The sequence below is a fragment of the Hylaeus volcanicus genome, chromosome 3, assembly GCF_026283585.1.
Source record: "Hylaeus volcanicus isolate JK05 chromosome 3, UHH_iyHylVolc1.0_haploid, whole genome shotgun sequence".
Lineage (NCBI taxonomy): Eukaryota > Metazoa > Arthropoda > Insecta > Hymenoptera > Colletidae > Hylaeus > Hylaeus volcanicus.
In genome coordinates this window covers 9,095,028-9,216,923 of record NC_071978.1, presented here as the reverse complement: position 1 = coordinate 9,216,923, position 121,896 = coordinate 9,095,028, and the positions used below count along the sequence as shown (strand labels likewise).

The window sequence follows — 121,896 nt, the reverse complement described above, 5'->3', positions numbered from 1 at the left end:
AAATCGATTGCTTGACAGAGACAGACACGGAAATCGAAGGAACTTTGTTTCCTTTTATTTCCTTCTTTGCGTATTTAATTTCTAAGATTGTACAGAGGGAGATCGAAGGAACAATCAACCAGGAGTGTACTAAATTCCATGTCTATTGTCATTCGCAGTTGTGAGAATAGGGGTTGGATATCGGGGTTGAAAGAAGAAGAGACACCGGAAGTAACGAAGGTGAATTATTTATTTGTTTCTCACTAAAATAAAACTTCATTCATAAATAATAACAGCTTTTACCTCGAAACGTCGTGAGATACATTTCGTTAGCTATAGTGTTACAGAAGAGGTATCAAAATCATTGTCAGAGGATAGAAAACACGGTATAATATCATTGAAATAAATTCCCGGATATCTGACGCGATTTACCTTCAATCTAATACATAATATTATGACATGTTATTCAGATTATAAATTCATCCGGCTGCAACGGGGCAGCTCAGATGCGCAATTACATGTAGATAATTCGCTAAATTTTTATCCTATTTACACGAATAACATACGATCGATATTTATGTTAACGAAAGATTTTTCTCCTCTCCTTCGTTGCACTTAATAATTTCAAAATTTTACAAACAATTTGCCCTCTCCATTCCGATACAATCATATCCATAAAATGTCAATGTCCAGTTCATCGATGTTATCTCAGATTGCACAGGAACAGCGTGACTGCGACATTGAAGTAGAACCATCCCTCCATGTGTTTCATTGCGCTCCCTAAAATCAAAAAGAAGTGGTATGGTTTTTAAATAAACAGTTTATAGACGGCACGGAAGAAAACAATCGATATTATTAATATTATATCTTCTTTATTATTTATCTCGAGAAGCAGTTAACAAAATTGCTCTTATATTAAACTATCATTTAAGGGGGCATTTAACTGTGAACGCACAAAAAAAAGCATATTTTCAATCATTTTTTTCTCAGGAACTATTGCATAAAATTGAATGAATGTTTTTTTCCCCTTAAAGGTATGATTAAGGAAAGTAACTAAAAAAAATTGTTTTTTGGTAACAAATATTTCGTCATTTATTTACAAAATAATATGCATGTATGCAAGAAAAAAAAGTTATCCGCTGGCGCAGGTGATTTTGGCTCTCCTGTTAATCTGAAACAGAAAATCGAAAAAGTTTATTAAACTATGTCGTCACACCTATGGTCGGAACCATATTATTTATTTCACTTATTTATTTCATCGAAAATAAACAAAATGGCAGCGTTTCTTGTGAAAGAGAGAAAAAAAAAACACTTTTTTTTGTACCGTAAATCAGGTGAAATTGTAAGTAAAAATCAAAATATCAACTACTTGGAGGTTCCGACGATAGGTGTGACGACATAGTTTAATAAACTTTTTCGATTTTCTGTTTCAGATAACTTTTTTTTTTGCACACATGCATATTATTTTGTAAATAAATGACGAAATATCTTTTGCCAAAAAAAATTTTTTTATTTACTTTCCTTAATCATACCTTTAAGGGGAAAAAACATTCATTCAATTTTATGCAATAGTTCCTGAGAAAAAAATTAACGATTGTCACTTTATCATTGTATAAGTAGAAATATAATTTCTGTCGTATGTTATCTGAAGGATCATAAATAACGCAGGAAATTCAACTACTTTCCTCGTTCAGTCTTTCTTTCAAATATCTCCGCGAAATAAGAGATTTTACGAGCCAGCGGTCCCTGAATATTCCGGTTTCAAGCGAATCGGCGAATTTTGTCTTTCGAAAGAGAGGATTACCATAGTAAAACGTACCAGTATAGGAAGATTCCCGAGTTCCTAGTACAGATGCCAAACGTGGACGTTCCTCGTTCAGTCGAACGCCATCCTGTTCTTTATACAAATGAAAGACGTTAGCATGACAGATCACGTGTAATTCGCCTTTGCTGAAGCTGTCTGGTATAATCTCGAAATCCAGGCCGGCGATAGTCATTAGCTGCTGATTGTCACCAAACTTGTCCGTCGCATTTATCATGAAGCTGGCGTTCACCTGCAATACAAAGTTGCTCTGATAAATTAAACTTACGTATCCTTCATACTACGAATGAATATACATTATATTTCATTTATCACAAAATACTTGTTCATCTGTGTAATTTACATGCAACATATTTATACCATAACAATCGTCTAACTCCAATCGTCAATTGATCGTTAAATTTATTATTTTTATTCAAGATCGACGACATCCACACTGAGAATAAATGGTTCTTTATCTTAGATACGGAAGAATATATTATAGAATTATTGTTCATGTGGAGAGGAGACAGTATAGGTTTTTCTTTTCTAATTTATCAAGCCACAGAAGCATATAATTTCAGGTTGAGTCAATGGAAAAGTTAGGAATCGGTAATGTTCATGTGTATGAAGCATAAAACTAATTACATATTCACGCGTTGGTAATTAAATGAAAACAGGAGAAGTTAAATCATAGAAAAGCCTCTTTCTATAAAAATGTGATACACTTGAGGTCATACTGGGATTCAGCCAATATACAATGTATATAAAAATCATATTAATACTTAAACAGAAAAAATATTTAACTACATTTCATCAAAGTATTCACATAATTTTTAAATACTCCATAGTTGAAAATATCGCCATATGGAATAATGACAAAATTATATAGAATCTTTCATTTCTATTAAATGTAGAAATACTCGTAGATGACTGAACGTAAATTCATCGAAAGTCCATAAATTACGTTATTCTTTTCGTACTGTGATTATTATAGTTAATAGAGGATAAAAACGAAGAAAATGAACGGCGTAAAGTAAAGTACTCTCAGTGCTTCCTCTATATCTCGTTTATGGGGTAACGCTTCGATTTTAAGCCGCAAACGATTTGCGGTATATTCAGCCATAACTATAATGTTTATCGGATTGTTAGGGTACCCATAAACCGTTTCAGATTGCTAGCTTACGTCCAACTTATAGTTCCTGATTAAATGAAATCGGTTGGTAGTCGAGAAACCGTGAGGAGATTCCGCGCGATGTTTATAATTTTCTAAGCACCCTCGCACTCATAACGGAACCACATCGACGCATTAAAACAGAATTTTTCATATTAAGGTCTTCGAAACTAGAGCGCTATGAAATTAAAGTTTCATTATCAGTTTCATGTACAATTATTATTAATAACAGATATTATAAACAATATTTCTACGACTTGTAATTCTTTATAGAACTGATTATTTCTGTTTACCAGAAATGCAATTAACATACAATCTCAATTTTGATAGCTAGTTTAAGTTGAACAGGATTATAAGTAAATACTTCTTTGATGAATTAAAAATTGATAGAAAAAAAACATTATATAGTAATTAAATACATGCGTTAAAATATCTATAAATTTATAGTATTGTAAATTGGATGTTTAGTAAAAAAAAATGAATAAATATTCATGTATCATTTTATTGTCACTAGTTTTCTAAAATAACTAAAATAAATATTTATATACAAATTATTTTTTATTCATTATTTTAGTAAATATTCACGATTGAATTATTCTTTATGCATAAACACGAACAATTTAACTGAAATTATTTTTAATTCGTTAACTCAAGGTACGTTTTCACGTAATAACGTGCAACGTTCTGTAATTATTGCATTATCGTTGTAGCTTTGTAGATATTTTCTGCAATAAAATGATGATACTAATTTACATATAAATGGAACATGTTTTAAGCGAGTAAATAAATGGGGATGTAACTTAATATGAATGAATAAAACTGAATAAAACTTATTTATTAGACATATTTATTATTCTATCTCTTTATTTAATAATTTCAATTCACCTTCGTGTCATAGACATTTGTGCCATCACATATTTATTCCACGAAATCAAATTACGTGTGTCTCGCTATTGCAGGTACTCCGACTAATTAATCTGTTAGTAATTGTAGATGTGAAACAATTCCGTTTTGAGAAGGATTTACAACTAGAACATCGTAATAAAATGAAAAATAAACGTGCTTGGACTGTATACAATAGAAGGTTTCGTAGTGAACTTTATCTTTTAATGCACCTTATGGAATTCAGTAGCGTCAACTCTGGCGAACATGGTTGCATACCACAGAAATTGTCCGCCACGACCAATCCACCGATTACAGAAGTGTCTTAATGCTTCTCGTAATGCCTCCCTTGATTGCCGTGCATAATGCACAGGGCAGCCATCATGTTGGTACCACGTCACTAGACGAGTACTTAGTGGTACAATCTGCAGTAAAACTGGCAATGTCTCTCTTAAGAAAATTGAGTACTTCCGGCTTGTTAAATGACCATGAAAAAAATACAGTCTAATTATTCGACCGGCGAGTGTACCGCACCATACATGAACATTCCGTTGTCAGTAGTATTTCATTTGTTGAAGTCAATGAGGTGATGTTGCTTAAATTAACTTGTTGGAGGTTGGTGGATATCGCATGGGTAATAACAATTAAGTATTAGCGTGAAGTGTTATTATGAAGAATGGAGGGTTATTAATATGCAGCTGGTCATCTGGTCGAAACTATAATACGTATTAGCACTTTTATTATTAAATAGTGACGAAGTTGTGATATTTCATTTATAATACGTTTCCCTTAGAATTTATCCATTTGAAACCTAATGATTGAAGAAATATCCACAAATATGTTAATAATTTTCATTTATTAGGTTGGAAGGTTCATTCTATGTTCTGAACGATGAAATTGTTCACTTCTTTCACTGTTATCGAATTCCATTTACATTTGTTTTTTACTATGAATTCATAATAAAAATAAAGGAATAATAATGACAATGTGTTAAAGTTACAGCCAACAATCAAGTGATAATTTTCCCAACTGTGTCGCATTCGCGTCGTTTAGGTGAATAGCTGTTGAACTCTCACGAACTGGCAAATTGATTGTACGATTCCTCAATCATGCCGCATTCTTATGAACACGTTACACAGTTATGTTGTATGTTGTATGTTGTCACATAACGAAACGTCATATGTATTCCTATAATATCATATAATCCTCCTGTTGTTTCAAACTGTTTCAAACTGATTCATTTGCTCGAAAGGTTCACTCACCTTTGTACTCGGTATAAATTTTCTCCATACTGGAATGTTATGGTGTGTTTAATTTGATAACTTAACATTACTCGTTTTTGTGCATGTGTGGTTAAATTTATTTTGTATGTTTCAGTTCAGAAAGAATCGTCACCGCAGGAGATTCTCTTTTTCTTTAGTTATGTTAAGGGGTTGTTATCGATTACTCTGATTGATCCTAATTTTAGTTTTTATGGTATTAAATATTTATAAGAAATTTGTATAATTCAGCTAAGTGCTGAAGAGTATTTTCAGCGTAAGGAGAGAGAGGTTGAAATTCGGTGACTGATTTTTGAATGAAAAAATTAACTATTTAAAGATAAGCCAGTGCCTAATTTTGTGTCTCAACTAGTTTGCATTATTGCAATTCCCAAATAATTCAATTCAATTTTACTTAGGATAAAGAACCATTTTATAAGAAATTTTAATCAATTAAAATGTTGTTTATATAATAATCAATTCTAGACTGCGGATTTTATACAATATATTTTATTAATTAACAAAATAATGTTAATATTTCGTTTTGCATTAGTGCATATACCTATTCGTTATATTTAGCATATATTGTCATATTCTCTTGTACCATAAATGTATAAAATTCTCAGTTCGAACATTTCTACTTGGAGACAATTTTATTCAAATAAAATTAACTCGAGATTGTAGTAACGCACGTTAAAATGTATAATGACCAATTACGTTCTCAGGGCGAACAGCAAGCGTCTCGATAAGCTTCACAGTGCAGATGACGGAAGCCAATACAGGCAAGGGAGCTAACATATTGATCGTTACAGTACTGACAGTTTATCGAGACTACCAGGGCCAAGTTGGCCGAAAGTTTCTACATCCATCAACCTACCGGTACCCCATTGACAGTCCACGTCACATTCGCTGGTGGATTCCCCGCAGGAACAGTGCAATTTCCACGCACAGTGTCGCCAACCGCGTATCGATTCTTCTCGACTTTCACTTGGGGCTTGCCCTTCGGAAGATCTGAAAATCATCGAATCTTTTAGTAAAAAGACGAAGATAGACCTTTTGCGCGAGATGACTTCTGCTTTTGTTTCCTCGCTGAATAGCTATTACGTTTTATCGCGTGTCTTTGTTGCTTTTACAATGCCGAGCGTGTCAGTAAAAACGCTTTGATACCAACGAGGCATTGTTGCACGTACGAGATTTATTGTTCAGCAGCCCAAGCGAAGGAGTCCTCCGCGATCATTTCAGTTTCTTGCATTAAATAGGGACTACAATGAACAAAGGCCAGGAATGTACCGAGATATTGTAGGAAACATGATATCCTCGCGTTTCGTAGCGTGTATCGAATCCAAATTAGCAAGGCTACGGGCAATACATCAGTTCCGACTATCATGAAGCACGATAATTACGACGAAGTTGCTAGTTTGATGGGTAGAACTCATGTGTTACAAGGATTTTTATGTTACATGGGTTTGTAATACGGTAGATATCAGCTGTGAAAACAAAAGCTCGAGTTTTCTTTTGCGGAGTTATCGTTTTGGTATATATCGATTTTAATTAAATGAAAAGTATTTCTTTTCTTTTGAATTTTAAACGAATGTTAATTTCTTTGGTCTTAATAAAAGCATAATACATGTTATTGGAAAATCACGTGCCGATGTTGGTCCTACGTCCTCTCGAGGGAAAGATTATAATATAATTGGGAAATAATTTAAAATAAATATGAACTTTATATTTAGAGACAACTTCTGTAAGAAAAGGAAAAATGCGAGGAAGACATTTCTATTCTGAATCAAATATTTAAATTTATGACATAAAATATATAAAAAATATAATTATATACATGTATATTTGAATATAAAACATAAAAGTACATAATAAAGATCAATAAGTATATGTATCAAACATTTATTTTTAATTATATAAACTTAGTATTTTGTTCTGTATTTTTCCTAGTCTTGTGTCATTAGAAATTCTCATTTAGTCCGAGTTCGTTTGCAGTAATTGTAATTATCGTCTGAAGATTTAATTTAAAACTATTACTGTTTAACAGAGTTTGTTAAAATACATCGATATTCACTTAAATTCGTGACAACAAAAGAACAGAAGAAGTTGCGAATAAACATCATAAATGCAAAAAGTTGCGAAACGATAATTGACTAGCGAAAAGGTTTCGTATATCTCTTAAATTACGAAGTAATGAATGGGAATATCATTAACCATAATTTCCTCGTATTTCCGCAGAAAACAGGAAAAACGAGAAAATACTCAATTGTAATAATTTGCACGCTCCTGCGTTCCACTTATTACATCTAATTCCATTTAAGTCGAGCTTCCTTGAAAATTACGGAGAGAGATATTTATTATTTTGATAGAATCGGTTTACCTTGATATGCGGCCACGTAACTTGTTAATAAACTCATTAAAAACTTTCGCCACTCTGCTTGCTGAATTTTAAACAGTACGTTCGCGTTTTTCTTTTATTTCTTTCTCTTCTCCCTCTTGGTCCACATAACTTCGAATGAATAATGCTTAAATTTAGTTTACGCGTTAACCAGGCCACTCTTGAGAGGACTTGCTATTTTTTTCAAATAATACATTCTTCAATCATTTTTCAGAATTATACGTGCTTCACGAGAAAGAGAAGTTTTCTTCAGAAAATTCGTAATGTTTATGTCAACATTGTGATTGAAGGCATTTTTACTAGTCAGTTTCATTAGAAACATACCAAACGAATTATTATTTTAGAAGACGTCAACATCTGCTGAATGGACAAAGCAATTTTTTTAGATAAAAACTTGCTATTTTATTTAAGTTAAACGATCATTTTGAAAGTGTATAAATGAGGGTTTTCAGTAAACTCACTGTCATTTTGGTAAAAATATATATTTCAAAAAAATCTTCGGTTCGTTTAACAGATGTTGACGTTGATATTCTGACAGAATAATTTGGCACGTTTCAGATAAGACCTTCTTCAGTTATCCTGTACACCGAAAAAAAAAAAAAAATGTTCTTGAAGATTTCCTGTACCTTGTCCATTCTTAAATATATCTTAACAAAAACATTTAAACATCGAGTTCAATACTTGTACTGTAAAATTACGCTATGTCTTCGACTGAAATATATATTTAAATCTTGAAAAAAAAATTCTTCCCTTCGAGTAAATATCTTTTAGTACATAAAGCTTCCTAACACCCAGTCCAGCGACTCTGACCAACGTTGTATCATCTTGACAACACCATTTATTGTCAATCCCTGAACGAAAACACTCGAACCAGTCCTTGGTGTCGCGTTCGCTCGGTTCCGTCTATCATTGTCCTTATGAATTGCAGAATCCTGGAAACTCGCGGCGCGCCATTGTTGTATAAGGTTGGCTGGGAGCTTTTCACCGTAGGCTGCCGCGCGTGGTAAAGTATTCCGTACACATAACACGTCATGTATATCTCGGGGGATCATTATACCATCCGCAGAAGGCAGTCAATTTCCCTTTAGCGGCAGTTGAACTGTCAAAGTATTGTCCGACTTCGGGCTGAATGACTTCCGCCTAGCTTGGCAGTGGTTCGTCCCGATGCAGTTCTCAAGGACACGACCGTCGGTGGGATTATCATTTTAAACGTGTCTCGTAATGCTGTGGATGCGGGCGATCATCCCGTCTGGTGAGAATGGAGAAGAGAAGGAGGGAGAACAGGGGGAGCAGGGAAGAGCGAGCGTCTGAGGGATACAAAGCAAGATTCGACGGCTCGATTCACTATCGAGCTTTTACGAGCGATCCGTGATCGGAAAGGAGAGGCGATCGCCTCGTTCTTCTCAAAGAAGAATCGCTACCGCGGTTGCGGCGTCGTTAAGTTGACGCTCGACGAGGAGCACGGGATGGTGGGAACAAAACCTGACGCTCTGTACTTTGCCTTCAGGCGGAGATGGGCAACATTCTATTCGAATAATAGATGACGAATAAGAACACACTACAGGGGAGACCCTGGTAAGGTGATACAGGGTCAGGTTGATGAAGAAAAATTGTTACCGCGCAGGGTTTCCACAGCTTTGCATGCTAGGCTCTGAGATAAGAAGGTGCTTGTTCGAGCTTTGATGTTGCACATACCTTTTGTGCGAATAATAGATGACGAACGACAACATAGGCGAGACTCTGGCGATGTGATGCGGGGAGGTTGATGAAGAAAAATTGTTACCACACAGGGTTTGCGTAGCATGCACACGAGGCTCTAAGATAAGAAAGCGCTTATTTGAGCTTGTATGTTGAATACGCTTTTTATGTTATATAATAATTTTGTGAAATAATATATACATAAATTTATATGCCATAAAACATCCCTCGAGTTTGAGGACTTTAATCAAAGCATTATTGTCTTCACTAATTTTTACTCAATGAATAATTATCAAACTGCTATGTATCTCTTGTGTATTTAAAAGTTTGTCTTGATAGGAATATTTGCACATCTCCATTTCTAATTCACTGCTACCTTTTCTCCCGTTGGCTCGGTTAATTTCGTTACACCGTTCCGCCGTTTCAATTAACCACGGTTGCTGGCGACAATGTCTGTTACCATGTAGAATAATCAGAGACGATAATGAACGGCGGGTGGCAAGAACTGAAGATGCCCAGTGTAAATTCACGAAACTGTAACGGGTCACGATCGGGTTGCCTGATTCATTCAACGTCTATATTGAAAATTAACAGTGCATACTAACGGATCAGCGCGACGGGAATCAGGTGAAGTGATTCTGAAAGGGACTAGGGTTACGTATCGTTGAAACGAAGCTGGTAATTAACAGTATCTCGGTTAAGAGAACCGTGAAAAGTAGATGACGAAGTGAATGACACCGTGTTCGGTTGTTTAATGAGATTAAGTGACGGGAATTTTTCGCTTGCTCGAGCGTTTTGTTTTCAACGGAGCGTCGTTGCCGATTTTCAGTAAGTCCGCGGTTACAGTTTCGACGACGTGTTCTTTGTTCGTGATCATTTGTAATTTTCGCGTCGAAAAATGGAGAAATACGAAGGAGGAAGTTCTTAATTAAATATGATAACGAGGGTAGCTTCAAATCGTACATTTCACGGTTTAACCGATTTTTGTTTGAAAAACCTGAAAGCTAAAACGAATGAAATAGATGTTGGAGCAGCAGTTTAACATATGTTTATTATTTATGCGAGATAGAAAGGAAAGAGCAAACCTACTCTAATAAATGTTTCTACTATTTTATTTGGAATGATGCTTCTTAGATTATATATATGTATATATATTTTTATCATAATTAATAAGTTGTATTACGGATGTGTGTACTTTTTATTTTCATGTAAATGTATATTTATAATTAAAACTAGAAAATTTAGAAGACTAGGTATTATTCAAACATGAATTAATTTTCTTGTTAGTTCCAAAAACACATATGCATATAATAAGTGGAATAGTCAAGCTTATAGACTAAACAGTATTGAAAATATATAAACTTGACATCAGACTCTGCTTAATAATCTGAAAATTTTTATTTTAACTCTCCGTAATTTTGCATATACGCTCATAATTCACATTTCAAGGAGAACTTCATTTCACACATATTTTCGAATATTAAACCGTGTGCTAGTATTATACTGTTACACAACTGTTCTCACCTACAGTGTTCGTATGAATTATTTATAACACAAGCAGAAGATGAAACATGTGGACATCAGAGACGATTAACTTCTACTTAAAGGCTGATTGTAAACATATTTTTATACGTGAAATGATCAGTTGCAATTTTGTATAGCAATATGGAATGGCAATATTAAATATCGTTCTTAATGAAAATGCGAGAACAAAAACGTATACTTTATTTAAAATCCAATCACTTGAAATTTACATAAAATAATTGGATCATTTCTTTGCTAGTATGCTTGCTATTTTATCACACTCTTTTTTGTCAAATTATCTGCTTCTTGAGTTCAAATCGGTTTTCATTATGAAGCTTAACTACTAGGCTTGATATTACGTTCTGATATCTATTTAGTTTCGATATGAATGGAAAGTAAAATTGCAATACTTACTGGCCACGTGCATGTAACCAGAAACTCTTAGAGTAGTGAACGTAGGCAAATCACCGGAGACCTCGCAACGGTATTTGCCACTATAATTTGGCTGTACATCCTTTATAACTACACGGTGGGCGTCGCTTCGATTTGTCTGCAATGTGAAATAAATAGTATTAGCAAAGAGGATTCGGAAACGGTGTGCTTATGCACGCGAATTAGTGATTTTAAGAAATCTAAAATTTATATTGGGTGGAAAGATCAAAGAAATGGGATGATAACTGCAATTGATAAGTAAGTAGGGGTAACTAATCGAAATTAGTAGAAGGAAATGTCGGAAAAGGACGATTTTCAGTTATGCTATTATACATAATATTTTGTTACGTTTTTTCGAGTTACACTATTATAAACCTGAAAGGGGGAAAAATAACAAATGCTTGTTGTTATTATAAACAAGTATCGACTAGATATTAGTTTTGAGTAAGCCAGTTTTGTTTTACAATGAAACATTTATAAAATGTGATATTACTATGACACAAATGATGTCCAATTGAATAAATGCTGCAAATAAATCGGTGTACATTACTTTTTCATCATCGATTTCCACGAATATAATTCTGCCCATCTCTGCAGTTTAGCTGGAAGACAATTAAACTAATAAATTAATAAATTGATAAATCAATCGATGGAATGCCTAGCTATCATTTGGTCGGTGGAATTTATCGATACAGTTTGTGTCAATTTAGTATCAGTCGAGTGAGCATACTTGTCTCTACATATTAGGGGTAATTGTGCTGGAACGATGGGCATAATTGAATAAAAATGGCAAAATGGGCGTACTACGAAGCACCTGTTTCACACTGACGTAACTTATCGACGCAATTCGAGTCCATTTAGCATCGATGATTACAGGATGAAACGAACGCCACGAACGACGTGTGTACCATTTATTGCAAATCGATCGCACTTACGGGCCCGCTTTGACATCCTTGCTCATTCACCCGTTCGCGACAAACAATACTTCACGACAACAATTAATTTAATGTTGCTGATGGCAGCGATAAATCACGCAATTAATTTTCGTCCCGCGCGATGCTCGTGGCACTTGGACACTGTCATAATGTTCATTTATATTCACTTTTGTTTATTATTAATTACATATAGACAAGAAATTTGAAATAGTTTTTATTTTTCACACTTTCTCTAGAATAAAAGAATTTTTACTCTGCCAGTATTCCAGAATAGAAGAGCTCTAAACAAATGTTTGAATCTAGACAGAAAATTGAAAGAAATAGGTGATCGGTTACCTCGAGGTCGATTATCGACGCGATCGATAGCCGTGTTAACATTCGGATGGAAAACGGCATTAACTTTGGAAGAATACGCGGTGCTATTTCAATTTTTTTTTTAAATACCAAGGAACGGAAGAAAGCAATTTTCGTTGAAATAGCAAGTTTCGTCCCGTCCCAATGTTTCCGCATGAGCATCCAAACAGATGTGTAATTTTGCAGCTCAACTGTGGAAAATATAACAGCGCAAGGCACTGCTCGTGTATGCGAGAGATTACACATAGAGGGAGGAAAACGAACTGTGTAAAATTACGGATTGAATGTTTATCTGGGAAACAAGTAGGGTGGGTCAAATATATGCTATCGACAAGCAGTTACGTATCGCTACAGCCAAGCCCAACGTTTCACACCGTGGCAGTCTGGTTATTTCAGCCTACTGATAATAGTTACAATTATCATTTGTGAAATTCGAAGTAGCGGTGTCTGGTACTTCCTACTTCATTCCACCTACTCGTTATGTCGTTCCATTAGTAATGTTGTTTCTTATCTTGTTCCCTAACTTCGGGTTCAATTCAAATAACTCTTAGTAGTTCATTACAGAGGAGTAAGTAAAAATATTAAGAATAGAAATTAATTCTGTTCATTTATATTCAACTATTTATAATGGTAGTTTAAAAAAGATATATTTACTCATACACATAACCAATTCTCAATCTGATAGTCATTAAAATTTTGCTTATTGTAATTCTTCTGCAATTATTATAATTATTAGCCATACTTGTAATCCGTTAGAAGAATAATAATAAACAAAATTTTACTTAAACCAGAGTACAAATAATTGAATACAACGGCACAGAATTAATTTCCACATATAATATTATTATAAATACGAAAATATTTATGTGGTACATGTAGAATTTACTTAGCCAACGAATACATTGCGTACGAGTCTCAATATTACGATTAATAAATTTCCAGGTCCCTGTAGCATGGTGGAAAATAAATTCCGTCAGTCATTCGCTATCAAAAATCGCACAGAGTCGCAATACGTTGTTCGTAGACGTTGATTTTCAAATGCGATTTTCTCGTAAACAAATCTGCATAGGGAGAGTAATGAATCGACATTTTTCACTCGATTTTGAGTGACGCGTTACCGCGATTCCGGCCGTACTATAATTTTTGTTACACGTTCTGTATTTCTTCCTCGCCAGTGGTAGGCGTCAGGCGCGATTTATCGGCTCGATGGGCTGCTGTTCGTACTTTCCTCTGGTAAAATCTAATTGGAAAAGTATTGCGCGCACGGGAGCACCTCGATGGTACGCTGTTCGATCGGCTGTACTCGTTCATGTACGCTTGGAATTCGTGCAGCCTCGTGAAGGTTTTAAGAGATTTTTAACTTGCGTCGAAACGTTAATTTTGTGGCACCTGTTCTCCTTTTTCTAAACGCTTGTTCCTCGTTGCACGCGAACCGTACTTCGTGTTCACTTCGTGAGAAATTTTATAGTATCAAGTATCCCGTGTACAGATACGAAACATTGATATGTTGTAATGATTTAATACGTCTTCGAAGCTTCATTTTTTTTTACGAAAAATGAATTATTTTTATTTAATCGAAATGTCAAACTTTTTATCAAGTATACATCCTCGATACCTTTCGTTCTTCTTGTGTAAGTATTTTTGTATTTTACTATTTTGCCCAATCTTGCTCTTATATGATTGCAAAGTAGCAACACTTTTCAAAATATTTCTTGATTTATTGTATCATAGGATGAAATGTCGTTGGGGCGCAAAAGAAAATTATACAATGCACACCCTTGATGTATGTTTCTTTACTTGAATCAATGATTAATAAAATAATAATTTCAGTATCAGTTGGATAAATGACTCGTTCCATCATATAGAATTAAGACGGTGCAAAAGGTACCCGGTTTAAAATGTATCGAAGCACTGAATTAACTTGGTTAAAATGGCACTGTGAATAACCAAATTCAAATATATATTCCCAATGTGTGCGAGGATTCGTTCAAATTTCGTATAGTTTAGTAGTGGGAGATCCAGAATAATAAGTTTGTTCAGTATCACTCGAGTGAATGAAATTTGATTAATTAATATCACCCGTGTTCCACCATGCTGAATTAAAATAGCACAATAGGTATTGCACGAACAAAGGAATAATATGAAAACGTTGAAATAATTCAATAATGTATTTTTTTTCATTATTTTTGGATATACAATAATTTAGAGAATCGGTAGGAATATATAGATGATTATCATCAATAAAGTTCCATCAGATTAATCAGGATTTCTTCCGACTAGCTGCGGTGCGGTTTGCTTGGTCAGGGATGTTTATGCACGCTTTTAGCAAATTAGAATGCATACGGTGAATAGAAACTTTAACGTTTCACCAAGTATCTATGGAATTCGTGTGTCAGCGTGAGATTTGGTTTTTTGGTTCGCTTGGAAGCGTCGATCTTGCATTGATATTCCATCTTAATCGGGGCCAACATTAAATATGAATCGTATAATCGATATTTGTACTTAAGTTCCATTTACTTTCATCGTATATCATGTAGGTAGATGTCTGTGTTTCATTACACTCTTATCCTCTGCGTGAAATAAAATGTATTTTCTAGAAGGAAGTTTTTCTTTTCTTCAAAGAAGCTTACATCACTTTGAACTTACAGTGATTGATGGATGAAATAAAATTCTTTATATTAGTTATTGCGCATGCATGAAAGAAAATGTTTATATAGAGAACAGTTCATGAAATTGAAATTCAACTGCAAGAAATTTTTAACAATTTCAGAATCTTTTGTATTGTGGCAGAAGTGTTTGTAAAAAGTTCTTTTTTTTTTTTATTAAAATGACTGGAAACGAAGGAATTTTCTATACTCTTTAATTAATTTTTTGTACTATTTTCTATACTCTTTGATTTCTAATAATAGATTTTCACACGATGGAGAATGCAGACAATTACGACGAGTATCTTTAATTAATTAAAAGACAAGTGCATACGTCGGCACGTAGTTCGTCATGAAGAGTTATATAATAAAGTAGAGCATGAATGGCAGTAACTAACTTCAGAGCCCGGTGAAACTTGGGGAAATATAATCCGGGAGACTCGCTTCTGTTCTCGACGGGTTCGCGTCAGGTGCGAATGTAAAACGTGATTCGCAAAGGATCGCCTCCCCCCAACTTTTAATAACCAGGAATTTTCGAGGATATTTCTAACTCGTACATAAACTGGTGACAATTCACGAGAAAATGTCCAGCGTGTTACTGTTACGCAATTCTGGAAACGTTTTTATTCGAACTGTGCTTAATTAACGAAGCAGCCAACTCTTGAGGGACTAATTTAAAATGGTTTAATCGAATACACACAAATCAGAGGTTTTTATTAGTCTCATTTTAATACCGTCTATTTTTCAATTCTAAAGAGCACCGTGATTGTAGATAATGATAATTTTTAAACGTAGACATATATATCAATATCCCTGAAGAGGTTTAAAACGAGAAAATTGGGAACCAAATGCAAAAACACAGGATAGTATTATAATCACGTCGTACGTAAAACTTTAAAATGAGAAATGAAGAAGGAGGTTTGATTACTCAAATATCAGTCTAAAATTATTTCACTATGATTTAGTTTGCAATCTGGATGTAAAACTGTCGAGAACGTGTACTTACATCAACCTTGGTACCCAAATCCCCGAAAACAGCGATCGATGGCATCTCTTTGGGTACGTAACGAAAAAATTCGGAACCCTTGTACCATTTGACTGTATACAAAGTGTCCGATTGAAGATCGTATCTGCAGCTCATATTGACGGTCGTGCCAGCTGCTACGGCCAATGGAATATCGATGGAGACATTGCTAAGTCCACGAACGCCTGAAAATAAAACGGCATCACAGTCCTGGCAGCACTTGCATTAACACATTGCGTACTACACCTATTTCGCTTCTGTTATCGAGCGAAAGTTCCATTATAGGAAATGTCACTTTATTAAAATTGTATTACTAAAAATTAATTCTTTTATAATGGAAATTTAGTTGCTCTCTTAACACAGTTCCTATTATTTAAAGTAGATGAGACGTTGAAGTGGTACGGAATGTACCACCTTGTACATACGTATGTAACGTACAAAGTTTTATAGAATAAAGAGAAAAAGTTTGTTTCTCCTGTATTCTTGTAATAAATAAGAAGCTGCATTTAGCTTATGTGAATTTTTTCTTCGTGGTGTATAATAGTGATCAGAACTAGAAATAAGAAATCGTAGAAGATTGTAAAACTGGGCTAATAGAGTGTTCGGAGAAGTACAAAGTACGATACTTAAGAGCCATCTCGAAGAATCGAAAAACGAGGTTTCTTGTGACGGAAATCACATACTTCTCTTCTTACCAGTGAGTCAAGCGGCAACCACTTACCCTGCGATAACTTAAACGGACAAGTGCTTAAGAAACTTTCTGCGTAAGCTTGGCAACGTCAGCGTTAACGTTAGCCACCTTGGGGATTACGTTCGCAGGAAGAGAATCGAGCAGAGTGACAGGAAAAGTTCTGGCATCGGTGTCAGCTTTTAAATATCTTGGCAGGGAATTATGCGCTTCATTTCTTTTCAGCGTAAAGAGTGTTCTTGTAGTAGAAGAATAACTGACAAATAATTGTTCATTGATCGTCTACATAATCGTGTTGCATTTGATGGGAATTATTTCGAGTATGTGTCATAACTAATTCTAACCATGAAAGTTTTGTTATCGTAAATAGTTGGATTGGCTCAACCATTATGCCATGACAATAAAAATATATAGTCCTATTTTTAAAATATCGATGATTTCGAATTTTTTTTTTTTAAATATAGATTGAGAATATTTCTTATTAAAGCCAATATATGTTTGTCTGTGACAATGTACATTTTTCCCATCTATTGTATCCTTTTATATTTTATTCTCTCTGTGTATAATATTTTTGTACATATTAACATAATTTATAATACATTTAAATCAAATTAAATTTCATCGAACGTCAGTTTTTAGGATGTTTCACTACGAGGTGAACACGTTTGACGATCACCATTCCTTCGCGACGTTCAGTTTTCTCTTTCGGAATGGAAGTATGTAGTCGCATGTTACATATTAGGTTTACGTTTAATGTGAAAATTGAACCTTCCGTCAATCTGCACGCGCAACATTGTACATAGAAGGAAATTGCAGAGCAGAAGAATCTACTATACATGCATATTTCCCTTAAAGGCACAAATTAATAATTAATGATCGTGATATAATATTCATAAGTCTTTGATGCCTAAGGTGTTCTCGGCAAGTTTTGCCCTATTTCAATAAACTATTTGTAAACTTACTTTGCCACGCGAGAGTGGAATTCCTGAATAGTTACATACTAATATGGAATAATCCATAGCCTTGTCGAGTAAAGTGAGTACACTCGCGAAGGTTTTCGATCTGATTAGTTTCAAGATGACTACAAAAGGTCGTCGAAATTGTTAAAGTTCTTTGGAGAACTCTAGCTTATTAATGAATGTTATCATTCCAAAGAATCTACATCTACAAAAATATATTTTTCATACAAAATTAGGATCTTTCTTTCTCAAATTTTTCTATCACATTCCACATTCATCAGTAAAAGTAGTCCAATTTTGTGTCGGTCATACTAGGCGCTATCTCTATGCTACTCCAGCTACTTTTTTTTTTTTACAGAAATAGCAATTCATTTTAAGCCAACGTTTCGTTGAATATTTTAAAAAACTAACGCAAACATTATTACACCGACTGATTCTCAGTTTTTTTTCTTTCTCGACTCATTCATAATTCATTTTAATCTGAATACCTGGCGCAGCTATTGCCAAAGGCATAAAATTCTCACGTTGGAGCCTGTAAATATTGTTAGACTCCCAGCTGAACGCAACGTGGACGCCCACGGCGGTGTTTGTGTGCTCGTCATAGGACGTGGCGAACGCCTGGAGTTCAGTTATCGCCAACAGACTGACAAGTTCGTCTGTTCAGTCGACGTTTCGGCTTAAGACGGAAAAAAATCTATTGCAAGTTGAACGCTCAGGTCACGGATTTGCGAGATCACCGTTGCAACGCACGTGAATGGCGCACGATACGCCGCGCCGGACTGACGTTCCAATTTTATCTTTAATTAACCATTTTTCACGGAAACGTGCGCCCAGTATACTTACTTATGAAGCGACGCACGTAATGCAATTAATCGTTAATTAATCCAAGACGTAATTGTACGCCATATCAGAAAACAACAATTTTATGTTTTCAACGATATTATGACCTCGGTAATTGTATGTTATATCTTTCGTTATCCTAGCACATAGATAGACGGTTCTACTATAGCATAGGAAATTATTAAGAGAATGTCTAGACAAGTTCAAGCAATTATAAATACAACGACTCGCGCGATAAATATTAATATGTTTATTCTTCAAGAGTCTTAAATAGTTTGCAGAATTTTTAAATGATTGTTACGTATTATTAAGATCACAAAAGCACTTTTCGTAATAAGGAATAGGTTTCCTTTTAAATGCATTTTCAATTCCATTTTTTTTTCTTTTTTTTTTCAGAAATTGAACAATCGTAATAACATTATTAATCACTGTATACATGTCGATAGTATTGGAAAACAGAAATACATAAAAAGATGGGAGAGAATAAATAACTGGGATGAATAAGTAACCCAACAGTAAATTCGATTAATAATCGTAATTGTCGTTCTATTACGATAAACCTAATTTACGGGAAGCCGATTCTCCTCATTGCTCGTCTCTCGAACCGATTCGATCTTACGGGCGATTATTTTCCTAATTGCGTTCCGATACCAAGCAAGTGCAAATGTTCGTTTAATTAAAAATCGATCGCAGTAGGTAGGAGATTACTCCAATTTATTTCTACAATCCAGAACCTTGTCATTCGCTTTATAAATGCGCGCTGCACCTATGGGATGAATAACGACTAGTGATAATCCTGTCATCAATTAGCGTCATCCACTCTATTCCTCCGCATGGCGACCACGTCCTGCATCCATCGGTACCGTGTATCAAGAGCTGTAATCTAAGTGAGAAACAGAACTTTGTGACAACATTAGAGAGGTTGAATGTAATTAGAGCTTGCAACTGAGGACGTCTATTCCGTACATTTTCAATATTGGGATACGTATAATCAGCTGTTTGACCGGAGATCGATTGCAATGTGCTTGCATATTAGCACAAGAAGGTTTAAATGCCATGTATAATTCAGTTCAATTTGCATTTCCATACTAGAGCACCGATACCGTTCGTACCTTCGATTAACGGAATACCGATAATGTCATACAGATCAATGAACAGGAATGTCGTAAATAAATAAATATTGCATTGCTCCAGGCTGTTATGTCTAATATCGTAATCCACGGCATTCAATCGTCGCCTTATACAGAAATACTCAGAATGTACATGTTCCACAAACTACGTTTAATGTGTAATTTAAGTGTAATGGTACGTTAAATTCAATTATATTGTTTCAGTAAAGTCCATGGAAATATGTAGATTAATATAATATGTCTTACACGTTTAATATCACTTTAAATGTAAGATCTTAATTTTATATTGTCACTATCGTGTATTTTTATTTCATCATAGTTGTTTTATTATTCTTACCTCTTTGCTATTGTATTATTTTCAATGAATTTGTATTTTGATTTATACATATATGTATAAAAAAATAAGTATCAAATATTCGCTTTTATGATCGACGAAAATACGTTTATTTCAACATTTTTCAAACATTTTGAGTTTAATTCAATAATTTCAGGTTTATCGTATTTATTGAATATTAATCGTGGTATTTCGTGTTGATTGAAATTTAATATTTATAGCTTTTAATGATCATCAAAAGCCCAGAATCTGCCAAATATTGGCTGTTGTTTCCTGTAACGCTATTACTAGCCCGAAAGCTGCATTTTCTACGCGGTATTAAACCATTTTTCATTCGTTTAAGAATATTCGCCGTAGCACCATAGAAACGTTAAAACGAAAATTTATTCTGTACATATACTACGCATGCATAGGGTATCAATTTTTTAGCAAGTATTATGCGATAACTTCTAACGCAAACGTTTCTGTTTGTTTCGTTTTTATCGCGTGTTATAATTTGTAACGAAATCAACGAGACTCTGATATTCAAATTTTAATGTGGGAAGTTGCATTTTATCAGATCAGCTGATCAAACACACTTAATATTCTGCAGGTTGTTTGTGTTCGTGAGTTGTTTGGATAATCGACCGACTGCAACTATACGACATTAACAAACCAAAACGGTACAGACAGTTTAATCGTTCCTACTCTCGTTTGCTATTCTCTTTGAGTCACCAATTAATACAGTTTTCTAAATAATAAAATTACTTGCACAAAACTCCCACTTTCTTTTTGTCCGTCATGATACATAGAAATTGTTTCAACTTGTATATATCATTTTCAAACCATTATTTATTTTTTAGAAATTTCTTCCCATGTATGTTACTGTCTAGTTTCTATACAAGGTGTTCAGACATTATTGGTACTGATTTTTTAGGTGATTTTAGGTTACACCATTTTTAGGCCATTCTCTTGTTTAATTCCAATTTCAAATTTCTTTTCATTTGCTCGAATAGCCAAATTCTCAGTTAAATGTTCTGAATTTGCAATAACATAAAAATAACGTTAAAAGAGTCGTCTGTGGAACAAGTAAGAAGAACGCTTAGATTTCTAACGAGCGCAATTAATTGCCTCACTAAAGAATCAGTGGTACGCGTACATTCGTTCGCCAGATCGCTCTGGCGAGATTTAAATACCGGTTGTTTGCTAATCACCCCGCTAATCCTTAATTACCGCCCTAGCGCGATTGTTATTCGCATCGTGGTTGGCGCTACACGCATCTTCCGTTTTTGGAAGGTGAAACCTTCCCATAAATAACAGTAGCTCGAGACAATGGCGTCGCACACTCTTGCTAGCTATATATCAACCCTTTGCCCTTAAATTATCGCTGGGATAATAGGGCGAGCGAAGCTGAATCCCGAAATCATTTTTCTTCGCTACCACTTTGCACGTTCTTCGTCAAATTGCATGCCCTGACGTTAAAATACAGACTATTGGGATTAGTCGCGGTACGTTTCGGCGCTTAGGTATCGAACCCTCTGTAAAGGCGCGGTTTCTATAATTATCGTACAAGTAAATCCCACGACATACAACTGTTTCTAACATGGTGCAACAATTTCACATTTTCAGTCATAAAATACGGTTAAGATCTTAATATCACGTAATTTCAATTTTGTAATATTAAAGTACCTATTTAATTATAATATCCTGTAACGTTGATTATCATATCTTTACTTTAATTATAATAAGTCCTTAATTCTACCATAATACCTCTGTTGCAGAAATTTTCTAGTAAATAATTAAATAATACCTAGAAGCAAATAGTTACGAACCTTCACTATGTTTGGTAGCAAAATTCTATTATTAATTTCTTCTAACATTACTGTTTTTGAAATTCATTATTCGAAGTAATGAACTACAATTGAGTTGTTTGAGAGAGATTCGCTACATAACAAAACATCTTGCAATAGAATAAAGTACAAATCACGATTATTATTCCAATATTCTGAATACCTTCGTGAAATCTGTTTTCAGTGGCGCGTGCGAAACTAATTTACAGAAATTGGGATATTACGTCGATATACTCGTTTACCACATTTGATATATGTATTTACGTCCCGAAATATCGAAATTCACTTCGCGCCGTATCGCGAAATTAACGTGCGCATATCGGCGGGAATGATTGCGATGTTATTAACTTTTCTTATTAAGCGCAGCTGCCGTAGCCCTCATTATGCGTAAAATAAATTTCGCATCGGCCTAAGTACACGGTAGCCGGGGAATAGTAATCAGGCCATAATTACTTATATATTTCCAAGGGCCCATAGTGCGGCCCTTCTAAAAAGTCTTCCGAGCATTATGTATATCCTTGGCAAGATCCCCTACGGCCGCGAAAACGGAAAAGCCAAAGGCGTAAAGAGCTTGTACTTTGAAATGAGATCCCTTTCTTTCTTCAGAACTCAACTAAATGAAACCTCATCCCTGATGCACCGTCGGTCGCGGAGGCTTTTATTGTTTCGTGAAAGATGAGAGAAAAAGAGCGAGTGGAAGTAGCCTTTGAAAATATTTGTTCCGAAGAAAAGGCAAAACAGCCCGCGGTTTATGGTTTGTCTCAAGATCAAAAGGCCGATAGGGACGCCGTCTATTTTATTTGATTAAGGTTACTGTTTGGACCGACGCCGACGTCTCGGCCTTCCGTGTTTTTAATTTGAATCTCTTTCTAATTAGCACGAATTAAAGATGAAAAGTCTGGTGATGTTGTTGCACAATTTTCTTGGTATTAATTTAAAAATCGAGGTTTTCTAACAGTAGAGAATTGTAAGCAAAACTTCATTTTTCAATGTACAACATGAAATATGTTCAATATGTTGCAATAAGACATATGGTAGATGCTATGTCAATACTTTGTCATTTTATCAAATGTTCTCGAAAATTTAATATCATCGATGCCTCGTATATCGAAGTCGTCGTCTGAAACATAAAGACAGAGGTAAACATACGTAAAGTGACTAACACGAGTAAGTTTGTGCTTATGTTAATGGCCTTGTTTAAGTGGAATGAGGCAAGTAGAGTATGTAACATGATACAAGAAAAATATACTCTTCCAGTATTAAAGTTTTTATGATTATTATATTAATATCGAAAAAGTTGAGTTATCTACAGTTTCGTACATTAAACATGTTTTCCATATTTCCTTCTAGTTATGATATTCCTTAAGAGTCATTTAATTTGGAAAACTCTGGTCTATATATCCACATACATACATACATACCTACATGACTATATGTCTGTATGTCCAATGCCCAAGTGTTTACATGTCTAAACGTCTATACATGTCCATATCGATATTCACATCCACGTCCATATCCACGTTCAGCTGCATGTTCATGTTCACGATCATGTCTTTGATTATAATTGTATGCCCTAAAGGTTTACCAATTAATTACTTTTATTGAAATTCACCTATGATACAATTATATCTCTCAGACCCTTTCACATTTTCATTAAAGCTCATACTTAAAAAGCTAATAAACAAACCACTTTCAACGCTTATAAATTCCTTCAAAACGTAACTAGATGCCGAGCAACTTAAGCCCTCGATAATATTTGAGAACCTGCCTGAAATAACTCCGAAATCCAATAACGCAGAGCGCGTTCAATAATATATAATCCATGGAGAACTAAACATTAATCTTAACGCTCGGCATCGATTTGGTTCGGAAAGTAAGTAGCTATAAGGTGGAACGGGATCCTTTAATCCATCAGATGGAAGTGTTACGATCGTCTGGTATCGCTACGTATCGGCCACGGTTCCTGAGCCATATTTAATTTCCAATGGAAATGGAGAATCCATGAGCCGAGGCGGGCTGGTTCGGTTAATATTGGAAGATTCAGCGGCGCTTGTTGAATTTTTAAAGTTTCGAGTCCGTGGCAGACGACGACCAGTAATCGGAGGAAGAAAAAGAAACCCCGGAACCCAATGCGATAGGAACCCTCCGAATGGTCTTCAACTTTTATACGATGCTCGTAAAAAGTTTTATAATAAAATGTACACCAGCGCGAGGTATTTCGGCTAAGTGTCTGACGTCTAGTCGCATATAAGGATCTTCAGATTCTGCCTATTTTCTTTGATCACGTCTTGGTTAGACGTAATATTTACACTTTGATCGATCTCAGACATCGTTCCACATCCGGAGATGCTTTGATTTCGATATATTCCTGGCTGGAATTATTGGAAAACAAAATGAAAAATGTAGCCAGTGCAGACAATATTACTAAGAATGACATTCGATCTCTGGTTTAATCTATTTGGTATAAAGCATCTTAAAATTAGCCTCGAAATGCCAGAAATACATCGAGAAAAAGAAATTTAACGTAAAGTAATATTCGTGAATAGTTTTATAATAATATTTAGACCAGTATGAGGATTTCTATGTAGGTGAAAGAAAAATAATTAAATTTATTTTTGTGTATATTGGACATATAGCAGGTCTACACATTCAGCCATTTATTGTTCAGTATGAGTTTTAATTAAATCATGGATGTACGAGCACCCAGGCAGTATTTCATTGGTATGTACTAGATGTATTAAGACAGAATATTTCTTTAAAAGAGAATTATTTTATAATTTCGAATGGAAAAGAATATGTTTATAGGAGACGCTTTAAAATTTAATATAAACAATGCAAAGTCATATACTTAATAACATTAAATTAATTATTGTATATATACATTATATATTACATTAATATATTTAGATTTAAATTAAATTTCAACTAAAACATATAATAGTAAAAGAATATGTTCAAGTATTACAGGATAGGATGAGGATACAAAATGAGAGAAATACAGAAAGGTTAATTCAAAGCTCCATTTGCCATTTTAATTTTCATATCTAGGTAAGCTAGTGATTAACTCCCAGCCAGTTACCATAAACCTCTTATCGTTAGAACAGTATAAATTGACAGATCTCTGGGCCAGGCTTGTGGAAACATTTTCTTTTCTAATGAAAACGTTTCGTTTAACGAACGACACGTTGTTTTAGAAAACGCACACTATTTCTTATGTTTTTAATACACGAATAATTCCGTAGACCCAACCATAGAAATGATTCATTAGTTATTCTAAAGGTGTTTCGTACTTTCCTACCGCAGAATTCTCGTTAACTAACGTGTTTTAATTGTGATAACTAAACATAAATTTTACCCCGGAAATGGTATTCTCGAGCGAGTAACACAGGTATTCTTACTTAGACGCCTACATGCGCTAATTGTACAGATTTATTTTCGCGTTGTGGATACACGCCTGCAGGCAGTAATTTCATCTGTATCACGCTATTGTTCTTCTATCTCTGAAGAAATTTCGCCGACTTCAAACTACAAACTACATTAATTATTTCTAATAGCACCTTTCTACGAATAATATGCAGATTTGATTCTGAACGTGGAATAAAGGTAAATGGCTGAAACGATTTAATAAGCAATATGGAAACAAGGAATTCACCCATTTGTCCTTTTAATGGCTATATATAATTGTTTAATTTATCTGTGGCATTGATCCTTAATTTACAGAAGAAATAAAATCTCATTATTTAAATCCTTTACATATTTTTTTAATAAATTAGAAACAGTTATATAAACCGATGTATATACAGAGAAGAAAAAATGATCACACATAGAATATCGATAATCTAAAAAGAAATAGATATTTTGTTCTTGAAAAGGTCCCATACCAAGTGTCGAAACATAAAGTGGTATACGTAATAAATTCTTTCTGCATTTAAAACTGTATTTGTCGTTTTTGCTTTTGAATATTTTCTCAGTGGCACAGTACATTGAACGTGAAAATACTCGAGCAAAAATTGTCGCACGTATAAGCATGTAAATGCAAATAAGGAATTCAACGAGACGTATGGTTGTTCCATCGAAGCATATTCGACTCGCAAAAATCCACGAAGTCGGTGCGGGTCAACACCCTCGATCCGAACACGACCAATGAGATCTATTTCAAAGGTGGATAGAGGTGGGCTTTGCCGCAGAGGCGAGAATAAATCAACTACGTGGAAAAATGGACATGTATTACATTGCATTGCCCGGATTGCTTCATTGCGAAGGAAACAGGAACTCGTTTCGAGAAAATCAGCGAGAAAACTTCTTTGATAACCTCGCGAGACGTTCTTCTTTCCGTCCTTCATCCGTTACCTCTATTATTTTCCTGCGCAGCATCGTCATCTTTCCCAGCGGGATAAATGCGGGGTCAACGGGCATTGCTATGTGCACAGTGTATCTGATTTAAATGTATACAGTCAACCATATTTCAGTCCGTTCAGAATAACCACAAAATTAGTTTCAGATCACTGATTACCGACGTTACCGAGGCGACTTTCGTCATTTAGAATGAAAATACTCAGGATGGACCCTTACTTTATTAGCTGAAATATTCATAAACAAGCCAGGATTTCATTTCAGAGTATATAATATTTTAATTGAATTTTTTTAATTAACATATGCTAATTTATTGATACCGCAAGTACTAAAGATGACTCTAAAACGATAATTTGAAACATAAAATAAATATTAGCTCATTCGAGTCTCAACGAAAGTAACTGAAATCATTTTTTTTTACTATCGAACAATGTTTTCTATGGAAGTTCTGTGCTTTCGTTAGGACATGTGATTGCATTTCATGTCCGAATCGAGTTTTTTCGAAAACTAGATTGCGTTGAAAAAATGTCTCTATTTTCGATCTACTATTTGCTTTATAGAATTCTTTTTTCTATGCTATTCGTCGCAGAACACCCTATGAGAGAAAAATCAGTTTTATATGAATTTCATGTCAGGATCACGAAATTGCAGTTTCAATATCCATAGGGAAGTTTTCGGATGAAGCAATCATGTTCATTCGTTTGCCGTGGACGCATTTATATGTATTAATTTCAATACTTGGTACAGCTGCAAAAATAAAAATGACACTTCCAATGAACGTTATCAGTCGATTTTAATAATGAAATTCAACAGGAATTTCGCAAAATATTTATGCAAATTTCGTTTGATTTAAGAATCTAGGTTTCATTCAATTGATGAAATTGTATTTATAAAATATTCATAAAATTGGTACATTAGAATTTATAGAGATACAACAAATTAATTAATTTCTTAAAATATATCCTGACTGTTTGTATTATTGTAATTTTATTTTCATTTTTATACATTGTTAAGAACATTCTAGTATAGTAGATATAAATAATTAGTTACTTTTTGTGATTTCATATTTTTACTACTTAAAAATGTTTTACTACTGCAAAATGTAAAAACAATCACATCCTAGGTATTGAAATGTCATACAGTACAAAGCTTGTAATAAAGACAGAAAAATGTTTCATGTTCTGCTCTACAAGTCTTTTTGTTGAGTCGAATTTTCTATATCACTTTAATAAGGCATCTGATAATTGTATCATTTAATTTTTCGCAAGGGTGAGTGCGCCAAACTGTTTTCGGTGGATTTTCGTATTCGCAGTCGCACGTTCGATCAGGGAAGAGTCGCGAATCTTTTTCGTCCAAGTCAAACAAGTGTTGTGTACGTTCGATATGCTAAGAAACTGCTGAGAGTAAACCAAACATACCACAGAAGGAAAACGTGATACAATAGGGTTCCCCGATTCTTTGTCTTCCTTCGTATCAAACTACCACGTACCCATCATTCTTCGCCGAGATTCAGCTGAAACCTGACTCCGAGCTGGCTTAACTTCGAAAGTATGTGCGGCATGTCTGTGTACGTTTATGATTTACTCGCTTCTGCGGGTATATACTTTTCATGACTGCCTCCTGCGAAAGCGCGAAGGAGTGGAAATGCCACGAAGACGGCGTCAGGTGAAATTTGTCGGTTTTGTGTGTGTGGGGGGGGGGATGAATTCGTCGATATATCGGTGGTAGTATCGTGAATCGCTCTCGAAGCTTTCCGTAACACGTTTGCCTTGCGGCGTCGGAATCCTCGGGGAAGTTCATGCTGGTCACATAGAGCTGATACGGTTCGGGGCTTCAAACTGGTGAGATTTCTAAAATCGTTGTCCCCGACGGTTTGTGATTCAACGAAACCAATCATGTTTTATTCTCTGTTAATCCCAATGTCTGATCTAGACTTAACCCGAAGGAAATTACTTCGTGGTGTTCCTTCATTTTGCTACAAATGGAAGGTAAATATAATTATTGCGGAAATACATTTATCCTCCTCTATTTCTCCATATGAATTATTTAAAAGATTAGACAATGTTGTAGGTTCCTTTCGGGGTAAACTATAATTTATTTTGTTGACGATATGGAACAAATATAATTCATTTCTATGTTATAATAACACTATTTATATTATAAAACTTTTAATTTAAGTATGACACTACTCAACAATGTAAGAAGAGAAAACAAAACACAATATCTGTGTTAGGATTAGGATCTTTTGATTCGAGAGAGAATTATTTCAACACAGCGTAAAAGAAGAAAGAAAGGAGTGAAATTACTTTTTAATATTGACATTGAAAATTTGTTAATTGAAGTGGAAAATTATATAAATGCAATAATGAGATTATTTCAAGAAAGGAACAAAATTTTCATGTCTCACTGATACCATTTTATAAGACTAACACGGAAGATCTTCTCGATGATCTTTCGAAGAAGGCGAGGAAGGAGAGCCAAATGAAAACTGAACCATGAACGATACAGGGACGTTTCTATACTAAAGACTTAAAGGGGTACATTATTTTAATACACTGTGCCTTCTTCCTTTTCATTTCTCAGAGACACAAGTCTGGTTCAACAACCACGAAGGTGGGAAGAATCGTAGAAAACATGAGAATATGAGTTCATTGTTGAGTACGGAGACGGTGGACGTGTAAGGGGATTGCACCTTATCCCCTCTACGCTGTCAGTATAATGTACAGCTATTGTTGCTGCACTCGCTTCCTCATAACGTCGTGTGTACGTACATCAACGAGGTTGCGCATACTTCTTTTTCTCGCATTCCTGTTACGTGCTCTTTCACAAATAAAAACACCGTGTCGAATCCCTAATGTCTTATAGTCATTTTCAAAGACATTCGATTTTATTTCATTAGCCGAAAGAAATTAATTGAGGCCGTCTTAATAAATTACAAAAACCGAGATATCGAAAAATACCGTTTTCCACGCATTACTCGAGCACGTTTATGAGTTTAATTGTAAATGAACCAATATTGACATACGTAAAGTGGAAAGTGAAAAAAATTAATTACACGTGGACGTTAACGATTAATGATCAAGGAAGTGCGACGTTACAAGCGTATAATTACGGTTAATTAAAAATACTTTAACAAAGTACATATAGATACATCTTTAATTTGATTCTGGAAGCGTAACCTTGAACCTTCTATCTGATGAAATTCGGTCACTCTTCACTTCCTCTTTCTCTGAATGGAGCTATCAAGATTTTCTCACGAAAGCATTGTTCTCAGGATTAATCTAGTAGTTTGTTCAAGGTTTTTGATCGCGAATCCGTTAATTGTGGACTTCATTCTCTTTTCACTCTTACTTTAATTTAATTTATTAGATTTTTTTATATTCCGTGTTCAATACTTTCGTCTACATTTATGTTTAATTTTATCCCCGATCGATTTTTAGTCCCACATTTCCTCCCTAATTGTTATTTCGATCTTTTCTTCCTTCAATTATTTTTAGTTCCCGGCGACACTATGGCACGCCTTTACATTTCCCATTGTGTCGATGTAATTTAGTATGGGGCAATAAACATGCTGCTAATTAAGCAATGAATCCAGTTCATTCAGGAGTTAAAAACATTGAAGTTCCCGGTCAGCGTCCGTGTACGCACAATTCACAGAGCTTTGCATACGACAAGGGGACTACATTTGCAACAATTCCACAATTAACGAAATCCATAAATTTTGTCGTTAGTGAATAACGGAGTATATCACATTGTGCATTACGTGGTTGTATACGATGCCAAGTGTACAGAAATTTACGACGTTCAGTTTGAAGCAACCTTTCGAAATTAACATTTTTTAAAATACTTTTGCGAAAAAATGATTTGATATTTTTGAATTGTTGATCTCAAATAATTTTGTGAAGTAAGGAGTCTTATTGGATATATATATATATATATATATATATATAATGATCCTATTAATAATATAACCATTATTGCATATTCATTATTGCTTTCGAATGTAATCCATTAAATATTTAGCAAAAACATAAAATGGACTCGTGTCATTTTCAACATGGTTTCATATCACGCTTATGTCCAACGTTGTATTCACGTTTATTTCTCAGTTTGCTTAGTTTAAAGATTAAACATAAATGTACGATTTATTCAAATTACATTTAGACTATTCCAAATAAAACTCGCAGGTTAATAGGAACTGAAGCAAAATTCCTGTCGTTCGCTATAATGTCAGAAAAGACATAATCGATGGAGCAAGCTGGCAGTGCTTTTCCCGTCTAGTCTTTCTTTCGAACAATATGTCACGAAGTAGAGGATTTTACGATCCACCGGATCGTTCCATCGGCGTAAAGCTGATTACCAATGGCGGACGCGGAAATAGAAGCGTCGCCGTCGTCGGTATCGCATGTCGTTCGTACTTCGCGTTGGAAACGAATGTTTCCTTCCGTGAAGATGGCGCGTGTAAACGCTCCTCGTGTCGACATTGGATGTCGCGCAATAACACATGTCAATCGTAAGATAAGCTGGCAGAATTTGACGTTTCCTTCGTAATCTAGAATGCGTGCGACGCGTGCGAGTAGCGCAACAATATAAACAGGCTTTCGCGTGCGCGATGCTTGCCGCGTGTGTCATTTACGTATTGCTGGGAGTTTTTACTGTTACATAAAACTATTTTTTTCTTTCATCCCTATACAATCCCTGCAGAGACCACAGCGTGGAAAAATTACGCGGAGCATCCAGGGGAAACTTCATCTGTTTGACAATGGTCGTTGAAAAATTTTCATTCCACCTCCATATGATATCGCATTCGGCGTATGTGTAAATTATACATGTCGCGTTGAAATTATGAAAGAGTTGCGAGAATGTTCGCAAACACGAATATTCAAACAATTCTGAAACATGTGAATGACAATACTGCTGTACCTCGAACGTTCGCGATAGTATAGTGACGAGCAGCGAAAAGCTTAAAATTGACATTTGTATTTTTCAAATATTAATAGTTTCTATAGTAGACATTTTACTCTTGTCCGTCACTTATATTTATCCATTCTCATTTCGTTTTACTTCCTTCTCCTGCATCCTGTTTTGTTACGGTACAATAAACACGCCAAACAGATAAAAAAAAATAAATAATCAAACGGGGAGATCAGGCACCGATAAAAGTTACAGAATAGAGATCCGTTGTGCGTTTTTCTCATCCTGAACTCTATCAACGAGCATTAAAGGAAAAATTACGGGCTGCCGTACGCGCTGGCGCGACGATGAATGTAACTTCTTTTGATCGTTCGCCGAGTCTTAATGATTTTGTTCCACGTTCCATCGGGAGTTGTCCACGTTTGCCGCAGTGCTATCCTGTGTACCGATGCGCAGCCCAGCGCCGCGTTCAAGTACGCCTCTTCCTGTTGTTACGTCTCTTTGCTCCTCTTATTTATCGCTTCACGTAGCTTAAGCATTTACGGTTTCGCTCGAGAATTTTCCGGGGCTGTTGTAATGAGTCGGCAAATCGCGATCGTCGCCCCGTTCTTTCTGATTCCGGTGCCCACGGTTATTTCGCGCGGCGCCCGTCGCCAACGAAACAGCATCCATTTTTCAATAGCGGTGAAACGCGACCTACGCCCTCGTCTTGCATAGTGATTGTACTTTCCAGCGATTTTTCGATTCTCCAGACTCTGGAGTTCCTCCGCATCCTTCACCTCTTCGGTATTCGGGAATTTCTGATCTATTGTATGTAATTGAAATAAAATAACGACAAAGATTTATTTGTCGCTTGTTGATTAAATAAAGCGAATCTTCACGAGTCAAATCGAATGCATTCTGTGTCACTGCTTCGACCGTGCAGTGGATATTTTCAAAAAATATTAAAGCGATGTTTAAGCTTTTGTGGTCGATAAGAATACAAAATGAATGTTTACGTGGAGGAAATTATTTTCTCACAAATAAAATGCAGGTGTAAACAAAAAATCGGTTGATTTAATAAGAATGTTGACATTTTTATTGGGCTTCCAGATCGTAATCGTCATTTATTAGCTTTATCTTCAGAAAATAAAAATTTCCAAAATTACAAAGATAATCAAGGGAATTATTATAACATATAATGCGAAGCGTTCTTACCAATATAAGTAAAAAAAAATTTACAGCACATTCTTAAACTCGCTTATTAAATAATAAAATAATATCAACGATCTATGATGGAATCAATAAAACACAAGAAATATAAATAAAATAAACACCGTGAAGATAAAATAGTGGACGAACAAATGTTTACACGTTTCGTTTAAATCGATTAATATTTGCAACCCCAGGTATTTTCATCATTTAATAAATAGCAGAAATTAAAACTGTATTATACATTTCCGAATAATAAAGGTGAAATTACCATTTCCTTTCCCGTTAGCTTATTTGTGTGTTAATATTCAGTCATGCTAATCGCAAGCAACCAATGCGTGTAATTAATTTCGGCCATGTTGCATACATTAATAATCATCATTAATTATTACTGTTATATTAGACCTGCAGTAATTTCAACTGACTATATGTTTCAAGTAATATCAAACTCAATACTAAAATGTCGGCAAATATCGATGAAAGCTCGTCAAACGGAACTTGCGACTTCAAACGTGCAGAAATCGTGGGTGGAACACGGTGTGTATCAAAAATTGTTCAGTCGTGATAATTGGACGAAATTAGCATTTTTGTTGACATTAAGCAAAATGCCTTGCGCGTAGGAAATGGATTGCCGGATGAGGACCGGCATACGGCACAAACTAGGCAATGCAATGCAAACACGATACGACGCGAATTCTGCAAAAGCAATTTGAATTTGCCGAGAGAGAATTTAAATTGCTTTTGAACAGTCTGAATTACAAGGTAGCCTCAAATTGTCTTCCAGTAATTCACATTCGGTTTGCATGATAGAATTTATTTCTACACTAGACAATATTAAATCTGGAAACTTAATTACGGTTCTAATAATTCGAACTGAGTGATATGTACTTCCGGGCCAATTTGATACCATCCTTATTTCCATCACCGAAGAGGAACGTATAATTTTAACATTTCCAATTTTAAGATCGTCCTCATCACCTTCAGATAAAATATTTTTGGATTGTATCGAATTAGTCTAATCAAATTCGACGAATTACGTGGTTTATATTAGAATGTGAACGACGTTTTATAAAATAGAAATACATTCCTTACCAGAAGTTTTCTGAAGATTCGCCACGAGTAAGGATTAAGGTAAGTAATATTAACTTTTGCCTGTTATATTCAGAATTATTAGCTATTGTATTATTCATAAAACTTAGTTTTCTATTAATCGCTAACCTTTTCGTCGATATTTTATAAATATCAAAGTTTCATTCACGTTAGGTAATTGTTGAAATCGTGTCGGAGAATCTGAGTTCTAAAAAGATAATCATTTATCTTCTTGTGATCAGATTTCCGATAGCAGATTTAATTAAATTCCGTATGAGTAGGTTTCGATTTCGATTACTGTGCTCGCGGATGTGTGCAAACGCGACGCTCTGGACCAACTTCCACTCTGATTGTCAATGTAAGATGAAAAAATGAAAACAAGCTTTCAACCGTAATAATTTCATTGGCCCTTTGTTCCATTGATATGAGCTTCTGTATGGTGCCTGAAAAAACTGATTTTTCACCCAGTAGCAAAATCGCTTTGGATTCGAGAAGATTGTTGTTTCGACTTTCCTCAGTTGTTATATTTAAATGAGTTATTTATTTTCAGTAAAACACAGAGATTAATAATTTCGGCAGTGTGATAACATATTGTTTCACCATTTTACTTTCTACAAATCCTGGTACATGTAACTTATTCAAGAAGTCTCTCTCAGCATTGTTTATTGAATACATTCTAATGTGTTTCGAGATAAAATAATATTGACGAATTATGTTACCTGTTCATATTGCTAAATTAAATATCAATATTCAATGTTCAATATTACATAGTATTCAATAATAATTATTATTTTCAGTATTAAATAATTATGAACAAAACTAATATTACGTAACATACTTATTCTAAACTCTGTTTTAAATATTTTTAACGGTTTGAATCGTACTCAGAAAGTGTAACAGAACAAACTTTTCCAAGCAATAATCTTACAAAATTCACCTTGCAGATTTTATGAACGTACCTTCTCTCTGTGTTTGCAAAGTACAAATGAAGCTGACAAAGAAAAGAATAAATTTTCCAGGTGTTCTAAATTCTTTAAATATACAGTGTAAAAGAAATCATGTTTTCATTCTACGAGGGTTAATTGAAAGGCGCAATATTTGATTTTATTTCACGCCGTACGTTCGAATCCGCAAGCGATTGTGGCGAGTAGGGGAAAAAAAAGTAAAGGACAACAATACATCGTGCTGTCTGACTGAGCAATTTTCTCTACTCGTGGTCGACGAATAACGTTTAATTGCCACGCGCGAAATTGGGCCAACGTTGGTTGTCAACTACGTCTCGTAACGCGATTGCTTTCGTTTCTCGTTCCTCTTTATTTTATCCTCTCAGTCTAGCTGCCGTGTTTTTCAATTAAACGTGACTTCTCTGACGCTGCTCGAAAGATAATTTCGTGTGAAAATATAGGAAACGCTACGAATGAATCGCGTGATACGATTCAATGTGTTTTTTTTTTTATTGTTCGCTTCCTGTATCTCTCGAGATTACCTTGTTATAAAGATAAAATTTGAAAAAGAGTCAGTTTCAAGTGATACGTCATTTAGTCAGATATTCGAATTACATGTTACATGAAAAGTACGAACAGATTTATTTCGAATTATAATCTTTCCTGTTTTTAAGATTGACATCCGAGATACATTGTTTCGAAACCATTTGTTTATCAAGACTAACAATTATATTAATTTTCACTCCTGGTATTTATTAAGATTCCTCCTTAATTAATTTCCTTTTTACTGTTGTAGCTTCTTCATTGTACTTTCTTAATTGCACTACCAAGGAAATATTTCATTTGCGATTAATTTTCTATTTGTTTCATTCGATAGTAGCTATCATTATTTATCTTCAATTTTTAGATCACGAAATAGATATTCTCTAAACTCTTATATAGATTCTTCTGTAAATCTCTTAATCTTTGATTGTACAATTCAATAAAGCAAGAATTGCTCTATAAATTAACAAATATCCACTCTTGACTCTCAACAGATTGACCCAAAAATTGGGCAAAGAAAAATTACTTTCTAGTAGCAGCAATTTCAAAATAATCAAACCTAACACAACTCTTCGCTAACTGTGGATGGTGGACTCCTAGTCGATGCTTCGAAAGGAAGTGAATTTTCTCTAAAAATTCGGCTCGTCGCATTTTACGAAAGCACTCCAAATGTAAACGAGCAAACGTCGTCGACGAGCCGGGCTAATATAGGACAACATTCTAAACGTTTTTACTTTTCCACTGAATTCCCGCCATTGGAAAATTGGAACGTCTGGGGAATGCGATTTCGAACCGGATTGGAAATGCATTCAGATGGTGCACGGTGAAGTCACAGGAATTCGTTTCAGTTCGAATAGCCTGGGAAAACTTTCGAGGGAGGCGTTGCTAGTTGGAATGTACAGCATCGGCGATGGTTCATTATAAAAGAGCTGTTTTCTTTCTCGATTTTCGCGAGGATATTAAAACGAAAAAGCGGTAGAAAGGTTCCGCGAACTTCTCCCGCGTAACGATAACTTCTCCGTTGGAAAATAGAGACGCGGAACATCTGCATGGAACGCTTTCCAGTCGATTGCTGAATATAATGGATAATGTTCTCGATAACGCGGCGATGTTTGCTTTAAATTGAATGCGATGCGCCTGATATAGGAAATGATCTTTTGTAAAAACGTGTAAAATCGCATGAGTCGAAAGATTGCATGGTCCCTCGAGCACAATGGCGTAGCTGAGATTTCGAAAACAAATCATTTTGGGGCCTTTTATTTTCAATAAAATCAATTTTAAATAGTTGTATTGTACCTACATGATTTCAATAATTTTAGCGTTTTACTAATGATTTCTTCACATTTTTACAAACATCAAGATCATGTAAATTAATATATGAAATATCCTTGGATAAACACAAGAAACGAAATTAAACATTGAATGTTTTACGAACGATTTCTTTGCATTTTTGCAAGTAACAAAAATATGTAAATTGAAATGACAATATGACATCACGTATTGGATATTATTGAAAAAACATAAGAAATTATATTGTAACCAATATATTCATGAAGGAGGTTAAAAGTTATCGCAATTTTACACTGCGAAATTTAACAAGAATGTCAAGTAAATTCATTTCGCTGGCATATTTATGAACACTAGCAAGAATTTCAAGATTGCATAGTCTACTATGATCAAACGTTGTTTATCTTTCACTCGTTATTCGACATTTTTATCTAGATGAGAATTCTGCCCATGTCTAACCTCGGGTGATGAAATTCCGATCCGTGGTATTCTTCTTTGTTTGGTTTTATCTCGAAGATATTTTCAAGAAGAATCGCATTATTATTAAATTCTCAGACCCAATTGAAGGACGGCGTGAAAGCATTTTAGTATCTATGCGATCAAGTGTTAATTTTACAGGTTTTTTACATTCATAGTATTATTACTTCGATATCTTCGATATAACAGTAAATGGTGAAAATGTTTTAAATTTTGATCGATAATTTGCCACCATTTACAAGTAATTCGTTGAAATATAACGAAGATATTATAAATTTATTGCCGATAAATTATACCTGTTGAACGCACCTTCCGTGCGAATATACCTTTGATGAGTCACGAACAATAATTGTGTGTAGATACGCAAATGCAGACTCATTGTTCGTTGTCTTCGCGACGTGAAAGAAACTTTTCTTCTCATTCATAAAATGAGTTTTTTTAATAGTATTCCAATAGTGAAATAACCCGCTTGAAAAATTCTGGGCAATTGAATTCTATTTAGAGGACTTCTCTTTCAGTCTCCAGTCTGATGTTTTGGAACGAGGAAGTTGGATTGGATTAAAAATTGAGAGAATTTCCATGACCAGGGTAAACTGATAAATCGTGGTGGGTGGTACGAGACGATAAGATAGAAGAAAGAAAGAGAAAGACGGAAAGGGAGAAAGAGAGCTTCGGAAGAAGATGGAGGGTTGTTCGGTTTTTCTTAGGGATGTTAGTAGTCTCATCAGTCTTGCTTTAGACATAGTGACTTCTGTGGCTGATCGGAGGATGTATACAGGAGGTTTCTGGATCACTTAACCAAAGTTTGCTCTCGGAGTCTGCCAACTGTATCGATGAAGAAATGTCAATCAAGTGCAGGCTCATTTTTTTTCGTGTTATAATCCTCTGAAATCTCACCAGTTAGCTTCTTTGAGTCATTATTTCAATAAGATAACCAAAACTATCATTCTTGTAACTATTTGTAAAGCTATACTTATATGGCATATTCTTTTTAAATGTAAGTAGTAAATCACATGAGTAAAAGTTCTCCTTTTTTCGACATATAACATTTATTTACCAATAAAAGAGGCTATGTAAGCTAACTGTTATAGATTCGAGTGCTATTTGAAACTAATAAAAGTCACACCATCAGTCAGCTTCTCGAACCTTAAAGACCAACAGCAACGTCACTTGTAATATCATTGGATATAATTATAGTAATTTATAGCAAAGTTTTTTCAAATAGTTGAAGAACAAGTTTAGTATATAGTTCTGAATATCTGGAGTAATGAATTGTTCGAATGCCCAATTGACTGCACTCTCATTGAGCCCTGAATGTTTTCCTTACTAAAAAGTGGTTCAGATCCCGAAAAAAGAGAGACGCGGTTGGTGCCAAGTTCGGTGATTACGCTAGATGAGAAAGAATCTGGTATTCTAACTAGCGCAGTTTTTGGGATCATTTGGTCTACAGTTTATCGTAAAACGCTGTTACACAGCAGTGGAGAGCCACGTCTATTGACATATCTAATGCAAGCTGCTATTTGCATACATTTTTCTGTTTGTTATAGTTTTATTGGTAAAGAATTCTTATCATTTGGTTAGGGTTACATTCATGGAATTAATGATAGGTAAACGAAATATATATAAATGAGAGACTGCTCTGATGTACGCAACATTATTTTATTTCTACACATTTTACACTATAAGTATTATTACCCAAAGGGTTAACGTAACAGCATACGTGTAGTCGATGACTGTCAATCCAATCACGCTGAACGTCAGAAACTCGCATTCGTGCTTTCGTGCGTTACAACGAACGGTATTAGTGTAACGTTTCGGGGCCCCCAAATCCAGTCTCTGTGGATTATCCTGACGGAATTGCCGATCCACGCTCTCAGCTCAGCCCCGGAAATCGCTTGAAACGGAAACGAGGATTTACGTGAGCGCATTCGATCGAATTTGTCCGGCGTCTTCGAGTACGCTTCCGCGAGGAAACGTTATTTAACAGGCATCAGTTTCTTGAAACTTGGTCCACCATCTCGCTATTTGCTTCCAATCCCCCCTCTCAACCCCCTAGTCATCTCAGGGATCAGGTTGGTGCGACTCTTAGGCGAAGGCAGAAGCACGGTATCGATCCCTCCTGTCTCGAAGCTGAAGTTTGACACTGTAAACCGGTTTAACGAAAAATGGCTTAACTTGGAGCGGCTCGGTCCATAGCGCTTTCTCCAAGACCATTACACTAACGCTGGTTAAAACAGATTGTGATTTACCGCGACTGAGGCCGCGCGCTGTTTGATCTTATAATTGAGTCGCGACCCCCGCTGTTATCTGAAAAGGCCGGAATGTCCGGTATTGTATTTCAAGACGGAACAACAAGTAGCAGGAAGCTCGTTGGCGCTTAACGGTGGCAACTTTTCAATGGTACCGAGCTGCTAGTATTCTGTACAACGTGGAAATCTCTCGTAACACGATGTCCGTACGATAAATACGGAGGAAGTAGTTTTCGGGCTATTGTTATCGATTAAGCATTGGCTGCTCAAAGCATTGGCAGTCAACATAGGTATGTGAAAATGACAAGTATCGCTAGCAATTATCCATTTAAAATTAAGTATTAAGAAACAATAATGGATTTTGACATAAATTCATAGGATTATTTACGTACAAGCCTTGGGCTTTGTTTCGAAGAATTTGTATACTGTGTGAGGTTCTAGTGGAAGCCATGTTCTTTTGGAAGCGTGTTCTGACATTTTGCCAGCATCGCACCTAGCTTTATGAAGGATCTGATAACGCACCGACACTGGCTCGTACCTTGTGGTTATCAAGTTATCATCTACTTGAAGCACTCATGGTCATGTCACATTTTGTAGCCTTGAACGATCAATTCGTTACTGGGTGACTATATTTAAAATATTATTATATTTTATACAAATTTTTCAACTAAATGTATTTTTCTTCTATTTTCAAATAACTAAAAGTACTTACTTTTGGGCATGATATCAGAGTAATAGTGAAATTCATATAAAAAAATCTCTGGAAAAATAACGTGGAGAGTAGAATGAGTTCTACTGTTGGGCGAAATGGTTTGTTCCATTAATGTGTTATCCCTTGTTCGCCTTTGGATATAAATGCGTATAGAAAGGTAGAATTTCTGTATAACAGACTTTCATTGCACGAGTGTTACGCAATTTTAGTCTGTTTTACGAATTTATACCACGCGTAAGTAGTGTAATTTCTTAGACACAATGGTGATATTTTATTAATTCTTTCCAGAATTGTATCCTTGCGATACAATGATTTTGTCGGCGCAAGTCTATTACAGCATTTTCAGATAATCCACTAAAGAAGATATAGTTTTTATGTATGTATATATTATATACAGAATTAAAAGTAAAAGGAATTTTCTTTTTTCACTTTTTAATTCAAGGTTTTGTTATGGAAATACGACCAGTTGTTAGTTAAAATGTCGGATACTTCTTAAAGATAGATTCCTAGTGTCAATACGAATCGAAAACTACTTTACCATTTTTCAATCCGACTCTTCGTTACGGAGATATCGGGAGTTAAAGTTTCTACGAGCGCGAACGCTTGGACCACGTAGAGTGTGCGCGGGCGAACGGTCGGTCCCGTGCGGTGCGCGCGCGACCGCTTAGTCTCGTGACTTGGACCGCGCGAGCGCATGTATCACGTGCGGGGGCACGCGCGCGCACCCAGAGGTAAACAAACCCCAGCTCCGAGCGGACCGCGTCGAGAGTCCCAACATGGTACACTTTAATCGCTTCTATTTCAGTAACGAATGATCGAATTAAAAAATGGTAAAGGACTTTTTGATTTCTATACGTATGAGCAATTGATCTCGGATGGTTATAAATTTTTGTTGTTATTCTACGTAGTAAAATTAAGGGAATATTACAAATTTAGTCCCAATGGTACGCTTTAATTGCTTATATATCAGTAACGAATGATCGAATTAAAAAATGGTAAAGGACTTTTTGATTTCTATACGTATGAGCAATTGATCTCGGATGGTTATAAATTTTTCTTATTATTCTACGTAGTAAAATTAAGGGAATATTACAAATTTAGTCCCAATGGTACACTTTAATTGCTTATATATCAGTAACGAAAGATCGAATTAAAAAATGTTCTTTTTCTGATATTTGGAAGATGATGCAAGGGACTTCCGATACAATGATTTTATCATCACAAGTCTATTATATCATTCTCGGAATATCTTTTAACAACTGAAAGTTGGATGAAGAGTAACTAAATTAGTTACTTCACATTTTGCAATATATGAAATGCGTGGAAATTGAACGCAAACGTTAAATTCGTCTGATGTCGTATAAGAAGCCACAGTTAAATAACAAAACGTAGATGTATTCGAAAACAAGCAAACATGGATCGAAGGTTTAATTTTCCACGATTTCGGGAACCAAACGACGATATCTCCCCCTCGAGCAGGGATTCCCGTGAATCTTTGGAGAATATTACGCCGAAGGGTAGAATTATCGAGACGAATCTCTGAATATCGATTTGTAATTTGGCGCACTGGTCTCAGTGACAGGTGGATATTTCATCGACATCTGGGAAAAAGATATTAGCTCTGATCATAGCCGATTGTCATGAATCGTGGATTTATACAGGTTCGGTATCTACGTATTTGCGATTGCACTGAATTTACTGAAGTTCTGATCTCGAAAGTTCCTCGGCGCTCCGCGAAGACTGCGGAGGGAAATATTGATGTTGGTCTTCACCGAACTGTCGTTATACTCTTCTCGGCGAGGCAAATCGATCAGTGTTCACTCCATTGACTTCGTTCAATGGTCGTGTATGAAAAAGTTGGAGTAGGAATGCGTGTCCGCAATAAATATTGTACGCCCCCAATTTATCATCCCGCCCAATTGACTTTTACGAGGGAAGAAATCCTCGAGGCTGTCGAGATTAAATGTAACAATTAATTAATTCTAAGTGGTTAGAGAGAACTGCAGATAACACGAAGAATTGTAAGATGAATGTCACAGACGTTATCACAATTTGCTCATGAGAAATCATCTCGTGGACTGATTAAACGAAGAACCTCGTTTTATGCAAAACGGTATAGTAGTCGGGAAATTGTTGGAAGAATGATTATACTTGTGATGATGTTTTCTAATATTATTAATTTTATGGAGAATTGGTTTCAATGAAACAAGATTAAAATTTATATTGAATTATATACATTTAAATATTTATTGTATCATTAAATCTATTATATATTAATTAGTAGTTGAAAAGTTAACGGATTCTATTGAATTGAACCAAGTTAGTAGCAGTCCTCGAGTTTCTGTAATTCACTGAAAATATTTTATTATTGTCGATAAAATTTTGATTAGAATTTATATAAGGTCTGTAGTTTGTTAAGTCTATCGAGAATACATTTTCTATATCCGCAAATTCAATTTAAAGCATCAGATTAACAAGTTGATATCTCAGCGACATTTTCAATTAGTTTATGGTTATTAATGGTCAGTTTGTAACATAGAGATAATCGATAGTGGAAGTTTATTTTCAGGATAGTCTCCGAGGGAATATTTCGCACAGCGCCATACATTTTGATACCTTGATTACTAATTACGATCAGGCGTTTGTAATAGTATCTAATGGAAATCGAAATTTCACCCGAGCCGAAATAATGGCTCAGCTATTCAATTTTCAAGAACACTTTACTTGGAAAGAGAAAGTAGTTACTCTCGATTAGTTATACCAAGTTAAACTGAAATGAGATATAAATTGAGATTTATGAATGAGCATAATATAATAAAATGTGTAATAATGCATATTTTATAATTTAGGTATTATATAAATTGACTATATGTCAAAATCAGTCGTTTATAATATAATTACGGAACAATTAATCATAATTCGAAATAGATGAAAATAATGCACTAGTTGCAAGTAGAAAATTAGATTCAGGTACTTTCAATGTAATAGTACATAGAAATAATTCATCAAAAATTAATAACATTACAAAATGTTTTTTTAATTAGACATCAAGTATTCTAAGTCGTTTACGTTTCCTGGTAGATCCGAGAGTGGAATTACTTAATTTACATTCTAATATAAAATGGAAAATTCTGATTTTACGGAGACATTTTATGCACTCCTCCGCCTTCTTCCGCGCCACATTTGCTGAAAAATATATTTTGCAAGGGCTGTAAAGATGGAAGTAGCGGGAGTATCAGACGCAGTTGGAGCCGTAATCTTAGCTTGTGCCGAGACGTCGCGACGCCAGGTCAATATTGAATATACCTTAAAGATCATTTTGTATCCGACGGCCACGGAGGCGGTGGTCAAGTATATTACCAACCATGGAATTCATCGTATCGATTTGCAATTTAGTAAATCGATAGCTGTGCCAGATGGACAGCCTATTGACTCGATACAATGGTGCGTGTACTAGCGTCGAAGAAAATGTGGCACTTCGTCTGCGCCAGATTGAATAGAGACTTCGAATTTCATTGATGTCCAAGTATCGACCATTTGGCACCAAATAATAACTATGCTTAAAATTCGTAACTATCCATGGCAACATGACAGCTTTTCCCACAAAATTTTGCGCAGGTCCATTACTTTTATAAATGAATTTAAAAAATCCAGGCTGCTGTGTAGTTTTAATTATTTTATGTAATACTATGTAGGGTAATCAGTTTTGAATATTACGTGTTAATATGTTCACTAGTTCTAAATACAATTTTATAATGAATTCATTTAAATTTGATTCTATTATATTTTGGAAATTGAATAGTATATTTATTGGTCAAACTAATTCATATATTTTTTATTCAGGAGCATTTGGAATGAAAATGCCCTTTTGGTCGGGCTTTATCTTGAATATTTTATGTATTTAAATTTATTTTTAATTTGCCCAGAATATTGCTGATTTTGTATTCCTGCAGTACTTACATATTGGACAATGATTCGCGATTCAAAGTATTATGAATTAAATGTTTTCAAAGTGAAACAATATTTTCAATAATGATAATACTTTCATTGTCGAGAGATATTTGACGTACATATCTGAAATATAACAATGAAATATTTCTCTTTATGCTTTAGGCTATTGAAATAAAAATACTTTATTTGCTAAAATTTCGCTTTCTATTTAAATTTTTATATTTTACTTGAACTATATAGCATCTGTTATTTAAAATAATGTTTCACATATTTTTTTTGAAATTCCTAGAAAGTTTACGTGAATTCACTATTCGATCATATAAATAATGGGAATAATTCTGGAACTAGTTTAATTCTAACAAAATTTTTACCTTTGATTATATCAGTAATACTGTGTGACCTTCGATTACCGCGACAAATTTTTCCACGTGGTTAAACAGACCACCAGTTATTCACTGTGCACTTTCTAATGTAATTTTCGAATGTTTAATATTATCCTTCAATTTATTGATTTAATTCCCCGCGCTCTGCTGTATAGTAATTCCGATATATTAATTTCAATGTTTGTTCACTTTTCAATGTTGGGACATTAACTCTGACTCTGTTTCTGACTTCTGTTCTCATATCGTTCGAAGCAAAACTTAAAAACACACGTTTTAGTCGTTTCCACATCGGCGGATGCAATAATTCGCAAAACGCAAATAGTAAGCGAGACGTTATTTACTCTTCGAGAAGAAAATGAACGTACAACGGTAATTTGCCCTGAAATTTATACTGGTGCGAAAATATTCTGATAAACAAACAATTTTCAATGGAATTAACACGGCCGTAGATACATTTATCCTCGAAATTACGAGGCATCGTTCTGAAAGAACTGTACAATTAATTATCCCCGAGAAGATTGTAGGAAGAGCCTGTTCCGCGATCGATGGATTAGTTTATCAAACCTTCAACGAACACTTTCGAGCTTTCCCACTTACCCTCGAAGTTAAGAAACTGCGAACTAACTTCACTCGAAACAACTAGGAAGGTCTCGATGGTGGCGATGATGGTAAGGAAAAATCATATGTGTTCATTAGGATGCGTACTAAACAATTAGCAAATTTTTAAGACTAATAATATAAATTCCTGATTTCAGATATGAACTAAAAATTTAGAAAGTAAAAAAAATTGAAAATGTCAGATCCAATATGACGGAACAAAATATGAATTTGAACATACAATAACGGTTCGATTTATACCAAAGAAACTGCACGTTTGAAATCCATATTTTCTAATGTCTTTTATACTACATATATTTTAAGCTTAAATATTTATATCCAAATTGTAAACAGCTAAAGAGAAGAGTAGAGTTATTCAAATTTATTATATGCAATGAAAAATCTAAAAAATTTATAGATGAATAAATATCAGAATCTAGCGTGTAGATCTTAATAACTTCGGTAAGCTAAATAACTAGAAAAAGATGATTTTTATTTGTGAATTTATTTCTCTGCTGCTCAGACAGTAAAGATTGATGTCGTTATTTGAAAGAAGGATTTCAGTCGGAAGTAATGTAATCTGAAAGTTTCCCTTTCAAATACGAGTCAAGTTCTATAGGAATCAGCAAGGGATTATCGATGTTATGACACGCAATGCTCCTGTTATTCTCCCTCTTGCTCGTACCCTTTCTTTTCTACGTGAATACGAAGTGGTTCCCTATCCATCTCAGCATTTCTTTGGAGCAACTATCCCAGGTTATTCCAGTTATCGTCTTCACAGACTCAACCACTTGTCGGTTCTAAAGCTTTTATATTTATTTATAAACTCATGCCTTTCACGGTTCTTTGCCGATGATATCGCGACGTTCCAGTCTCGAATAGAAATAGCACGATAGTGCTTTTTGTTCACAGCTTTTTACGTTTATCAACGACTAATTCTCAACAGAGAAGGGTACAATTTTATTAGAATCACGGTATTTTATTATTTATCATATTTTCCCTTCGAATAGTATTTCTTGAAATATTCCTTGAATCGATATATTATAGAAATATAACTCGTACAAATTATAAATATAAATATAATTCATGGCGTTTTTGCCATTAAAAGGGTAACTTCTTCGTAATCTTCATTTCATCAAAAAATAAATGCGGAGACCGTGGAAACCCATTAACTCTCCAACCGGCACTGCAATTCTTCAGAACGTCTTAGGCAGTTTTGATTTTTATTGTTGCAATTATTTTCGTTTTCTATCTCGTTCTCTCGTTTGCACGGCGCGCAACGAAAACTTTCCCGCGGCCAGTCGATCGAATTTATGATGTAAAACCAACGTCCGTCGTACTTTCTTAACGATTCGTTTGCACCGCTGGAGGATTCACTTTGACGCGACGAATCACTTGTCTCAGTTCCGAGAGTAGCACCGCGAGGCATTTTATCAAAAGTTTAATACAAACGGTAACTTTCTTCGTTATTCTCTTCCTTCCGTCAACATTATTCTCGTATAATGAGGACCGAGGGAGTATAATTTTACGGCGGCACGCTCTTATCGCTCGGACTCCGTTGACGATGAATCGAGGCGAGCGCAAACATCGCATCGCGTTATCTGGACGAACCACATAACTCGATCATTTTGATTATTAACAGTGTTCAAATGTTAAAAGTTAATCGAATTTTCGTTACCTCGAATAGTTCGGTTTTGAAAAAAAACTAGGGTCTAATATCCACTCTTTTACATTCTTTAAACTTAAATAAAATTTAAGTATGCGAGGTGGATAAATATGAAACATAGTATCTTAGTTTGTAAAAGTCACTTTTCTTATGAAATTCCATAATTTTAAGAAATTAGAATTATACAAATTCCAGCACTGTTAGGTGACAATTACATTCTATGTATTTTATACCGAACTAATTTGTCGATAAATTTTATTCTCTGTTACAGTATATGTCCCCCAAAATTACGGTAAAAGCATCGATAATAATTGAGCGATTACAGGAAGAAGTTTGAAGTACAGGGGTCAAATTGACTGGTTTGGTAGTATCAATGTTAAACATTATTTGTGTGAAACGCACGGCGCGAAGAGATCGCTTATTGTGGGACTATAAAGTACTCAGGGCAGGTGAAGTCTTAAGAAGAGTATCATAAATTACTTTGTAGGAAGTAAGATGAAATATACGTGGAGAGTGTGATTTTGTATGAGGTAGTAGACGTAAGTGCAGGGTAGAATGTACATATACATGTCGTATACGAAGTCCATCCTGTGCCTAGAAGGCAAACTGTAGTAATAAACAACAACTTCAATACTATTCTTTCACGTGGAAGTAGCTGATAGCTGGATAGCATCCAAGTTGATTTGGTATTCGTGCAATACTCTTACAGTTTTTAATGAAGATGTTCGAAAACAGGATGAAAATAAGATTATGGTATTCTTTCTACGTATTTAAAGTCTATGTTGCACAACGTTTTTCTGACTATCTTCATGTAGAAAATATAGTTTCTTAGAAAAAGATAACAAAGAAGATACATCGAAGCAGTTAAAATGAAGTTACCTGTCTACTTACTAAGAATATTACTTAAAGTTTCTACAGGATATTTCGTTTAAAGCAAAGTGGTTAAACATCTGTAATGAATTTGTCTAAACAAATGCTATTTTATTATAAGTAAAAATATATGAGGTTCCATTAAAAAAAATCCATTAAAAAATCTGTGTCTGAAATCGTTTCCACTGCTACACTTACAAAACTTATATTTAATTAATTATTGTTAGTGTACATAATTTACAGAACAATCGGTTACTTTTGGATTATCCTCGGATCCTCGATGAGAACTCGAAGGACATATACACGTTCCAACAGCTCACCGGTCGATCTTTATCCGCAGTTCGTTTCCAAGTACATCAGCGACGACAATGAGAATAAGTGAAAGCAAATGTGAAACAATGAATGCGGGTGAGATATGGTTACACGCGCGAGGGTACCTACGCGACAGTTATGGAGGGAGAAACCGCGACATTTCGCGAGACGACGATATCGTTATTGGTATCTAATGCGTGATCTTTCGTATAACGAAAGGTTCCCTTCTACGCGTTGAAACAATAATTATTGTGTGCAAATAACAAGCCCAACAGTCACTTAGCACCTTGCGTTATCGCAGCGCGGCAAATCTTCGCTTAAATATTTCCTGAACGCTGGAATCAGTCGCGGCAGTATCGTAAATTGGCTCTCTCGTTCTCTGGCTCCTTAATCCCTTGGACATTTTTTATGAGGTACATTGAAATATAAAGTGTACAGGGATGTTCCAACAATCCTGGAAAATGTATGGCCACTTAACAAAAAGAAGTTGATCTTCGTACTCCTTCTACACATCTATCTACGAACGAACTCGTATCACATCGTGCTTTCTTCGAGACCATTTAATTTTTTGCTTGAAACTAATAGAGGGATTATCCCTTTATTGAGAATCAAAGATATGATATGAGATGAGAATCAAAGTATTAGCTAATAAAGTGTTTGAAAAGTAAATACTGACTTAAGATTGATATAAATGATGGCGGTGAGGCATTAAGGCACTATTATTAATCGAATTATGCAATTAGGTTAATGGAATTTCCTCAAATTACCGGCAAAGGTAGACTTTATACAGGCAGATAGTTTTCTCAGGCTACTTTCGCGCTTCAGCGAGCTGCCAGTTCCGGGGAACAAAAGTCCAACTTTCTCCAAATACAGGGGAATCAGTTACAAGCGTGGAAGTTCATCCAGCGACTACATTAAAATGTTGCGCCCCTATTGAAACTCCGGGGCCTACCCCATCCTGCTGGCCATACACTGTCATAACGATTTCAGAATGCAGTAGATTCTCTCGGCCTCGGATATGCCTCTGCTTTTTGTTTAGATGTCCAGTAGGGAAACAATCAATGATATTCAAACGTCAATCGAACAAATAAGAACACTGTCAAATCAAATATATCAATGTCTTATATTAAACATACTGCATATTCATTATTTGTTCAATTTACGTTTTAATATGCTACATAAAATGGTTAAAATTTGTTTTTATTCTATGTGAAATTCGAAATAATATTCATACAGAAGAAATGTATAAGTGTTTTGTTACATACATAAAGTAATTAATGTTAGCTTTAAACTTCTTTTTCTCGTGACTGGGAATTTCAAAAATTCTCTTATTTAATTCTAATGTTACATTGCAAGGACTCAATAAAATACCTGATACGACTTCAAATAATTCGAATTATCGCAATGTTACAAATCTACGGTTCACAATAAAAGAATACTATAATAACTCTGTAATTAGGTGAGATAGGCGAACGAGAATTTTTTTGATAAACTATACAACAAGGACGAATCATCAACATAAAATGTCACTTAACATATCCAACTTAATATTTCAAATAGATTCACCCCTTTTGAGGCTGTATTAACTCTTTGAAAACCCCTTGAACATGTATTGTATTTCATTCACAATTTACGAATGACGATAGATAATTTCAAAGTAACCGGTCTTTCGATTATCCACCTAGAGATTCGGTTTCACAGGGACCAGTTAAGAGTCTCTATCCCAGAATTTGGAAGACGGCGGGTCCTTTGCAGGCGACATAAAGCTCGGTAATTACTGTTTAACGCTCTTTGTTCGTCAGTGAAAGGGGACGTTAATTCCATCCGAGAAATTTATTAATAATCACTCCGAAGACCCGATACACGGTCGGCAATGGAATCTAATTACATACAACTCCTGCGAACTTCGGTCGGTTCTTTTCTAATCTTTTTCTACCTATCTCCTCTCGTTCTTCCGTCGAGTCTGACGCGTCCAGGTCGCCTTGCACTTTTGCGATGTCTTAATAACACGCCTGTGCTCTTACTCACGCTAGCGCGCCACGGCGAGGCGACTTTAGGTCGGAAGACTTTAGCTTGCGCGTGGAACTCGGATCTCCGGTAGTAAAATACGCGGCTTAATTGCTTAATTTCTCACAACTAAGCCCTCGCTCGGCGTCGAAGAACAAAGGCTTGGCGCCCGTTACTTTGGCCTTCTTACTTTTACGCGGTATCAACGTTACTCGCCGTGTGACACTTTAATTATGCCCGTGCCGCGCGTGGGTCCAACAAAAGCTAACCCCAACGTTCAGAACCCGATCTGATTGACCGATTGGGGAAAGGGGAGGGGACGTGCTCCCGTTTGACGTCTCGCAGACATTGAAGTTTAATTAAAATTTACCTCCTGGTGAATTTTGATGGATGAAATAAACTTGGACTTGAAATAGATAGATCTATCTATTGAGTCACTTTATAATTAAACACTTCATTTAAGTGACTGCATAAGTAGGTGTTAGAAAACGATTCACTGTGAAACATGACTATATCAATATTTTTAAAGGTTTCAGACTTTTGAGTAGATATACAATAATTCTACATGAGTTGAGATGATATGACGAGTATTGAATATTATGTTAACCTGTCTGAAGTCAATTTTCACCTCATACGATTGATTCTGTTTCGTACCGATTAAAAAGTCTAATCAGCCGTAAAGTAACTGTTTCGTTAGACTTTTCAAATGAAGCGCAAATGTTCAGGTAGAGCCCACAGACAGTTCATGCGAAATCCACTTTCCAAGTCTAGATAGTTTTCCAATCTTTTCCGAGTGTTCATGCACGACGGCACCGCTAGTGAATTTGATTCTTTTCATTGTTCTTTTTGCGATTGAAGTAGTTCTACGTCGACTGCGGCATTTAATGGGCCATTTCATGCAAAGTGGGACACTTTTTGAAATAACACTTCGGATTTTGCTGTAAAGTGGATATTTACCTATGGCGATGTTTAAACGCAACTCAAAGCATATTTCAAGGCTTTGAAAATCGTTGATTTCGCAACTTTTTAAAAAACGGTAAATTTAATAAATTATGACTAGACTGCGAATGTTCATGCATTTTTCGCAGATGCAAATATGAGGAAATGAAAATGTGCAAAATGCAAAAATATACACAATTTTAGAAGGGGAAATAATTAATTTATGTAATAATAATTATAAAAGTTCAGGAGATAAGACATATGTGTACCTTCATTCAAGTTTCAATCTTTTTCTATACGTGTGAAAATATTAAAATGCTTAAACATTCGCAATATAATTATGACTGATAAATTAGCAATTAAACTAAACTTCGTTTCTGCTTCTTTACCAAGTGAATATTTGTTTAGTTTAAGAAAAATTTCCTTCGATCATTCTTTTTTTCAATTATTTTACACAAATCATAGTTTTCAAAGCAAATGCCACTCGTTGAATGTAGCACATGAAGAACTATGTACACTAGATATTGGATCACGTTTTACAAAGGTTTCTATTTTTTCATTTCCATGTAGAAATTTTTTGCTCCCGTATGGCAAATGCGTTAATACTTTTGCACAGTAACGCCTATTCCATTGTTCTGTACAAACGACCACAAAAACGATCCGTTGCCAACTGATAAAAATCTCCTTCGTTGGTTTTTGTAGCTTCTTCGTTTTACACGACTCGTAAATGTTCTTCGTCCAAATCACATCACTAATATGTGTATTTAAAAAAAAAAACAAAAAAAAAAAACTATGTGCATTTTAATAGAGTAGAATCTCGATTTTTAAATTTATTGTTCCATGTGTCATATATTAATATCACTTCAACAATAATCATTTAAAATGTATATAAGAGGTATGAAGGAAACTGTGCATCACATAGTGGTGCGAACAGGAGGGAATGTCTCCTTAGCTCACTTTAAATAAACACGTAAAACGAAAAACGAGGTATGAAACTATTTTAGTTTTGCAGTGCACAATGTAACATTTCAAAAGAATCACTTGTTTTATTTAAGACAGATTACATCATTCGCGGTATTTTAGGACTGGTTATAATTCACTAGCTACCATTTCTTTTACTTCTGTCAAGGACTTCACTGACAGTGAATCGTACATTTATTCGCACGTTTACATTTGCTCTTTCTTTTCCATTTCGCGTTATTTCACTGTATCGTAACTTTTCCCAGAACATTTTCACTATTACGAACTTTATTTACTTTCCACCAACCACTCCAAAGCACTCGAATTTTTTCCACGAATTTCTGAAAGTAAATCGAGGTTTTGTTCATTCTATCCACCACAAACATTGCACGTTTGTCATACAACTCCTTGCACATTTTCTTCTGTTCTATTCCAACACATTAACCATTTCCTTGTCGAAGTTTCTTTAGTAATTTGAAGTTCTTCTTTCACTTTTTAAGTATTTAAAGACACAGAAGTATATTTAAAAATTTCTTTTTTGAATTATATACACCTCCCTTTATTTTATTTTTTATTATTTAAATCACTGAGGGTTTCAGTAATTGATTTTATGAAAAATATTGGAAACTGATATTGTTTGTTGAGTGATGGAAATGATCCATAGTTCTTCCATTTAAGCCTCGTAACGTTTGCAGAATTTCCCTTCCGGCGTATAGTCTCCCGTTGTTGTAATGGGGTAAAGCTCTGTACTGCGTGAACGAATTGTGAGCACGCTGTTGTTTTTCTAATAGCGGCTTCAAACGTTCCAATTGCTGACAACAAAACTCCACGGTTATTGCTTGTTTTCGTGACAACGGTTCGCATTAGAGATTTTCCGCCATATCACATCGATGAGACAATAAAGATTTCTCTGGGCGTGATCCGGGTATCTCTAATAGTACTGAGATTTAGCCATGGCTAACCTATTTCCTTCGACATTTAACGTTGCCTTGTAACGTCTAGCTCTGTGACTATGCGACTGGAAGACGATTCATTGTTCAGCGTTGAAACGAGGTCTGAGTGTAAATTCATGCTTTGATGACGGTTGACTGTTTCCAATTTTCACATCACCCATTGATTATGTCTAACAAGCTTTCTAGAATTTGTTTTATATATTTTTCGATAATATCTATGCAACTCCATACTTCTAGAGATATAGATAAAGGAATGAAATTCAAATAAAAGTATATCTTATCTTTTAATCGGAGTAATATGAATTTTATTGTTGATATTTTGAATATTTCCGAACTTGTGCACATTCATATTTTCAGTCGGCAAAAATGCATAAATATTTGCAATTTAATGATAACAATTTGGTTTTGCAAAACAGCATTAAATGTTCATTAAATGTTTTTATTAAGCAACTTTCATCATTGATTTACTGTAACGATGTTCCCTCTCACGGATTTAATAATTGTCTCAATCCACTCTGTTAACTTAATATCTTGAGATGGATAAAGTTTGCATCGCAATATTCGACGTTCTGTATTTTTTAAACAAATTGAAACTTTGGACCCTTCTGATATTACTTGGAATAACTCATATTTCAGTTTCGCGAAAATTTCTGCTGTAGAGCGCAAAAATGAGCGATTTATCGTGGAACGACCCTTCGATTACTGTGTCGTTGGAATAAATTGCGAAAGAAGTCAAGAGAGGAATGAAGAATCGTATTGGGTCAGACGTTCTGGTCCTCTATTCGAAGAAAACTTGACGTACAAATAAAGCATCCAAAAAATATTAAACTCTAATTATTTTCTTCGACTGTTATTCATACTCGAAAACTATCCTCAAACTTATAGACAGAATACTTATTCAATAAGATTTCTTGAAAACTATTAGAGCTTTATAAATCGTTGAATATGAGAAAAGTTTCTAACGAACATTAATACGCAATAAATAAATGTGTCACAAAGTCATACGTTACTGTAACCAACCACTCTAAAAAAAGACCCTCACTAAAAAACGGAATGTCAGTCGAAATTTTTTGTATAATTTGAATCTACAATTTTTATCTATATTTATAGTTATTGAAAATAAGTGTACGTCGCTTCGAATGTTGTTGCTTCACTCTGCGGTCCTCGAGAGGACAGTTTTATTTATGCGGCGGCTTTACACAATTCAAAGTTTTGTATTCAAATTTCACTTTCGTCAGTTACTTCGGTTACCGTTTCATCATTCTTCTGTTCATCTATTATTTCTCGCTTTGCTTCCATTATTCAGGCGGTGCATTTGCATTGACGTTTTGACAGAATACACTCAATTCAGAGGGAAACGCAAACAGAACATGCCCATACGGTGTTGGTTTTTCATCCTATTTAGATTGTACCGTTCGCACGATTGTACGTTCGTTTAATATTGTTAATAGGATTCTTGGTTTTGCTATTTATATAAGAGTCAGCCCACATATACGGAGAAAAAGTATTAAATCAAATGAGAAATATTTACAAAATTATAAATAATGATACAACAATAATTTGTCATTGTCAAAGTCAGAACAAATAGTAGTACAAATTTTTCAACTGTGAGTTCAAACCTGTTCAGTATAACCATGTCTGTCATAATAGTGATCTCAAAATAAAAGAAACAAAGTAAAATTAAAACACATAAAAGCAGACCAACAAAATTATACCAGAAAAATGAACCACTGCGATAACTAATTCTAATGCACAAGTATAAAATCATACAACTATCTATCTTCGCAAGTCGGTGAAGGTAAGATACAACAAAATATTGTACAATGAAAATATAAAAATTTACTTGTTCAATCGAGTAAACGTTACGAATAAATCGGCAGACGTAATAGCGGTCTTTATTCGAATAAAATTATGCCCATCTCCTATTCGAACAATCGAAATTTCGCGCCAGATGGTTTCAACTAAATTACAATGCCGGAGTATCGACGTTGAGAGCAAATGTATTAGGACGCTTTGTATCTGACGTCTTCTTCACCGCAGCTACGATTAACGAGCGTCGAATTTCCGTACGAGGAAACACGTAATTGTTTCAATGTATAATGCGTATAGTCATCTCCGACAGCTGCTAGTCTGATATACATCTGCATGTATTAAAGTGTGCGAGGTTGATCCAAATCGCGATATATATTGTACCGTATTCGCTTTGATATCACGCAGTCCTGTCGCTGTAACAGCGGTGCGTGGGTGTGGTAGTTCGCTCGATACACTTATTGTAACGTCGTTATCGACATTGGATAGTGAAGGGAGTTTTGATTATGTTGCCATAAAGCTCCATATTAAATCCAGTTGCAGTGTGTACAGGATAATGAACGGGTTGCTCGCGAAGAATGCTTTGCAAGCTAATATCAGAGATAGGCCATTTCCGACAGCTAAAAGTTCCGTGCTGAACAATACCTCATAACTTTAGCCATTAACCTTAGAATGACTTCCGAGTTTGACATCTGAGGTCATTTGAGACCCTTCCAGAACTTAAATTTTGTCAGGCTCGTACTAAATCAACCTTCAGGATTTATGGAACAAAGATAATGCCGATTTCCTTTGCTCCGATGTGTATCGTACATAAATTGCTTTATTTATTATCATTTATCTGAATTATTTATAACTGAACTCTCCAGAGCTTTCAAACGTATAAGTTGCTGAACAGATAAATACTTTTCCGTACAGAAATTTGTAATTCTTGAAAGTTAATGTTATTTAGGAAAATATATTAGTAGATATCAAAAAGTTAAACTAAATTCAGAGTGATTTCGTTTACTAAGCTTTGTTTGCAATGAAAAACATTGTTTGTAAGAGATGTTTCAACTATTTAATTTTACAATTCAAATTCTAACTTCCATTTGTCGATTAACAGATAAACGGTTATTTATTCTTTATTCCCTTCTCGGAACGTTTTGTCCAGATAAGAATTTTGCCCATTTCCGCTGAGGAGAATGTAAAGAGGAAGATTGGTTGGGCAGCAGTGGCGTTAAGTCTGCTCTCCTTGAGAAGCTATCTATTTGAATTGTCTTTCGTCGGAGCATTAAGATAAGACTTAAGTATATCGTTCGCCGAATGAAATGCTTTTAAAACGAATTGATCTTTTAACTCGATTCCCAATAATAGATTTCCGAGTTCACTTACGTCGAGGATCAGCGTAATTTGGGGCGACTATATCATATGTTCTATCTTCATCACTAATTCATCGTTGGGAAACTAAAAAAATGATTAGAATTAAAAAATGGATTAGATTTATCTAGATATTAAATCAGATATTAATGAATTCAATAAACGAATTCGATTGTTTAATTATTGATTAAAAATTAGAACAAGTGGCAGTGACTTGGTCAATACTCAGGATAAACGACAGTCTTTGCATTGCATAATATCATGCCAATGTCTCAAAATTTTTATTTTCAGATACATAAGTAAAAGTTGGCCAATGAAATTCATGAAAAGATACAATAAATTTCTAATCTAAGAATAATAATCTGATAATGTAAATAACAATAATTTAATAATATAAATACTTTAAAAATAAATCAAATAAATATGAGGAAAATGTCATTCGTTTTAAAAGAATTTCGACAAGCTTCGACTCTTGTGAACTCTAAACCTGAACAAAATGATCAAGCTATCAAAGTCTTGAAAACTAACGATTTGATTTCAGTTTATATGTTCCAAATGAAACGAGTAATTCTAGATGTTCGTGTTAAGAAATCACCCTCTATACACACCGAAGAGAAGGAGCCAATATTCTTCATTTCCGGATCGGGATAAGCAGCAGTTTAAATTAACACGGGGTTTAGGAAAATCGTTTCATTCCATAAAAGAAATAAATCAGTTAATTCAATAAGATTCTAAATCAGATTATCGTCGCGATTGTGAATCGTTTCCAGGGTAATAGACAGATTTGCTTGTACACTCTGAACCGAGGAAAGTAATTTCATTCGCGCGACCTGCTTCCGTTCCTCGCTTAATTGTATTAATTGAACGTAAAAGTCCGCGGAAATAAATTAAAAGTAGTCGTAAGACGCTCGCTCGCGGGATCGCCTACGAGATCGTAAAAGATTGCGAGCAAGAAATTGCGTAAGTTTCCGGAGAATCATTTCTTTTGCGTCATTTAACAGTTTCCGACCGGCTGTCACACTCGAGAGAAATGTTTCTTTAGTTTGACTAATGTTTTCTACACGAAAGGATCACGGGCTTTTAAGCGATTCCTCGTTTGCAATTTAAGTTTCGACTTTTTCCGCGTTTCACGAACGCCCACTTATTCGCATTTCCCTCCACTTGCGATTTAACTTCTTCACATACTCTATTCGTATTCGTTTAATGAAGCTCACGAAGGAATTAACTCTCCGCGATAAATTCAATCTCGTCCGAAATCGTTGAATTTTACGAAATTGGATGTCGAGAACTTTTATTTCGAATAAATGATATGTATTGGCTTTTCAGAAAAGTAAAATTATATAAATAATTGTAAGAGAAGAGTATTGTTTAATGTTAATGTTTCGGTCCTCTTCAGTATGATAATTTACGAAGTGAGGTCTAAAAAGTGATATAGTAAGATCTATATAAAGTAGGTTAAAAATAACTAACATTGTAAAGGTAAAAAATTGCATAGTCTAATTGATCAACCTCGATAAGAACTTTTATCTTCTTACCTTCACTACGTCAATTATTTTTGTCTTTTCTAATATAATTTGTCTTGCTATATAAATTTGTTTAAAATAATTTGTTAATTTTTTAGATCCAAAGTTATAAATTATTATTCCGAACCGGACCGTAACCAACGTTTAAAACTTTTACTAAAAGTAAACTATACTGGTTTCTGTTGTGAGCGTTTATATTGTTCTGCACTTCAATTTCTAGAATGCACTTTACTAGTTATTACAAGCGTCATTAATGAAATAGTGCGATGTCATTCGCTCTTTATACTCCAGACGCGTTGAAACTCGCCCACTGTATAATCACAGCAAATATTAAATTTCAATTGCAGATATCGCGTAAACGTAACATAGAAAATGGAATGTTATTTGTGTCAAATTCGATCATAGTTGTTTAATGCTTTCAATAAACATGTCACATCGTGGAATCCAACTATCCTCGAAACTGCTCGAACGTTTAATCAAAATCAAGATAATCCAATAATCATTCAGACGTATAACTACGTTCATTTGAAAGATTTATAGCGAGAGAATAAGAGTTCTTTTTTCCTTTTCTTCATATCTGTATACAAGATAAATTTGGAAATTGTCGGGAGTAGTTGGGTAACAAAAACGAGAAAAAAATGTCTATAAATTTCTATACGTCTATTCATGTATTATCCTTTCCTGTATAAACTGGCCCATGTTTTTACTATATTTATGTTGCAAATCAATTAAATAGTAAAACGAAATAATTTTATCTACGCCTGTTGAGTTACTGTAGTCATGAATAAAAATTTTGAAGGGATCGATAGAACACCCAATCCAAGAAAAATATCAAAATCCAAAACACTGTTCGTTAAATCGTAATTTAATGCGTTTGTCCGTCTTCTTGAATATATTAAATTATTACAATAAAATGGACATTAAAGCACCTAACTGCCCGAATTATTCCGTTAACACGTACGTCGAGTTTCACCTGAAGAGGGATCTCGGCAACCGATAGTCGAAACGCAGCTTTGCAGTAAGCTCTTTGTTTTGCACAGACAGATATGCGCTACAGATAACGCGCGATTGGATATTCGATAAAGCAATTATTCAACGCGCAAAACGTTTCCAAGTTACAAACGAGCGCTTTTCGGACGTTCCCTCCCGCGATGATATCAAACCGTTTACGCATTAAGGATCCGAGCATGTATGCGGTGTACGTGACTCGTTTCGTTGGTCACCTCCTATCGGTATTCTCGTCTCGTGATCGCTGGCCGAAAAAAATTGTTCCGCGGCGGTTTTGTCCGGCACAAAAGAAACGAAATCGTGACGTCTGGGGGTTGAAACGGGGTATAGAAACTTTTTCATCCGTCCGCAATCGTCGCCCCCGGTGAGGATCCGAGGAAGGCACGGTCATTTAACGGGGGGATCGTTGAAAAGTTCCCAGAGTGCACCCCGGCTTTCGGGAAATCGAATAACGCAAGGAGTCATTTCTGCGCCCTCGCTCGGGCTCTCTTTCGTTTTCTCGAGACTTTGCCCGTCCGAAAGTTACGCCAGAGTCAAAACACGGCTCAATTCCAACAGCGATTTCTCAACTATCGAGGATCGAGTGTCGAACACATTCACGAAGATGGATAGCGTGGCACTTTGAATGGCCCGTCGGTCTCCGAAGGAGCTCCAAACGAAACGCGAATGGGGCTTCCGTGGAAACAGGGCTACCCCGAGTTTAGAAGATTTTTAATTAGAATTTTTTTATCCCTTCGCTCATTTCATCAGCTGGATTGCTCCTGCAAGTATGATTCGTAATTATCGCGGCCTCGGCAAGCTTCGTTTAAGCGTTCTCGGCCCTCTGGGGCTTTGGGTGCTCGGCGTGCAGGTAAAGATTTGATTTTCGATTCGAGAAACTTTTTAGGTGAAAAAGACGAAAATTTCTATGCGCGCAGGAGGTGACGAATGTTTTGTTCGATGATATAAAATCAATTGTATTGACTTTTATGTTAACCATTCTTTGATAGTGAGGAACTGTCCAGATTTTTGGTTCAAGCAAGCATTGCTAAGTATGTGTGTATCTGTAGATAAACAGGCAGGCATCTCCATTTAAGTAATTATATTTAACTAATATATATTAACTAACTGTATTTATCAGTAACTAATATTTCAAAGACTGCAGCTTTGTATACAGAACATATGATCATATTCAATTTGTATTATTCATAGATTGTTATGTTTCTCACCGAAAAGCTCTCAATTTTTAATTTCGCTGATTTCACATCCGACGCGTTCCGGGATCTTTTACTTCTACCGTTACCGGCCGAGGTTGACTTTAAAATCGAGTTTGCATAATCCGAAAATATGCCGAGGATTAAGTAAATGCTAACGAAGTATATGCCCGCTACCTCTTCCTCACGCAGTCACTCTTTTCTAGCGACGAATCTTAATCAACATTCAAATAAAACTCGACGCATTCTTGGTTTAAAAGATTCAATCTGTCCGGATATTCGAAACTCTGAACTTCTTCCTATCTTCTGGTTCTAAGAAATCTCAGATCGATGACACAAACCGATTCGTGCGAGCAGAGAAAGATCGCGGAGATCCATCTTCGTGTCGCACCTCTTATCGTTGAAAAATTATTCAATTTTTCATTGTCAGAATCACAAATTTCTGATTTTGTGATTCGAGCTATTCAACGATCACCTATATTTCGATTAGATGCGCCGAACAACCCCAAAGTACACCAAAGATTGAAAATGAAAAACAGTGGACTCGTTTCAAAAGACCTCTTCCTCACGGAGTGATTCCTCGCCAATGACAACCGTAAATCAACCGAAAAACAAAAATGAGTACACTCTTTGCTTCCGATGCTGGGAACACGTTCAGACTGAGGAAGATCATTTAGATTCAATTACTCGTCTCTTCTGCCACTTTCCGCTGAAGAAGCTTTCAATTTATAATTTCGTCTAAATTTCATACCTTCTTATTCGATGTGTGAAATTTGAGTAGGGGCACTTCTCATTTTAGAACTCCTCAATTTAAACGAATATTTTAAAGCTTGAATTTTTTCTCACATTATAGAAGCTAAAGAAGATCGCGTAGATCTCACTGCGCGTCCCTTTCTCGATTTACCGTTGAACGATCTTTCAACTTTCAATCTCTTAAATTTTCTATTCGACGTGTAAAATTAAAATTGGAACACTTCATTTCGGAAAATTCTATTTCTGTCATTGCTTAAAATTCCGAATTTCTTCCCAGATTTTCAGAAATCCACGATTTCTCAAGAAAATCGGTATCGTGGATACGTTCGAGCGAGAAAATATCGCTGAAAAATCTTTCAATCTTTTATTTCTCTAAACTCCCTTCCTGAAACACCCCTTTTGACGCGCAAAATTAAAATCGAAGCACGATCCACTTTAGAAAATTCTATTTTTATCGTTATTTAAACCAACTGTTTCCCACATTTTCAGATTTTCAGAAATCCCCGAGTTCTCCAGAAAACCGGTACGATGATCACGTTTGATCTAGAAAATATCAACATGCGCCTCCTCCGTGATTTATCACCGAAAAATCCTTTGACTTTTGGTTTCCCTACGTTTCATTCTTAAAACACCCCTTTCGAGGCGTAAAACTAAAGTCGAAGCACTCCCCACAGCAGTAAAAAATCGCGTAGATCATTACGCGCGAACCTTTCCGTGATTTTTCACCGAATCAATTTTTTACATCCCTAAACATTTCCCTCCCCTATAATCGAAGCACTCTCCACTGCAAAACATCCTATCCATGTGGTTATTCTCAAGCAAAATCGCGTAGATCCCACCGGCGTCGATTCCTTACCGGTCACGAAAACGGCGAGCAGGATGAAAAGCGACACGGTGAGGGTAGGACGCGCTTCTCGATGTCTTGCGACACTTCTCATGATGTCTCCTGTGTTCTGTTACAGCGATTACACACACATACGCGCCCCGTTCGCGGATCACAGCTTCGCGTTCATCTCAGGACATCCGGTTCCTTCGATCGTCGCACCAAACTGTCGATCCATTCACCAAAAACACTTCACTGAATTTTTGAAATTCTTTGGTCGGGTGAAATCCTTGTCGAAACTCGTGGGCCTTACGAGAAACGAAATCCTTGGGCCCGAGAGAAACTTATCGGTCGCGGTTGAACGCGCGGGTGGCTGGTTAAATCAGCGCGTAAACGTAGACGTTTAGCGTGGCCGTACGCGATACGACGATCCCTCGTCGCCGATGGCGCGCCGCGCGTCTCAGGATGACGTGACGACAAAGAGCTCTTCCGGTCGACGTACAAGCGGCTACTGAGGCTCCCGCCGCAAGCACGGAGAGCTTCCAGTGCGTCGACTCGGTCGTGCAACCCGAAAGCTCGTTTCTCTCCTCCCCCCCCCTCCCTCCCTCCCTCCCTTCCACCCAACCCTCTCACACCCCTTACAGCCTCCCCACCCCCTCGTCGCCTCGTTCTCTTCTTCACCCCTCTTCTGGCTGCCCCCTTCGTTTCGCCCCCTCGGCCATTTTAGCGTCGTCGTCGCGATCAGCCGCCCCAGTGCGGGCTGCGCGCGCGAGAGAGCTTTTGCGTCCTAAAGCTGGATGGCTCCGGGGAAGGGGTGATTGATTGGCGCTGAAACTTCCCGACTGATTGAATCTTTTTTACGTTTCAATATCGGTATCCTCGAGTGGGATGTATGCCACGTTGAAACAGAGTGGGATTCCCGTGTAACAGGGTTATTAAGTTCCCGTGAAGATCGGGCCCCTGGGCTCGCAGGGGGAATACCACGGTTGCCCCTGAGACGAATACCCCGCTTTCGCGGTTCATTCGGAATCGAGACTTTAGGAGCTGTTTCTTTTTTTACACAGTTTTTCTGTATCCGCGAAGTCATTTTTTTATGGGTAAACACGATTGTCGTGGAATTTGATAAGTTGAAGTAGATAGGGGTTGAAGTAAACAGGATAAATGAGCTGTGATATTTGAAACTTGCGAATGACGTGCACGTTTGGAAATATACTTCAATGAGTAATTGATACAATTAATTTTTTGTTGCTAAATACTATTTCAGATGTATGTTTAGTAACATTTAATAATATTGTTGGGATGGCACGAGGATGCATCCCTGCGGTAACGTGACGGTGTTCCACAACGATGTGAAGCTGCTTCTTCGAACGGACGGAAGGGAGAACCCCGTTTCTTCCGGTTGCTATTGAAGAACCGGTAATTATTTTTGAATGATCAGAATAGCGAGAGACTTCGTACAGTCCGAACGTACTGATGTACTTGATCTTTTATCAATAAAAGCTTTGAGTTGTTGTTTAATTATCATGTTTTAAATAATGAGTACTTTGCGAAGCACCACTTCCGGCGCTACAATATTTACCCTCTTGCAACTTGCAAGACATTTACTTTGATATTTCAAGTTGATTGTGCTGCTAACCGTCGCCAATATTGTCCTTGGTTATCAGAGACATTATATACTTAAGACTTATATGTCATCTTGTAAAAAAGAAACTAAAATTATTTTTGTAAAATGTCGATATGTTAGCATGTGATCTGAAAGTTGCAATGGCCCATAGAGTGCAATATTAAAGTTTTGATATTTTGAATTATTTGCATAGATAGTTCAGAAAAAATGTCCAACATTTAAGAAGCATTTAGACCGACATATTACAAGTAAACGGAATTAATGAAATTAATGAAAAAAAAAAAATTGAAATGTATTTTAGTAGTTCTGATGAGACATTGAATAAACAGTGGTTCGTTAATAGATTCGTAATTTTTTGTTAGATACCTATTCCAGTCGAAGAAGTGTTCACAAGAGAGGATTAGTAATACTGTAAAGTAATTAGTATTCATCCTTTGTACTCGACGTGCTCCTCACTGACACTGGCTCACATTCAACTGAGAAAACGTTCAAGTACAAAGGGTTGAATTAGCCTTTAAATTTGTGTGTATTTGTCAGAGTACGTAGAACAAATTAAAACGACACTTCGTATATATTTAACTGTATTTTTCTTTCACAGGGAGACTTTTTTGTGCACGTGAAATTCTCGAGATTTGTCTAAAATAAGACAAGAATTTGGTTCTAAATTCCGAAACATCAAAAATACTGTGACTGTTAACTATGGGTAGAGATAAAATGCTCGTGTACAGCGCTTCTCGAACTTTTTTCACTTGCGACCCAGTTTTGGAAAATCTATAGATCCTACGAATTCAATCATCGTCTGTATCGCAACGACAGTTTCAGGAACTAGTACATCATTCTTGACGGGCAAAGTAGTTTATTTTATAATAATAAACACTGAACAATTATTTAGATATTATCACATTCTTGCATTGTTATAATTGGGTTACTTGATGAACAGACGAAAGAAACAGCTAATTTTGCAACAGGATGTCAATCACCAAAAATATTTTATAATATTCTTTATTTTTGTTTAGTTATCAAGTAAATTTTCAAGAATCCATTTTTAAATATTTTAGTTACTCAAAAGCTTTTAAAGTCATTTGAGATAATTTAGGTTCTTCATCCTAGTCGTTCATTATCGATCGTCAAAAGAATATATCTCCCTTTTTCCATGATCTGTCGAGGGTTGGGGATTTTGGTACGATAATGGAAAGGCCAATCAGACGTCGTTGCATGTTTCGCCCGCCCGTAATGCGTTCTGCGGCGAGGTAAACGAATCGAGAACGTGAACATGGAAAAGGCAATTCTGAAGAAGCGACCCCAACTTCGCGAGGATCCGTTAAGACCTCTGATTAAGCATTCGCTTGGCTCTCAGTTTATGATACTTGAATTGAAACTGAGAGTCTTGGAGTAAACGCTCTCCTCCAGACTTCGAAAGTACAATAATTAAACGCCCCACGAAAGCTGCGAGTTTGCTATTAATTCTATTAAATTATTATGACCGTATGGAGTGTTATAAAATAGATCTCATAGTGAATTATACACATCTATATTATAAACACAGACCCATTCAGAATTCTGTATATTCACTTAATAATTGTCATTTAATTGCTCTTTTAAGAACAACGGACTTATGCGTGAGTTGGCTTATTTAATTTGTCTTCTGTTCTGTTATATTGTTTCTATCGTTATATCCAGTAATGTAAAAGTTAAATATTAACTTGTTTCACAGATAAGATATTCTGCTTGTTTCATCAATGAATTATTTAAACAAAAATTCCGGAAGGTCATATGTCCGATATACATGTCTCATTATTAACTGTCGAATATTTCAAAGTAGTTAGGATCTGTCGCATGAACGACACGTTTTAGATTAACTGACAGATAATAATTGAGTTGACTTAGGTCTCAGAATTCGAATTGCTCGCTTAGGGACTAAGCAATTGGTCCTAGACACCCTATCCATTCACTGAAGTGAGGTAGAGCATCATCACACAATAACCACCTACGACATCTAGTAACGATGCTACTTCATCCCCTAGCTATAGCAAGTAATCTCCTAAAATATTGCAAACAAGATGACCTATTAATCCTAAAAATAAGATATTCGTTTAATGATATCCTATAAATTAATTATATCTAATATTTCTACAATTTTCATGCATTTATTGTCAACAAATTATTTTCTTTCAGCTAAGTTAAAAGAATGAATTATTTTTTATTAAATTCTTAAACGTGGTTTTTACATAAAATTAATTATGATTATTTCCATAATCTTTATATATTTTTACTATTGAAAAATTACTAATCATATTAAATCAAGAGATTAGTATTATATTCTTCTAAATAAGATGAAATAATTCATTATTTTTTATCATAGTTTCTAACATAGTTCATACATATTTATTACTATCAAAGTACAGATGACGTACTGAATAATCAACGCTATGAGGATATTATCAAAACGTTGCATGTTTGACGTCACATAACTATCTTTGAAATATTATCCACGCATTAAGTATCACACATTGTGTAACAGCTACCCTAAATTATAAATATTTTCTCCAATCATTCTAAAGAAAATAATAAAGTATCTTATTACCAGTTGTTTCAATTCTAATAATACACTCTAATCGTTCTTCGAGATCAACTAATTTAATGACAAATAACTCGCATATACAGATTAAGCGATTATCGATTGTAATTTGGATACTTGATTTAATTATTGCGATTCATATGAGCTAAATTAATTGTGCTTAAAGCGTCCCATTCCCAGTAAATACTGTGGAATATACGTGATTATGTTTCACATCACTGCACGAATAAATATAAATCGAAAGTAAACTAGAGAAAATGAAGCAATTCCTGCATTAAATATATCAAAGTAAATCAATCATTTGTAACAATAGATATTCTTGTCTCTCTTTTCTTTGTACTTCTTTTATATAAACGATAACCTAATCCCACTTCAATAGCTTGTCTCTGACCTTAACCCCTTATTCCTCTTCTTCAATCTGACTTGCACGATATAAATGACACACTGGAATGATATCGTAAGGAATCTGTCGATACTTATCATTTACGCGGAAACAACCGAATGATATGAACAGTTACATTAATTAGCACCGGATGGATGAGTCGAGATCGAGTGACCGACCTTCATTCAGGATACTACCTAGTTGGAAATATGATTGACGGAAACAGCGAATTGATATTTCCAGTGTCCATCTATAATTTTTTTTAGAATAGTTTTGATAACGATCTTTGTATTACTCTTTACAAGATAATTAGTGATCTTCTAAAGATAAGTTTTCTTTGGTATTTGTTATTCTCAAAGATATTAACGGAAAAGGAATAATTATTTCTACCGACTGTTATATATTTATTTTAAAACGAGCAGCTAATTAATTCCTTTATTTTAACAAAGTAATAGTTGGTAAAGAAATATTTGAATTTTTATCGTAAAAAAATGATTTTAAGAAATTACACCAGCGATTTGAAGTGTAATATTTCCGGCCTCGTTCTTTATTAAACCCTAGAGATACAAATGTTGACATTATTTAACAGACAGATAAACCTTAATCCGATTGTAGCCCTATTTAAATGAGACCAACGATATACCCGCGAATCGTCATTAATTATTGCTTAATATTAGCGCGCACGTTCCACGAATTACCATTTCGGAAAGAATTTCATTATGATTGCTTAACAATATGTTTTCAGCGAAACGATCGATAATTGTACATTTGTTATCGCGCAATAAACGACGGTAGATTACGTCTGGCTTTGGACTTTCATGAAACTGTGAAGTATCGGTTGTGTTCATCGGCCGGGAAAATGGATCGCTCGGCCATTTCGATTTTTTCAAGTATTTTAGAAATATAACACATTCAAAAACACGATTATTTGCCAGCGGCAGCATGAAGAACTTATTTATAGCAGAGAAATAAAAATAAATGGCGTGGTTAGGTGGAATATTGATATTTACTGCACGACGAAGTTTTAAATGGAATAAATGATCGTGGCCGTATTTCATTTCCATTTTTAACAGAAATATTATATTTAAAAGGCTCAGAACGCGTACTTCTAGCTTTTGAAGTTTAACTTTTATCCTGCTTTTTTCAAACGTAATTCATAATCACATTATGTACGCTCTGCCAACATTGAAACTGTTTTAATTTAAAAAAAAAAAAAACGAATGTCATTCGCGAATTCCTTATACGGGATTTTGTAGTTAAAATTGACATTGAAATTTACTCAGATTTATTGTAATTGCGATTTGAATTGTATATTTGTTAACGAAAAAGTGGCAGGAAATTATATACAAACAAACGTAAGAAGATTACATAAAATTAATTACGTATTATTTAAGTATGTCTAATACTTTCGTATATCGAAATGAGAATCTCAATTACACGTAACAAGTATCTCTTCCTTTTTTCTGAAAGGTTCCATTGTTATTAGCCTTTCTTGTACCATCCAACGGTTGACCAAAATAGGGCCATAATACGATTACGCGAATCGATTTGTATTCGTTACTTGGAAGGCTAAACTTTTTTTTCTTTTTTGTTAAACAGTATCAAAATACCGTCATAATTTTTCAAGCACGTACTAAGAAGAATGAAGTATTTCAGAGAATCACTGCACGGCTTCGATGTTGACAATTTACTTCCAGAACATTTTTTCGTCAAATCCTAGGAGAAAATCTTTTCGGGGAAACACCCAGAGGTGCGTTCAGACAAAATATCGGCCAGAGCAGTTTGTATTTCCATACGACGGAACACGAAAGCATTCGCGATCTCAGAGCAGCAGATTCTGCATCAGCGGACAAATATCACGCTTAAAGTGAGTCTAGCACTTGCTTGATGACTGACGTTTCCGCCGAGCTTTCCGCGAGGGAATGTACCTGAATCTCACCGAAATGCGTCAAAGTAAAGTTAATTTGTCACATTGCTTATTTCTTTAAGCAGTCACTTCTTAAATTTCTGATATCTCAATTTTTATAAAGCAAGAAAATCTCAAGCTTGACGCGTGTATACTTAGATTAATAATAACCAAGGATGAATTTCATTTTATCTTATAAAAAGAAAGTATTTCAGTTTAACTGAAAAACCTCATTTTAATATTATCATTTCTTAATAAAATAGCACGTATTCATCGATTAAAAAATTCTTTTTTATTTTATTCCTTTCAGTTTCTTTATACGAGAGAGTAGTATATTTAGCTTAGAGAACACTTTAGAGGGTACAAATATGTAACTTCAAAGCTAGAAGAGTTAGACTGTTGGATTAATTACTCTGTTGTTCGAATCTTCAGGTACACATGGGATTATATCCGATTCTTTAAACAATTTTTTGGGGATGATGGGCTAACCGATTCAATGATCTACCATTTTAACTTCTGCGTTTGGTTAGTTCGAATCCACCGTCCGGGACAGAGAATGACCGCTATCACCGTGTCCCAGCTGTTATCCTCGCAAAGCTAATCCACTCAGCAGTAGCAGAAGGAGAAGACTTCAGGAGAGATAGTCAGACTATCCTGGTTTAGATTTGACGCAAAATAACCTTCAGACTGAACCCGGCGAGTCTTACCTAGAAGTTTACTCAGATACTGATAAAATCTAACATAGATTTACTCCGAATCTAATTGAAAGTTAAGAGGATACGCTTTCTTCTGAATTCAAAATAGACTTTTTTTTTATTAATATTCGTATTGCTTAAGTCCACTTTTATCCATTTCTTTGAATCCTTTTTTCCTAATTCACTTTATACATAAATATGCCAAATTTCGAAAGTTTATGGCAAAAACGTTATGCAAATTTCCTCAAAATTGGCCAAAGAAAAAGAGTGACGTGTGAAGAATATCGCCTTACTGATAATCTTCAATTTTAAAGTGTAGAAGAATAAAATTATACAAAATCGTCTACAGAAATCTAAAAATGCATACATTTAATTGTTAATTCTTTAAATTGTAAATCTTGCATAACCGACCCAAGCGGTTAAAATTTGAATCTCCCACGGTGATAACGACACAATCCACCCTACTTTAAAACACACGAAATTCGATATGGCATATTTAACACGCCCGCGATCCAAAGGGTCACCTCGATTCACACGTTTTTCCACCAGACTCCATCGTTTCTCCCTCTGTCCTTGCTTTTAATTGACCCCGAACGTTCGCGATTCTCGATACGCGCTCTCCAGCCCTCTCCACTTTATGTGCACGCGTATCTGTACACGAAGATGTTAGGTCTCTCACATAGGGAGTCGCCTATTCCGGCCAGACGTATACGTGCATGTATCAGGATCCCCCTTCGTAGGGGCTACATATAGCGTGGCGTGCATCTGACAGTACCTAATGTGCTTTCAAAAGCGCTCATTAGTCACTGAAATGCGGTCGCGAAGTGACAACTCGCACGTGGAATATTATACGGTCGAAGAAGTTCCGTTGTGTCGTATCGCGCGAGCGATGCACATCCCCTTGCGCATGCACCGGTCCGCCGTCTCTCTGTTTCTAACTTTCGCATTACACGCCCTTTGTCCGCGATTCGACAGTTTCGACAGTTCGCAATGGAACGTGAGAATGCGGCGAAGCGGCCAGGGAAGCTGCTTGCAAACGACATTAAAGTTCGATCTGACGGCCACATCTGGGGCCACCGAAATTTTTCCATCCCCCGGAGGCGTGTGTATGCACGCTAACACGCGTGCTGCGCGCCCCGGTGTCTCGGGTGCACGAGTGGCACCCGCTTCGATCACCGCGGTTTACCGACTAAACGTCGTAATCGATCGCAACGCCCTGAAAAAATATAGCACCTGGTCAGCAGAACGTGTTTAGAAAAAGAATCCGACGAGCTGGGGAGGTGGATGAGTCTTTGGTTGATAGGAACGTTGAGGTCTGATGGGATGGTGGATCAGCGAATTATGGTACGATGGATTAAACTGAGATTCACGATGTTGGCAGCATGCGAACCGTTTCGCGATGAAAACGCGTGGCTCGTTTTCTGACCTGGGATTTCTATCTCTCACCCAATAAATATTTTAAAGACCACCACGAAATAAAATGTGATCCCTATAGTAAAGTTTGTATCGTTCAAGACATGCATCCAAAATGCTTAGGTTTGTATGAAACTTAGTAGATAGGTAGACCATTTGAAAATATTAGTGTTTTTTTTGCGTCGATTCATATTCATATTCAAGGATTGAAGAAACTATTTGAAAATGAATATGAAGATACCTATTTTTATATAGAGACATAAAAAAAACTAATGGAGACAGAAGAACTGTTCAATGTGAAAAATGATCGGCTTTTGTAGACAGTCATATAGTGCAAATAAAAAAGGTACCACGTCATAGGTGACGCCACCGTCTTTTCATACTCACCTGTTCATAGCTGGACATACGCATTCAGCATTCATCAATCATCTTCAAATATGTACATCCACCACCATATATCCATAATTAAATCTCAGTGTTAACGTCAATAATGCGTCTTATAAAACGTACTCATACAAAAATCTGAATGATAACATCAAAAACGCATCTCACCATTTAAGGCGCAATTTATAATATGTACACATCACCAACTTAAACATTAATCTTCAATCTCTGGTGCACATAGTGAACATCATCGGTGTGTACTCATAGAAACTACCCTTAGAGTTGTGACTAAAGTATCTTATTAATTAAACGTCCCCAGAACTAATTAACAGAAAACAAATTAATAAATTTTCTAAGGAAACAGATTATAAACAGATTAATAAATTTTCTATGGATTCCTAATTTTACGTTATTGAACAATACTTACAACCGCATAACGCGTTACTTATCCAGACAGACTCCAAGCTATACCTACACAGTTTCGTAATTTGCAAAGAACGACAGTTAGAAAATACGAGGGGAGAACATCGATTGCAGACGAGGGCTTATTCAGAACGTTGATTGTTTATTTTGAAAAGCAGAGAAAAGAGGAACAAAGGATAAAGTATAGCGCGGTTTGTCTCTTTGGCGAGCAAGAGCCTTTCGTTTCGTGGCAAATAAAGGTTCCCTCGGAATAGAGAATCTGTATTTGGAACTTTTAAAGGAAACGGTTCCAACGTTCTTAGATATTTGCTACTTGCCCAGAAAAGTCTTCAAATAACAGTTTGTTTCGCGGAGATTTGACAGTCGGTCGCGACAAAGAAACCATTTTCTTTCGATAAGAATGACGAAACCAAGAGAGAGACTACATAAATACCAGAAACACGTTTGGAGTATTTCAGAAAAATATTACCACCAAAATTAATGTAGTTTGAATCAAGAACGAGAAAATTATGGAAAACAGGGAAATTCTTTTTCTTGGAGAAACTTGGCGTTCTTTTTAATAATGTATATAAATACTTAGCACTATATAGTGAGTCTTTCCTGCAACGTTAATTTGTAAAATATACAGAAACAGGTTTATCGTATGGAATGGGACCAGTGATGTGGGATTAATTAAAAAATGTACTCCATTTTAAAAAATATAAGAAGGAAAGATTTAATATATATGTATATATATACTTACATGTGCGAACAGTGTATACAACGTTCCTGTTGAACATTAACATAGAGTGTGAGTAGAATATAAACGTAGGTTTATGATTACATCGCGTGTACAATGAGAACAAAAATTACGTAAGAAGGTGGACGCAAACAGTTTGCCTTTAAAAGCTGACTCGGTATTGAATTACATAAAAAGTAAAAAGGGTACAACTAATACCCATTGGCTCTAACAAAAACATGAGAACGTCGTATTAGGCGAATATACAGAACAAATGGCAATCCAAAGAGTGTGTTATTAAAGAAAATTAATCAAAGAAAAAAAAGAAGTAGAAAATGTTTGATCATAAAAAATGATAAAAATCATATCGAATTTGATCTTGTCTCGAGCTCAATCATAACCTTATAGCCTACGGAAAACTTATTCGCTAAAAACAATGTTATCGATAATGATGCGATCCTTCCTGTACGATAAACTAAATATTAGCTGCAGTGATTTCATTCACATACATCGTTATCATACGTAACTCGTAACTTGTCTTTCGCGTATACTTCTATCGCAGCGTCGACATAGCTTACGTCAAATCAAGAACAAAGGACTCTAAAAGAACCAAAACTCTGCCTGTAGGGACACGAATCGATGGAATTAAATTGAAAACGCGTAATGTAAAGTTCTTACCAGGATTATGATGTACATACCAGCGTCGTATGTGCGTGCAGTCTACCCGAATTAACAAAAATACGTATCAAAAATATGAGAAGCTATACAAATTGGCATTTCGCGTTTTGCCGGCAGTCGTTTGCCACGAAATTTGTTCTCTTAATTACGCTTAGAGCCCTTCGATCTCAGCTCTGTAATTATTACAAAGCACACGCTCGTAATTGTTGTGCTGTACGACGACGAACGATTTTCACGTTTTGGTGCGCAAATTGACCAAGCACGAAGAATATGTAAAAGGTACGTTCGAAAGAGTATTCAATGTTTGAACGATAACCATGAAACGCAACGCACGTGTTTTCGTATTCGCAGGATTTATTGGCGATCCCGAGAATATAATTCGTACGAAAATTCACGGAAGATTAGCAACGTTAAAGGTATTACTTTGTGGCTAAACGTTTCTGGTAAATTATTAATAGAAAAAAAAATGGACAAAGTGTGCGAGCGATGCGATAAATATTTGACGATGTGCAACTTGCTATTAATTTCATTCCCTGATGGATACGGAAGCATTAGCAGAACGATAGCGCTTCTCTTTAAAAAGTTATAAAGTATGTTACAATGAGCTGATGGACGATTTCTCAGTCCAAGGAGCATTCGAAATTAATTATAAATAAAGTAGATAAAATAGTTACTCGGTTAGATGGCAGGCACGTGCATTACTCCTGAATTATTGTCCTGGACCTGTTTTAGTGTCTCGATGAAATCAGATTAAATGTAAAAATAAATTTCTTTTATTAATTTTTCAATTTTAAGTTTCAAGATTCATTTTATTTTAGTCCTCCATGAAGTAATAATGACCCAATGCCGTCGAATATTGTTTCCATTTACTCTTAATTTTTAAAAGTGATCGTAAACGTTGTTTTATATATCGAATTGGTACCGATAGTGAAATAACTGCCGCACCAGCCTACTTTGTCAAAGTTTTATCCACTTTCCATATCTAAAATTCAATTTGTCCCAGCGGGCCGTGATTTTGTACGAATTGCATTCTCTCCAGTTATTAATAAGCACAGGCAGTTCGATGAACACTCAAAAATTGTCCGACCTAAAATGGCTCGCATAAAATACCCAAAACGTTTATTTCCATCGGAATAAAAACGATGCTCGGTACAATGTAACACGTTACTCGATATCGTTGATCAGCTAAACCTTGTACAATGGAGTTTACACGTTATAAATGTTAGAATCTTTCGTTTAACGAGTACATCCGCTGCCATTCTATATATTAGACTTACGACGAAGGAGTAGACTCGATTTCACGGTTGCCTCAACGATTAACGAACATGCTCTATGGCTTAGGCTTATATCAGAATTTTTATACTTACTTGTACCCAGGATCGAATTAATCCATGGACTTCAGGGATTACAGGTCAAACCCAGATAAAACAAAATTTATCTGGATAGTATAGGACGAATAAAGACAAATTGCAACGATTTATTTGCAATGCCTGAGGACTTTGCTGAAATTTCGCTAAAATAGTTTCTTTAATGTACAAATTCATACTGGAATATTGTATTATAAAATAATCATAATCCTAAAATTCGTATTCTTTTCTCTCATACGATTTTACTCAGAAATAATTCAAACTTTTTAAACCATATTTGAAATTAAATGTTAATGATATTTTTTAAGGATGGTTTGAATGGAACAGAAATGTTAATAAACTATATCGAAGACATTGTGGCAAAAGAACGTATTTACACAGTCTTGGAGTCCTAGGGAATAAAGGGAACGTTTCATAGATTAAAGAAGTATAGCAGAGAATTCATTTTTATAATATTGTCTTCTCTTTTAAACACCACTTGATGAAATAACGATTGTAACTCTGTAAAAACTATCCTATATTAATACTAATTAATATTATATTAGCAAAATACACTGAGCATAAAAATTGTCCATATATTCTTTAATCACGATGCCCTCAATATATCCGTTATGAAGCAAATTCTGGTCTTTATTTAGATTTATGCTTTTCTGTTCATTCATTTTGAAAATATTATTTCGGGACTCGCGATCCCTGTAGCCTCAAATGCTCACGAAGTTTGAATTCGACCCTGATTGTATCTAACGTATGAGAAACATTACGTGCGACCTGAGATTTGTAATTAATATAAGTCAAGCCATAGAAAAGCAATTATTTTCTTCATAAGTAGAAAATTAGTCGTCACTTTGTATTCGATTATAAAAGTGTTTTTATCAAGCTGATCTCCGCATGTGTCTATAAAAGTGGCGATTATAACTAATAAAGACAAGAAGATTTTGTATAATTCACAGTCTAAATAGTTTATATGTAAAATAACGTGAACTTTGATCGGCATTGTGTGCACTTAGAAATTTGTATGAAATGTTCCTCGGTAATTTCATACTTACTTCAGTTAAAAATTCAAATCTCTCAACGATTGTAGCACAAATAGAAATATAAAGTGAATGCATGAAAAGAGTGACAGTCTCCACAATGGCACCGCTTATGCGTCTGTGAGTCCTCTAATATATAGATAACAGAGGATGGAGTCAAACACACTCTTCTCGTGCGTCGACGATACATTCCTTACAACTCAAAGTTCAAAGCTTTTAACATTACATGTCTTGTAAACTATTCAGTATCTAACAGGAGCATATAACAATTATTAATAAGAAATCACCTTATCCTTATTTTTCTTAAAAACCACTTTCACAATAAACTCAACAGTGAACAGTATCTTTCCTGTGAGATATTCCACGCAATATTCATAACGGCTTGATAAAAATACGAGAAAAGGTCACCTCGATAAAAATACTTTTATTAAATTCTGTGAAGTGATCGAACTAAACAACGTGTTTTATATTTTACTCGCAACCTGCCATTCGAGTCTACCAGTACAGACGACTGGAGCGCGAAAACAGTCTCTTACAAAGTAGAAGGAGCGTATCTAGTGAATCTCAAAAGAGTAACTATGGTAATTTCTTCAATTTCTCGTGGTGAGATGCGGTCGTGGCGCGCAAGTATGCATTCGCCCTAGAAAGAAAGAAAGAAAGAAAGTAAAATGAAAATCCTTACAACCTTGGAGCAACAATCAGTGCAAGTTGTTTTTTTTTTGTTTATGTACAAACAGTCTCCACCGCGATCGAGTTTCGTCGTCGCGGTTAGTTTTGGTTCGCGCGGTCTCGAAATTGGTGTATCTTTTTGCATCCTGCGCGCCCCGACCGTCCACTGATTTTCATTATCCTGCACCGGTGTGTCCTTTGCGATACCACCGTGGCGCGTAAACTCGCATCTGTATTTTTCAGTCCTGTAAATGTTCACTTCGTCGCGATAGAACGTGTTGACCTTCGTGCGTGAAACAATCGTCTGTTTCGGGATTATTCGTTCTATCAAACATCCTATCAACAGTCGCCCCAGACTGTCACAGTTTTTGCCCTGTCCACTGACGCAAGGTAGCTGTCGTACGAGTGCCAAGAAACCGCTGTCACCACGGCCCTGTAAGAAACAGTGTGACAAATTAATTGGTTTGCCCGATTCAGCGTTATTGATGTCGAATAGAGCGTCCTGTAAATCGACTCGTGAAAAGTATTCGAACGCTTGGGGAGTACGGTCGATAATGAGGAGGAGTGTGAGGTCGTTGGCATGAATCATTGCGTACCTTCGCTTGCTACGAATTTTTGACACGATTTGTAATGACCGTACAAACCGCGAGATGTACATTGTTTCTTTAGGTTTCTGAGGTGTTGGATTATTTAGGACACAAGCAGTTGGCGTATCAAAATCCAAGAATTTTGTATCAAGATTTTAAGTACATATTTTAATTCAAAGCGAAATTTTATTAAATGCGAGAATGATTTATTGAAATTTTGATTTTTACTAAAATTGTCGCAGCTATCGTTTTTCCTTAATAAAATAGCCTTCAAAAAACGTTCCTGGATATTTGTTATATTCTAGCCATTGTTAAATATATCTTTCAGTTTCATAAAATTGTATCTGTATTTTAATTTGCATTTTTTAAGGCGGATAGGTAAGTGCAAGTGCGTGCGTGAAGTAGAATAAGACTTCATCGAGGGTGTCTGTCCACTACTGCCTGATTCTACTTGTGCCCATGTTTGGAGGCATAAACTGTGATATTGTATTGTCTATTTTATCTCATTCTAACTTCTAGCTATTTAGAATACAGTGAAATTAATGAAAAACAGATTAAACTATCAACAAACATCGCCGCAAGTAGAATTACCCAGTACTAGACAGACATACTAGCCAGACCGTTTTAAACGGTGCGCGTACTCGATGTGTGTATATTTTAATATTAATATTGTACAAAACAAAGCCTCGTACGCAAAAATGTTTATTCTAAATATTCGACTAATTTTACCACGAAGAATTACAACAATTTTTTTTATGTCGTCGTTGGGCGTTGTCTTAAATATGTAGTAGTACTTATTCAACCATTAAATTATTGTTGTAATTGCAAAGTATCGTAATAATTGTAACATTATTCATTTAATCATTTTTAATTATTAATGCTACGCATTGAATGTTTGGTACTAATATTAAAAAATGTTGTAAATGTACGAAAGGTTACCTTTATCTGCAATATTATACATATTGCTGTTGGTAAAATTTAAATTTACTGTCACTGAATGCTTGAATAATGTGGTATCACTCGTTCAATCAATGAAGTAATCATATTAATAATATTATTGTAGTGTGTAATTTAGGAAAATAAACATCCTATTTCATGAAACGTTTGAAGCGCTGATTGCATGCAGAGATTAGCAATTATTCGAGCCTATGACTAATTGGGAACAGTTATGGATAAGCCGAAGTCAATAGTTACTACATCTCATATGTAAATAAATTAACATAATATTACTAACATAAAAAGGAGATCGAAAATCAAAGGTTGCTAATATTCTCATAATATTGAAATATACGCCAAACATAATAATGATTCATACTCATTGGAATGTTTTAAATTCATTAAAATCATTCAGCACAGATAATATTATATGTCATGTATATGATCAAAGCACAATGCATATTTTCATTATTATCGATGACGCCAACAAAGCTTCCAGGAGCAAATTATGTTTAGGAAATAATTAATGGTTACGTTTTAGGGTTATTTATCGATAATCGGTTTAAAAATTACTACATTCTAATATAAAATTAATTAACAACTCTATCTTGTACAATATTTATAGACAAAATTAGGGCACGAATCGAAGGGATTGAAATAAATTTTTCATACTCATTAAAAAAAAAAAAAAAAAATTATACAAATCTGTAATTCTATGGAGATATAAACTCTTTTTCGAAAATGTTTAAAATTTGTACGTCTAAGAATCGCTATAACTGTCAACTAATCGTTTCTAAAAAATCTTTTACGGGTCGTCTAAGTTCTCCAACCAGGATTTTCCCGCAGACCCAAGGTTAGAGGATTTGAGAAACCTATTAAGTTGTAAAATGACGTGGTTGGCGCGGTTTATCGAATATTGAAATCTCCCTGTCCACCTTGCTGCACGAGGCATCCAGGTAGCCTATGCAGAAGCGATACATGGTCACCGTAATTCAGGGAATCCGGCTCAAGTTTCCTGGGATCCACTAGGGTTCCCTTACACACATACACGAACCCGAGTTTACGATAAGTCAATCGTCACTGAGAGTTAGGAAGAGATTCCGAAGACAGCGAATTCTCCCTGGAATTCGCAAATCGCTTTAGGTGGAGTATTTAAAACGGATCACTCGAATAACTAGTTTATATTTATGTTTAGAAAAAAAAAAAATGTTTAAGGCGAACACATACTCGAACCCGAGTTTACGATAAGCCAATCTTCACTGAGAGTTAGAAAGAGATTCCAAAGACAGCGAGGTCTCCCTGGAATTCGTAAATCGCTTTGGATGGAGCATTTAAGACGGATCACTCGAATAACTAGTTTATTTTTATGTTTAGAAAAACAAAAATATGTAGGACGGAAGTTATTTAATTTTATAGGCAACAAGCTGCGGTGTCAGTTTTAGAGTTCCAGGTAGAAGATTCATGAACATTTCAAGGCTATTAATTTTGTTTTAAATTAGATAATAATATCTTTTAATTTACCTCCTAATAGAGGCTTGAAGATCGAGTAAAATGGCCTACAGTTCAAGATCATTCAAAGTTATTGATATTATTGGACAGATAAACAGAAGCAAAGTGCTCGATTAATTTGTCAAGTTTCATTCCCTCAATATTTTGTAAAGATTCACTCTCTCACATTCTCTTTCCTACGTCAATCTGCGTGGAAATTTAACGCAAACCTTAGTTTAAAACAATTGCAGTAAAATGACGAAGATCGCGATGCCCTAAAAGCCCAGCCAATCGCCATTAAAGCAACCTGAAAAATCTCGTTCAATCTCGTTACACGGAGTGACCTAGGAACAAACAGAAAGAGGATCAACGAGAAAGAAGGATTTAGCCCCGAGCTACGGGAACTTGGGGTAAATTGTGGACAGAGATTGTGTTTTCAGATCCTAATTGGCCAGTCAAATCGCCGTGACCACCGCTTAACTGTCGCAGAAGACCACGGGCTTCCTATGATTACGCGGTGTGTATCGGTGGGCAAACTACGGTGGCAGTCGGTTGGAAAGCGACACGGTGCTCCTCCTCGAGACGTACTCGAGGTGGTACGAATTTTGAAACCGTTGTCTCAGCCGGTGAACACGGTAGCTGATGCCACTTTACGTAAAAGAAAGAAAGGGGAAACATACGCCCGCCTATTTCATTGTTCCTCTACTTTTTGTTAGTCCTCTGTCCACTTACGTTGTCCCCCACCTAGCCGTCTCGCTTAATTTACGACTTCGCTATAACCTCTGCGCGCATTATACACGCTCGCTCGTCGAGGATTCGCGTTCTGAGACGACACGCAAGTGTGTCCGATGTGGTTGATTTGAATTGGCCACGGCATCCTTTGCGGTCGGTCATACCGTTTTCTCGTTTCTATCGCGTCTACTTCGTGATGAGCAGCCAACACGTGTTTGAGAGTTGTCGTGGCTCTGTTTGGCCGCGACAGTGTGAAACATAATGCTACAAAGGAACGGCGTTCTTAATTACCGCGGCTCGATAATATTAATATCGCGTTCGTGTTCGTGTCCTCCCCGTTGGAACGCGAGAATCTGAGAAAAGGTTAATTTAATGGCTCGACTTGTACGATCAGGTTTGCTTGACGCGGGTCGCGATGCCCAGGGAACAAGAAAACGACAGGTGGAGGGCAAGAAGTTAATTAATCGGAAATGCTGGCTCAGTCCCTTTTCCTGCCATAATTTTTTCTGAATGATATCACGTAACACCAGGTAGCTAGGCTACAGGTCTCGTCGCTCACCCTTGATTCTCACCATTCACTTCACGAGTCCCTCGGGAATCTTATTAAACTTTTTGAGCTGTACTAAGAACACTCGTGGCTTCTAGGGTGTTTTGTCTCTAAGAGTGTCCGATGATTTCTACTCGTTTACCGGCAAATTTATTAGGTGCAGAAATTAATTTTGAAACTTTACATTCAGTCGTTTGTTATCGCAATTTAAGTAAAAATATTTACTCGTTACTTTGTATCGAAGTTTTCCTCATTCTTGTTCTTCTAACAGATTACAAATGTACAAATTAATTATACTAATAGATACTTTAATATTTAAAGTATGAACCTTCCTAGTAATGAATAACACAGATTGCTTTGAAATTTGGTTTTTAGAAAGAAAGTTTGTCTTTTTAAATAAATGGTAAGTTTATCTTTGAATAAATTTCCGCACCTAATAATAGAGAGAAACTGGGTGGCATTGTTACCTGATATGACTTTGTGGAAACATTCTTAAAAAGGGTTTAAATATCGTCATTTTGATATCTTTCGACAGGGGAAAAACAGTAACGAGTTTTAGTGGTAGCAGGCAGGAGACTAATGGAAGGATCTAGTGGTTGGGTAAGTTTAACAACACTCTCCTTTTTGCTCGTATTTTCTCGAATCAGTATTATTAAACAGGCGAATAATGGATGGTGAGACATTACGAGCCTAAGTAGCTTACTTTCTGACACCTGTATATGGCAATGTGTTCAGCTCCTGTCTGTCGTTTTCTGTGTTTATGTGATATTATAAAACTTAGGTGACCTAGAATTGACTTATTAAATTAATCACACAAACTCAGGACACCATTAAGATAACTCCAAGTTAACAAATAAATTACATTTAATTTCTTATGTCTGAATCGAAGAAACGTATGATAACGCTGGCTTCGTATTTCTCGTTTAATATGTTACACAATTATTCATCGCGGAGGACAGAAATTACAATTGAAAATGTTATAACAAACAGGAAGCAAGCCTGCAGAGACTAGAATCATCTCTTACGATAAACTTCAAACAACCCGTGAAAAGGAAGAACGGTGTTAAACCTTGCAACACGGTTTCTTGAAAGCAGGTTTTTTTTACTCTGGTAGCCTTACTTTATTCCAACTCGTACATGTACTTTTTGGACACCATTACGTTAAGTGTACCGACGTTCCCTGCTGGGCGCATCAAGGACGCTAGGAGCCGCGATCCTGTAAGTCCTTGTAGCCTGTGACGAAAAACACATTTGACGTCTTGCGTCTTCAAGCATATCGCTTTACCAGTTGAGAGTACCCTAAGTACCCTACCACCCAGTGTGGGAGTTTTTCGAGGTACCTTTGTCTGCGGCCATCAAAACCATGAACTGAAGCTCCTTTTTTTGATCGACAAACATTTATGGGATCCTGAGTGACCTCACGGATTTCTAGGTTAACATCTAGGTAAAACATCTACACTGTTTCGAAATTCATTTACATCTAAATATCAATTCTGTATTTGAATCTGTAAAAATATGAACTTGCCTAACCATCCGCGGCCTGGCAATTGTATTAAGGTTGAGAAAGTGGGAACGGCCACTGAGTCACCCGGTATACGAATTACGAACATTTGCAACGGTCAAATCGCTTTCACTAAAGATTCCATTTGAATGTGGAAACGGTACACAGTGGCGCGTAATTTTCTGGTCCAGGAGGCTTCGCTTGTGTAGCAAAGGGTCTATAAAACCTGAATTCCCAAGGGTGATTCACAGAGTTCCGTGGAATCGTAAAAGGGTGTTTCTATGCGAGGACAAACGCGCTGAAATGACATACCTTTCGCGTCTCGAGTAAAACTGCGTTGAGATCGTGCGCTTGGAAACGGGAGCGTAAAGCCGCTGTATATTTCGGAATACTATAAAGGTCGAGTACAACAGGCGAGAACGATGTACTGAAGAAAAATTAGATTCGTAAAAATATGATTAAAAAGTTTACGCGACACTTGTCCTGCACGCCTTCAAATGCTCCTGGGAGTCGTTGAGAAGTCGTTTGTCAAATCGCTTGAATGCCACTCAATTTCAATAAAGTCACAAGTAAATTCAACTTTGTCGAATTTTAATTCAATGGAATACTAATTTATATTTTTGAGACCATTTTCAAATAAATAACTTTATCTATTCTATTCATGCATCTTACGTATTGAATAGCATCGAAACCTTAGAAAATTGCAAATAGGAATTACTTAGATACATTCAAGTTGGAACTTCTTAGCGTTTGGGATAAGGTTACTTAATGAATTCTCCGTATGTTAGTCCTAGATGAATAGTATCGAAGTGAATGGTAACTATATTAAACTAGCAGACAAATATAGAACCGCGCGATCCATGATTAATTATAGAAAAAGAAGGCGGAAGTGAGAAATAATGAACCGAGGTGAAAGTTCATTGCCAATGAAAGCGTCAACAGAAGCGAAGGGGATAATGAAGCAGGAAACGAGTACCTATTGTTTTAAAAATGCATCGTCATGCATTTTGTAGCATTCGTTGCTATGAAACCCGTCTGAAGCGCAGAGAGAATGTAATTCCACGAAATAATCACTTTGCCACAAATGTGCAAATTAATAGCTTAAAAAGTGAAAAATCCAGCGTGGAGAACGAAGGAAAGCGGTTCGTTAATTAGCTATCCTTGAGTGAATTACAATTTTACGTGTTGCGTGTATCAACAACCTCCAGTTAGGAGATTTTATTATACTTTGTTTATATTTCACTTGTGCATTTTAACCACGTGCTGAGGAATTAAACGGAGTTTATAATTTCATGTATGCTCTTAAAATATAAATATGTATAATTTTATATACTCTCGAAAAATATTAATATAAATTATTTCATATATTCTCCCAAAAAATATATATAATTTCATATAGCCTTTTACAATATCCTTTTGCATTTTCTCCACGTGCACACGAATATATAATGAAAACTAAAAATACAAATAATTCCATATAACATATCAAAAATTTAGAGTCTGTTATAGGTCCGCGAATAAGTGATTGTTCATTCAATTAAAACGTCATTTCCAACAAAGGAAATCGCGTGCGACTATCATTTTGCGAGCGCGAGCACAAACAGAATTTGCTTTCCGCGTGCTCGCGATCGGTCGCAGAATTGTCACAATTACAGTCAATCAGAACGGCGATAAAAATCAGCCAGGATCGAGAAAAAGAGTTTCATCGGGACAATAATACGCCTGATGTACACACAATATCCTATCAGGCTGTGTGCGCACGTTTCACACATATTTACCCTTAGCGGGGAGATAAATAAAACGGAACAGATTGAACGAGAAATCGGAAGGGACTAATGAATACAACTCTAGGCAAAAAGTCCCCAAGAGGTGTACGCCGGGCGCGCGGGTAAACTACGGATAATTGGAAGAGCAGAGCTACCAGAAATAAGGATAAATGTTTACCAATCTCCAATCGAAAGCACAAAGCAAACAATTCAAGCGATAAATGAGGGGTGAAAAAGGCAACGGCAAAGGCCTGTGCATAGACGATTGACCGACATGCCTGCGAGTACGTAAAGTTTGTTTCTGACAAAAAGCCGGGTTTATATAGGACGGAACAACAACAGGGGAGAGAAAAAGCGTTCGCCAGAAACGTGCGTCGCGACGACCGCCCGTCGAGACAAGGCGACCGCTGTCGCTGCCGCAGGCATCGCTACCGACCATGACAACGACCATATTTTTCAAAGCGTCCCGCTTCGTATCCGGGGATACCTTTGCGAACAACCACCTACGTGGTGTATATTGCGAGCGTGATAAAGGAGGTCTATCCGTTCTTGCCGAAGGAGCCAGTGGAAATAAGCTTTTTCGAACGGTATTTCCCAGCCGTTACTTTTCCTAACCCATGGCCAACCCCCTTTGTCTCTCTTTTCCTTTCGTTGCATTGCATTTCGCCGAGTCATTCGTGTTTTTTACTATCGCCTGGTGTGAATGCTCCGAGATTTCACGAGAAGAAGACGCCAGAGTGAAACGACAAAGAGATTTGGTCGCGGGTAGGGTAGGAAAACGAGCCAGCAACTTCTATTTCAGGGTGCGATTATAATTTTGTGGGACCCTTGTTAGAAATCTTTCCATACAGAATAAATAGAATATAAAAAAAATTATAAATGACTACATTACCAAATTCATTCGGATTCTTAAGAATTTTTTCCTAACTTCTTTAAAATTTCAAAATTTCTTCTGACAGTTCTATACACAAAGGGACTCGAAACTTACTCAAAACAATCATAAATATTCTATCGATAAAAGTTAGGGTTTTTTACGTGCACCACGAGTATTTACATTTATATGAAGTTATTCATCGAAAGCATTTGGGTTGAACGTTTCCATAAGTGACAGAATGAACGCATAAACGCCAATCTAGAACGATACTTTGTCAAGATCAGTAGCAAATGGTTAGAGGGAAGCGAAGAAGGAAGCGCTGAGCGAAACCCACGAGGAGGGCCGCAAGTGGATTTGGAATTTCACCTCGGGGCGATGGATTATGCGAAGCATAAGGATTCTAACAAAAAGGATATTGTCGGAGGAAGATCACTCGGGGAAAGGAAAGCGCCGGCGAAAGTAGCGACGGCTATTATGTCGCGTAAGTGCACCTTGTTTATCCGCTTATACGGGGGGTAATTAAAGTATTCATTTTTCATTATGACAGCACTGTCACGGATGAAAGGTATAATGTTGCATAAACATCATAATTTACCCACCTTACGTTACTAGTTTATTTGTATTTCTATTCTAAGAATAATATTCTAATAATTGTGAAACTGTTAAGTAAAATTTTGCTTCAATTTATTACAAAATAAAGAATATTTTTGCGGCTATTGCTTGTTGGTATGGAAGAGCAAAAAGTTTACACTGTCACTGATTATTTCAGTATATCCGATATTTGCTTATGAATGAATGAAATGAAATAAACAAGGAGAAAAGTAGAGTCGTTACACATAATTACCCATGCATTTGTTTTTAAAGAAGGAAGTGAAACTTCGTTTAATTAAAAGCGTTGTCTTCACTTTGATATTAAAAATTGAACCACGTAGAAAATCGAATATTATCCCCGTACATTGGTCTCGTTATAATGATGTCCAAGTTTTTTTTTAGGAAAGCATGTAGAAACGCGTATTATTGAAAATAATAATACGCATTACCCGCAAAGCTACGAAAATGAAACCTAATGGAGTTAAAAACTTTAATGCTCCGTGCCTATTTTTAGGAATAAAAATCCAAATAAAATCTTCCTTTACTCCCAAAGAAAGACGATCGTCATGGTAGCCGACCAACCACTTCTTAGTGCCTCTAACTGTACATTCTTTTTAGTTTGATAGTTGCACAATTCGTGAAAAATGTTAAGTATACATGTTTCTTCGAATAGTACCACTATATCTCCCGTATCGAGATTCTTCAGATAAGTATCTTAAGTATGATCACTTCCTGTCTCAGATCCCGAAGGAACGCATATGCAGAGTAATCTACACGATACGAAGCACAAATCAAGAATCGCTGACCGAAGTCATAGAACATAATCTTCCAAGCGTTTTTTCACAGTCCTTTGTAATTTTTTCTTATATTCGCTAAACATTAACTAATTTATAGGCATTGCTTCGCCAACATTTTAACGATAAACGAACGATTACCTTGTTGTTATTTCTGTAACATTTGATGGGCATCCTAGCGCGGACCTCAATTTACGTAAACGGTGTAACAAGCGTGTAATCACTCGCTGTTGATAACATCGGGCATCTCCCCCCCTCCGTCGTCTGTCTGCACTCATAAATATTTTCGATTTTCATATTATGGAAAATGTGAGTTATTACCGTCGGTCAACGCGAAACACATACGCGGACGCTAATTATTAACCACGGGATGATTTACGCGCAATAGACAAGACGCATATTAAATCGGAAGATTGAAAAATAAGAGATTTACGGCGTCGCGGCATTATCGGAACAGTGTTTTATAGGCATAGCGGGGGATGGGTTCACGGACAGCAGCTGATCAATTTGCTATTTGGCGATGCATCTTTTATCGCGCTTAGCAGCTATTTTGCAATGTGTCAGTGGGAAAAGATGAGCAACGCACCTGTTGACACAGACGACGTAGGCGATACCTTAACGCGATAAATTCGCCGGAGCGCCAGAACGAAGATTTTAACGTAACCCAACCGCAAAATGTAATCATTCATTGTGTGAGAACACGCTGACGCGTCTATGGTGACACGGTTCGTGGATTCGTGGGAAAAGCTATGTAGTGTAATTAGTCCCGCTGTTACATCCTTAATTTTGACTTAAATTGCGGTTTATCTTATTAGATACGTAATAGGTGCTTCATTTTCGTGAGGAATACGTGGCACTGACATGAGATTAAGTATACGAGGATATATTTTCACGTTTCTATTATTACTTTATCTTCCTAGATTTATATGTTGGGTATTTAGATATCCTCCACCTGGAGAAATAAATTCTTATGTTAAAATTGATACATGTCAATTTTCAGATTACTTCATTTTATTAATGTAAGCATTGAATTTCATTGAATCTATTATTTTTTAACCGAAATATATTTACTTAAACTTTTATAGTCTCTGTCATCTTACTGCTATCTGAATCACTCGGACCTAAGCACGTGCTTGACTGACGAGTTTCAACTTTACGGATCTACACATATACATCTCTATCGCGTTCATATGCAAAGTATATAGAGCGAATGAAAGGAAAATATTATCGCTGGATATAAGTTATTACTACCATGCATTATGTACACATGTAAGAGACACGTCCAGATTTCTTGATCTCTTCAAGAATACTGGTACATACATGTAGATGTAATTCTTAGATACTTTCACGTATTGTAACGTGGAATTACTTAAAAACGTCGTAAATAAATATTTATAATTAAATTTCACAATAAAATTACATGTTAGTATTGCCAAAAGGCTGATAGATATAAATTTTTATTTATTTCACATAAATAATGCATACTTTAAAATGTTAAACTAAATTTACTCTTTTTTTACTAGTTTTGGAGGCAATTTTCACGATTTTATTCCGATCATGTTTATTTATACATACATGTATAAGGTTCTCTAGAATTATTGCTCAATAAATTGTATGTCTCCAGTTTCAAGAACAATTGTCCCAAAAATGAAGCACCGTACGAATAAATTTTATTCCACGTTTCAGATTTCTTTTTAACCAAGACACGCTGTACGAAGAGAGTCCAAACTCAGATAAAGGTATGCAGAGGGGCCGAGCGAAGAATGCTGACGAAAAATTTAAACAGTGCATCTACCAGACTATCTGGATGCTTTGGTAAGCGTAGCCTTGCAACTCTTGGCAAGCTAAACCTGCAGTCGTATCAAACTCAATTGTCTGTTCAAGACCATTTCCCCAACTGTGAATCACGCCAGTCGCTATATCTACCTTTAACCCACGCCAGTTTGCGTCACTACATCAGGAACAGAGAGAGCGTGTCTATGAGCTTAGAAGACACAAGAGCTAGAGCAATGGGGCATTTGAACAATATGGCGAAGGTATCCTAGGAGTGCTTTCGCGCGACCAGTTGATTTTGACCAAATTCTAGTAACCGTTACTTCGCGTACAGGATGAGGTAAATCATATGGATGCGAACTGGACCACGGATGGACTTCCTTGTGTCTTCCTTATCTATTTACTGCGACCCATACCCTGCATATAGGGCGGGTAATCTGCAACAGCACTCCACTGCCGCCATTGATTCTGTCCCCTTCCTATACAATTTGCTAACAGATAATCTAAACCGAAATTTCCATTCTAGAATTTCCAACCTTGGGTTACGTAACATGAAATTAACAGAATAAATATTTATAGTTGCCAAAGGATTAATGGAGGTCTTGGTAAATATCACAATATGAATTTTTATTTATTCGGAATAAAATAATTCATTCCTTGAGAAGTTAAATCGAATGCTGATAAGCTATATACCCCAAGTTCCAAGGTCTTCTTATGGTTATAATCCATTATCATCTTTGAAATCACTTAAGGTTAAGTTTTCTTCAGAAAAGAATTATTTGCACTGACGCGGGGTGTTTTAATCTTGAGTCTAAGAACTTTTGTATTCAATTATTAAATAAATAATTAAAAGAGACTTTTGTAGTAGAGTTTCGGAAAATAACTTTGGATACAAAAATTCCATAGCACGGACAAGGATAAAAATCACTGCACTGCTAATTGTCTTCTTCTTCTGCTTATATTGATATGTTAACCCAAGAATATGATTACAGTACTAAATGCGTAATTGTTTGTCGCAATTGTAGCAACAGGTAAGGCCATAAGTATGGAACAAGCCCGTATCATGCAAATTCCTCAGACTAACTTTCATGGCGCGCTGTTTAAATCCCAGGAGATCGAGTACGCGCCAGCACATACAGTCGCACAACAGAAACACGCGTTTATACACATCTACATGCATTGACATAAGTTTTAATACCGGCGGTCTGCGCTATAATACATTTTTAGGGCTTCTAACGTATATTTTCGTTGGTCTTAACAATGTGACACGCGCTAAACGAAAGACCTGTTTTATGATTATGATTTCAGAGATGCTTCTTCTGGAAACATACAAAATGTCTTCCCATTCATTCACAGAATTAATATTTTAGGTGCAGGGTACAGCATTCATAAAATATTATTGAAAAGTATCGTGTCTTTTAAAGGCAATATTATTTTACGAATGTTGTGGTCACTGTTGGTATTTCTTCTCAGGATTGGCTTCAACTAGTATTTATTTTTGGATTTAATTTCTTGTAATTGGGAATACTATATCAATTTGTTCATTGCATTCCTCACAATTTGGAGAATTTTATTTAGATCTAGTTCTTAGTAAATTTCGCATTCATTTCTAAAGAACAATCCAAAAATGGAAAAAAGAAATTTCACATCCAGTTTTTTCGATTAAAATCTGTCATGTAGCGTAAGGCATACGACTACTCCGTAAAACAAAAAATATGCTAAAATTTGTGCATTTTAATATAAAAACTATGCCATGCAGAAGGTTCAAATTTGAATACATGAATATGTACTCTTTTTGAAGTACATCGTGTAAAATTTATATTGAAAAATATTGAAAAATTTCGTAGCGACAGATTTTTCGGGCGAAACATTCTTTCGATTGATCGCCACGGAATCACATCTATGTACTAGAATATTGTGTAACATGTAGCGTGGAATTCTGGCTTTAACAAACTCACTAGTTATAAACTTCAGTATCTCCATTAGACATGTTACCGTATATTAAATCGACATTTTATGTAATATTCTAAGATAGTACTTAATGTGAATTCAAAAACATACGTTTCAGACGCTGATGGATTCTGGCATATATCGTCAATATTAATGTAAATATTTCACAGATCGAACAAACGTTTACTCCATTTATCTTCTTGAACGTACCATAGAAGTCTCGATAAGATAAGTGTAAAATGAATATATACATGTCGATCATGAATTGCCTCAAATGCTTACATTAGTTACCCTTAATTTATTAATGACAAACAATATCGTAAATTGAGTTTACAGTTGGACGTCGTCGAGCACGTATGACAGAACATATTCATAAGGTGGCGAGATTTTTCACCTGGAAATGTACACGGAGAGCATCTTACTCAAAACTCAATCTATTCTCGAACCACTCCCACGGCATTAAATTATCCCAACGAAAAATGTGTACACCACGAGATAAGACCTAAGCCGGGTCTTATACGCGATTGTGTACCCAATCAGGCGAACTGCAGAGGGAAACCAACGAGGCTGCCGTCGTATTGAACTAAATAAATGAACACCTTCGTGAGCGCCATGGCAGAACACCAATGGCGAGATACCGATTACTTTCTCCGTTTATATATTTTTAGCAACTAGTAGCGATGGGACCAAGCCGATGACATTCTCATTAATATTATCATTCTCATTAGTTTGAGGAACCAAAGTAAAAATACAAGTAAAAATATGTTAGTATTGAATTACAATATAATCTCTATTATTGCAGCCATGATTACTGAATGGCAGATTCATTCATTTGTGGCGAGGACATGTAAAGGAAGTGGTGACTAAGCACCATATAAAGTTGGGAGTAATAACGATATGTGTGTAACATACTCACTGCATTAGTTAGCTTTATTACCGAAGGACCCCGATTCTTTAATTCGAATAAATTTGCCATTTCCTAGGATTTATTCGTCGCTCGAGATGAAATTTCGAATCCACAGATTTATTCATAATTAACGTTAAACTTACCAACGTTCATTTGTAATTATTTCTAACGTGATGGGATAAATGGCTAGTCTCAAAGATACTTTCTTCGATTAAATGCAAAAATATTTTACATGGAACTAAATTGAACAATGCACGAAACAATTCTATATAATTCGTGTATTGCAGTTTAGCGTTAACGTATCAATGGTTACATTGAACAAATTCGTAATTCATAAATCGGTTACCTGTTCGAAATGAAATTTTCCCCGATTTGATATCACGGAATCACTTTTTGACGTAAATGTAACGATGATAGTGTTTGAACACGTCTCAGTCCCATCACTAGCGACGAGTCACGGAAGTGGACGATCGCGGGGAGTTATTCATAGGGGCGCGTAGGAGTCGCGACAATTCCGCAAGGAATTGCGCCGGTTATCGAGACAATCGTTGGTCCCTGTCATCAATCCACGTGGCCGCGAGCGACACGTATCTGAATGCTTGGTCGACCACGAACAGTGGCGCCTAATGGCGCGCTCATTGACGTACAGTCGCTGGTGTTTCTACGAGGTTTCAGGGAGTAGAATGACAATACGTACAATGATTAGATTGGCGTCGTTCGCGTGGCAAATGACACGAAACGTCGGCGTAACCACTGTTATCGTAAAGAAGCAACGCCTGTGAAATGTCATTGTACTTGTAGGGACCATTCGGAAACCTCTCTTATACATGCATCGGGAATCAGTCACGGTGTAGGAGTGATCATTGATAAAGATGCATAGGATGTACCCTAACACGTGGAATCCAATTTTGTCGTTGATTGAGGACGTGCTGTCCTCCTGAGGACGCGTTGTATTGGAAGTATATTATTCGTGAATTGACTCAATTTTACTACTAGGGCAATAAAAATTGGCCTGAGGATTGTGCAACAATTCTTATTTAATACTATACTATTTTACATATTCGTTATTAAAATTAATATAAATATAAGCAGGGTCTAAATTGTTTAATATGATGATGCTTATACTTCTTTATATCATAGACCACATCAAGAGTCTGGGTTAGTGAAGCTTAATAAAAAAAAGTATCGATCACACTTTTGCATTTTTAAAACATCACAATTTTAAATAATGAAGCTCATTAGTCAAGCACGATCTTTGTCCACGACCCTCCGAAAATGGAGCTTCAAACAGATAAAATGTATTCCACGTTTTCGATTAACTTTTGCGCAGAGAATTCATCAGAGTACCAAGTTGTGCTTTTCAATGCAGTATGCATAAAAATAAGCTAATAGCAAAACTAATTGAATGGAGATTTTCGTTTCGCCAGGCCCGACAAACAGAAAGAATTAATTTTTCAAACGAATCCTCACTTGACCTGAAAGCAGATGTTTATATTGCTGATTATTCGATTTATGTTTTTGACAAAATAAATTGATCCGGTCAACAACAACAAAAAAAAAAAAAAAATTATGAAATACAGCGTTTGCAGGGTTCCTGGCTCCAACAATTTGCAATTTTAATCTCATGTGTAAAGTGAAGCTTTTTAATAAAATAAAAAAATGTAATATGTAATATATTCCAGGAAAACGGTTAAACATATGAAATTTAAAACGTTGCATGACGTTGAAGGTTGATTAAAAAAGAAATGTTGTCGGAACTAATAGAAAACGCAGACCAACGTTGATAAATCTTGCAGTTAATGTAATTTCCAAGATAATTATTGTGCGCAACGACGCGCATCAAAGGGAGAGATTTATGCTAATCTGATATGAACGTAATACAAGGATATTGTATTGAATATCATAGAAATTAGCTCCAGCCACGTAATAAAGATAAGGGCGAAATGAACCATTATCTTTTTCTTTCGAACGGACCAAAATTAAGGTAAATTACAAAGGGAAAAGGAGCCCGTTGGCGTCACTTGAGGTGCAGAAGCTACGTAACTCTTATCGATTTATGGCGGTCTACAGTCTCTTGAAGGTAAGGGATAAGGGAATAAACACGCGCGCGATGTATATGCTGATGAATTTACGGTGTCTATTAAGTATTAATATAGGTAAGTTTCCTTCGAGGTACGCGGAACGTGCCAAACAAAACACCAAGTTGTCTACGCTGGAAAGTTCTAACACCGACGCTCATACTCGCACAACGTTACCTGGATTTCATGAGGATTATGACAATTATTTGCCATACGAATACGAGGCATATTTGCGCTAATGTTGGACTAGGCGATTCCAGGAAGCAACGTCTGTTACAATATTTACATCTGTCTCAGAAGTTTATTTCTTTCAACCCTATTCATTATAAACCAGATTAACTAAAATCATACATATTATAATATAAATTATAAGATTTTGGACTGGATTAATATTTTCATTCAGTTTATAAGTAAATAATTAATTTGAACAGAGTAGTGCTAATAATTCCTGACGAATGAAATCACCAGTAATGACCTCAAGTGTTGGGCCTGTTCAATTTATTATTATTCATTTAATTCTACATAAAAAAAAAAAATATTACATTACTTTGCAGGTTTCTCTATGCGACAACATTCTTTAGATACCTCAAGTCGTACGCAATCTATCAATTTTAAACAGCTTCGATTTATTAATTCATGGGGGTGCAACATCCAATCACGCAAACGTTTAAAAGCCGACCAATCGCAATCTGTCCCGGCAATAATTTACAACGCGTTAATTTGAAAATATTACGATTCAACATATGTCTCCACGGATATACACCTTTTCTGCATTCACACACCGCCGCGTTCCCGTTTACCGATGCCCGACGCGATGCTCCAATTGTTCTTCTATCAACGTGTTCAATAGACCCGTCATTTTTACCATTATCTACTCTACCGTTGCAAAATAAAACTCCCTTCGGCGTGATTTCAGGGACAGAAAGAAATCGCACAAGGCTAAATCTGGCAAGTAAAAGGGGATGTTTAAGCACCGTGATGCGTTTATCGTCTAAAAACTGCTTAACGGTTAGAGCTCTGTGGCGCATTGTCCTGATAGAGAATCTGATCATTCTTCCACGAATCCCGTCTCCTTTGTCCAACTCTGTCTTTCAGGATGCTCTCGGAGCTTTATAATATTTACAAACAATGGTGCTCGTATTATATTCCGTGGTTTTCATGAAATTCCCATTAACTCCTAATGCCTTAAGTCGTCTAGGACGTTCATATTTCCAGACTCTACGATTTTCATCATTATCCAGATTATCTATGAAAATTATGAAGTAGCATTTGAAAAACTATGAAGTGTGTTTGATATGTTTTTAGGCTTCCAGAGGAAATTTTTGAAATAATATTTCTTGTCAAGGACTTAAAAACAAATAAAATGAATTTATTATAAAAAAATTATGAATATATTATATTGTAGTATTCATTTGAGAAGTGACCATATAAAAGGGTGGACTTATTGATTAACTTCTTCAGGGTCGAATTATCTCGTTGCAAATGTATCTTAGTTGTCCATACCGAAATCATTTCATTTGGAATTTCAGATTGAAACTTCATTATTTAAATTTTTGACTTGTACTCTAACGGTACGACTAACTAGGGTACATAACAAATTATCATGCTTTTACAATCGCGATGCTCTCACAGTTCATGATTGATAATAATTAAAGTTTTGATTGAGACTAAGCTATTGCTTTCCGACAAAGAGCAATAGCATTGCGTTTCGTCGCTAATTAGACTCATCAGTAAAGCTTATCTAGCAGATCTTGCCTTGGACGTTAGTAATTGTTTGAACAATTTGTACGAACTAAATGTGTACTAATAAATTATCGAATAATTGAAGGCTGTTCAAATAATGAATCCATGTTTAAAAACCCATGACGAGCCTCACGGAAGTATCGAACTGGCAGATCGAAGGAGGATACACAATAATATTTCTCTTTGTACCGAGCATATTACTTATTATACACACAACATTTTTTCAATGTACTTAGGACCTGCCGAAGGCATGTGACCTGGGTTTCTTTCGATCTGCGAGAGGCCCTGTCATCATCCGCGGCTTCCCGATCATTAGTGTACCCTTTGTGCTATTCATAGACGAGTAAGTGACATGCAATCTTCACCGTATACTTCCTCGAACAGTTACAACGCTTCCATCGAACAAGTGTTTTAATTTTACGAGACATTCGAGATTGATGGGTTGGTTCGATTTTTAAACTCGTGTCTCGAGGAATACAGTACCAACACGTCTGCTTTAAAACGCTGGCTAGAGCATGGCGATTATGTAAACAAGTTAGAACATGCAAGGTAATAAATTAACATGTCAAGATTGTAAAGAGTAGTAGCATTTAAAAACGGTGAATTGGTCTTTGATGTGCGCATAGTCCTCGAGAGGATATTTTTGAAATACGTGTATTATTGTATTATTGTTTTGGAAGTAATATAACAGGATAGACCTATTGTTTAACCCCTTCAGGGACGAATTATTTGGTTTGAAATGTACATAAATTCAAACTGATATAGTTGAACCATGACATCCATTAATCTTGTAACGATTCTGTCGTATTCTACCATTGGGATTTCTATCTATGAATATTTATACTGGAGTTTAGTCACAGTACACGAAATAACTAAACAATGAAATGTACACGACGTTACAGGACCCCCGAAGAGGAGAATAGTCACGTCTCTATGAAAAACGAATTGTAAAAGATTAATATATTTGAGTTTTGAGCTACTTGTTTACGTAGCAACAAATTCCATTAATGAATATAATAAACATTCTTTTTCCAATAGGTCATCGAGATCATTTTGACTTCTTTATATGAAAGTTTTATATACATTTTAAATACATTTTATTATACAAGCACATATCGTAGAATGGGTTGAATACAAACACCTTTATACCTTTGAGGTTCTATTCTTGAACTGCATTATGAAATATTTGAACAATATTTAAACATGTAATAATCATTCAAAAATTGGACATCGAACAGCATTCTTTATTAATAGAACACTTTATTTCTGTTACTCGTTTAAAAATTCATAAAAACGTATGGGTCAACTCAAGGTATCGCAAAACATCAAGCGGGAATCGATAACACCACCTTGAACGTTTTAGACGTAGATGTTAATGTCCTCAGTTCGACGGTTGGAAGTTTAATGAAAATTCAGCGCGGTCCCTAGCGAAGGACAAGTAGGGCGGAATGAAGGACGTAAATACGTCAGTTAAACAGGATTAGATTACATCGACAGTCATGTGAAAGCAGGTGTACATTAACGCTCAAAAGTCTTACATGCGTTTATAAGTTTCAAGCAAGCCTAAGCAAACGATTAATTTCACCGTTAATTGGAGTTAACTTTTGTTCTAGTATCCATTATAGTATTTTCCCATTTTTTGACATTCTTTCTTATTTAATACATGGAAAACGTGCAGTAATCCACAGTCTGTTGATTCCTAGTTGCTCTTAAATGTATAATTATGGAATGAATCATTTACATTTCCTAGAATTGAACACTTGCTCACAATGATTAGTAACTATAATATTTTTAACCTCTAAAATCTCCTTGAAATAAGTACAAGTAGAATTGGACACCACAAGCTTTAAAACTCATAGCGAGTAAATAACTTAGTAGCATCACAGTAGTGGTATTTCACCTGAGCGCACGGCGAATATGCAAACTAGTGGAGCCACTGGGAAATGCCACTTTTGTGGTGACACTGGGTTATTTACTCGCTGAGTTGTAAATCTTGTGGTGTCCAATTCTACTTGTATTTATTTCAAGGAGACTACGGAGGTTAAAATATTACAGTTTACGAATTGTGAACAAGCTCCACCTCGATATTAAAGCATCCTTGAAACCGATACATGTTCTAAGACTTTTGGTCGACGATGTACAGGTACACAGATTTTAGCTCCCGTCGAGCAGCGAAGAAACGAATCTCCTCGGCATCCCCTGATGAGTATCAGACCGATTTCATTGTCCCCCAGCGTAACGAACCATCGTCGAAGATCAATTGCCCCGTGGCAGGCACTGCTTTCACCTAACTCGATTTCGTTTCTACGGCAATGATCGGCTGGTCCAGCACGATATTATGTCATTTATCTTCGTCGTGTCTACGGTAGCCGAGCGATGCCGGAGCTCTTTATCTGTTTTTCCCATTCCTGTTCCCCTCGTGCCAGGACTGCTGGCGGTTGGTACGGATATACATGTCAGCTCGACCTCGAGTCTTTTTCTCCGCCCTTCTTCCACCCGACTCACCCTTCCGCCGAGCTTCGACAACCCCCTTCAGCTGTTCGTCGGCGCGTTTCGCTATTGCCGAACACTTTTCGATCAAACCTTTCCATCGAGTTCAACGTACGAATGGGTCTACTTGTTACACTTTGGTGGTCCCAGATAATATTCTCGGAACTTTGAGGGGACGCGACACTGTCAAATTTGTACACAAATAGATTCTTATTATTCCATTTCTCCAAAGGTGGACATTTCAGTGTCGTGTAAGATTTTGAGAAAGAAATCCCTGGATTTGACAGAGTTACAGGCCTGGGAGTGAATAAAAAAAAAAGGCAGAAATTCGGCTTACTGTTTTGAGCATCCGTCGATAGACATACGAAGCTTTCAAAGACTCGAAGAAACTATTTTTTGAATTACCAAATCATGCTAAACGAATGTGCCTTTCATTTAGAATAAATTCACTAAGAATCCTATTTTCTATCGGAACAAATGACTTACGTAGTCGCTAATCTACGTCCACAAACGTGAATAAATAAAGATAAATACATCAGAAATAGACCGACGCATACGCTGAACAAGGACCAATATCAAAATATGCCTCATTCGAGGACTCTACTTAGCCAAAGGGGAATTCACGGACACTCGAGTCGCACGATTTCGCGGACGTCTACGCGTCACAGTGATTAGAGTAGCGGTTATATTTCATCAAACGTCCTCTGTAATAGTTCAAAATATTTATGAATGCGTCAACTAATTGGTACTGTTGTGTTTACGACGTCTGTAAATATTTACTCGGCGTGGTCATAAAGTAACGCCGTAAATCGTTGCCCCGTCCAGCTACTCACCATTTGAGCATCATCGGCAGCTACCTTATTAGAGGGCCTCGGCAGCTTGTAGAAGAGAGCAATGAATGCTAAGACGATTTCCATATTTAGGTCCCAGTAGTACATCATGTTCGTACAATTAGGGGAGAGAGCCAGTAATTCCGAAGCGGTTCGGTATACACGATTAATACGTACCCCAATATTAACCGGTCACGAGTCCTACATAGCAATCAGGGGTTCACTCGAAGGTGGACGAGTCGAGAAGTGATTACAACCGGACTTTCGTCTTCGTTCTGTCCATGAGATTCTACAATCTGTTAGTTTCGTCTTCATTTGCTTAAACTGACGCGCGTCCTTTTATTTTTTAATATTAATTTTAACGTTTGGTTAACTCAAATTGCTTGCTGTCACAAATACTCCCATATTAAGCCTCCTCTAATGAACTTGGAGTAATTGATAGTTGCTCGTTCGGCAAGTTTCTAAATATAAACCAGCTGACCGTGGACATTCCCTACTCAATAGTTCCACTTTCAATCCGGAAGGTTGTATAATTGAAATATAAATTCTTTTATATAGTTTTACATCCATGATATTCGTATTACAAGAATATTATAGTAATAATAGTATCACAATGTTAATTACGCCCACTGTACTAATAATGATTATGTATAATATTATGGAGGAATATTATGCTTATTAAGAAGCTAATATATGGTTAAGACATTTTTTTAAGTATAATATAGTTCGTCGCGAATAACATGCGAATTAATTCGAGGGATCGCATTTCAAGTTTCAGTGAGAACCTTCCTGTCTACGCAACCATTCAGGATTGCAGTTCTTCTTTGATAGCAAATAAGCGACTCTCCGCATGCAACGTTGATCTTCTTCTTATTTACATAAACGTATCTTGTTTATATCGAAACGGTTTATGAGTTCTGTAACGTTTGTTCCGTGCGAATGATATTCCCATGGTTTTCTTGCCATGTTGGAATTATATGTTACTCTTGTGTCACGCGTTATTCTTCGAAAATCAATTAAAATAAATTACATCCTTCGTGATACCACAGTTTCTATCGTTTATCATTCCCTTGGAGTAATCAAAAACTCGTGCCTCGTATGATTTGAAATTGTTGATGAATTCCTGTGACGTTTCTTCCATTCAAACGATGCATGCTTGACTCTTCTGCAAACGTTCCAACGATTCTCGTGCTACATTTTATTCTCTACGAGTCAAATAAATTAAGTTTCCCGTGAGATCGCAACTCTCATTGTTTTTTATTCCCTCGGGGTAACAGAGGTATATTTTTTTTCATTTATCATTTCATCTAATATAATGTCTCCCATATTGAGATAAGTGTCTAGGAAACTCATTTACGAGTTTGCGTTTCTGTGTAAATTCATAGCACAAAGTAATGATGCGATTGCCGTCAAGAAGAACTGCGAAGTGTACGGAGTCGTTCGAAACGTGAGAAACTCTCTAAGCTGTCTTCTGAAACCCAGTAACGGGAACTTCAATCCCTCGAACCGAGATCTTGGCGACAAATTTACTTTTATAATGAACCAGCCACATTGTTAAAACGACGGAGAAGGATTTCGTCTGGTTGGTGGTGCTCGTACTCGCTTGCAAGAAATTGGGAGCGCGTCCAAACTCGGTAAAACGCAAACCGCATTCTACAAATGCGTGCATTTAGAGTGTACACTAAACGAAAAACAGATTAATCTACCATTTCTAAGTCAGAGTGAAACTGAAGGTGACATTCAGCTGTTGTACAACGATCCATAAGAAGGAAGGCGACAGTCTGTTCGCGGAAGTGCCACTGCTGTGCTTAAGCGTTGGCTTTCGTAGTAAGAAGACATTACAGTTTGAGTGGAATTTAAAAGGGAGAATTCATTTAGAATTTCTAGAATAAAAATTGAAGCTTAGTGGTAGGTAGCCAAGGATGGTAGAAATTGTATAGACCATTAATATTTGAACGTTCGTCCTTGCTGGATTTTCTAAAGAACCAGAATGGTGTTATATACCATTGCTTTCAGAGTAAGGTTCTTAAGTGAGGAATATTTTCTGGAATATCCTAATTTGTAGATACACGAATCTTCCGTACTATAACTATAAATTTATTTGTTCGCTATTCTTTAATGCTATTTGGTATATTTGTTTATTCTAAAGAGGGCCAACATGATTATATTAAACTACATATAAAATTCTTTTATAGAATCTATATTAATATCTTGATGCTTTTAATATCCAAAATTTATAACGATCGTCCTTCATTATCGTTACTATTGCTATTTCGATTTTTGAAGCAAATTTAAATCTGACTTCTAGAAGTAGTGTCTATTTATGTCAGGTGCCTTTCGATCCCTTCTAACACTGTGACGTTCGAGAAGTGATTCGTTACCGAGCACCTTTCAATTATATATGAGATGTCTCTGAAGAGAGGCGTGTATGCTACGTGGCAGATTTAGTGACACTAAACTACGGTAGAGCCTCAGGAAACGTCTCTGCCTGATAGAATAATGATTCTATTAAAAATTCACTTTGGCATCATGTTTCTTCAACATTTGACTACGTAAAGAGTAAAATTAGTACACAGACAATCACTTCTTCTAATTTTTATTTCTTTTTCTGATATATATTTAGTTTCTGAACAAATCAAAATAATTTGTAAGAAGAAAAGAATTAAACGAATTACTACATTTGTCAGTCTTATTTTGTATTCACGATCAACTCTTTTTCCTGTAATTTAGTTTAACTCTCTTCATTTGTAATTAAACCTTTTTACCGAATTCAACTCGCTTAATATTTTCAGTTAATCTATTTAAATAGCCTGGCATTGGGCAGCTTAAACTTTCTTCGATAATTTTTCTTTGTTTTCTAATTCTGTCAATTAATATTCGACGAAATATAAGGAAAAGTATGGCGACGAAACAATTTCTGTTAATTTATATCGAAGTTTCCAAGCTGAACATCGAGCTGCCTCTGAAAGTGCTTCCACGAAAGCCCATTACTAGCCTTCCCCGCTTTATAGCCACATTATTAGACTCTGATTTCGAGATATACGCAACGTTACCGTATCGAGTTATCCGAACTCATCCGACATTAATCGCAGAATGAATTGACACCATAAACGCGCATACCATTCTCAGCTGAAAAGGTCCAACCGCTTATCCGGACCTCGTTGTCGTCGACGCGACGAGAGCGGCGAAGAAAGCGCGAAAATATCAGGGAAAGGCCATGAAACACGCTAATCGAACTACTTCCTTACAGCTACGGTTATATCCCCTAACTATCGTCGAGCCTTCCTCTCGTAAAGTACAAGACAAAATCGCCGTAAATGCGTGCGTGACTGAAATATGGCGCGGTAATATTTATGAGATGCTGTTACTTGTCAGTTACCGCTGAAAAGAATAATAACCTACGCTGTTACCACGCATCGCTACGCACTTATTTATTAATAACAAGTTACACAAATCAAGGTATCGCAGCTTCGCGGCTGAATGATAGCCTTTATTTCGCTCTGCTACGTGCACGTGGGAAAACCTTTGTAACAAGAACACATGCCTCCCCTTTTCCGCATTCTGGCTGCCCGACTTAACGACGCCAGAAGTCGTTTTTCTTATCTGTTAACACAGCCAACGTCCTTGGTTACCATTAACGATTGATTGAATTCTTTTTTTTTTTTCTTCTCTCCCCTTTATCGAATTAACCATCGTCTACGCAGGAAGCGAATTAGCGAGGCTGGGACCAGCAGGTAGGTATTATTAATTGTTAAGCAACGAGATTGGGAATTCTACGACGTTAATTAATTCCTGGCGCAAAATGCGGTGTAAGTTATTCATACTCATGAATATCTTGGATCATTTGAGACGTTCATTATGGAAGTGGGTAAGTGAGGTAGTTAGGTCTGAGTTTGGATTGACTGGTGAATTTTTATAAGGTTGGTTCGTCGTATGCCCTTGCTGGTCGTCAACAAGTATGTTAATCGACAGAAAAATGTTTCAGGCGACTACAAATGGTAAGTACGTTTTTCTTTATTTTTTCAACTGTAAGAATCAAAATCCTATTGTTTAATTTAATCGGTAACATTGAAATAGGGTATCTTCTCTGAATTTTCTCTAATTTAAGACGATTTCCAGTTTCCTCCTAGCCAAACTTAGTCGTAAACGAATATGGCAATCATTGAAACAGCGGAAGTATGAAATGCAATGAGAAAAATTCAACGGACCGCTGAAGCAGTCCGACTCAGAAACACTAATTGGAAGTTGCCATCATTCCACCTCATCCTACCGAATGCATTGGTCTTCAAAGCATAACTTTTATTCGCGGAGCTACCTAGCAAATAATTTCGCGCATTCCAGAGCAGTCCGACTCGAAGATGCAGAAACTGACTATCAGACCGGGGCTGGAACGGGGCGACTGACGAATAAGAAGAAGATCATGCACGGTAATCTGTTAACGCCGCGGCTAACCCGCCGTTACACATCCATTCCATCAGTTTGCATTATAGGATTTCGCGAAACGACCGAATCTCACGCTTTATCCGTGATAGATGCGGCTACGTGTATCAGGCTTTCGAGGGCGCGCATTAAATACGAAATCGCGGAGGCTCGTCTCGTTCTTACTTCGTCGCTCTCTAGCGAGGAAAGGGCCTCCGTCCGACTCGGTGGAAAAAGAGGGCGAGAGAGGGCGAGGCGCTTGTTAAAGTTAGTCCCGGGAATTCCTGAGTGCGCGCGTACACGCCGCAACGTACGAATTACACCATCTCCAACTCGTGCTGGAACGATCACGGGGCAAGTCGAAGAGAAACGACAGAGAACGAAGGTGATGAGGACGACTAGGAGAGATGACGACGAAAGATGACGCTGACCACGGGCACCAGGGCTACGGCCACGGTGAAAGTAATAACAGTGAAACGTGCGCATACACGGGCGAAATCACACACGCAGCCCAACTCGCCGGACCAGCTTTTACGTGACCGGTGCTTAAGCTATTTTTCGATATGACCGGTACTTAGGTGTACGCCTGGACTACAACCGCCCGCTGGGCTCTCCCATAGAAACCACCACCGAAGATCCTGCGTCCTTGGGAAACTCGAGGAGGCCGAGGACGCGGTGGCCCAAGCGTCTACGAAAGGGGAGGAAGGGGATGGATAATTGTAGAACGGATCTCGCCAGGCGCATCACCGTGAGATTCGAGTGAAAACGATCGCCGACGTGTTGCCTGGAAAAGATGCTGGACGATCAAGTTTCGCTTTCCTTTTCGGCCTCATCTTTATTGGATGTTCTTTAATATAATATGTATTGGGTTCATTTTATTTGTTGGAACGTATTGTAGAATTGAATTGCACAGGACTGTGATTCGATGTTTAGTTGGTTTACGATTAAAAGGAAATTATTTTATATATTATATATTATTACTTATTTTATTTATTAAATTTTGTGTCCTTAATTGTGGACGCCAGATCTGAAAGTGTTAAATTAAGCTTACGTAAACTATAATCAAGTTAAATGAACCGAGGCAACCGACACACGCAAATCGAATAATGAAACTCCTACAAGTTGTTGAACATACAATATGTGTGAAAACTGATTATCAAACTTTTATTGATTCGATTACAGACAATAGCGTCAAGTTCACCTTCGGAAAACAACTAAATGATTGTAAGCTGTTTGTTCTGAAATATAATATGGTATATGTAGACAGCAAAATATATTTAATATATTTATATGCTTTGATATCATGGCTGAATGAGAAATATACTTCCTCTAGCTTTACATATAATAAGAGATAATAGAAATTGCGGGATCAAAAACATGTTCGAGATAAGCGTTGTCTGGAACTGTGAGACATTCGCGTACTAGTAACTTTTGTTTCAGCTACGAGTGTCACGGCCATTTATAATTACACAGATTGTTAAGATGTACATAGTAATATGTGGTATTAAGGGATTTAGGATTACGTTTGTATTAAAGTGATAAAAAAGTATGCTGAAATTCGGAAGGTACACAATTGCATACTTTTGGTAGTCGTGTCAATAAAACTCAATAAAAAACACTAAAAATTAGTGAACACTAAAATTATTTTTCATTAGGGATCGTTTCGGCTATTATTTTGTTGCAACGTGGCGTGAGAAGGTTTCCACACAGTTCCTTCTCTTGCCTCGCTTTAGAAAAGGAAATAAAAATAAATTTTAAATAACACAGAATTAGAGTACAATGAGACAGAGTAGAGTACAATGAGACAGAGTAGAGTACAATGAGACAGAGTAGAGTACAATGAGTTACAATGCAGAAACATGTCACAGATACATTTACTTCGTTTCCACTGTGTATACTGTAATAGCATACTTTAAAAAACGCAGGTTAGGATAAAAACTCATAAGAACAATAAATAATTCTAAATAAACAAATGAATATACTCGTGAAGTTTATAGAGTTATCACTATGAACTTGTTTTTAGAAAGGAACAATGTGTAGTAATCTTATAAATTGATTCTCTTTGTTATTCTGTATATAGCAGAATTAATTACGACAATAGCAAACGGAATACGAGATTTATCATAGCTTATGGATTCATTCAAGAACTTAATATTCCTGTTAGAATCGTATTAATAATACCGGATTATGTACACCTACGATCGTGATAACAGATACCGGATAAACGATGCGATTCGTAAACTCTATTCAGTTCTCGATGCATTTGCGTCGTGAAATTTGCTTATTAGCTGAGTTTCTTTTAATCTGTTTGAGACACACGATACAGGTTCCGCTAACAATGAGACAATTAATATTCAGTGTATCAATAAAGAGCGAGAAAGATAAAAGTATAATTTATAAATTATAAGGAAACTGAGTATAAGATACATTTTTATTTGCACCACCGTTACTTTCAGCCCTAATAAACAATCTCAAGTTCGACAAATCATCTCACAGTTTACCAAAGCAAAACACCGCAATGTAAACCGATGTAACTTCATTCTTTCGAACAGATCACGACGAGATCACGAGTGACAACGGTTAACTTGTTTTGCAGCACACGAGGGATTAAAAAGAGGAGCGAAATTGGGGCTCCCTGTCACGCAGAGGGGGTTGTTCTAAACGAAAGGCACTCATTCACCCGAGGTGACAGTTTGAGTTGCGGGAACCGACACGGCAGCCTGGAGGAGGAATCCGGAGTTGCCGTATAAACTTGCGATATCGCGATGTATCGCATGTACATAATGTGTACATATGAAAATATTATGTGTATACGGCTGGCGCTGGATGGCCGTAGATATACGGCCCGTAACTTGGACGAGGAAATCGGGTCACGCCGAAATATTTTTCTGGACCTTTCCAAGCTTACGTCGAAGTAAGGACGACATACGTGCGGCCGTATGCGTTTCATCCGTGTGCGTGTGTATGGACCAAAGGGCACTCGGTGAAGTTTTCGTGTCAGCGTGGTATGCAAAGCACTCGAAGATGCCTGCTAGAATTACGAACGCTTTGGTGCCTCGGCGAGCGAGTTCAGCCGGGCGTCCGAGTCAAGAAGATCGGGCAACGTTATACCAGAAAAACAAAATGGAAAATTAGCGACGGTTGAAAAGTAGCTTCGCGCTTTAATAGTGCGAGGATAGAGTGGTCGACTTGAAATGACTTTTAATTCGACGTTAACGCGCTTTTAATACCCGCTTATTTAGCCACAGCGCTCAGCGGTTACCAGTGTTGATCCAGCCGAAAGAAATTGACGTACATCTTGCAAAAACTCGAGTGATTCATAAACTGGTCTAGCTAGATCGACGGGTGGGAAGTTGGTAGGAAATTCTGTTAAACGGATTATTACTGGCGCCGGTCTGTAAAATATTTGTCAAATGGATAACGGAGAGTTTTTAACAACTTTTAGTTGTAGAAGTATCGCAGGGGATTGTGAGTGGAATAGAACAGGAATCGACGTTTGTTAATCTAAATGAAAGCGCCATTTATCACGTTTCTTTGGATGTCGAATTGTTACGTAAGGAATTTAAATTAAAATAGTCAAGTAAGAGACGTATAAGGATATAATAATTTGTATAAAAATTCGAACTGTATTCAGTACACAGAGTTCAAAATACGTAACATTAACATGATTTCTCAATTTTCACGCATTCTCAAGTGTATAATAAACTACATTAATTGATGCATTTTATTGTAGACTTTGATTTACTTGAATAAAAATATTTTTCCTTCCTCATTCTTTACCATAAAATTTACATATTTTTTCTTTTTACTGTATATCATCCTAAACGTGTTAATAGTTTTGAATATGACCACATGATCGAAATTGTTGAACGGGAATAATAATTGGCTTGTTACGGCTACGTTCAGTATCACTGAATTATTCAACATCAATGAGGAAATTAGAATTCGACAGAACATTAACTTATAAAGGACGACTGAAATAAATTTTACAGTTTCGATTGCATTTATATTAACTACCAGTTATGAAGCATACAGATGATCGTAATAAGATTGTTCATATTTTATTACGTTTTACCATTATTGCACATCGAACCCATAAAATGTCTATATAGACTTTTAGGGTTTTTTTTTTAACTACACGTAAAGTTCATAACTGTCCAAGGTTTAATATCCTTATTGCACATTCCATATCGATTTAATATCAAAACACAGACTGCGATTTTCTTTGCCTGCGGCGCGAAAAACTGACATTTGATCGTGAAAATATACAGCACCAAAGTTCCTCCACTGGGTTGAATTTTCTATATGGCTAGAACTTCGTTGCAATTGTCTAAACATTGTTCTTATATTTTCTTTAAAATTATTTTATGTGCATTTAATAAACATTTCTAATTGCAATTTGAATGAGGTCACATTAAATGGTTCACGCAATATTTCCAAAAACATTTTCCTACAAAAATTGCTTAAGACAATTGATGGAATATCTTAGAAAAATACCAAGCGGATAAGGAGCAAATAAAGTTACTATTTTAAGGTGATGATTATTACGAAAAAGTTACTTACGTATGGTTTTTTAACACTGTCTCGATCATATTTGTGACAAGAGACCAAATGAAAACGGATCCGTCCGAAGAACCAACTGCAATGTATTTACCGTTAGGACTGAATGATGCTCGGGTCCAATCGAATCCGACTTTGAAGCCATCGGCACTATAAACAAATGAAAAACGCGTTTCATTAATATCGATGTTATATTCCTACAATCACTCGGACGCAAACTTTTAATTATATTGAAATTTGTTAAATTTCTGTCTTCATTATTGACAGTAATGCAATATACATACAACCCTTAACAAATTCCATTTATTAATTAACAAATGATGCATACTAATGCGTATCAAACAATGGAGTACATTTGTAATCATTTCCACAAAGTAATTATTTTCAGATTTAATCTCATTGTACTGTGTGGTTATTCTCGTTTACCATTAAAATTAATAATAACGTCCAATGAAACGGTCAAAAGAGAAACTAATTCACCCTTCATAAAAACTGATTATTACTTGAAGAGGCTAAGAATTTCATGTTTAAAGTTTTATGTTAAATTTAATTAAAATTTTAGATTTAAAAGATCAAATTTTACGGGGACAAGCTTTTTAATTAATTAATGCTGATTTCTAAAGTATGATTCAAGTTTAACATTTATCAGGTGTATAACTCTATAGACGAAAAATGAAATAAAAACATTATGTTTATCAGTTTTTCAGTTAAATTATACAGGACAAATGTTTGTCTCTTCTACAAGAAAGATATTGCTTCAATTTATCGATGTTAATTTACATTTCATTGTATATCTTTACATACATATATTTCTTACAGATCTATAAAAGTTATTTTATTATCTACAAAGATAATTTAGAAAATGTCAAAAACATTTATACATTTTCCATTTTCTCTATCAATGACGAAGTAAAAGGCTACGATTTTATTTAAAAAATTTGACAAAAATTAAAATATATTCGACCTTTTACAAATCAATAATGTCGAATAAATTTGTTTACACGAGCCTTCGTTCATGGGAAAACTGAATTTGGAAATACGCGTGCGATAGATTCCAAGTCTGATTTGGAGAACATGTCTGTCCATTACTAGCTGTTTCTACTTGTATTGGCGTTTCTCGCACACGCCGATTCTTGCATGGAGTATACGCAATTAAATTGCAAAGTATTGAATATTCAAAGCTCTGTGTACTTTTTGTGCAGGCAGCAGCTGTCATTTACTCAGTTTATGGAAAATTCCACAAGGTGTATCAAGAGCACGTTTAATTCCACTACGGAGTCTGGAGAAAAAGCTTCATTCCGCGATGAAATAACGTCGTTCGAATTAGAGAAACATTACTTCTCTTCGTAAGACGACAGATCCTTCAATTATATCGCAAAATTTTCTCGAGACGTTCTACTCACCTAAACGACCCAATGATTTTCTTCATCCGTAGGTCAATAAGTTTCAGCGTGTCGTCTCTGACGCAGCTCAAAAGGTAATTTGCATCTGAAAACAAGCAGGTGTCGCTCCTTGAATTTACATGTGTCGCCGAAGTTGAAGTTAAATTGGATGTGCTAATACGGTTAGCCACGCGACTCACGTACGATCTGGTCCACGTTAAATCGTTGAAAATTTAACAACATGATCGTGAGTTCTTTTTATATTTACTGTGTTTATTGAAAGTTTCAAATAAATAATCTGTCCAATTTTAGCATCTTAGGGATACTGGAGAGGACCAACTTGAGTCATTATTATAAATATTGCACAAAATATTTTAATTAAGAATTATAGATATAGCAAGCATATATTCTGTTCGTTATATTTAATATTTGATGTCTCAACAATCTTTCTGTTTTACTCAAATTATACAGATATATTGAGGAGCTAGAGGAAGTTCGAAGAGTATCAACGAACAACGCTCAGGTCGGTCTGACGCAGAATGACTCAGACGCGCATAGGGGCGATAAGCAATCGTTAATTACGATGTGATTGCATTCCGATCGCGTTTCAAGAAAGTTCCCGCGAGTTTCCGTTATTTGAACAGCGACAGTGGATAGAATAAAAAAAAAAAAGACACTCCTTGAAATGCACCGAGACGAGTCCGTTAAGTAAGTAATTCCTTTTGGGGGCGTATAAATCTTATGGGGAGGCGTTCGGGTAAGGTATTCTGAATCCAGCGAACACGTTTCCCAAGGAATGGTATATTATACTTTAATGGAAGTATACATAATGTATTACGGCCAATGATAAAGGAAAAGCATTAGAACGGGGGTGGAGGGGGGCATGATGTAATCGAGGAGAATTTTTCAGTCGTTGCAATATCGTCTCGTTCGAGTTCTATCCTCGCATTATCCAGATTAATGAAATGCGCCGGATCAATGTGTGTCTTTTCAAAGCGCCCTTCAATCAGTGCGGCGAATTAGCAAGTGAAATATACGCTTTGAGATACCGACGGAATATTGGCTATCGTTATAATATCCAGACGAAACGCGAACGGAGCACTAAATATTACTTCAGCCATGCAAATGATCTCCAAACGCCAGATTGGATAGGTCTGTTGTTTCATTGTCGAGTCGAAGGCACCACAGCTTGGCTCAAGCATGTGTTTAGTTACTATTTCGATAATTCTTGGACCTTTTTCGGTGTACAGCAGTTGTGGTCATGATTCGGAAGCAAATTAAATTAGAAACATATTTAAAGTGGATAGCGAATATGTAATTACTACTTCAATTTCGAAATGAATATATAATTAATGGTTTTAGATGATATTATATTATTATAAATCCCTTTAACATTGTTCTCTATTGCCAAATATCCTCTTAAGAAATTCGCGATCGCTGGATTCACGTCACTTCAAATTCTCTTGGTGTATAAAATAAAATTTTATACATATTTCCAACATTGATATTTCAAACGGTGCAAATTTGCAATATCCAGGTTCAGAATTTTATTATTTTCGTCGGTACTCGGTATTGGAAACGTAAAATATCTATCGGTTGCGAATGTGTTGAGATATTTTATTCTGATTGTGGACGGCTGTGCGAAACTTACCACGAGACAGATCTAACGATGTCACCTTTCCCTGGAGTAAGATGTCGTTCGAGCTAGATTCGGATCTGGTGTCCCAGAACCTAATTCTTTGATCATAGTGACCGCTAATTATCGTAGAACCTGCTCCGTCAGAAGTTACGAGGTCGTTGCAACTGGAACCGGCGAATTTAGTTTCTATGCCTGTAAAAAAGAAAACATTAATCTGGGATCCGTGTTTAGGTAGCATAGAAATGTTTTACTTTTAGTATTTATGAAATTGTTTTACTCGGAGCAGTCGAATTTTGCTTAATATTATAAATTTTGATGATACAGTGTGGTCTATGAGATCGTTGTCATGTGGTCCCAGCTATGTCTGTTCGGAGCCATAAATATTAATTTCTAAGTTTCCATTGCAAAGCTTCTTTAGGATTAATGGACTCGAGATGGATGAGTTTCCTGCAACTGTTTGGAAATTTCCATTGAATACTCTCGAACTTATTGTTTACCGAAGATTTCGAAGGCAAGATTACGCAAACTAGAATCGCAAATCTAGAATTGCATTTCGCTTGAATGGAGATTTAGATACTAAAGGAATATTATAAATATCATAGCAAAAGATTGAAATAAATTTATTCAATATTTAACTTCCGAGAAGTTTATATACAATTTTAAATATAAATTGTCATTCAATCATAATTTTAATACGTATGTGGTATCGAATATTATCAACATCATTACAAGAAAATTAATTTAACAATATTCCTCCATTTCTCGAGAATGTACAACGAATGCTCGTTTCTCGAGAACTCGAAACATTTCTCTCAATTATCCTTATTAAATATCATCGCGAGATACGTATGGTTGAATCGACCTGGCTCACAAAAAATCAAACGGAGAAAGAACTGGAGCAACAATATCTCGTTTCTCGGTCTGAAAATTCAATCGAAATGCGTATCCCCACATTCACATAAAATCTGCTTACGTCGGTAGACCTAAGTCGACGGGTATGATGCATCGCCACGAAGTAATGGGACACAGTAATTCCATCCTCATAGGAAGCACAGAGCCTCAAGCGATATCAATAACCGACGTATCGTTGCGGTAAATTCGACAAGCTAATTGATTGTCCGGTAAATCACGTTTGATTTAACGTAGACCAGCAACGACAAAGTAAAACGCACGATCCCAAACAAAATTCGTAAATGCACAAAGGGGCTAGATCAGTCGGGATGAGTAAGGTATCGTTATTCATAGTTTGTCCTGTTGCGGTGCTCGTCCGCTGCGTCGACAAACAATCGACGTCAAAGCTCTCTTGTTGCGGAAAAACAAGGCAGAGAGAGCTTTACGATGACAGGACGAGGTAACAATTCGTTAAAGATTTTTGCCAGCATTGTTTACCCGTGGCTGTCAAACGGAGCTCTCGGATCGGTTACAGATCCGTTCGCATTAATGATATTCCGTTTCAATTTTTTTTTTTTAAAAGAAATGCATTAACACGAATCGGTATAAAGGATGGGTTTGTTATTTCAAGTGTAGTGGTTGTAACTCCGATTTATTTTATTATGTAATTAAGGTAAGAATTTTGATTTTTTTTTTTTTTGATAACATAATTAGAGTTACCTTTCGAGTAATTTTGAGCAAATATAATTTTATGAAAGCATACCGTGTATGGGATGTTTCAAGTATTATTCATTATGCACTTAAAAAGTGAGGAAAAATATATTTATATGAGTAGGGTGAATTAAGAATGAAGTGCGAGAGCAAAGAAATGGGAAAAGAATTAACATGGAGGAAAACAAGTGTATGTATATTTGTCAGTATTTGGTAGGAATATTTTAAAGACGTCAAGCAACAAGAATATGCCAAAAAATCGACGTCTCTTCCTAAAATACAACAAGACTTTATTAATGATGCTTAGGGTGGCACAAACCCTTCTTAAAATAGACAAAGAGATTGATATCAGCAGTTTATGCGATTCGCGGGTTTCGGTGTCGTTTTCGTGTTGCATCAGCGTTCCACGACAGTCCTGCGGAAACCAATTGACGCGAACGTTATTTTCCCGAGCGTAAATTAAGTTTGAAATCCAGCTTATTGGGCCGTTGGAAATCTATGGAGACTACTGGTTCGGGAACTGCAATGCGAAAGGGGAAACCAAACCCTCGACTTGTAACGTACTTTTAATAACAAGCGTTAACTGGCGTGGCGCAACATTGGCTACCGTACGGTTTACTCGTATTTCAAAGCTCGATGAAATTGCACGATCCGGTTTCTTTGTTACTTTCCTTCGACACGGTTATATCGACGTTTCCGAACACGAGCGGGGTCACGGTTGCGGGGGCGTTGTTACACAATGAATAAATACGTAACGGGATGGGTTACTTTTACGGGTAGCACTCGACGGACTATGATTGTACGTATTCTTTTTGTTTCCTTGTTTAAAAGGACATATTTCCCTGTTTATTCAGTATATGTACTACTTGAGGCGAATGTGGGGTTGCTGGCTGCCGGTATTTGACTTTCTTTCGATACACGGGTGGTTCGATAACAAGTCTACGAGATTGTGAAGAAACCAGGAACTAGGCAACGATTAGATCGATTGTTTGACGTTTGGTAGAAGGTCCTTCGGTATAAATGAGGACTTCAGTTTTCGTGAATGTACAATTCTAGAATTTTATTAGAGTTTCATACTTGAATTATAGGAACTGTCACATTTCTTTGAAGTGCACTTGCTTCTTTAATAGAGATGTATAATTCTTGTAAGTACATTATAATAATCCTTATAATATAATTATTGTATAGATTTTAAAACCAAAATATAGTTTAATATCAAGGCTATGTTTAATTTTGTGTATTAAATTTTGCATTGAATGATCGTAATCAACAAAATAGTAACGATACAAATCACAACGTGAATAAGTAATAATAGCAGGAAGTACTAAAAATAATAACTAATGATCAGTACAAAGTCTCTAAATACCTCATTGTTGTCTATACGTTTTGTTTCAAAAGTTGCCAGGATCAAGTATCGTATTAAACGGTCATTCTAATTAACAGAATTTATTGCACTAGTTTATAACTACAATAAATCCGGTCTGGAAATTATTTTAATAAGGAAGCAAAGTCGGACGCAGCAAAAATTCATTCGAACATTATGCATTACAATCTACATACCATAAGTTTTTGAATCCATTTTTAGTACTTCTAAAGCACTTTAGAGGCACAAACGTTGCATAAAACGTTCATGAAATCGTATCTCCGGCACAACTGTAGGAACATCGTTCTATGCATAATTTAAACACATTAATAAAAGAAAAATCCTTCTCTCGCGTGGAACAATACATTTGCGTAAATGCCGCATACACATTGGTCTTTATCGTTTCCGCGTATAAATTTCCTGAAAAGGGTACCACAAATAGGTAGAAGATAAGTGAGCGAGTAACGAAATTTCCTCCAAAGTATGCCGGCACGTAGCAGGAAACTTGTCAATCCATTTTCTACCTCCGTGCCGCCACACAGACACGAAACATGATTTATAATCGCACGTTACATGACTTGCCTGCACGCTAAAAACAGAATCGCGATTAAGTACCGTGCACGGTGAATCCTTTTAACGACAAACTGTATGTGAAATTTCCTCCCAACGAGGTAATGAATAAATATTCCTAATTCACCGAGCTTATTTGCGAACGTTAACGATGATTACGCGGTTGAATCCTAATGATAATGCTGGCGGAGTAGGAACATTACCACAACAGGCAAACCGCTTGGGAAGAGCTAACGTACCAGAGAAAGGCCAAATGAATTCAGCTACCAACACTTATTGTTAGTTCCTGGTATTTAACCCCCTGACACGACACAGAAATCACTTAAGTCTTGTACCAGCGCCATCAATCATAAACAGATTTCCTTTATTCGTAATATAATCAAGGAATTCCCTTGTTCTCGCGACAGGTGTTGTTCATTATTTTCTTCGCATGTCGTTCTTTTAATACGGCGACATGCGAACTTTTTTTCGGGAGGTAGCACCGTCCGAGAGAAAGGGAAATTTCACCGTCAGAGGTAAGTGGTAGGTTCGAGGTGATGCAAGGAAAATATACTCCAACAGCTGACAACTTTGATGATCGATGTATTAATAGATAGAAATGTTTGAGTCATCCATGTCAAGTGACGTTATTATGTTTATACAAGCTAATATTTTAACGGATACAGAAAATGAATTGAAACTTAAATGAAAGTACATATATTTTTGTTCATATTTTATATGTTTTTCCATTAGTATTTTGTATTTTCATTTGAATCTTCCATTTTGCATAATGCACAATAAATAATCGCGGTCTAGTTATTACAAATTTTCTTTTACCTTCTTTTTCATTAGATAATATTATGGACTTGGTATCAAAACAAGAAAATGTGTCGTTTTTCACTTGACCTGAGTGCAGTAAGCAATCGACAAGAGAATGTTTTCTTTCAGTTTCGATAATATTATTGCAACGCCCGTCGTATGATCAAAATGCAACATTGAAAAATTTCATATTAGTTGAATGTCGAGAAAAATGATGCAGAGATGTCAAGTTTCTCATACGTCACTAGCGATTCTGTTTTACTCAGATATGATTTTTAATATATGATGGTAAACTCGAAAGGAAAATGTAAAAAAATGTTGTCATCCCTTGAATGCATATTTTATTGCGCTTAATGGCAAATTTTCAAACAGGACGAATCAGAATATGTTTTTGAAATGTGTTTGATACTGCAGAAATTTATTGGCTCCTGTAAAAGAAGTATCTAAGGGTCTTTTCAAATATAATTGTAATGTATTACCTTTAAATAATGAATTTTTATACAGACACAACTCATACAATGTTTGGAGTATAAAACACTAAAAGATGTGAAAAATCTAGTACAGAAATCATACTTTTCATTCATATCTCTGACTATTCATACGATAAATAAAATTAATTACAAAGTTTATTAGAAGACTAATTTCTTAAAAAGTAAAAAATAAGCTCTCAGTGTTTGTTTCTGAATTACCTGTTCAACATTCCTTTTATAGATACACGCATAAGATTGTATCTGACAAGAAATAACACGTTTTATTAAAAAATTTAACAGGTACAATTTATTAAAGCATTTAACGAATTAGAATCGATATCCTCAGTTAGTATGGATTATTAATGTTATTAAAGCATTCAATATATTTGTCTAAATATTCTGGATTAATAACGGATCTTTTCGGGACGAAGTAATCAAATTGAACGCATCGCGAAGTAAAAAAAAGTTCCCCTTTTAAATGGAGACTACCGTTTATACCAATATCTCACCCAAGTTTGACGAGTGGATGTTATTTAATTCAGCACACTTTGCATATTTCAGGAATTTAAAGTGAAACAGAGTAGGCAGGATGATTCCAGGAACTGGGGCAAGGCATATCCCTTTTTCTTTTTTGATTGCAGATAGAAAAAAACACAGAGCAAAAGAGAATGTAAGGTGGTCGAACTTTTACGTTAATTTACCCTTCTTTTTAAAATTAAACGGAAGTATTATGCAAATTTGGAAACAGACACGGACAGGAAGGCAATTATGAACAGTGTCCAATTTTTATTTATAACAGATGAAAATTTAAAATAACGAATACAAAATTAACTTATTTTTATTTACATCACGTTAAATAAAAAATTTAGTTTTGAATTATAGAATGCAATATTTCGCAATGAGTAGAATAAAGTTTTAACTGTTCAGCTGAATAAATCACTGTACATTGGGATTGTTTGTGATTTATTATTCGAATTTGTCCTTCCAAAAATATGAGAAAAATAAGTATTCTGAAACATTTAGCATATGGAATTTACATTGGAAATATAGGATACCAAAAGTGAAAACTGTATGAAGTTCATGGCAATCCATGGAACACATTAATTCCCGGGTATCAACGTTGCCGTCGTAGATGAGAAAAGTCCAAATGCTAATGTACTACGCGATAAATCTTCTCTCCAAGAACACTTCTGTTGGTCGTATTTATGAACACCAAGATCTTTCACTCATAAAACATGGCAAATAACTAACACCGTTTTGATAAACCCGGCCAGCCTCTGCGCTAACAGGATGATAGAATAGACGGTGTGGTAAGAGGGATAATACTCCGGTAGAAAACAGGTGATCCACTTTAAGCTTCCTTTTTGTCTTAAAGCGTCCTAGATAAACAATAATTCACGCTTAAACGCGCTTTCAACGGTGGTGGTCCCCATTGTCCGTTCCTTGCGTAGCGAGATTTATTTGCGCAAAACTTTTGTATACCGCCGTCCGCCTTTCTCTGATAGCAGGCGAGCTTGGTTTTCACTATTTTGCTGTGGGGACCGTGTTCCACAACAAAAGCGTAAAAGCCTCTAACCGAAATGGATGTCCGGGTTGGGTCTTTGTGTATCAACCTGGCCTGGTCCTGGTGCCTCGATGTGCGTGAAATTAACTCGGACTTAACTCGTAAAAAGCGTACCAATTTGGGAGAATTATTCAAGTATACCGTCGGATTCGGTAAGCCGGACTTATATTTATACGCGTGAAAAGTAGGAAGAGCGACGGAGAGAGAGAGAGAGAGAGAGAAACGTTTGTTTGGCTCGCTTTCGCTGCGGGAAAGGAGAGAAAAAAAATTATATGACGTTTTGCCGTTCCACATCTAGCTGGGTAAGTGCTCCCATTCGCTTGGGACAAATTAGCGAAAGGACTCTACCTATTATGTATGTACAACGCGCACACGATTCGCTCTTTCATTTGTTCTGCTAGCGTTATTTTCAAGTGGCAGGTAGGATTATTTGCGAAGATTGAGGACGTTAAACGAAATTTTATATCGAGCTAACGATTTTGAAAAATAAAACATTGATTTAATGTTGATCCTATGTTAATTATTTCTTCAGAGTACTAGGTAAGTTACTTGGTAAGGTAAAATACGCTGTCGACAATTCAGGACATTCTGCAGGTCGATCTCGGTAATGTAGAGTAGTCGGTTGGTAAGGCAGCTCGCTGTGCTGGCAATGTAGGAGACTCTGGCGATAAATCATGCGGTCCAGAGTATAAATAAAGATCAATTTCGGAAGGAAATGCTAGTTGTATTGAAATGAAAGTAACGAAAATAAAATTAACTATTTTTAAATGCCACGTTAAGATGTCGTTTCGCAGTAGTCTCCCATTAAATTCTTTTATATAAAACTGAAATTATGTAATAATGTATATAATAATTCTTATTCACTTTCTCGCCAAACATTGCCAATGGTAGTAGTGGTAGTAGATTAATACAAGAAGTACGTCGTCGTCCAAGACAGACTGCGGTCGTGAATTCTCCTGTGTCAATAGAATTCCACCCTCGGCAGGGCATACTTCGGTACTCTGTAGCCCTGTTGACCAGAGTGTAAATCGATATCTGGAACGGTCCTCCGAAGGATATGGTTTCACGAGATTAGTCAGCGGTCCATAGGAATCGAATGTAAATCCTGCATAAATTTGCAAACTACACAGACCTTTCGTCGGCGCGGTCCATATCAGCTGACCACTTCCCCGTGAATTCAATTTAACTCCCTAAGGCTCATAAAACTAACTCTATTCGATAAAAGTAGTAGGCGTGTGGTCTTTGCTTCGCTATAAAAACGACCACTTTCGTTCAGATGCAAGTTAACACTTTTCTAAAGCCCCTATCTCGGGACGCAGTGACTCGAAAATGCCCTAAGCCTACTTCAGGTTTTAACACACTACATGTCACTTTAAGTACCTAAATTTCCGATTATAGGGCACCAGCTCATACTCTTTGGAATTCCAATTTCATGTTACCTAGACACGTAGATCTAACCTTATTTCAATTCTAAGGTGCTACTTAACGAGATGATGATTCATGGCTAAAAGTAAATAGAAACAAACTTTTCTCGAGTGTCGAATCTTCTTCTCATTTTAATAATCTAAATTTCCAAAAAAGTATAAGTTCTATCCTGTTTTTATCTGAACCATTCTCAATTAAAGGTTGATTAAATGAAGGAAATGATTCACAGCTAAAAATGAACGTAGAAGACTTTTCAATTTTCTTCCATGAAACTTTCTTTTCTTTCTTTTCAGAAGATACGTTACCATTTCTGATTTCTGATAATGAGCATGCTTGTCGGTAGTTTGTCGAAGGGGAGACAGATGAAGGATGGGAGAAGTGCGTTTCATCCTGGTTTGCCAACAGTAGACGTGTCAGGAAGGGTACCTAGCGGACCCTACCACGGACACGAGAGCATTAGGTGCCTGATCGAAGGATGTGTACACAGGAATTGGTGCTGAAGCGAGAACAAGCGGGAGCAGGATTGGTTGAATGGTCCTCTGGTCGCCAGAGTGGAAGGTGCCACGCCACAGACATATTATAAACTTAAAGTCCGACAAGCAATCGAAGCCCTTAACAGGATTATGCGAACGGTTCTCCTACATTTTCTCAAGGATCAAATACTTGATCCTTTTATCCAACAGGGTAGGCACAAGTAACAAATTCAGGAATACCGTCATAATACCCACTTGAATTTCAACTCCTCTGAAAGATCATGGAAGGAGGGGAACAAATCTTCAAACTAGGATTAACTGTGCCGAGGATCAAGCTCAACCTTTTTCGTAAAACATACTTCTTGAGTGGTTGGCTTGTACGTGACTTTTTTTTAAGAGATACAGTCTGCAGACATTTAGGGTAACGGACACGAGGGGTCTTATCCCAAATGGTCGCTTTTGTTCATGCTTGGTTTAAATCTTTCCTGTTGCTCACGTTTGGTACAAATCTTTTCTTTTATTCATACCGTTCTGTTGACTTCTACATCTTAAATATTCATTCTACCTTCTCTGTATTGAACTTATTTTGGATTCAGTCTGACTCTTATGTCGAGATGATGATGACAAAGGTAGATTGCTTAGGTAGTCAGAAAACTGACTACACAATTTTCTATACTCGATCTTCGAGGCCTATTAAAGTTTCTACTTCTAAATTTTCTATATCATTAGTATATCCACAAAAGTAAGCAATTTCTGTCTTCCTTTCTTTGATAAAGCATCTTTCAGTTCAATTAATTGAGAAATTTCAGAGGAATCTTAATAACTAAATTTCCACGTATTATATTATACATTTACGATATTACCTTCTTACGTGTTCATATCTTCTTCGTCATTATACTATACCGAGTACGATTGCAGTATAATTTCCATTATGTATAAAATTTCCTGGGTACATTTCAAGTGTTAATCCGAAGACGGTTTCATCGAATGCCATTAATTTCACCACGTTTTTATTCCGATGATAATAAATTACTGGAATGACTAAGAATCACCTTTTTTTTTTACTATAATATATCTCTTCGTGATCCTACATTACCAAGGTATTATATATAAATCTAGATTACTTGGAAGGTCCGAGTCTGGCATCCTGGGTGCACTTGTTCATCGAGGTGTTTCATGCACGCAGATGTCAGCGATGACTAGTAAAATGAGCGAACCTGCATAGCCTGATACTCGCTCGTGATAGTCGTTTTGGAATAGATAATAGATGGATGTAAGGCAGTGATGTACGAATGGTACGAGATTGTCCGGTAGTTTGTTGCTGATTATTTCAATGATGTGTTTTATTGGCACGTTTGTAAATAAGGTTCGATATCAAAAGTTATCTGGCAGACTTCCGGCTCTGAACGAGTGATCTTTATTTTCGTGTCTAAAATGCTTGTTTAAACCGTTAAGTAGGCAACAACCACAAGACCAATGTCAGTAGAAGTTACTTCTCAGATCCGTGATCAAGGATCTAAAATGGCTGCGTTGCTAGCGCAATACTACTGCGTAGTATTTAATTGGGAAGCAGAAATTGATTTTTTGGAATTGTTATATCGTTTATAATGGCCCACAATTGGCTTTCAACATAAATTCGTAACGAATTGAATATACAAGGTGTGCTTATGAAAAGTTGCAAATCATCACTCTTCCTCTTTATTAAAAATTCTAAAAATTTAGAAAGAATATTTGAGCACGAACTAGACAGTGACTTATTCAAATTAGGGCCATTATTACTGTCTAAAAGTTTTTTCTTCTTAGATTAATTTATTGAGACAGGAATATTAATATATTCTACTTCGGGTAACTTTTCATACGACTGTAAATTTTCATATTAAAATTCTGGAATAGTCTCGTGATTAAATTTTCTCTGTTACAAATTTTCTTTAATCGTTCCATTTATCTAATGTCGTGACAGACACATTTATCAAGCACGAGTATACCAATCATTCTTATCGAATCTTCTTTTACCGAAAGACATCGGGGAGAGTCAATGACTACAAATAAGAGGTGTTCGCTGAAGGTAAAAAAAAAACTGCAGATTGAAGCAAGTTAGGAAAGATTCCGCTAACTCGTGATAGGAGCCTTATCGACTTAATTAATCCTGCAAAGCGACGACGCGACGGAAGATCAGTTTTATTCGATCCTTGTTCTCAGAAAATCGTTAACCTTTGCAAGACGCATGAATTAGCGTCAATTCGACTCGATGTTTATAGTGATATTTTGCGTGAAAAACAATTGAAAAATTATAGGAGATCAAATCTAAGAAATTGGTATAATTTACCAATACGTTTTGGCATTAATTGGAATTATTTCTTGGTATACAAAATAAACAGTAGTGCCAGTGCAAATATATTAAAATTCATTGAATTGTTCAACCATATACTTCTTAAAAAACAGTTTTTAAATATCCAGTGGTAGCTCTTTCTCATCCTTCTTCATAAAAGTATTTTTGCAATTTACTGTATGTCAAATCTTGCCCTTTAGTAATTGTAAGATTACTGTAACATCGTGCAATATTCCTCCAAAAATTTCCTTTTTTTTCTTACTGAGGAATACTCGGTAACTCTTTTTTTTCTTACTCGGACTGGCACCGTCGTTTATTTGCCTGCATATTTTATGTAAGAGATTACAGAGCCATAATATCCAGTTCTAGGTGCACGAAGTGTTTATCAGAAATTTTAGAGCATGCACTCTAGCAAGAAATCGTGGATAATTGTGTTTGGATGATGAAGCACCAGCACGTTTTCTTCCTCTGGTGTTAAGCTCGTTTAAATAGAAACATAGTTGCAAGACCACATGACCTGATTCATTTGATACCAAATATGATCCTACGTTGCCATTATACACGTTCTTGTTCACTTCAGATGTAATAGTATTAAGAAAGTTTGTCATAAATTTGAGACTACCTAGAGACGATGCAATTTTGCGACTCGCGTCATAAACTCGGCTAGATTCTATATCCTTACCAAATTATATACGATAATATTATTAATATAATTATTAAATTTCCATAAAACATGTCCTCTCCTTATTGCCAAGGGGGTAGCCTCAAACTTATGGCCGGCGATACCTGTACGACGAAACGACCACGGATATTTGTCGTTCGTTTTATTGTCCCGAAACGCCTTCGAGAGTATTAGCGCCGTGCATGATTAAGGGGGATAACGAAGAACGCGATTATCACTAATGCCGTGCATTACTTTCTGTCCATGGTTGCGATAATGGCGCGCGCGTTACGGGACACGAATGAACGGGCGCCGAGTGGCTGAAAACGTTTCTATTTGCTTGATATGCTGGCTTACTTACACGCTTTGCTACGCAGGTCCCAAATTTTTAGGGTACGATCGTAACTGCCGGTAACTACTTTTGACGGTTCGCCAAGAAACTTCGCCGCCATCACCTTCCCGCAGTGGCCCGTTAGGGTGTGCTGAAGCAGAAATGGGAATGCCGTTGTTGAACATTTACCAACACATTTTGCGTAATAATAGGATATTTCGTAACATACGCGAGTGACTAAAAAGGATAATAATGGTTGGCGGTTGGATTCTATTGGCGAGCATATTGCTGCGAATGTGGAATCGTGGAGAGGGTGGATGTTGTTGTAAGGAGACTGCTTTCCTTGCAATGTATGATTTTATGTGGTTAATTATTGTAAGGTGAAGACAAATTATTTTGAAGTTTTAATCGTTTTATTCTTTTGTCTTCGCAGAAACAATGTTAAAATTCCAATAGAACAATGTGGTATGTGGAGGAGTGGAGGTACAAGAATGTGAACATTATATGCATAGGAAGGGATTAGTTATAGATAATAATAGTCTGTTAAAATATTTCTATAGAAGTTTTATAGAATAAAATAGTTCTATAGAAGACACTGATAAACATAAATTAAATCTATAATTAGTACACATAGAGCATTATTTTTTTGAATACATTTTTGAAAAGTTACAATCGTTTGACATGACTTTATCCTATAATAATTTATACATATCAACCAATAATCTAAATTTACATTTAAACGGCAAGATTTATAATAATATAATTTTAAGAAACACTGAAAAAAAAAACAGATTAATTTATACAAAAAATGTGTTTCGAAAGATGACAATGATTGTAATGTATTGAATAGTACAGTTTTAAATGAAGGATTTATATAAATGCACGGTAGAATCCAATATGCAAATCAAATCCATTCAAATAACATCCATTCCATTCTATATAATTCTATATAATTAAGTGGAGTATTTTCATGTTGAATAATAAGCCCAAAATATTAATGTAATAGCAAAGCATCGTAAAATCATACAAAATACATCGTGAACATAATGGTATATGAAACTCGAGTTATATAAATGTTTAAAATAAATGAAATAAAAGAAAATTTAAAACGAATTAAACCTTTCTTTAAAAACAATAAAGTTTTAGCCCTTAATCTACATTCTTGCAAGTCTACCTATCTACACAAAATTATTTATAAAAGCACAGGCAATCCGTCACATTGTCGGTTCCGCAACAAAAGCGTTAACGACCGAGAAACATCCATCGGCACTCCAAATTGATGACGGTAAAGTCATTTAATGGTAAAGAATTCAGGCGTAACGTCGAAAAGGGAGGCACGAACAACTCGATGGCACTACCCTGGAAAAAGGGGCGCCGTGAAAAAGAAGACTTCGCCAATTTTAAGGTACACGGTCGTCGGAGGCTCTTGAAAAATGTCCTAATGTAAATTAATGGGGCGGAAGTTTAGTCAGAAGGGCTCTAACGCGAAGGAAACACAGGTAGGAGCGCCCGACGACGTTATACGAGCCGGGGAAAGAACTTTTTCCCGCTTCCATAAAAGGGAGTAGAGGAGAAAAGAGTGAACCAAACTATACGATAATCTAACATCTCAAGAAGTTGGTAGAAAGCGTGGGGGCGAGCCCGCGTTTCTTACGGGGAACATTAGACGATCCAGTAGATACTCTTTCTCAATCGCCCTCCGCCCAACGAGACCCGAATTTACGATTGTATCCTTTTATGATAGCTATAAGACGCAATATTATTTTAGAAAATTACGGGAACCTGACGAGGAACACCGACACAGGAGGTGCGAGGAGTGGCGAACCTATTGTTCACAATTTAATTGGCACGGGACTGAGTTTTAATTAAAATTTGTTTTACACTGCAAATTTATAAATTATGGCAATTTTTGAAAATGGAAGCGAGTTAAAAATATTTTGCACCGAATACATGTATTAATGTTATCAGTGTACCTATTAAATTAATCATGGAAAATTAAAAGAAACTCAGAGATGTGAATATGATATTCAATATGTTTACAAAGTGTGAATTTTTTTCAATATTAATCATTAGACATCAAAATTAGGAAGATGTTCTTTTTCGTCTTG

The 121,896-nt window shown here is 36.0% G+C and overlaps 2 protein-coding genes across 5 annotated transcripts in view; both read right to left on the bottom strand.

The window, feature by feature from the left end:
* Positions 1 to 200: 200 nt before the first annotated feature.
* Positions 201 to 61,267, bottom strand: LOC128873958 (uncharacterized). The gene is made up of 6 exons (XM_054118049.1): positions 60,781 to 61,267; positions 16,088 to 16,290; positions 11,130 to 11,265; positions 5,973 to 6,106; positions 1,799 to 2,033; positions 201 to 759 (listed from the first exon to the last, which is right to left on the bottom strand). The coding sequence occupies exons 1-6, from the start codon at positions 60,860 to 60,862 to the stop codon at positions 683 to 685; spliced, it is 867 nt and encodes a 288-aa protein (XP_053974024.1). The 5' UTR covers positions 60,863 to 61,267; the 3' UTR covers positions 201 to 682.
* Positions 61,268 to 70,841: 9,574 nt separating this feature from the next.
* Positions 70,842 to 121,896, bottom strand: part of LOC128873956 (autophagy-related protein 16-1) — a 651,400-nt gene continuing 600,345 nt past the window's right edge. For all 4 annotated transcript variants that reach the window (XM_054118047.1, XM_054118045.1, XM_054118046.1 and 1 more), the window contains 5 exons: positions 119,819 to 119,939; positions 108,215 to 108,394; positions 106,585 to 106,669; positions 105,185 to 105,331; positions 70,842 to 75,048 (listed from right to left, as the gene is read on the bottom strand). In XM_054118047.1, coding sequence (XP_053974022.1) covers positions 74,955 to 75,048; positions 105,185 to 105,331; positions 106,585 to 106,669; positions 108,215 to 108,394; positions 119,819 to 119,939 — 627 coding nt within the window. In that variant the 3' untranslated portion in view covers positions 70,842 to 74,954. The remainder of the gene's footprint in view (positions 75,049 to 105,184; positions 105,332 to 106,584; positions 106,670 to 108,214; positions 108,395 to 119,818; positions 119,940 to 121,896) is intronic.

Excerpts from the sequence above, each read along its gene's own strand:
- LOC128873958 (XM_054118049.1), bottom strand. The coding sequence starts at position 60,862 with ATGAGAAGTGTCGCAAGACATCGAGAAGCGCGTCCTACCCTCACCGTG. Across the intron at positions 6,107-11,129 it reads TGGTTACATGCACGTGGCCA|ATCTTCCGAAGGGCAAGCCC; the intron begins GTAAGTATTGCA and ends GATGATTTTCAG. Across the intron at positions 2,034-5,972 it reads GGACTGTCAATGGGGTACCG|GTGAACGCCAGCTTCATGAT; the intron begins GTAGGTTGATGG and ends TTTGTATTGCAG.